General features: G+C 42.0%; 2 protein-coding genes across 4 annotated transcripts; both read right to left on the bottom strand.

Annotated features, from left to right (window-relative positions):
• Window positions 1–22,712: 22,712 nt before the first annotated feature.
• Window positions 22,713–40,236, bottom strand: LOC139584704 (alpha-2,8-sialyltransferase 8B-like). 2 transcript variants are annotated; one of them, XM_071416844.1, is made up of 6 exons: window positions 39,874–40,236; window positions 37,070–37,126; window positions 30,736–30,879; window positions 30,389–30,646; window positions 25,191–25,484; window positions 22,713–24,118 (listed from the first exon to the last, which is right to left on the bottom strand). In XM_071416844.1, exons 1-6 carry the CDS (start codon window positions 39,969–39,971, stop codon window positions 23,833–23,835), a joined length of 1,137 nt encoding a protein of 378 aa, XP_071272945.1. In that variant the 5' UTR covers window positions 39,972–40,236; the 3' UTR covers window positions 22,713–23,832. The 2 variants fall into 2 exon arrangements, with proteins under 2 accessions (XP_071272945.1, XP_071272946.1); XM_071416845.1 differs by lacking the exon at window positions 37,070–37,126.
• A 13,388-nt stretch (window positions 40,237–53,624) lies between these two features.
• LOC139584703 (solute carrier organic anion transporter family member 3A1-like) lies at window positions 53,625–112,324 on the bottom strand. Of its 2 annotated transcripts, none has more exons than XM_071416842.1 (10): window positions 111,666–112,324; window positions 105,575–106,034; window positions 66,680–66,778; window positions 66,079–66,366; window positions 60,304–60,468; window positions 59,931–60,129; window positions 56,849–57,014; window positions 55,987–56,159; window positions 55,781–55,845; window positions 53,625–55,570 (listed from the first exon to the last, which is right to left on the bottom strand). In XM_071416842.1, the coding sequence occupies exons 1-10, from the start codon at window positions 111,807–111,809 to the stop codon at window positions 55,200–55,202; spliced, it is 2,130 nt and encodes a 709-aa protein (XP_071272943.1). In that variant the 5' UTR covers window positions 111,810–112,324; the 3' UTR covers window positions 53,625–55,199. The 2 variants fall into 2 exon arrangements, with proteins under 2 accessions (XP_071272943.1, XP_071272944.1); XM_071416843.1 differs by having other exon boundaries at window positions 56,879–57,014.
• Between the last annotated feature and the right edge of the window lie 701 nt (window positions 112,325–113,025).

Genomic DNA, 113,025 nt, shown 5'->3' with positions numbered 1-113,025 from the left:
AGTTAAATGACATACAGCATGGTCAAGCAAATGTTTCTGACATTTTCGGACCACAAAACAAGTATTGATTTAGAACCACAGAGTTACCGCAAGTCGCAAAAAAAAACAAGAGCAAGAAAACAGGAGCTGCCTCCACTATTCCAGCATAATTTCAACATCATTAAATCACCTCTGCTTAGTCTAATACAGTGACAAGTAAAAGATAGCAAAAACAATTTAGTCCAATCAACATAAGCTAAATATGATGTGGCTGAGGTTCTGACTTCTGTGTGCATGCCAGGGGCACAGCAATGGATGAATTAATGGATGGATCAGAATGGCTGTTATATTCATTAGCAAGTACAGAGAATTAAGTAAAATCACAAGTCCAAATCCCTATCTCCATTCATGGTTAATTTAGGAAAGGGCCAATTTTAGCTAGCTAGCTAGCTAGCCACCAGAGGGCAACAACACAACGAGATGCTACAATTCAAGTTGTTTCTGTCAATTGACTTATGCTCTCAAACTCTCTAAGTTGGCTTCCCTTGACACTTTTTTGGTGCACCAGGACCATTCAGTGAGCTAGCTCAGTTTAGCTCAACGATGATTGGCACATTTTTTATACTTTTGTTAATCAAGGGAGGCCAATTGCTCACTGGCTTCCCTTGTATTCCATTCAATGCTACGGTCGGCAACAATGTCATACTCGTTTGGACCAGACACCATCAGATAGATGACCTACACGTAGAGAGACAGAGGGGCGCTGTTTCACTCGCTCGGGTGCTTTCTCCGGTGAGATACATTCAGCCTCTTGGGAATTGAAGGAAAATTATGAAACACAGAGAGACGAAAGATAAATTATTTTATTTGTTTTTTTTGGGAAGCCTGGCTTCTCTTGACATCTATGAATACACACCACTGGTTAGGAGTCAGCTCTACTGCTGAAATCTAGAAAGACACTGCACATTGTAATGGTCAGAGGAGATATGAATGCAACATTGATCAAACTTGTTTTGTTAGACATTACAAAATATAGCTTACATTTTATACAGTGGCTTATAAAATCATGATGGTACCTGATTACAAGTGCTTGTTCACACATGCTTTAGAAAGAAATAATTGCTTGTCAATATGCCTATTTACATAGATTTTGATTATTTTAACTGCTATGCTTGTCTTGTATTAGACTGAAAGACTAGGCCCCAGTTCCCTGTCAGTTGTTGTTGCTGAAGCCCTCATTAACTGGTTTGAATACCAGGTGTCCAGGAAACAGTAACCAGATTTATTAGTTTTCGGCCTTGGTGTCCGACTTAGAATTAATTCCAAACGGACAGCAGATCTGATAAAAACAAATATGCAGACATTTTATTTTGATAAAACCAATAGTGTCAAACAAAGCTGCATTATATTTCTGTAAAATTCAGAAATAGATCTAAAAGCAGCATTTGACAGTCCATAGTCATCACCATTCCACAATTCAAAGTCAACAGTAAGCCTACAGGCAAGTTGTAATGTAACTGGGCACCTAGAAAACATTGGTACATCAATATTTTGCCAGCATTAAATTATATTTTACAAAAACAACCTGGTAATCACCTTTATAGGTTGGGGTAACTTTATGGTCTGATATTTAAGGGTTATTCTACAAGTCACAATGCAGGACAGTATTCTTATAAACTTACTTAGAGCTTCAGCACATCCCAGAGTGAAATTCCACCCCTTGAACAGTTGGGAAGCAAAGGGCTATGCGCCTCCCAGTGTCATGGTGAATAAATGCCGCCATCTAGTGTCTATTAGAGCGCAATTGGTTATATATTTTCTTATTTAATATGTTTGTTCAATAACCTTCAACTTTTTGTGGAACCTTACAAAATGTATCAGCTTGTAAACAATATATACTCTTCTTTGTGTTGCAAATGAATGCGTAACATCTAGTGTTTTCTTCATTCCGGCCTGCTATGACCTGCTGGTTAATGTTTGCAGGATCCAGCTAGAGGCAATGTAAATGGGATTAAACTGCAGCGCTCGTTCAGTACTGGCAACAATATAAAAGCATTGGATTGGTGTAGGCATGGGCTAGAGCTAGAGGGAGTTTCCATATACCAGTAATTTCCTTTCAAATATATATTTTTTTACTCCTGAATTAATTTAGGCTTGCCATAAAAGGGGTTAAATACTTATTGACTCAAGACATTTCAGCTTTTCATTTTTAATGAATTTATAAAAATGTCTAAAAACACAATTCCACTTCGACATTATGGGGTATTGTGTGTAGGCAATTGGTAAAAGAAAATCTCAATTTAATCCATTTTAAATTCAGGCTGTAACACAACAAATCGTGGAAAAAGTCAAGAGGTGTGAATACTTTCTGAAGGCACTGTAACTGTGTGCTAACACTGCATTACCCCTTGCTTATGTAGCACATGGGGATGCGTGAAACTTAGTCCTCAGCCTGAAGTGTCCCCACTTGTGCCGGCGAATAGCTAGCTGTTCGGGTGGTGCCGACTGATAAAAAAATTCAGGAGGACGGTCACGTGTGCTAGCAAGGCAGAGGTCATGAGTTCGCGCCAGGTATGGGCCGAATCGGAAAGAAGCTGTACTCGCTAAGCAAGCAGCGCAACGTCCTTCACAGTGGTGCCGTGTCCCGTTCTACATTTGCGCTCAACGCTGGGATCACTGTTAAGTATGTTTGAGGGGTGAATGTGTGAAACTTACTCCTCAGCCTGAAGTGTCCCCACTGATGTCCTTTACACTTACACCTGTCAAAACATCTCAGATCTCCACTAGGGTGTAGAGTTTAGGCCTAGGGGTCAATTTGGGATTGGGATGAGCAATCAAAATTGCAAGAGAGGAAGAGGCGAAATGAGAGGGTCCATGCCTATCAAAATCTGTCGACTTGGTAATACAGCGATAAGCAGACCGCGTGCCTTCCTGCCTTTGTTAGGGAGGAGACAAGACAATCTTGTCAATATATACAGTATCTCTGGCCATGCTCTGGGCAAACAGGAAACAACCATACCTCTGGACTGTGTCACTTCCTGTCTGTGGCGGCACCTCAAACAAAAAGAAAAGAGTTCATAAATCAACTAGAGCCCAATTCCATTTCTCCCCTTCCCCAAAGTGTTAACTTGTGCACAGTGTACTCCACTTCAATGATTTCTAATTATTTAAAGCATTTGATTGTTCGAAGTATAGGCTAGCTAGGGACTTTCCACCATAAAACCAATCCTTAATTTTTTTATGCACTAGGGGGGGGCGTGAGAGTGTACTCGGAGAGAAGGGGGAGAAACAGAATTGGGCTCCCCCTTCTAGACAAGCCAATGAGATCTCTTGGTTATTTACAATTGGTTCCACCTGTGACAATAATCTGTTCCAAAAAAGCAGCCCACTGACCTGTTTCTAAGAAAAGCTAAATTCTAGGTAAATACTTTATAAAATGAATAGGATGTAGAGATTGCTAGAATAATGTGGGCCCATTCTAACAGATTTCAGATGATAGCTACATGCTCCAGCTGACGCTTGGCATTGCGCATGGTGATCATAGGCTTGTGTGCGGCTGCTCGGCCACGGAATCCCATTTCTTGTGCTGACGTTGCTTCCAGAGGCAGATTGGAACTCGGTAGTGAGTGTTGCAACCAAGGACAGACGAGCTTGTGTGGCCTACCACTTCGAGGCTGAGCCATTGTTGTTTCTAGACGTTTCCACTTCAAAATAACAGCACTTACAGTTGACCGGGGCAGCTCTAGCAGTGCAGAAATTTGACGAACTGACTTGTTGGAAAGGTGGCATACTATGACAGTGGCACATTGAAAGTCACTGAGAGCTTCAAAACTTGCACTCCTATAGATATTAAATAATTGGATGAAACTTGCCAGCCAACCAGAAAAGCAAGGAGAAGCAATTCAGGCATTCTTGAAAGTCAGTACAATCCTTGTCCTGGAAACTAACATTATTTTTATAGTTTTAAAAAATGTACTTTGCAGTAGGCGTTTAGAATTCTTCTATGAAATAATGGCGGTCCGCAAACCCTCGTTAAAGGTGCATGTCGCCATCTACTGTGCTGGAGTGTGTGGTCAATCACGGTTTACAACATTTCTAAATCCTCCTACCTAACTCAGTACTTCTGAGAAAATAAAAAAGAGCCCTACTAACTTCTAATAGACCCTCCCCAATCCCCGAAATCCCTTCCAAACTACCCCAACCCCGTTCAACCTCAATGACCCTACACTTCAATTCCCTCTCTTCAACATACTTACAACAATATAACGACACATGCTCCATCGTTTCATCGACCATACAATCCAGACAAACCAATCACATGCTTGCCAACCAGATGTAATGACGAGTTCAATGCACAATGTCCTAAGCGCAATCGAGAAAACACCACCTCTTCCTTCCTAATCTGACCTTTGAATCTTAGTCCACACACCTTTCTTTGCAGGGCATATAAATGTTGACCCTTGTGCTCAGAGTCCCATCTCTTCTGCCACACATCTATAAAAACATTTGGCCTCACCTCTACACAGTGGAACATTCATATCAATATCTAGTTTCAAAGCGCTTTTGGGTAACTGGTCTACAATTTCATTCCCGTCCACACCCAAATGTCCTGGGAGCCAGCAGAATCTCACTACTACACCCATTCTCTCAATTCTCCATAAAATAGTAGGTCAGTCCTATTAGATTTACCAGAAGATAAACTATTCAATAAAGACAGAGAATCTGATCATAATTTAATTCTAACAGGTTGTACGTCCAACCAGCCACTGGAAGGCAACTATTATCGCCAATAGTTAAACTGAGTATACTGACAGTTAATCTGTTAGTCTTCTACATATCTGCACATCAAATTTAGGAATGTAAACACCTGCTCCTATGCACCCACAATCTGGGTCCTTGGATTCATCTGTGAAAAGCAGTTTTAAAAAAGCATGTAATTGTCAACCAGTTTCCCTATATCACTGACTTCTGACCAATCTTTCATTTTCTCTACCAAAGTTAGATCAACAACAGAATCTGGGAGTACCATGGAAGAACATCCCCCCATCACCACAGAAGGGCAAACCTCTAACTCCCTCAAACCACTCTCATCAGCAAGCTTTCCAACTGTCCAACCAAAACCACTGCCTTGTCTACTAGTATATTCCCTACTGTCATCTAGAACAGTAGCAGTAGGATGCTCAACCTCACAGCTTTTCAACCTAATTACTTTTTTTTGTTGCCGTTTATCCAAGGCATCTCACCTGCCTCCACTAGTAAGGCACATACATATCCTTAAAGCTATATACTGGATTCTGTCCAGCTTCTGAAGCCAAGTCTTCGCCGTAGTTCCATAAACTATACACCTGTAATCAATTGTTGTCCTGATCAGAGCTCTATAAATATCCATCAACGATTGTCTGTCAGCACCACATTCATAAGATTCACAACCTTCTGACACTTTGTTTCAACATTTATGACATGATCTTTCCATGTATATTGCTCATTGAACCATAGACCCAAATATTTGAACTTAGAAACCCTCCCCATAGCCTGTCCATACAGAAACAACAATATATTATCAGTAACTTTCTTCTTCGAGAAGAGCATACAAGACTTCGCCACTGACAATTTAAAATCCCAGTCAATCGACCATCTTTCAACATCCACTATAGCTTGTTGAAAAGATTTGATCACGAGAAACATTCCTTCCCCTCTTCCAAATAGCTCCATTATCAGCATATAGGGAAGCCCCAATACACCTAACTACATTCAAAAACACATAGTTAATTATAATGTTGAACAAAATAGGACTGGTAGCACTGCCTTGTGGAATACCATTGTCAACTCCATAGGCATCATAAAATGGATCCTATTTGAACTCGAAAAGAGTGATTAAATAAGGACAAAACCCAGTTATATAATCTCCCACCAAAACCAAGTCTTTCCATTTTAATCAGTAGGCCTTCTCTCCACATAGTGTCATAAGCCTTTTCAATGTCAAAAAGTCAGAACCCATTACTTCTTTCATGACCAGAGTTTTTTCAACTTCATTGCTCACCTTTACTAATGCATCCAAAGTAGATCTGCCTTTATGGAATCCACTTTGACATCGACTCAATAAACCTCTAAGTTCAAGGAAATATGACAACCTATTGAATATCATCTTTTCCATCAGTTTACACAAGTTAGTGGTCAGTGCTATTGGTCTATAACTATCAGCACATGAAGGGTCTTTACCAGGCTTTACAAAAGGTAATATTACTGCACATTTACTACCAGAAGGTATAACCCCCTCACTCCAAATCTTATTAAATAATACCAGGAGAACATGTATGACCTCATCAAGTAGATGCTTAAACATTACATAGCACAACTGATCATGACCTGGGGCTGTATATCCACAGCCTATTACGGCTGAACGCATTTCATGTATGGTAAAATCAGCATCCAAAGAAGAGTCAACAGTATCCCTTTTCTTATACACATTAACATGAGCATTTAAAATCTCACACCTGCGTTGCTAATATACAGTAGCAGTCAAAAGTTTGGACACACTCATTCAAGGGTTTTTCTTTATTTTTTACTATTTTCTACATTGTAGAATAATAGTGAAGACATCAACACTATGAAATAACACGTATGGAATCATGTAGTAACCAAAAAAGTGTTAAGCAAATGAAAATATATTTTATTTTTGAGATTCTTCAAAGTAGCCACCCTTTGCCTTGATGACAACTTTGCACACTCTTGGCATTCTCTCAAGCAGCTTCATGAGTTAGTCACCTGGAATAGATTTCAATTAACAGGTGTGCCTTGTTAATTTGTGGAATTTCTTTCCTTCTTAATGCGTTTGAGCCACTTATTTGTGTTGTGGCAAGGTAGAGAAGATAGCCCTATTTGGTAAAAGACCAAGTCCATATTATGGCAAGAACAGCTCAAATAAGCAAAGAGAAATGAAAGTCCATCATTACTTTAAGACATGAAGGTCAGTCAATCCGGAAAATGTCAAGAACTTTGAAGGTTTCTTCAAGTGCAGTCGCAAAAACCATCAAGCGCTATGATGAAACTGGCTCTCATGAGGACCGCCACAGGAAAGGAAGACCCAGAGTTACCTCTGCTGCAGAGGATAAGTTCATTAGAGTTACCAGCCTCATAAATTGCAGCCCAATTAAATGCTTCACAAAGTTCAAGTAACAGACACATCAACATCAACTGTTCAGAGGACACTGCGTGAATCAGGCCTTCATGGTCAAACTTCTGCAAAGAAACCACTACTAAATGACACCAATAAGAAGAAGAGACTTGCTTGGGCCAAGAAACACGAGCAATGGACATTAAACCAGTGGAAATCTGTCCTTAGGTCTGATGAGTCCAAATGTTAGATTTTTTGTTCCAACCACTGTGTCTTTGTAAGACGCAGAGTAGGTGAATGGATGATCTCCGCATGTGTGGTTCCCACCGTGAAGCATGGAGGTGTGATGGTGTGGGGGTGCTTTGCTGGTGACACTGTCAGTGATTTATTTAGAATTCAAGGCACACTTAACCAGCATGGCTACCACAGCATTCTGCAGCAATACGCCATCCCATCCGGTTTGTGCTTAGTGGGACTATCATTTGTTTTCAACAGGACAATGACCCAACACACCTCCAGGCTGTGTAAGTGATATTTGACCAAGAAGCAGAGTGATGGAGTGCTGCATCAGATTACCTTGCCTCCACAATCACAGACCTCAACCCAATGGAGATGGTTTGGGATGAGTTGGAGCGCAGAGTGAAGGAAAAGCAGCCAACAAGTGCTGAGCATATGTGGGAACTCCTTCAAGACTGATGGAAAAGCATTCCAGGTGAAGCTGCTTGAGAGAATGCCAAGAGTGTGCAAAGCTGTCATCAAGGCAAAGGGTGGCTACTTTGAAGAATCTCAAATATAAAATATATTATTCTACAATGTAGAAAATAGTAAAAATAAAGAAAAACCCTTGAATGAGCAGGTATGTCGAAACTTTTGACTGGTACTGTACTTCATCCAAAGTAACCCCACGATGTACCCTAGCAAATGTCTTCCCCAACAAGTCAGCTTTTTCTTATATCAGTTACAACCATTTTTCGACCCACAACCAAAACTGGAATTCGAGCGGACTTGCTTCTTCAACATAGACCATACATCCCCCAGCTCAGTACCCCTGCCTATTGTAGAGCCGAACTGTCTCCATGCATTTCTCTTGACAGACTTAATGACTCTACGTACTAAAGCTCTCTTTCTTTGGAAATCAACCAGATCCTCATGAGTCATATTCCTACGCAACACTCTGTAAGCCCTATTACTTTCTCAAATAGCCGCAGCGCAGTCTTCAGTCCACCCACTTTACTCACTGGTACATATAAATTCGCAGCACTCAAAATCAGAGGTCACAGAGGCAGCACATACATCACCCAGCCTCTCAAAAGACAACTGTCCAACAGACTTTAAGCAATGATCACCAGACTTTTCCCAGTCTGCTTTATGAAAGCCCCAACTTCTGAATGGTACTCTATCTGGAATAGTAACATCACAGTTCACGGTACACCAAATCGGGAAATGATCAATTCCAACAGTAGAATCATTGATTACATTCCATTCACACATACAGTTGAAGTAGGAAGTTTACATACACCTTAGCCAAATACATTTAAACTCAGTTTCACAATTCCTGACATTTAATCCTAGTAAAAATTCCCTGTCTTAGGTCAGTTAGGATCACCACGTTATTTTAAGAATGTGAAATGTCAGAATAATAGTAGAGAGAATTATTTATTTCAGCTTTTATTTCTTTCATCACATTCCCAGTGGGTCAGAAGTTTACATACACTCAATTAGTATTTGGTAGCATTGCCTTTAAATTGTTTAACTTGGGTCAAACATTTCAGGTAGCCTTCCATAAGCTTCCCACAATAAGTTGGGTGAATGTTGGCCCATTCCTTCTGACAGAGCTGGTGTAACTGAGTCAGGTTTGTAGGCCTCCTTGCTCGCACACACTTTTCAGTTCTGCCCACAAATTTTCTATAGGATTGAGGTCAGGGCTTTGCGATGGCAACTCCAATACCTTGACTTTGTTGTCCTTAAGCCATTTTGCTACAACTTTGGAAGTATGCTTGGGGTCATTGTCCATTTGGAAGACACATTTGTGACCAAGTTTTAACTTCCTGACTGATGTCTTGAGATGTTGCTTCAATATATCCACGTAATTTTCCCCTCATGATGCCATCTATTTTTTGAAGTGCACCAGTCTCTCCTGCAGCAAAGCACCCCCACAACATGATGCTGCCACGCCCGTGCTTCACGGTTGGGATGGTGTTCTTTGGCTTACAAGCCTCCCCCTTTATCCTCCAAACATAACGACGGTCATTATGGCCAAACAGTTCTATTTTTGTTTCATCAGACCAGAGGATTTTTCTCCAAAAAGTACAATCTTTGTCCCCGTGTGCAGTTGCAAACAGTAGTCTGGCTTTTTTATGGCGGTTTTGGAGCAGTGGCTTCTTCCTTGCTGAGCGGCCTTTCAGGTTATGTCGATATAGGACTCGTTCTACTGTTGATATAGATACTTTTGTACCTGTTTCCTCCAGCAACTTCACAAGCTCCTTTGCTGTGTTTCTGGGATTGATTTGCACTTTTCGCACCAAAGTACGTTCATCTCTAGGAGACAGAACGCGTCTCCTTCCTGAGCGGTATGACGGCTGCGTGGTCCCATGGTGTTTATACTTGCGTACTATTTTTTGTACAGATGAACGTGGTACCTTCAGGCGTTTGGAAATTGCTCCCAAGGATGAACCAGACTTGTGGAGGTCTACAATTTTTTTCTGAGGTCTTGGCTTATTTCTTTTGATTTCCCATGATGTCAAGCAAAGAGGCAATGAGTTTGAAGGTAGGCCTTGAAATACATCCACAGGTACACCTCCAATTGACTCAAATGATGTCAATTAGCCTATCAGAAGCTTCTAAAGCCATGACATCATTTTCTGGAATTTTCCAAGCTGTTTAAGGCATAGTCAACTTAGTGTATGTAAACTTCTGACCCACTGGAATTGTGATACAGTGAATTATAAGTGAAATAATCTGTCTGTAAACAATTGTTGGAAAAATGACTTGTGTCATGCACAAAGTAGATGTCCTAAACGACTTGCCAAATCTATAGTTTGTTTACAAGAAATTTGTGGAGTGGTTTAAAAACGAGTTTTAATGACTCCAACCTAAGTGCATGTAAACTTCCGACTTCAACTGTAGATGCAGAGTTAGAAGCCATTGCGAGGTCCAGTCAGGATGTAACCCCTCAAACATCAACTTTTGTACCACATCCGTCGTGAAGACATACTGATGCTTGTTTCCATCTTATCTTCCACAATATTAACATTAGTATCTGCATGTGTGCTTCCCCATAAACTATTATGTGCATTAAAGTCACCACACCATATCTCTCTAGAGCCCAATTCTCCTGATATTTCATCAAACATCGCTACAGATAGTTGAAGACAAGGGTTGTACAAATTCTGTAACTTAATATTTCTACCTGCACTGTAGATTTCCACCATCACACATTCAGTTATATTATAATATACAACACCTTCTCTTATGAACGTAGCACAACCACCACCTTGTCCGAATTGATCTATCACATCTGACTGAACAATAACCAGAAATAATAAAATCAAGATGTAGTCTAAGCCATGTTTCTAAAACACATCTCACTTCAGGTTTGATCTCTAAATCTATGACATATTTATTAAACTCCTGACTGTTAGCAATAAGGCTTCTGGCATTCCACTGAAGGATAAGAAAAACCATAACTCTACTTATCATACTGAGACATTCCATCAGTAGTATTATTAGGAGTCAACATATCAACAATCATGGCGACAGTAACATCTGTTACTCCTAAAAACTGTTGCCGCTTCCACAATAATCTTCAACTTGACAGTTATTCTGTCCACAAACGCTGTCAGGTTGATGTTCCCCTCCACACTTGGCACATTTTTCTTTCCTTTACACAGAGCCGCTACATGTCCCATTCTTTGGCATTTAAAACACCTTAATGGAGCTGGGGTAAACTCTCTAACAGTGAAAGCCAGGAAGCCCATGTCTACTTTCTTAGGTACAATCTTCTCAAACATGAATAATACAGACAGGCTTTCACTTCTCTGACCCTCTTTCTTACTGAACAGCATTTTGGCTTCAACCATTATGCCCACCTCTACATTTTATTTTATATAATCTATGGACATAGAAAGTGAAACCCCAGAAATGGACCCCCCCAGCAAAGCCAATGCTCCAGGGACATGACTTGTGATTTTCTTCCCTATGAGTTTTCATTTTCAGAATCTTCCCTTGCTGAACATGGTCAGCACAAAATTATAAACAGTCTACCATTACCAATGTGATGGGCTAATGTGACTTCCCCTATCTCTTTCTTCACGGCATTGGTTGATCGAATAGGGTGTAAATGAGACCCCGTGGTCGCATCAAACATGATTGCAACTTTCCATTAAGAGACATAATTTATTTTGTTTTTCACTACCATTACCCTCTTCACGGTCTCACCACTAGAACTGTCACGTGCTATTCTTTTTTATTTTACTTTTCACAGCAATCCATCCTGGTCCATGACTTTCATCATCCCCAACCATACCATCAGAACTATCATCCATGTCGACCACAGTCCAGCACAGATGTCTCTAAAACCGCCTACCATATAGAACGATGGATTCTATTCCGCTTCCTTGTATGAAGTCGAACCTCACGCGTCCAAGTTTACAGGGGCTTTAAATTACCCATAACATCACGTGCCCTGCGTATCTTCAAAATGGTTCAGTACAAAAACGTTTCCATTATTTGTCGCAATAAAGTTAGACAAAATAAAAATCAACCCGTTGAACGAACAAAAATGTTGTCGATATTTAGAAAGTTTCTCCTATATCTGCCGTTTTCATTACACATCGCAAATGTTTTTTATTGCGACATTGCTTTTGTCGAATAAACCCGGGGTCAATGGACACCTGCCTACTGAGTAGGCTGATACCCAATTTTATGGGTGCACAATCCATAGGTCAGGCTGTACAGTGCATATAAGTAGCCAATGCCCCCAATGCTATTCTGAATTCAAACACATCCACAGTACGATTTTAACTGATGTTTACATTTTGTTTTTCAAATTAACATATAATAGTCTTCTGTTTGATTTCTATAACACTATTCCAACCTTGTTTAGCATTATCTAGTACAATTGTGGCATGATTCCACTATTTTTATCCGTTTGCATCAGTTTCAATGAGGAACTTTTATTTTGAAGGCCAGCCGCCGATTCCACAATTGTTCCTCACGCTAATGTTGTTCACCACACACGTATGAACAGTGGCCTACACACACAGGGCTCTTCCGGCTGTAGATAATCCTCCTCCCTTTTCCCTGCACGCATTCCAAATGAAATCATGAAGGGATTGTAGGCTACTAGAAGCAACGGGCTTTGACAGCAGCTAGGAAAAACTGCGAGCAGCGACCATTCAGGAGATATTAATTCAAGAGATAATTGTTAGGTTATACAGATGGATAGGCTATTTACACCGTTTTAAGGAACCGGTTCGTTTGACGAGTGGATGCGCAATTTTAAACACTTCCTTGAAATGTCACAGAATGTCATCATCGCCAATCTTGAATCGCATATCTTCCTTGGCTTCGTGAAAGAAATTTAGAGAGAAAGAAACGACGATTATTTTCACAAGCAATTTACTCTTATTCTTTCAAGCAGGATGGTTTCATACAGTTTAATATTCACTTTGGTTATTGCTTCGGCATGGAAAGTTATAGGTGAACCACAAACTGTGCCTTCATCCGCAACGCAGTTAAATTCAACACCAACCCCCCATGGAGGGGATTTGTCAAATAATAGCACAGATCATGCACAGACCGAATCAAGAATTTCTTCAATATTACAATATCTTCCTACTCTTAAAAATATTGTAATTATTATCTGCGTGTTAACAGCTGTTCTCATCACCTGCTTGGTCATCAAAGTGATCAGGTAAGCTGATTTATGATTACACCATACCAATAACTATAGCCAACTGAATTATCCTAATTAAATAATCATTGTGTAATATGCTATACTAATCTTATAAAACAACTAATTTGAGCATTCATAAAGATCCTCCTTATTGATTATGTCATGCAGCATGTAATAGGAAAGTTGGCAAGTGGGGGATGTGTTCTCTCTATTGCAGCAACTATAATATTGTGTCAGTAATTGCTGTTGGGAATATCTAAATGTTAAAATATCTAATATTAAAAACCACTACATTACGCTACATCAGCAATGCCATAATCACTTCCCACACCAGGTGGCCAGTAGGCCTTAACCACAATACACTGCTTTAATCCTGTCCATATGGCAAAGCAGCCATGTCAGGTTCTGCTTGGTTCAAGATGAGAAACTACTGCACACCTCTTGTCTCATTATCACAACCCTTCTCTGGTTTGTCATAGATCTGGAAGGAGAATAAGGAAAACACGAAAGTATGACATAATCACTACACCAGCAGAGCGAGTAGAGATGGCTCCTTTGAATGAGGAGAATGAGGAAGAAGAGGACTCCACCCTCTTTGATGTCAAGTACAGGTAGGTAGGTCTGTTATGGGTCTACTCGTATCAGTTCCAGGCGTCCTAGTCCCAACATGACCATGCTATCCAATCCCTGGACAGCAGGGCCTCTGATTTTTGAATAGATTAAAACCTAAACGTCCCTTATCTATCTTCAATGTTTAATACAATTATATTTGAACTTACTCAACCAATTGTCCATGGGGTTGGTTCTTATATAGGGTGGAATTTGAGACAAAATATCCAAAGGAACGTAACAGAGAGGAAGTAGGTCTACAACAGAAAGTCTGTTTAATAATACGTTCCTTTTGATATTTTGTCTCCAATTCTGCCCTGTATAAGAACCCACGCCACGTACATTTATTTCAGGGTAATTGATTAACTCATTAGATTAAAGTTATAGATATGTTTTTGTCCCATCCATGAATGTGCAACTTCCTCAGAGGTAGGTTCTGTTTGTAATGCAAAAAGGATGTGCACATAGGCCCTTCTTCATACCATCTCAGTTTAAAAACATAAGGCCAAAATTAGAGCATACAGAAATGTGTTATATTGGCTTTCTTGTGGAATCTCCACTACTTTCATTGCCAGTGCTTAAGCGTAATTAAACATTTTACAAGGTTACAATAATTGTTTTCCCTTATATGTTTCATCATTAAAGGTTTTCTGTGCGGAACAGCCACACACATTGCTTTTGCCGTAATTGCACATTTAGAAAATGTTTGAACCTGGGATATTTAGATTTTAGACTGTCTGCTTAATAAATACTAAATTACGATGAACATGAAAGTGGGGAACTGTTTGAGCTCAAATGTATCCGTTCAATATCATCCATCTGACGTGGTTTGGGAAGTTCTTAATGTTGACTGAACCTATGGTATTATTTCAGGGTAAAGTAATTAATAGCTATAAGCTAAGAAATAACACGCAACAATTGTAATTACATAGTAATAACAAAAAGTACACGTCTGTTTCATTGTGATTCAATAAAACAAGAACCACTATGTAATATTTAGTACCAGCTAGCCTAGAACCATGTTACCAAATTCTTTGAAGTACTACAAAGTATCCATTGTTACTAAAATACCAGGGGAAATGGAAACAGTACTGTACAATAAAGTCACATGCTTTCATGTGTTGCAACATTTCAAGTGTTAACATTAGGGTTCTCCCTTCCGTCCTTTCAATTGTTCTTTGACACGGTCCCAACTTCCTGTGATGAAGATATGGGCTCCTGTTTACCTGACATTCTATGCTTATAAGTCAAACTCTCCCATACCCAGTTTACAGTAGACTTACAAAAGCAAACAGAGGAGTGGTAAATCAATAGCTAGTATTTATAAACATTGTTCTTCTCCTGTAAGAAGGTTTATTTGAAACCTGGTAGTTTGTGTTGATTGAATAGGAAGCCAGGTCTGTCACATTTCTATGTAGGCTACTGTAATTATGTATTGTAATTTGTTTTTTAGGTGAATGCCAGCATTAAACAGAGGATGTTGGATTTTAATCCCACCATTTTCTCCAGTGGGAACACAACCCAAGGATATGTGGCCTAATGCAGTCTCCTGATGTTTGGTAACTTCTGTCAAGTCTAGTCAAGTTTCCGATCTCACCGATATTTGCAGAAAAGGTTACCTCTGTGGTCTGGTATTCTAGAATGTATTCTGATTGGTAACATGCTGTATTTACAATCCTTTTGTACACATCAGACACTTCCAACGCAGAAGGTTACTCTTCAGAGGGATGTTGCCAATAGATTGTGAATTGGGACTAGCTCAGTAAATTTGAATCTTCTTTAAGCTAAAACAAAATACATAGAGAACGTTTGATGGCGTTTGCTGTCTGCAAGGCAATCCTTTTGCCGTCCTGTAATGCCTGTAATGGTATATTATTCACTGTAATAATATAAGATACAATCCTCAGAATAATATTTTATATAAATACTTATTTACTCGTCTGGTGCAAATATTATTTTAATTGTCTTATTATTCTGTTATTCCAAATATTACACTAACCACTCAAATGTGCATACACTGTATACTGACTGAGGCTTTCTGTCCTCTGTCTCAGAGTTGGTTTGGGTGCATATTTTTTTACTGTATGTGTTTGAGAGTCTCCCATTTTGCTGCTATCTCTAACCTGGGGTTGGATAAGGTTGCTAGTGCATATGTTTGGTCACAATGACAAACAAGTATATTGAAGAACAGGTCATAGAATATACTTTGTAGGATTTTGGAAATACATGTATGTTTCTCAAAGTTGGATTGTAAAATATATCAATGTATATTTGAATATACAAACAGTATCTCATCTTTTTTTTACCATTATTACCTTGCCAGACATGTTCCGAGACCGGGTCATTGTTGTGTTCTAGTGAATGTAATTACACATAACAGGCAAATCCTGGTATTGCTTACACAGGATTATTAAAAATGGTAACCGTAACCCAGGACTTTCGTGGCATGTTCCACATTTACTCAGAACTTGTGGAATTAATTATTTGATTTGTTCTATGCCACAATGATTGGCTTTGCGACTAGACTGATGTGTGCTAGATATTTATTTTAAGTGAAGCAATAATCATGGATAACTAACTACTCTTACAAAATGAATGCTTTTAAGCTGTTGATAGAAGAAATAGTGTGAGAAGAGGGGGTTATGACCGTTGTAATATAAATGTATCCAGATTACTTTCAAATGAAATTGGCACCTACCTCTTTCCTGTAATAATTAAGAAAGTTGAAACCCCAAACAACGTCACACCATTTAGATAGTGGCAGTATATTAAACTGACCAATGGACTGGCAAACTTTGTATAAAGTGCATGGTTTTTCTATTTCAAAATAGAAGCAATTGAACGGCCAATGTGTATGTACAGTGCCTTTTAATTGGACCATACATCAGTAAATGGAGTGCTTGCTTTCACATTCAAAAGCTTTACATTAGCCTACCCCTACAATTTAAACACATTGTTGGACAAAAGTTAGCCATCAACTCAGGTATTTCAAGGCACCTGTGACGTGTCTCTCTAAATAGTCTAAAACATGAGGAATATTTTTGATTGAAACAAAAGTACATGTTTAAAGAATCAGTTAATATAAAGAAATAACTCAAAGAATCATTCCATCCTTAGATAATGTGGTCTTTAGGTCCTCTGGAAATGTTGTGTAGTAATATAAAAAACGTGTTGAATCCCTAAAGTCACCTTGTCTGTTTAACCAGTTTTGTTATCTGAGAGTACACTGTCAACTAGAGTACATACGGGGGTTTCCAGGAAACTCTAATTAATTCCATTTGAGCTATCTGATAAGTAACACCATTAGGGGAACTTAAAAGGTTCTGTTCAATCTTCCTATGCCACATTGTCAGAGAGCACATTATGATTTGAAGCTGTTAACTTGTATTCCATTTAGGTTTGTATTTTTCAGCCTGCAGTTAAAATAAATTACTGTTGAAGATTGACAGTAAGATTCAAGTTTTCCATTGTATACAAATATAAAAAACTTGAGTCCAGTTTGGATTATTATTTTATGTTTCAGTCATCAGAGGATTTTTATTTTGGATATTTTGAGTGTGATTTAGTTAATGCTGTGGTTTTCAATAATGTACAGGTAGTCTTGTTTCTTTGATTGCATTCTTGATATATTTCTTTTAGATGTATTGTTGCTAGAACATTTCCACCTTCCTCATTTCTCTCCTCTGCAATTGATCTCTTCTACAATATCATCTCTAAAAGGATAATAGTGTGAATGTTTCTGATCTTCAGTGCAGTGTTTGAATGTACAAGTAATTTATTTTGGGGTTTATGTCTCGTAACAATGTTAATTTGAACTTTATTGAGAACTTTTATTTGAAATGAATATTCTGGTTAAGGCAGCTTTTCCTCTTGTAAATGCAATCAAAGCTGTCATACTATATCTAGATCATTGCTAATTACCCTCATCCCAACTAAGCCAAAAAAGCCTAAGTGAGAGAACCATTGTTTAATGCTTCTTTTGAAGAATATAGAAAGCATGTCTAGCTTGGTTTTTCTGTCACAGAAAATGTCATTTTAGAGTTAACTACCCACTGGCTGGCTCCATGTTTTTTCCCCAAATAAAAGTACTCTCCCTCACCATCAACCATCTCCTGTCTTGGTCTTGTTGAATAATTTTACTGAAGTGTGACATTTGCACTTGGTCAGTATTAATTTTTGCTAAGCCCTTGGCTTTTGTAGTTCCATATGAAGTCATGGTTGTATATCAGCAGTACTCTCCAGCCTTCTATTGGGAGCCTATCACAATGTTATACACCTTTCTGCAAACTTTCCTCCTTCCTGTAACATACACACAGTTCCTTTGATACTACAGATGTACTTTCTATGCGCTTCCTGTTTCTATCACTGTAAAAGGTAAATGAAATGATCCTATTTCAATAAAGATTTCATCGTTTTAGTGGTGTCCTTCCAAAACAAAAAGCACTTTCAGATCCAACACAAGAATTTGCATAAAATACATCTTAACAATATGCTGAGGATATATAGCTCAGACAGGAAAAACCTCAATATAGAATACCAAAGAATAATCATTAACACATTTTGACAGCAGGATATGTAAACATCTCTTCAGAAGGTCCCATAAGCTGTGACCCCAAGGCCGTTTCAGGGGTAATTAGTTTAGTGGTATTGGTCACATACTGTTTCTATTTTACCAAAACACAGACTTTCTTTTATGAAAAGATACGTTCATTACTCCGGAAGGCCCACTGACATCTAAAGTAAGACTACGTCTATTTTTAACTGGAAGTGTAATAAGAGCAACATGTAGTTCTACAGAAGCATCATGTCAAAACAACATTTTTCTACAGACAGACCACGTGTGAGAGCACGAGGCTGCTTATTGGACTTGAGTAAGCCACACTGAATATTTCTAATAGTTCTTGCTCATATATATATTTTATATATTCTCATCCCATTCCTTTACTAGATTGTGTGTATTAGGTTGTGGAATTGTTAGATATTATCTGTTAGATAGTGCTGCACTGTCGGATCTAGAAGCATAAGCATTTTGCTACACTCGCAATAACATAACATCTGCTAACCATGTGTATGTGACCAGTAACATTTGATTTGATTTCTAGTAACTTCTACAGTGTCTTCAGAAAGTATTCACACCCCTTGACCTTTTCCACCTTTTTTTGTGTTACAGCCTGAATTTAAAATGTATTACATTTAGATTTGTGTCACTGATCTACATACAATACCCCATAATGTCAAAGTGAAATTGTTTGAATATTTTTTTTTTTATAAAGCTGAAATGTTTTGTCAATAAGTGTTCAACCCCTTTCTTATGGCAAACCTAAATAACTTCAGGAGTAGAAATGTGCTTAACAAGTCAGATAATAAGTTGTATGGACTTACTCTGTATGCAATAATAGAGTTTAACATCATCTCTGTACCATACACATACAGATAATTGTAAGGTCCCTCAATCGAGTAGTGAATTTCAAGCACAGATTCAATGACAAAGACCAAGGGAGGTTTTCCAATGCCTCACAAAGAAGAGCACGTATTGGTAGATAAAAACAAACATACATTAAATATCCCTTTGACCATGGTGAAGTTATTCATTACACTTTGGATGGTGTATCAATACACCCAGTCACTAAAAAGATACAGGCATCCTTCCTAATTCAGTTGAGGGAGAGGAAGGAAACCACTCAGGGATTTTATCATGAGGCCAATGGTGATTTTAAACCAGGATGGATCAACAGCATTGTACTCTACAATACTAACCTAAATGACTGAATGAAAAGAAGGAAGCCTGTAGAGAATAAAAATATTCCAAAACATGCATCCTGTTTGTAATAAGACACTAAAGTGAAGAAAAAAATTGCAAGGAAATTTACTTTTGTCCTGAATACAAGGCATTAGGTTTATGGCAAATCCACACTTCATATTTTCAAGCATGGTGGTGGCTGCATCATGTTATGGGTATGCTTGTTATCGGCAAGGACTAGGGAGTTTTTAAAAATACAAATAAAAGAAATAGAGAAACAGGCAATGTCCTAGAGGAAAACCCAGTTCAGTCTGATTTCCAACAGACACTGGGAGACAAATCCACCTTTCAGCAGGACAGTAACCTAAAACGCAAGGCCAATTATACACTGGAGTTACTTACCAAGACAGCATTACATTTTCCTAAGTGGCCTAGTTATAGTTTTGACTTAAATTGACTTGAAAATCTATGGCAAGACTTGAAAATGGCCATCCAGCAATGATCAACAACCACCTACACAGAGCTTGAAGAAAAAAGAATAATGGGCAAATATTGTACAATCCAGGTTTGCAAAGTGCTTAAAAACTTACCCAGAAAGACTTTGCTGCCAAAGGTGATTCTAACATGTATTGACTCAGGAGGTTGAATACTTATCTAATCGAAAGTGTTTTTTTCCCCCATAATATTTTTGGGTGGGAATTTTGTGTAGATCGTTAACAATTAAACAATTAATTAACAATTAAATTAATTTGAATCCCCCTTTGTAACACAACAAAATGTGGAAAAAGTCAAGGAGTGTGAATACTTTCTGAAGGCACTGTATTAACAGAGGAATGTTCCCGCCATGGAGGCAAAAAAAATCTGTTTCTGGGAGATCACCAGAGTATTGAACATCTTGCCAAACCTTTGAAACAACTTTTAGAATTAAATAACTTTCTTTAACACAGCTGCCTTGAGCTAGGGGTGCAGATAAGCACATCGTCATTCTGCAGACTCCTAAATATTTACACACATTCCATCTCAAACAATTCTATGTCTTGCCTGCGTAACCAAGATGTTCACATTATTTGTTGATAACAAGTCGTCTGCCGACGATATTCCATTGATGGAGATCAGAGGAGGCTGGTGGGAGGAGTTATAGGAGGACATGCTTATTGTAATGGCTGGAATGGAATAAATGGAAATTATAAACACATTAAACATATGGAAACCACATGTTTGACTCTGTTCCATTGATTCCATTCCAGCCATTACAATGAGCATGTCCTCCTCTAGCTCCTCCCACCCTCCTCTAATGGAAATACAGTGCCTTCAGAAAGTATTCAGACGCCTTGACTTTTTCCACCTTTTGTTAGGTTATAGCCTTATTCTAAAATTGATGAAATCGTTTTTTAATTATAAATCTACACATGATACCCCATAATGACAAAGCAAAAACAGGTTTTTAGAAATGTTTGCTAATTTATATATATATAAAAAAGGGAAATGTCACATTTACATAAGTATTCAGTCCCTTTACTCAGTACTTTGTTGAAGCATCTTTGGAAGCAATTACAGCCTCGAGTCTTCTTGGGTTTGACGCTACAAGCTTGGCACACCTGTATTTGGGGAGTTTCTCCCATTCTTCTCTGCAGATCCACTCAAGCTCTGTCAGGTTGGATGGGGAGCGTTGCTGTACAGCTATTTTCAGGTTTCTCCAGAGATGTTTGATCGGGTTCAAGTCCAGGCTCAGGCTGGGCCACTCAAGGACATTCAGAGACTTGTCCCGAAGCCACTCCTGCGTTGTCTTGGCTGTACGCTTCCAACAGTTGTCCTGTTGGAAGGTTGAACCTTCGCCCCAGTCTGAGGTCCTGAGCAGGATTTCATCAAGGATTTTTGATACCACCATGCTTCACTGTAGGGATGGTGCCAGGTTTCCTCCAGATGTGACGCTAGGCATTCAGGCCAAACAATTCAATCTTGGTTTCATCATACCAGAGAATGTTGTTTCTCATGGTCTGAGAGTCTTTAGGTGACTTTTGGCAAACTCCAAGCGGGATGTCATGTGCCTTTTACTGAGGAGTGGCTTCCGTCTGGCCACTCTACCATAAAGGCCTAATTGGTGGAGTGCTGCAGAGATGGTTGTCCTTCTGGAAGTTTCTCCCATCTCCACAGAGGAACTCTAGAGCTCTGTCAGTGACCATCAGGTTCTTGGTCACCTCCCTGACCAAGGACCTTCTCCCCTGATTGCTCAGTTTGGCCAGGTCGCCAACTCTAGGAAGAGTCTTGGTGGTTCAAAACTTCTTCCATTTAAGAATGATGGAGGCCACTGTGTTCTTGGGGACCTTCCATGCTGCAGAAATGTATTGGTACCCTTACCCAAATCTGTTCCTCTACACAATCCTGTCTCGGAGCTCTATGGACAATTATTTTTAATTTCAAGGATGATCAATGGAAACAGGATGCATCTAAGCTCAATTTCGAGTCTCATAGCAAACGGTCTGAATACTTATGTAAATAAGGTATTTCTGTTTTTTTTTTTTTATATATTTGCAAAAAATTCTAAATACCTGTTTTTGCTTTGTAATTATAGGGTATTGTGTGTAGATTGCTGAGGATTTTTTTTTTCTTAAGACAAATAGTAAAACAACAACAAAACAAGCACAACCTTCTGAATATCTGCACAGCATTAGCCAACATCAACACAAGGTCTTTTAACACACCTAGACTTGAAAATGGTCTTAAGAGGCAAATTCCTAAGAAGAAATTGTCAAACCCCCAAGGAACCGTTCAGGAGTTTGTGTTCAGGAGTTTGCTGTTGGCTGTTCCTGTGTAAACAGTAGTGTGTGAACAGCTGGGTGTGTTCCCTGTCTGACTGTTATCGCTTAAACATTTTGCATTCCAGTTGAGTGCCTCTATTCAATATTACTACAGTGCACCGCCTCAGACTAAGCAGTAGGTAAACTAATAATAGCCAATGTCTGCCCTGGATGACTTGAGTCCCGTGGCTTTAAGAGCTCTGTAGATCATCTGTAGGACCATTTAATAAGCTGTGAAGCTGCTTAAACATCTGTTATTTATTTTGGTTATTATTTTCTATCTTTTCCAACATTGGTGATTTAATCTCAGTGATTGCTGCATGCAGCTATTTCTTAAACACTACATTCAAAGCCTCGTTATACTTCACACCCTAAACAGAACAAGGAAAGAAATGCGATACTGTATTTCATAACCTGGGGACTACAAGATTCTGACATGTTGGTAAAAAATGAGTTATTCACATAGAGTTGCTCTTTAGGTGGTCCTTTACCTGTGAGATGTTGCTAGTTATCCATAGGATGCTATCTCTTTAACAAATGTGTGATGAACATTAATTAATATATTTGATAATGTGATTAGAAATAATGAAGGGTATTCTCTTTATTTAATCATTAAATATCTGTACTTTTCTATTGAAATTGACATCATTTTAACATCCTGTGTACCCCACACAAAAAAAAGATTGACAAATGTCTTAGAATTGGGATACTCTGCACTTTAGGTACCTTGATGGCGAGGACCTTAATGGGTTATGAAAGCAAATAATTCACTACAAAACATTTCTGAGATCTGGGATGTGAAAAATGTAATTCTCAATATCTCAGAACCATGCTTTGTGCAGATATAACCTTATAGTCCCACGGTCTCGATTTCCAAATACCACAAACCGGTTTCCTTGATGAGGAAGAAGTTAAGGCAAAAATAAGAAACTAGGCCTACACTATTAGGCTACTCTTTAAATAATACAATTCCCAATTTAAGGTGAGAGCTAACAAAACATCACACAGTAGTATGTAGTTGAACCCATGTTCACTAATAAACTAAATGTGGAAAACTAAATGCACTACTATTCATAGTTTCCTTATGAAGAAGTGCTTCCATCTTGTGGCTCAATCAGTGCTCTGCAGGCTGGTGCTCCTTCCTTGGATCTGTCTGATATGATGTCTCCAACAGTAGTGATGAAGTAGATTTATCGTATAATTCAAAGGAATAATTACAAAAATATCAAGACAAACATTATTGATAACTTAGTAGTTAAATTTACAATCACAAAGCCCTTGGAAGTTTTTTATAAATGTTGTAATTATATACATTTTACAAAACACATTCCATGTAAAAAGAAAAAGTATTCTTGTTGAAAAAAGCATATACCAACATAAATTTGTTATTTTTTAACAAATTAAAAAGTGTCTGTTTTAGGTAAAATGTTCACAGGTTACTGTAGAAATGTTAAAAACTCTTCAGTGCTCTCTTGTAGGACAACAATGTGAGCCCAAATAAGATATGCAGTATCCTGCATACTGTCGTTCAACTAAATTCACAGCTACATAAAAATGTCCTACAGTTTAATACAGGAAGTATTTCCTCTGAGATGTCCGTGTGTGACAGACATCAACTGAGCAGGAGGTATTTTCCCAAAAGCGTAAGGGTCATTTTGATGGAGACATACAGTACATTCCTTGCTGTGTTTTTAGATTATGTTCCTACACCACAAGGGCCAGTGTGGAGACGCAGCGCCCCCTGTCTGTGGAGTGAACTCAGGGTCCTGAACTCCAGTGGCATGGTGTGCGGACTGGCATGGGACGTGTACTCGTAGGTCAGAGTGTCATAGTAATGGTACTTCACTGGTTTCCCCTGTGAATCCTGAGGGAAAGGCCAGAAACCGTACAGGTGGATCTCCTCACAGAAGCGAGTGGCCATGGTGTACATCAGTAGACCAGTGGTGGGTCTCTTTATCTGGATGTTGTTGGTCAGCCAATACCTGAAGAATGGAGCAAGATAGTTATATAACCAAGCTAAAGGTATTTTAAGGCACTCAAGAGGTACCTGACATCTGAAAAAAATACCCAAGAGGAAATCTTTGGAATCTTTATTTTAGGATAGAGCTATTTCTCAGTGTTCAATATTTTCCTTTGTATCTGGAAAATAAATCTACAGAACCTATAAAACTAGTGGACACTTGCACACGCCAAGGTCCTATGACAGATAACACATAGCAAGAATACAATCGTGTTGAAGATGATCTGAAGCCCTGATAAAGAGGATGTGTGCATTGAAGCCAATATCCATTAGAAAGCACTGAACCCTCTGCATTCTTAGCACTACAATGGCAGTCCACTCACCCTTGAATAAGCCCATACAATAAGCACCCTTTCTCTCCCTATGTGGTGTCTTTCACTCAGCTCTCTGGGTGGATGTATGCTGAGGCGCCAGTGGGCTCAAGAAGAGGAACAAAATTGTAATAAGAGAGACAGGTCTTGGGCCTGCAGTCACAATGCAAGCCCCATCTGGTCCTCTCACTCACAGGCCCCCAGCCCAGCATGGCCTACCTGGACTTCAAGATACTCTAAGAGGAGCCCAGTGACCTAGCAGTGGCCTAGGACTTGCAGGAGGTCAATGGTGGATCTATCTAGTACTCAGAGAAGCAGAAACCCAGGGGAAAGTATTCAGTTTGGCATTTATCAAGCACCACTGTAGCTAAAAGGTCATAGACATGTACTGCATTTCTAACAGCGTTTTCCCTGCATTTCAAAACATTTATTGCCCTTTCAGAAAAGATTCAAGGCTTTTTGTCAAAATACACTACAAAAAAACAACACTTCTGCTGGCTAGCTGTCCTCCTGCAAATTCAACAGCAGGCAGAGAGGCCAGCAGCAGTAAGTTGGTCACCAATGGCCTGTTGAGTAGCTCTAATACTCTGTTTAAAAATAGCAGGGGACCTGTGAACTGCTGCTTAATTAGTGGCTGCCAGGCCCTGGATTGTGGAGCTCACAGGTGCACAGACTACGAGCTTCAGTGTCACAAAGAGCACACGCGTTCCCTCCTTGTCTTACCCTCTGACAGCATGGAGAAGGCGCAGTGAGGGGAAGGCGGTGTGCACATCCACCGTGTGCAGCAGGATGAGACGGATGGCCCACTCCACCCTCTCCTCTCCTCCCTTGGCCATGAAGGCTGGGATCCACAGTACGCTGCCGCTGAGGCTCCGGAGCCGCTGCAGGAAGCGCTCCCTCCACTCCTCACTGGCCAGGTCCTGGAAGGCCCGCTGCACCACAGATGGGTTCATGGTCACAAGGTTGGTGCGCTGGCCCACATCCCCAGCATACTCCTCCACTGGCGCCAGATTACATCTGCAAAGATACATTTATCTAAATTACTCTGCTATCACTTAGTCCATTTGATTAGTCGTTCACAAATATTAAGGTCAAACCACAGAACTCATGAATTGGCCCAATCCTACTGTCCTCCATAAACTCCATGAAGATTTGTAAACTCCACATACACTAATTTAGGTAGCTCTGACATTGTTCAACATGCATTAAGCACATAATCAGTCAGCCAAGAACAACCCTACACCAAACACAGCTAGCTCAGGGGTGAACTGCAACTGAAAACCCTAATGAATGTATTCCATGTGTCATCCTGCTGTGTGTTGGTATCGTGTCCAAAAAAGGTTACTTGACTGACCTCAGGAAAAGTAATTACTATACTATACCAATGCACCGAGAGATAATGACCTAAGGGGAAATAAAATGTCCTGTATCTATAAAAATAAATAATGTGAGGCTGTGTGAGAGCCAGAGTCGGGTTTAACTGAGCACTGCTGTGAGCAGAGGCATTATCTCCCTACCTGAATACCTCAGCAAATCCCTCATCACTCCCTCCCAGCTAACGGCCCCTACTAAGCTATGTCTTTCTCTGCAAACCCATCCTGACCTGTCTTTCTGTTTCCCTGTTGATCTGACACTCCAGCAGCAGGGAGGTTGGGGATTTACTCTTCCACCATAGAGGCTCTGCATATCCAGACGGTAGATCAAGTTACACAAGGAGGATGGAGAAAAACACCTTCCCAAAGTAATGAGGGACTTCAAATATCCCAATCTCATTACAGCAGTACAAATATATCAGCAGAAATCCACTGCCTTGCTACAGTTTTGCAATTGTTGTACAGGAATCAAAAGATACAAGATATACTATAATTCCCATCCCAAAAAATCTGTGAAATATTGATATGGTTTCGCACATTTCCCAATTCCCATTCGTTCAGATGCCTCTCTTCATCATTAATTTATGTCATATGTCAAACTCATTCCACAACTGGGCCGAGTGGCTGCGGGTTTTCGCTCCTCCCTTGTACTTCATTGATTAATTAAGGTCACTAATTAGTAAGGAACTCCCCTCACCTGGTAGTCTAGGTCTTAATTGAAATGAACAACCAAAAACCAGCAGACACTAGGCCCTCCATGGAATGAGTTTGAAACCCCTGATTTATGTGCTCTACTTTCTAATTACCCATACTCACGATGCAGTGGAGGCATTTTTGCCTGGTCACAGAAAGCTGCTGTGTTGTGCACTGAAGTCCACAAGCGAAGGGAAAAGATGACAGGAGGAGAGGGCGTAGATAGTTGCGAGAAGGAATTATATATACAACGAGCAGTGATCATGCTGTTTTTATGTGGCTGTTATGAAAGTGAACTGTGTTTGCGTGTGATCAGTGGTGTATTCATTCTGCCGATTCTGTTGAAAAGCGCTTCTTAAATGGAAGCAAACGGAATCGGGATAAACATGCCTGAATTTGTCCAATAAAAACTCTAATTTGTAACTGTTGGACTAATGATTACACCCTAGATCAGCTAGATGCAGGCAAGAGTGTGCAAGGCGTATTGAATGTGTCAAAGTCTGTCACCTTGATTAGTCAAAAATCTCTCGACCTGTGCACCTACATTGTAAACTTTTATTTATAGGTTAGGTTGTAGCAACCTCATGATGGGTATAGGGAAAATTGGTCTATCATGTAGTAGCCTAAACCTATCGATGTTACATTGAGCTGGGTGAATGGAATATGAATGACAATCATCCAATATGCTGTAATAGAATAAAGCCATGCTCATTAAAAAAAAAATCATCCTCCCTCATCTGAAATGGCACCGACCGCCACTGTCACAGTGCCTTGCTGTAGTGTGGACACAGTTAGGCAACCTTGGATTTCTTCCCCCTATAACATCTGTAGTTGTATAATTGCTATGCATAGCTGTACTTTCTCTGTTGCTATACTGACAGACAAAGCAGTTATATAGCAATAAATAACCCACTCACAGAAAGACGTTTGCTGACACACTAGCACAGAGCAGCATTGACGGATGGTTTCAGACAGACATTCTCCCTTGGTAAATGAGTGTAGCAGTCCTAGGAACAAACGGCAGTGCTTCTCTAAAGCACCTCATTACATTTCGGGTGGATAGCAGTAGCTTTTGAAAATGTCACATTTACCCAGCAGGTATTTAATTGCTGTAAGTACTGCTGCTCATTTCTAAAAGTAGCAGGCATTTCAAAGGTGTGGAGAATATGTTATAGAGCAGTGGCATTGAATCCTCAATGTAAAGTATTTGTGAAATCTAAGGGACTGTGCTTACATAAAAGTTATGAGTATAAAGATGTATAGTGCTTTAATAGAGAGAGCCTCATTACTATCCTGAATATTACACTGCAAATTCAATGATAAATTAACTCATTCACTTCTATACACAGCAAATTGGCCCGTATTACCTAGTCTTGATTTCTCAGTGTAACATTACTAGTGTTGATTCAGCTGTAAAATTATGTTAACACTCATTCATGTAAAAGAATCCCAGTGTTGATGTTAATAACCAATCTTAAACCAAAATCACGCCCCAAAATGATCATATTTACCAGAATGCTCTATTGCAGGTAGATTTTAACAATTGTTTGTTTCAAATGTTTCCATGTTTTTGCATGTACATTGATTGATTAATTAATATTATGCGTCTCGAATATAAATAACATAAATGTTTCTAAACAAATCCAATCAGTTACTGGGACTTGTTGCACCCGTTACTGAAATGGTTGTTCCAGTTTAGATGCTTTAGGTAGTCTCATATTTTAGTCTTCCCAACCCTGGCAGTCATTCTAAATGCAGGTTGCGAGTGAATACAAATGAAAAATGTTGGATATCCCCACTCTGGCTGAATTCCAATAGGAATTACACATCACTTTGCAAGCCAGCATAATGTTACTTGCAGGCCTGGTGTTGCCTGTAAACCATGATTTTCAGCCCACTGTATTAGGATAAAACTAAGCCCTCAAAATAAGGCCTTATGAAATATGTGTTGTATTGCGTTAAATATTTTAATTTAATGATACCATATTCACTTAGTAGGCCACAGGACCAAAAATGTAAGAATGCAACAACCATGTCTCTGTCACCAGGGGTGCAACTTTCACTGGGGATTGGGGGGACATATCCCGCCCAAATTCTGAAATTTGATTTTTGTCCCCCCCAGTTTTATAATTGGAATGTGATACAAAACGATGCAATGGTGTGTTTTAGGATCATGCGGACACCTCCGTAAAATCGGGTAGGCTGTTTGGAGTGTTTATCCGACTGGATAAAAAAAAAAAGATTTATGTTCCCACCACTTCTAAAACCAAATTTGCACCCCTGTCTGTCACTAACAAATACAGTCATGGGTGGTAACTCTACAATTCACTTGGAAGGCAAAGCTCTGTGGGAAATATGCAAATAAGGCTTTACACTAAGCAGTGTGTTAATTTAACACTGAAAAGTGAGGACCGGTATAGACACTGGACTAGTGTTGAATTTAACACTGGAGAATTTACTGTGTACAAGAAGATCATTTGATTAAATGGAAATAACAACACTATATTGAAACTCACCTGCATCAATTCATTTCATGCAATAGCTGTTATAAGAACCAGGGGTGCAACTTTCACTGGGGATGTAGGGGGGGATATGTCCCCATCACATTTTTAAATGGCATTTTTGTCCCCCACAGTTATATCATTGGAATGTGATACAACACGAGGCAATGGTGTGCTTTGGGACCATGCGGACGCCTCCGAGCGGTCGTGTAGGCTGTTTGGAGTGTTTATCCGACTGGAAAAAATAAATAATAATATGCGCCCCTGATAAGAACCAAATAAAATAAAAGTTTATTGGTCGTGTACACAGATTTGCAGATGTTATCGCAGGTCCAGCGAAATGCTTGTGTTTCTAGTTCCAACAGTGCAGTAAAAAAACAATACACACATAATCCAGAAAAAAAAAAAACATTATATAGGTTGAGCCATTAGTAGAATACAGTACTGAGAGTGTACAAAACATTAGGAACACCTGCTCTTTCCATGACATAGACTGACCAGGTGAATGCAGGTGAAAACTATGATCCCTTATTGATGTCAACTGTTAAATCCACTTCAATCAGTGTAGATGAAGTGGAAGAGACCGGTTAAAGAAGGATTTTTAAGCCTTAAGACAATTAATACATGGATTGTGTTTGTGTGCCATTCAGAGGGTGAATGGGCAAGACAAAAGATGTAAGTGCCTTTAAACGGGGTATGGTAGTAGGTGTGTGTGTCAAGAACTGCAATTCTGCTGGTGTGTGTGTGTCAAGAACTGCAATTCTGCTGGTGGTTTAATGCTCAACAGTTTCCTGTGTGTATCAAGAATGGTCCACCACCCAAAGGACATCCAGCCAACTTGACACAACTGTGGGAAACATTGGAGTCAACATGGGCCAGCATCCCTGTGGAACGCTTTCAACACCTTGTGTAGTCCATACCCCGACTAATCAAGGCTGTTCTGAGGGCAAAAGGTTTTGTTTTGTACACTCAGTGTATATAATGTAGGTATTCCTCTTGTCCAGATGGGATAGGGCAGTGTGCAGTGCAATGGTGATCTGTATGGGCCAATATGGGAATTGTAGTGGGTCTAGGGTGTCTGATAAGGTGGAGGTGATATGGTTCTTAACTAGCCTCTCAAAGCACTTCATCAGATCAGTTCCTTTCCCTGTCTTGGGTACAGGAACAATTCTGAACATCTTGAATCAAGTGGGGACAACAGATTGGGATATGGAGAGTAAACACTCCAGCCATCTGGTCTGTATATGCTCTGAGGACGCGGCTAGGGATACTGTCTGGGCCGGCAGCCCTGCGAGAGTTAACATGCTTAAATGACTTACTCACGTCGACCACAGAGAACGAGAGCACATCTTACCTGATAACAAAGTCATAGGAGTCTATCTCTGGCCCACAGCTGCTGTTGAGTAGGATCCCAGAGTTCCCTATGATGGCACAGCGCCTGTGGTGCTGGTTCTTCATGGGGGATGCAGTGGGCAGCAACTGGTATAGGTTTTCTGAGATATTGGTAGTGCTCTGACGATCAAAGATGTAGTGGATGATATCTCCAGGTTTCAATGTGCCCTTCAGAATAGAGATGTCCCTCTCTGGGTCGAAAAACCTCAGGATGTTCTTCCTATAGAAAGAAAATAAGTTATCCATGAGGGAATACCTAGCATAGAGGAGTGTGAGATCTGATGGAGACCAATGCAGAGGTTGGCCTACCTGATGAGATTGGAGAGGGTCCTGTTGAACGTCCAGTTATCTGTAGAGAGCTTGGTGGTATTATTTGAGTATGAAGGAGAAGCAGGTCTCTTGTCCTCCCCTTCACTGACTAAAGGTTTAGGATTGACCTTCACTGCTACATTTCTACAACAGGACAGAGAGGCATTAATCCTAAATTAAGGGCAACATGACTTTGATACATGTGATATAAGAATTAATGTCATCACTTAAAAAAGCAGTGTGAATGAACAACCATGTCCTGTGTGTAAAGCCATCAAATGTGTAATGAAAGCCCTATAGTCCATTTCATGACATCATTAATGAGACTTATTTTCAAACCCCAGGGAATTTCTATGTTTATCATTTTTAAACTGGACAAAAATATAAACACAACATGTAAAGTGATGGTCCCATGTTTCATGAGCTGAAATAATGATCCCAGAAATGTTCCATAGGCACAAAAATGTCTCTCTGTTAGTGAGCATTTCTCCTTTGCCAAAATAATCCATCCACCTGACAGGTGTGGCATATCAATAAGCTGATTAAACAGCATGATCATTACACAGGTGCACCTTGTGCTGGGGACAATAAAAGCAACTCTAAAATGTGCAGTTTTTTTCACACAATACAATGCCACAGATGTCTCTAGTTTTGAGGGAGTATGCAATTGGCATGATAACTGCAGGAACGTCCACCAGAGCTGTTGGCAGAGAATTTAATGTTCATTTCTTACCATAAGCCGCCTCCAACGTCCATTTATATAATTTCGCAGTACGTCTAATCGGCCTCACAACCGCATACCACGTGTATGGCATCGTGTGGGTGAGTGGTTTGCTGATGTCAACGTTGTGAACAGAGTGCCCCATGGTGGCGGTGGGGTTATGGTATGGGCAGGCGTAAACTACGGACAATGAACACAATTGCATTTTATCAATGGCAATTTGAATGCACAGAGATACTGTGATAAGATCCTGAGGCCCATTGTCGTGCCACCATCACTTAATAATGCACGGCCCCATGTCGAAAGGATCTGTACACAAGCTGAAAATGTCTCAGTTCTTCCATGGCCTGGATACTCACCAGACATGTCACCCATTGAGCATGTTTGGGATTATCTGGATTGACGTGTACGACAGCGTGTCCCAGTTCCTGCCAATATCGGCAACCTCGCACAGCCATTGAAGAGGAGTGGGACAACATTCCACAGGCCACAATCAACAGCCTGATCAACTCTATGCAAAGGAGATGTGTCAAATGGTGGTAACTCATACCATATACTGCCTGGTTTTCTTATCCACGCCACTACCTTCTTTTAAGGTACACTATATATACAAAAGTATGTGGACACCTCTTTAAATTTGTGGATTTGGCTATTTCAGCCACACCAGTTGCTGACAGGTGTATAAAATCGTGCACACAGTCATGCAATCTTCATAGACAAAGATTGGCAGTAGAATGGGCTTACTGAAGAGCTTAGTGACTTTCAACGTAGCACCGTCATAAGGATGCCACCTTTCCAACAAGTCAGTTTGTCAAATTTCTGCTCTTCTAGAGCTGCTCCGGTTAACTGTAAGTGCTGTTATTGTGAAATGGAAACATCTAGGAGCAACAACGGCTCAGCAACGAAGTGGTAGTTCACACAAGCTCACAGAACGGGACAGCCTAGTAATGAAGAGCATAGCGTCTGCAACACTCACTACCGAGTTCCAAACAGCCTCTGGAAGCAACGTCATCACAAGTACTGTTTGTCGGGAGCTTCATGAAATGGGTTTCCGCACACAAGCCTGAGATCACCATGCCCAATGCCCAGCGTCGGCGGGAGGAATAATGGTCTGGGGCTGTTTTTCATAGTTCGGGCTAGGCCCCTTAGTTCCAGTGAAGGGAAATCTTAACGCTACAGCATACAATGACATTATAGACGATTCTGTGCTTCCAACTTTGTGGCAACAGTTTGGGGAAGGCCCTTTCCTGTTTCAGCATGTCAATGCCCACGTGCACAAAGCGAGGTCCATGCAGAAATGGTTTGTTGAGATCGGTGTGAAAGAACTTGACTAGCCTGCACAGAGCCCTGACCTCAACCCCATCAAACACCTTTGGGATGAATTGGAACTCCGACTGCGAGCCAGGCCTAATCGCCCAACATCAGTGCTCAACCTCACTAATGCTCTTGTGGCTGAATGGAAGCAAGTCCCCACAGCAATGTTCCAACATCTAGTGGAAAGCCTTCCCAGCAGCAGCAAAAGGGGGACCAACTCCATATTAATGCCCATGAATTTGGAATGAGATGTTCGACGAGCAGGTGTCCACTTACTTTTGTTCATGTAGTGTATCTATGACCAACAGATGCATATCTGTATTCCCAGTCATGTGAAATACATAGATTAGGGCCTAATGAATTTATTTTAATTGACTAATTTCCTTATATGAACTGTAACTCAGTAAAATCTTTGAAATTGTTGCATGTTGCATTCATATTTTTGTTCAGTACACATCAGAGATTGTACATCAATTATGTGATTTATTAATTATTTTAATTAGATACACACAATTCTGTAATCCATGCAGCTTTCCCAAATCTCATAGGTCTTACATGTTTCTATGGAAACAAGCAATTTAATGTTTTTTATTCAGGTTCATTCTCTTGCCTTAGGGCAAAACCCAATCATAGGGTAATGAGATTGCTGATATTGTAACGGCATTCCTCCTCCTCTTCATCTTCGGAAGAGGAGGAGTATTGAGGGAACCAAGGCGCAGCGTAGAGAACAGACATAATGATTTATTTAAACAAGAACAAAAACGAACTATACTTGAAATACAAAATAACAAACGGACAACGTAGACGAAACCTGAAACATGGAACTTACATAAAAGACACGAAGAACTCACGAGCAGGAAACAGACTACATAAACGAAATAACACGCCGAAACAATCCCGTGTGGTGCGCAGACACAAACACAGGAGACAATCACCCACAAACAAACAGTGAGAACACCCTACCTAAATATGACTCTCAATTAGAGGAAAACGCAAAACACCTGCCTCTAATTAAGAGCCATACCAGGCAACCCAAAACCAACATAGAAACAGAAAACATAGACTGCCCACCCAAACTCACGTCCTGACCAACTAACACATATAACAAACTAACAGAAATAGGTCAGGAACGTGACATAACCCCCCCCATAAGGTGCGAACTCCGGGCGCACCAGCACAAAGTCTAGGGGAGGGTCTGGGTGGGCATCTGACCACGGTGGTGGCTCAGGCTCCGGGCGAGGTCCCCACCCCACCATAGTCAATCCCAGCTTCTTTATCCCCCTCCCAATGACCACCCTCCCACTAACACCACCTAAATGAAGGGGCAGCACCGGGATAAGGGGCAGCACCGGGATAAGGGGCAGCACCGGGATAAGGGGCAGCACCAGGATAATGGGCAGCACCAGGATAATGGGCAGCACCAGGATAAAGACCAGCACCGGGATAAGGGCCGACAGGTCCTGGCTGAGGGACTCCGGCAGGTCCTGGCTGAGGGACTCCGGCAGGTCCTGGCTGAGGGACTCCGGCAGGTCCTGGCTGAGGGACTCCGGCAGGTCCGGGCGTAGGGACTCCGGCAGGTCCGGGCGTAGGGACTCCGGCAGGTCCGGGCGTAGGGACTCCGGCAGGTCCGGGCGTAGGGACTCCGGCAGGTCCGGGCGTAGGGACTCCGGCAGGTCCGGGCGTAGGGACTCCGGCAGGTCCGGGCGTAGGGACTCCGGCAGGTCCGGGCGTAGGGACTCCGGCAGGTCCGGGCGTATGGACTCCGGCAGGTCCGGGCTGAGGGACTCCGGCAGGTCCGGGCTGAGGGACTCCGGCAGGTCCGGGCTGAGGGACTACGGCAGGTCCGGGCTGAGGGACTCCGGCAGGTCCGGGCTGAGGGACTCCGGCAGGTCCGGGCTGAGGGACTCCGGCAGGTCCGGGCGTAGGGACTCCGGCAGGTCCGGGCGTAGGGACTCCGGCAGGTCCGGGCGTAGGGACTCCGGCAGGTCCGGGCGTAGGGACTCCGGCAGGTCCTGGCTGAGTGGCAGCTCATGACTGTAGGGCAGCTCATGACTGTAAGGCAGCTCATGACTGTAGGGCAGCTCATGACTGTAGGGCAGCTCATGACTGTAGGGCAGCTCATGACTGTAGGGCAGCTCATGACTGTAGGGCAGCTCATGACTGTAGGGCAGCTCATGACTGTAGGGCAGCTCATGACTGGAGGGCAGCTCATGACTGGAGGGCAGCTCATGGCTCGCTGGCGGCTCTGGCAGATCCTGTCTGGTTGGCGGCTCTGGCAGATCCTGTCTGGTTGGCGGCTCTGGCAGATCCTGTCTGGTTGGCGGCTCTGGCAGATCCTGTCTGACGGACGGCTCTAGCGGCTCCTGTCTGGCGGGCGGCTCTAGCGGCTCCTGTCTGGCTGACGGCTCTGTAGGCTCATGGCAGACGGGCGGCTTTGCAGGCTCATGGCAGACGGGCGGCTTTGCAGGCTCATTGCAGACGGATGGCTCAGACGGCGCTGGGGAGACGGATGGCTCAGATGACGCTGGGGAGACGGATGGCGCAGATGGCGCTGGTGAGACGGATGGCTCAGATGGCGCTGGTGAGACGGATGGCTCTGGCCGGATAAGGCGCACTGTAGACCTGGTGCGTGGTGCCGGAACTGGAGACACCGGGCTAAGGACACGCACCTTCATACTAGTGCGGGGAGCAGGAACAGGGGACACTGACCTCTCAAAGCGCACTATAGGCCTGGTGCGTGGTACCGGAACTGGAGGTACCGGGCTGTGGACACGCACCTCAGGACGAGTGCGGGGAGAAACAACAGTGTGCACAGGACTTAGGAGACGCACAGGTGGCTTAGTGCGCGGTGCCGGAACTGGAGGCACTGGGCTGGAGACACGCACCATAGGGAGAGTGCGTGGAGGAGGAACAGGGCTCTGGAAACGCACTGGAAGCCTGGTGCGTGGTGTAGGCACTGGTGGTACTGGGCTGGGGCGGGGAGGTAGTGCCGGAAATACCGGACCGTGCAGGCGTACCGGCTCTCTTGAGCATTGAGCCTGCCCAACCTTACCTGGTTGAATGCTCCCGGTTGCCCGACCAGTGCGGGGAGGTGGAATAACCCGCACCGGGCTATGTAGGCGAACCGGGGAAACCATGCGTAAGGCAGGTGCCATGTATGCCGGCCCGAGGAGACGCACTGGAGACCAGACGCGTTGAGCCGGCCTCATGACACCTGGCTCAATACCCAATCTAGCCCTACCAGTGCGGGGAGGTGGAATAACCCGCACTGGGCTATGCACTCGTACAGGAGACACCGTGCGCTCTACTGCGTAACACGGCGCCTGCCCGTACTCCCGCTCTCCACGGTAAGCCTGGGAAGTGGGCGCAGGTCTCCTACCTGCCCTTGGCCCACTACCTCTTAGCCCCCCCCCAAGAAATTTTTGGGTGTTACTCACGGGCTTTTTGGGCTTCCGTGCAAGACGCGTTCCCTCATAACTCCGGTTCCTCTCTCTCTCTTCCTCCACTCTCCGAGCTGCCTCCAGCTGTTCCCATGGACGGTGCTTCACTTTAGCCAATGGTCCCTCTCCGTTAAATATTTGCTCCCAACTCCATAAGTCCTGTATACTTCCCCGTTGCTCCAAATTACGCTGCTTGGTTCTGGATTCTTGGTGGGTGATTCTGTAACGGCATTCCTCCTCCTCTTCATCTTCGGAAGAGGAGGAGTATTGAGGGAACCAAGGCGCAGCGTAGAGAACAGACATAATGATTTATTTAAACAAGAACAAAAACGAACTATACTTGAAATACAAAATAACAAACGGACAACGTAGACGAAACCTGAAACATGGAACTTACATAAAAGACACGAAGAACTCACGAGCAGGAAACAGACTACATAAACGAAATAACACGCCGAAACAATCCCGTGTGGTGCGCAGACACAAACACAGGAGACAATCACCCACAAACAAACAGTGAGAACACCCTACCTAAATATGACTCTCAATTAGAGGAAAACGCAAAACACCTGCCTCTAATTAAGAGCCATACCAGGCAACCCAAAACCAACATAGAAACAGAAAACATAGACTGCCCACCCAAACTCACGTCCTGACCAACTAACACATATAACAAACTAACAGAAATAGGTCAGGAACGTGACAGATATGTTCATGTGTATTAAGTCTGTTAATTATTTTACATGTCTGCAAGCATATGAGCTCTGAAGGGTAGCAAATAAAAAGCTAGAATAACAGAATTGATGAGTATTACAAAATCAGGAGGCAATGGAGGAAGGGGCAGACCAGCCTGACAAACCTGTTTGGCTTGGGAATGAGGCTGTGCAAGTACAATTCTCTGGAACCTCCAAGATTTCTAGACCAAGAAAAAAGTAATTATAGCCACCATCAGAATAATTCACAATATTGTTTGTATGTGTATGTAGTGTATTGTTAAAAAAAAAATAATAACTGTACAAAAAATATTATTAGTTAGATGAATGGAATCGTGCAGAACATGAAGTGTGAGGGGCAAGAGCTGGTTTAATCAAATTCCAGGCATATAACTCAAGCTGTCAGAATATGGTATATGGCTATGCTCTTAATGTGTATTTAGATGAGCAGTAGGCTCATCACGCTGACGTGAACATGAAGGACAAGAGCATGCATCAAAATGCAGTCAGATGGTGACACAGAACAGCCATTACATTGATATAATACTGGAAAATGTGCGCTGAAGGCCATGCTTGTCATTAAAGAGGTATGTAGGCAATGTGTCACATGATCCCTGGTAGGGCGAGATATCTCAATGTCTCAGGTATCTTATGTACCTAAGGGAAAAAAACAGGACATGCCAACTGATCTACCAATCTGACTGTTGCCGAGTCTGGATAAAAACGTGTAGTCGGTCAAGATCACCTACACATCCTGTAAAGATCAACCTGAATGGTATATTAACTGTACTCTATGAGTAGCATGGACTACTGTTCAAGATATACAACATTAGATACATCATCATTGCCTTTTATGACCACAATCTCAACATAATAAAGAAAAGATGATAAAATCTCATCACATATCTGCTTCAAAAACCCAACTCTCACGGGGTGTGTAAAACTATAAAGCTCTAGAAAATCAATTAGAGCAAGCACTCAGTACCATAATACTATTGCTCCACTAATTGGAAGGTGCAAATGGACAGTGAAAATCCCAATTAGGTATGTGCAATTGCATCTTGTGTCAGTTATTACAGAGGCAAGGAGCATCACTAATATACCAGGCGGCAGACCAGGAGCTAGGAGCATTCAATCTGCTGAAATGAATGTGACAGGCCTAGCTGTGCTATCTGGGGAGCAACACAGCTATTCTATTGTTCTTGGAATGGAGATATGCACTAATATAGGCAAGCTCCTTCATGAAACATTTGTAATTCATTGGTTCTTACCATGTAATTACCATATAAACATGATTATTACTGTGTAATTACCACCATAAGTTTGTTAATAAATACCTGGTCATTTCTGAACCGTAAGACAAAGTACTGCATACCAACTGTTCCAGCTGCTTAACATTTACAGCCTTGACACTTGTGCTATCATTCTCTCCAGCCCCAGAAGTCTCCAAGGCAGAACGGTTTGCAGCACATGTATCTTCCAAGCTTCAAGAGTTGTATTTGTGTAATAGAGGATTTCTGCTGCAGGGCTCAATTATGTCTGGAGAAAGGCAAACTGTTTCTTCTGTCACCAGTCTGTTGCTCTCTCAGTAACAAATCAAACAGTAATCTCCTATCTGCACAGCCACCCACCAAACAGCCCTCTACCATGACATGACTGGAGCTGGAGTGCAAACAGGATACACTGAAGTGTGGAACAAAACCACCAAGCGCATGCCATTTGTCACGAAGCCCTGGGGTGTCTCAGCTCAGCCTGATGATGCTATTGATTCAAGGTTTGATGTGGAAAGAAAAATGGGCTTCCAATTATTGGACTGGTTCCTTTTGATACAGTGGGCTGTTCTATTGTGTTAGTATCTCTTCTAAAACAGTGACTATACAGACTGTTTTTATTATGAAAATGCAATAAAATTAGAGCAAAATCCAGTTGACACAGCTGTTAGAGAGTACAGTATTCTTCACTGAAGAGAGCTAACAGTGTAAAGTTACACCTGAAACTATCTGATTACCAGCACATTGTTTCTCCCCCCCAAAAACTCCCCTGGTTTTGTAGAAATTAGTTAATCCATGCACCCCATAAGTTAAGTGCCAAGAGTACACGTATACACACATGCGCACGCACGCACGCACGCACGCACGCACGCACGCACGCACGCACACACACACACACACACACACACACACACACACACACACACACACACACACACACACACACACACACACACACACACACACACACACACACACACACACACCTAGGATCTGAAGGTAGTCCTTAAAGATACTATAGCCTACTGTATAATGCATGGAGGCTACACTTCACACAAATTGCTCTTTGGAGATACAGGTATTGAGCGTCTGTTGAACAGCTGTCATCAATTGCATTATTACACTGGGATATCACAAACAAAGGAACAGCTAAAGTGAATGGTTCGATTAAAAACCAAAGACTACACTCTTTGAAAAAGGGTTCCAAAAGGGTTCTTCGGCTGTCCACATAGGAGAACCCTTTTCGATTCCAGGTAGAACCATCTGTAGAAAGGGTTCTACATAGAACACAAGAGTTCTACCTGGAACCAAAAGGTTCTACCTGGAACCAAAAAGGGTTCTTCAATCCTATGGGGACAGTCGAATAATCTTTTTAGGTTCTAGATTGCACATTTTTTCAAAGATGTAAAGGAATAGGAGTAGAACGTATCAATACATGCACAGGGGTTTGTAACCTTGAAATGCACAAAAATCTACATGCATCCTACTGAAGAAATGTAAGAGGAGCGCTCAACATCTTCTAAAGTTCTAAACTGAATGAGTGAAGATAACGCTGAATCTAACAATTTTATATGAACATAAGATAATTATATTTATCTGAATAATGCATTTTAACATCTAGATAACACGTGCAACAAAATGCATGAACAACTCGAATCAGAATCCACCGCTATACTTACGCAATTTCTTTCTCGACTTCAGCAATATCAGCAATGATCAAAAATAATACCAGCACTGTTACAATTCCAAACATCAATGTTCGTAATTCTAACTGCATGACTGAGAAGGTTGAAGAACTAATCGAAGCTCAAAAAATCCAAATCGATTGCATATATTATCCTTTTAATCGCTGACATTGATAGATTGTACGCAATTAAACTCAATTATGTCCACCAAAATTCTTCAATGTTCATTTTAAACGAAGACCATTTGTCTACGAACAAATCCCAGGTTCAAGTCCTTTTATAACGTTTTTTCTCTTCCCCTTTTCTCCCAACAGCAGCGGCACTGTTTTCATTCTCACCCCAATTCCCCCAGTCAAACTTTCAAAGCTTGTGCTTGAAACTACAAGGGATTGAGATACGAGCAATATGGAAAAGATTTCAACCTTAAAGGTACAGCACGCCTTATGGCTTTCTACAGTAGGGTAGCCTATAGTTGCTCTTGGAGGCTTAGGCTATAGGCTGCTATAATTGGCTGCTATCTATTACCATTGTCTGGTCATCATTGAATTGTGATTGACTATTGTTGTAGAACTAACTGATAACCAGGTTCAAGGGACCACCTGACATTATTAGGCTACCATATGTCATCAAATTAATATTCACTGTCTATATTTAACCATTCATCATATAAAGATAATTGTAATAATCACAAAATAATAAAATATGTCATTGCTGTCTTTGTGAGGTTAGGTTTGTTGAGATAACATTTAAAAAATCTAATTTTGTATCGTAAAGATGTTTATTGGGTTCCATTCTGGTGTCATCCTAACATAAATTATCCTTTGTATAGCTGGTTGTCCTGTCTGAGTCTGATTACTGTCCTCGCTCCAATGCAAAACCTTTCCGCTTTCAACTTAATGGTAGTCATGTTGAGTCAGTGAAAATTGTGTTTGTCAGGCGGATGGATGGGTGAGTGATTGAAGACCTAAGGGAGGAATTAAATAGCGCCAGTACTCAGTTAAAAAGCATGTGCATTTACTGTACATTTTGTCACTTTACTGGCTCATCGTACTGGTACACTGGGGCTCTTTCAGCACAGCATTCCAATAAATCTGTCTAGTGACATTGGAAATGGATTTCTCAATAAAACCTTTTAAGGATTTTTTTGCTTGGAGTGACATGGGTTGTGTGTGGCAGTGGTACTAAGGTAAATGTATATGATTTTCCTACAACGGTGAATCAAATCAAATCAAATCAAAATCAAATCACATTTTATTTGTCACATGCACTGAATACAACAGGTGTAGAGCTTACTGTGAAATGCTTACTTACAAGCTCTTAACCAACAATGAAGTTCAAGAAATAAAGTTAAGAAAATATTTACTAAATAAACAGAGGTAAAAAAAAAATAAGAATCAAAAGGTAACAATAAAATTACATAACAATAACGAGGCGATATACAAGGGTTCTGATACAGAGTCAATGTGCGGGAGTACAGGTTAGTCGAGGTCATTTGTAAAGTGACTATGCATAGATAGTAAACAGACAGTGAGTAGCAGCAGTGTAAAAACAAAGTGGGGGAGTCAATGTAAATACTCCTGGTGGCCATTTGATTAGTCTTATGGCTTGGGGGTAGAAGCTGTTAAGGAGCCTTTTGGTCCTAGACTTGGCGCTCCGGTACCGCTTGCCGTGCTGTAGCAGAGAGAACAGTCTATGACTTGGGTGACTGGAGTTTTTGACAATTATTTGGGCCTTCCCCTGACACCGCCTAGTATATAGCAGTTGCCATACCAGGCGGTGATGCAACCGGTCAGGATGCTCTCCATGGTGGAGATGTAGAACTTTTTTATGATCTGAGGACCCATGCTAAATCTTTTCAGTCTCCTGAGGGGGAATAGGTTTTGTCGTGCCCTCTTCACAACTGTCTTGGTGTGCTTGGACCATGTTAGTTTGTTGGTGATGTGGACACCAAGGAACTTGAAGATCTCTACCTGCTCCACTTCAGCCCCATCGATGTTACTGAGGGCCTGTTCTACCCTCCTTTTCCTTTAGTCCACGATCAGCTCCTTTGTCTTACTCACATTGATGGAGAGGTTGTTGTCCTGGCACCAAACTGCTAGGTCTCTGACCTCCTCCCTATAGGCTGTCTCATTGTTGTCGGTGATCAGGCCTACTACTGTTGTGTCGTCAGCAAACTTAATGAGGGTGTTGGAGTCGTGTTTGGCCACGCAGTAGTGAATGAACAGGGAGTACAGGAGGGGACTAAGCACGCACCCCTGATGGGTCCCAGTGTTGAGGATCAGAGTGGCAGATGTGTTGTTGCCTACCCTTACCACCTGGGGGTGGCCCGTCAGGAAGTCCAGGATCCAGTTGCAGAGGGAGGTGTTTAGTCCCAGGGTCCTTAGCTTAGTGAATCAGATCACATGTGCACATCCCACAAAGTATTTCTAAAAGACAGAAAAAGCTTTTCCAAACTATTCTCCCTTTTCAGCATTCTGATATCGGCAGACAGACTGTCAACACTGTACCACCTTGGTTTCTATGTCAGGTTTTGCTTCAAGTCCACCACTTTGAACACAAACTTTTTAAGATAGTCAAACCGGGGGCATCCAAAAATGTTATCTGTTGTCTGTTATGTAGTGGGAATAACAACACTGACCTTGATTTAACGTCAGTCATAAAATAAATTACCCATCTCCATATATTTTTATTTCATACTGTCATAAGATTAAGGACAAACAAAATCTATCGACATGTGTAAAATGCACAATCACTCAAGTAGAGCCAAGTAAATGTTTCAATAGCAGTCATTTTGTCAGACTCCCAAACAACACTTTTAGAGTGATCGGTTTGTATGTATCAAAAGTCAAGATCAGATATTGGGTAGCAGCTAATGTTTGTAATCAAGGGGGGGGGGGGGGGCGAAATACAGGGGAGCCAGGGGGCCTCAGCTCCCTTGAATGAGACATTTGCTCCCCTAAATGCAACAAAAGTCAAACTTTGTGGGGTCTCCAAATAATGCTAATTTAACCATTCGCCTATTTGTTTAATATGCAGTGGAAAATATGTTTTACAGTGGTAAATATGAAAATAACAGCTTCCAAATGAAACGAACACCCCTACCTCTCTGTCAGGGTTTAAACCATTTATTTCTACATGGCTGCACAAACCGTCTCCCTGTCCGCTGCATTTCGGCCTCAGCTGAGCTCCTTTAAACGCATCTTTTTCCCTTTGTACTTGCTCACTTTTGCCATTTGTTTGCCATGTGTCCTTGATAAAAATAGCCTTTATTCCAATGCATTAGATTTATCTGTTGATTTATCATTGTTTGCTTTTGTCAGTCAGCTGTTTAGAGCGCTCATTGCTTTGTTTTTCAAGTGCACATGGGTACTGGTGTTCTTTGCACCGTCAGTGGTCAGAAAAAGTAGACAATTTATTTAGCTTTATTATTTTTCCACCAATATTTGCTTTCTTTACTGGATCAGCTGATGATGGTCACCAATATCATTAGACAGCTAGCCTAATGTACAGCTAGACACCAATGTGCATCCAATCCATCCAACGTTAATGACAGTAGGCCTATATTTGACTCTTTCGGTTAGAAGCATTCGATTTTGCAATGGCATAGGCTTACAATATTTTGGATTTATGTGCCCTTGAGAACTGTTTTCTTGGCGAAATGTAATTAAATGTTACAGTGCATTTTCTGAGATCTCCAAGATCCAGGAATCATACAGGGTTTAAGTTCAATGTTCTAATTCAATTGTTAAATGTCATAAATGTTATTCATGTAAGGAAAGAAAGTTAGTGTTGTCACATGATCTGTGAAGACTCCAAGCATTCAACTCATGAATTATGGAAAAATCATGAACTAAGGTGCAAACGTGTTTTGATTCAAATCGTGTATTATATTGAATGTAAGCTACCTGTTCTGCGTTTGTTCATGTGTGTAAAATTGCCTTGGCTACCGGCAGTGGTGTAGAGCTAGTGGAGGGTAAATGCAACTAAACACAGTTTACCCACCTTTTTCTGAAAAATGCATTGAAAGTATAGCTAGCGTTACTTTTGTTTTACCGCAACCGGCAATCAGAGTTTTCCCAGCACCTATTTTTTTTACCATTACATCACTGCTTACCGACCAATTTGAAGTTCATGTCATTAGGAACACTATGGTGTTTTGTAACAGATGTCTATTTCCATTTATCAAATGGTGCAAGTGTACATACATTGCACTGTTTGGATTATTTTGGAGTGGCTGAACATGCACAGATAGCCTACTTTTTGAAGTGATTTGTTTGACAATCAGATGAAAGCATCATGAGTGGTTGTGTTCATGCCACATTAAAAAGTCATTCACTTTTACCATTAAATGATGTCTTTATTATTAGACTTGCTGTCTCTTTTAATGTGTTCAAACATGAAAAGATTATTGGAATCACATGGTTCGGGATTTAAAACATAGCAAAAAAGGCTGTCCAGATTAGATACATTTTATGTGTGTTTTTGAACTTGGTGACAAAATATTGCAGGCATTCTTCTTATTCTTCTCATTCTCTATGCCTATTGTGGTAACGTGAACTAGCCAAATAGATAACTTAAGGCATTGTAGCTAAGGACGGTTCATTTCTTTGCCTCCATTGTATTTCACGCATGTCCATCCAATTGTACACCGGGGAGCAATAGGCATTCATTTCTGTTGCCTTCAGAGCACATCTGATTTCATGAGGTACTCAGTCCCATGGCTGTAAAGCAGACTTGGATTCAAGAATCACTAATAATAAATGGAAGACATTGCCTTAACCACATACTGTAGCCAAAAAACAGAATGAGGAGTTCTTCGCTGCATCTCAACACAGTCAGATATTATTCACAGCAGTGTGGTGTAGTCATGGATGCCAAGGAAAGCCAGGCTTCCCCCAAAAATCTACAATTTATTTTTTTCAAAACATAAAATAATTTATCTTTCTCTCTGTGTTTCATAATTGTTCTTCAATTCACAAGAGGCTGAACATATCTCACAGGAGAAAGCATCTGAGCGAGTGAAACAGCGCCCCTCTGTCTCACTACGTGTAGGCCATCTATCTGATGCTATGTGGTCCAAACGAGATTGACATTGTTGCCGCCCGTAGCATTGAAGGCAAGGAAAGCCAGCGAGCATATATCCTCCCTTGACAAAAAAAGTATAAAACATTTGCCAATCAGCGTTGAGCTAAACTGAGTGAGCTCATCTGTGAATGGTCCTGGCGCACCCAAAAAGTGTCAAGGGAAGCCTGCTTGAATTTGTCGTCACTCCTTATCAAATCCCGTCGAGAGCATATGTCATTGACAGAAAAACTTGAATTGTTGCATATCGTTGTATTGTTGTCCTCCGGTGGTTAGCTAGCCAGCTAGCTAAAGTTGCCCCTTTCCTAAATTACCACTGGATGGAAATAGGGATTTAGATTTGAGGTTTTACTTATTTTTCTGTACTGGCCAATTATTATAACCAGTGGCGATTTTAGCATGTAGATCTTGGTGGGGCCCCAAAAAAATGTGGGTTGCATTCCAGCAAAGCTACAACACAACACTAAACAATGCATTAATTGCACTGAAACAGTGACAAACGGTGCCCACAAACGGTTAGGGCCTACATAAAGCTGTCCCAAAAGCAGTCCCAAAAGCAGTCCCAACACTGCTACACCTGGCAATCAGTCAGCGGAGCCTTGTCTGGCAGCGAAACATTTCATTCAGCCTCATTTACTGCTCTTTAAAAAAAATAGCTGATATGGCTCACTTGCTTAAACAAATGCGGTTTCTACTGACAGTTGAGATGTACATTTTATGGCATAAGGGGATGACAAGTGGATAAGAGGCGATCCAAAATTTAGATTAAGACATTAATGAGCGAGCTAGGACGGACGATGTCAATATAACTATTTGTTCAACAGCACTTTTGAAATGTACAGCAACAGAATTCAGGACATGGGCTGTTCTTACAGTATTCTATCTGTATACCAAGTAAGAACCGTGGGATAAATAAAGGGGGCATATAAGCAGACAATGAAAGTTCTTACAATATCCGATGATTAGACTTCTCAAAAACAGGTTATAGGCTACATGTGCAACACCAAGTCAGAACAGTAGGCGAAATTAAGAGGTGAAAAATAGACAAAATTATTAGGGTGAGGCACATGGGCTACTAACAGCTTACTACACAACACACACTTAGTATTACTTTCTTAGCTACAGTATACATATCTCCCTGGCATATTTTATCCAGCATACAAGACAGTTGTCTTGAACTCACTAAAGTCAGATTTTGCAGTTCCGAGTTAACAGTTGTTTTGAGCGCGACACAAATCATGCTTCATTGACAGCATAGCCAATGTTGAAGGCTTATAATTTTAAACTAGGAAAAGAGACCTTTAAACTTAGACTTGGCACCACACAGCCACCCCACTGATTAGCAGGCAAATGATTGCTTTGCAATGCTTGAGGTTAGCAACTGATTCCTTGAATTTGCGATTTCCAAGTTGTTGTGTAATGTTTATGTCCAATGGCCGATGAGCACCGATACGTTTTATCTATAATTTCTCTTCATTATTTCTCTTCATATGACAAGGATTAACATGGATTTGCCAGTAGATTGTCGACTTGATTCATGATGATGATGAATGCTAGCTAAGATTTTGAAAGTATGATGTTGCCATGATCAGTCCAATCAAAGCTACTGTAGATATATTGTGATTTGATCTGTGGCCAATGACCTTGAGCCTTCTCGGATGGGCACTTCTAATGTAACTCTATGGCAGCACCCAAGGGACTAGAATTTTCTAGCTCACCCTTAGACTTGGCGTTGACGTAATGTCCTCATGAGTGACAGAACACTGAGCCAATCACAGCGCAACGCTCCGTATTTTCTGCCGGCTTGCTCCACCACCACAGAAAGCACTGAGCTAGGCTGAAACACCTGCATTTTGGAGCTGCCTTACTCAAGAAAACAAAAAAGAGACCATGTTTGTATGCAGCATTATTAACTCAATGATATATTTATTTTTACATTGTTTGCAACCTGATATGTGACAAGTATTAATGGCAAAATAACATGGAAAACATGTGGGGCTGTGCCCCACCTGCCCTGAATGACGGGTCGCCACTGATTATAACGAGATTCTGACCCAACCATTAATTCATACATTGCTGTGCCCCTGGCCTGAGAGGATGGAAGTTCAATATGTAGCTAGATGTAGAAGGCTAATGTTAACTAGCTAACGTCGCCCATGAATGGAAGTTAGGCTAGCGAGCAAGCATTTTAGCCAAGTAGTAGCCAAAAACTAAAAGCGTGTACTGTATGACATGTTTTGTCAACATGAAAGAGAAGAGGATGGCATTGGAATTTCTCTACAAGTAGGGTGAGTCAACATGTTTTTGTACTTGCACGAACGCGCATGCACACACACACACACACACACACACACACACACACACACACACACACACACACACACACACACATCAGAACCATGGACAGCCACATCATATTTAGCTTACGTTGACTGGACTAAATTGTTTTTAGTATCTTTTAGTTGTCACTCTATTAGACTAAGCATAGGTGATGATTGTAACGGATTTCCTCCTCCTCTTCATCCGAAGAGGAGGAGCAAGGATTCGACCAAAACGCAGCGTTGTCATAGGACATAATGAATTTATTGAACAAGACAAACACGAACTATACTTGAATAACTAACAAAATAACAAACGACGTAGACAGACCTGGACATGCGAACTTACATACAACGAAGAACTCACGAACAGGAAAATGACTACACAAAAGAACGGACGTACAAACAAACCGAGACAGTCCCGTGTGGCGCGACAAACACAGACACAGGAGACAACCACCCACAACAATCAATGTGAAAACACCTACCTTAATATGGCTCTCAATCAGAGGAAATGAAAACCACCTGCCTCTAATTGAGAACCATATCAGGTCACCCTTTACCAACATAGAAACACATAACATAGACTGCCCACCCAAACTCACGCCTTGACCGACTAACACATACAAAATAACAGAAAACCGGTCAGGAACGTGACAATGATGATGAAATGGTGCTGGAATAGTGGAGGCAGCTCCTGTTTTCTTCGCAACTTGTGGTAACTCGCTGTGGTTCTAAATCAATAGTTGTTAAGTGGTCCGAATATGTCGGAAACATTAACTTGGTTGATCATGCTGTAGGTCATGTACAGTTGAAGTCGGAAGTTTACATACACCTTAGCCAAATACATTTAAACTCAGTTTTTCACAATTCCTGACATTTAATCCTAGTAAAAATTCCCTATCTTAGTTCAGTTAGGATCACCACTTTATTTTAAGAATGTGAAATGTCAGAATAATAGTAGAGATAATTATTTATTTCAGCTTTTATTTCTTTCATCACATTCCCAGTGGGTCAGAAGTTTACATACACTTAATTAGTATTTGGTAGCATTGCCTTTAAATTGTTTAATTTGGGTCAAACGTTTCGGGTAGCCTTCCACAAGCTTCCCACAATAAGTTGGGTGAATTTTGGCCCATTCCTCCTGACAGAGCTGGTGTAACTGAGTCAGGTTTGTAGGCCTCCTTGCTCGCACACACTTTTTCAGTTCTGCCCACAAATTTTTCATAGGATTGAGGTCAGGGCATTGTGATGGCCACTCCAATACCTTTACTTTGTTGTCCTTAAGTCATTTTGCCACAACTTTGGAAGTATGCTTGGGGTCATTGTCCATTTGGAAGACCCATTTGAGACCAAGCTTTAACTTCCTGACTGATGTCTTGAGATGTTGCTTCAATATATTCACATTATTTTCCTCCTCATGATGCAATCTATTTTGTGAAGTGCACCAGTCCTTCTTGCAGCAAAGCAGCCCCCCATGCTTCACCCCCATGCTTCACGGTTGGGATGGTGTTCTTAGGCTTGCAAGCATCCCCTTTTTCTCCAAACATAACGATGGTCATTATGGCCAAACAGTTCTATTTTTGTTTCATCAGACCAGAGGACATTTCTACAAAAAGTACGATCTTTGTCCCCATGTGTATTTGCAAACCGTAGTCTGGCTTTTTTATGGCAGTTTTGGAGCAGTGGCTTCTTCCTTGCTGAGCGGCCTTTCAGGTTATGTCGTTATAGGACTCGTTTTACTGTGGATATAAAAAATTTTGTACCTGTTTCCTCCAGCATCTTCACAAGGTTTTTTGCTGTTGTTCTGCGATTGATTTGCACTTTTCAGACCAAAAGTAAGTCCATCTCTAGGAGACAGAACGCGTCTCCTTCCTGAGCGGTTTGACGGCTGCGTGGTCCCATGGTGTTTCTACTTGTGTACTATTGTTTGTACAGATTAACGTGGCATTTGGAAAATGCTCCCAAGGATGAACCAGACTTGTGGAGGTCTACAGTTTTTTTCTGAGGTCTTGGCTGATTTATTTTGATATTCCCATGATGTCAAGCAAAGAGGCAATGAGTTTGAAGGTAGGCCTTGAAATACATCCATAGGTACACCTCCAATTGATGCAAATTATGTTAATTCGTCTTTCAGAAGCTTCTAAAGCCATGACATCATTTTCTGGAATTTCCCAAGCTGTTTAAAGGCACACACTAGTGTATGTAAACTTCAGACCCACTGGAATTGTGATACAGTGAATTATAAGTGAAATAATCTGTCTGTAAACAATTGTTGGAAAAATTATTGTATCATGCACAAATTAGATGTCCTAACCGACTTGCCAAATCTATCGTTTGTTTACAAGAAATTTGTGGAGTTGTTTAAAAACGAGTTTTAATGACTCCAACCTAAGTGTATGTAAACTTCCGACTTCAACTGTAACTGTCTGTTACTGTACATGCAATATGCTTTGTGGACTTCACTGGACAGAGGTTGCTATCTGGTTTTGTGATAAAACAAAGGTTTATTCTGCCACTGTGTCTTCTTATTGTCTCGGCCTTTAGGCCTATATATCACAGTCACAAGGCATATGAACTAACAGGTTATAGAGCAAACAATGCAATTACCACAACACATAGGTAGTAATATGGCTTTTCTTTATGGGGCTTCCCCAGTGAATTTACCCACGCACCGATACTGGTTCAGAGTATATTTTCTGGGCCATATCTCAACTATGCAAACCTCTCTGAATCAATCTGTGACCTCTACAGTAAGACGATGAACATCAACCTGTCGTTCTCCTCTAAATGTCACCCAGTCAAGCTCCATTGGGCTAGAATATTAATATTCCTTTGAATATGAATGTATGGATTTAAGTGTGTTGCTAACAATGGTAGTTCCATCTTACTTACAGTTTCAAACTGTCATGTTTTGTGATGCTGTGTTTGATTCACAAGGTGAAGCATTCATTAGTTTGACAGCACCGGATGGGACGAACAAGCCTTGAGACAGGAGACTTGTCATGCATGGATGTTACTTGCAAAATATATATTTTTTAAACAATGATAATTGCGTTTGTGGGGCATTGGTGTCATTAGCATTCTCAGTGTGATACATTTCGAGGAGTGTGTTTGTAACTGAGGTGCCTCTGATGCTGCAACCAATGTCATTGGCATGCATGAGCATCTCTCCTTTGTTGAAGCGTCTCACTGTGGTGTCTGACATGATGATGGCTAAAACCCACAATGGAAGACAATGTTGGGAGAAATGGCACAATGGCTTTAAAGGACTCCCAGGAAACATTTTACATCAACAATGGGTTGGAATTAGCAAAAAATACTCTATTTTTTAGAGCTGCAATCAGTTGCTTTTAGCAGTGAACTCCAAGTTGAGAATATGATGATATTGTTCTTCAAGGTAATGCACTGTGAGTGCACTCCCATACTGTAGCTCTTGACATTTGTCCTGGTGGTTTGCAATCATAAAGACCTGGCACTACTTTAATAGGCTACACCTGAGGGATAGACTGTTGGATGTATATTACGTACATCTGCTACATTACGAAGTTGTTAGTTTGATTTATAAAGTAAATGCTATGTACTTTAACAAACTAAAGGTGCAGGTCTCTGGAGAAATCAGTTTGCGCGAATCCCCAAATGAATTATGTGCAGTGTGATACAATAGCCAGCCGGCTGATGGATCACCACATGAAACAAAGCATAAGATGCAGTGTAAACACACACACACACACACACACACGCACACGCACACGCACACGCACACGCACACACACACACACATACTGTACAGATAAACAAAGCACAATTATTTGCCTTGTTTGATTTTGCAGCATCTTGAGACTGGCATTCAATAATTGCGTACTCAAATGGTTGGTGATTTATCACAGATTTCTTATGCTTTCCCTCTCTGTTTCCTTTCTTTCTCCTCTTAGAATAAAATGTTTATTGCAGTTCTAGTGCTGTCAACTATGTATGCATTTTTATATGTATCTTTATATCGCAACTCTCTGTTGCACAAACTGTCACTCTCAAACTGTCACACTCGCACAAACTGTCACTCTCATCCCTATCAACGACAAACAAGACCAGACCCAGAAAAAAATTGGGTTGCGGTCAGACTGCAATACACAGATAAGTATTGAACACAACACTGTTACCGCTAAATCTGTGCCAGCATTGGTTTCAGACATTTGTCACTGGTTTTAAACACATGCAAATGTGCTTTGGGATAAGATAGCGCATCGCCTTGTAAGAATCGACAGCAGGGAATGTGTCTTTTGTCCTGCTGACAGATATCTTGCTTTTTCCCTTGGATGTAAACCATTGGCTTTGTACCACAGTAAACAACTGCATGCAATCAAGGATGTAATCAAGGATTACAATGGACATCCAACGCTGTGAACATCCAACACTCTGGAATAATATGGTCTCTGAGAAATTGACTATAAACAGAAAGCAACATCAAACACATCTCGTAATGTTGCAATCTTTAAAATGTTCTATGACTTCCTTGGCTGTTCTTTTTATGATCAAGGGCTGTAAAAGCAGAACTATCAACATGCACACAGTGAAATTGTGAGCCCATTTTGTAGCACAATGTTTTTTTACTTGAATTAAGAGATAGAGGTAGAACACTGCACACGCAGGAAGGATGGAAAGCCTTAGAGGGATGTAAAGACTGTTTCTCTTGTTTCCTCCAGCCAGTGGCGGATAGGACAGGTGAGTGGGCTGATAGTTCCTGTCTGTGTCTGTGCTACTGTATTGCCAAGCACTCGGAAGGCTGGAGTAGTGATGATTAGCTCAATGGCCTCCTCTTAAAACCCTGCCTTGCACTTTTTTCCCCTCCACCAGTGTTAACTCAATTCATCTGGTATGGCTTAAAAGAAAATTTAAGCCATATCAATATGGCTGTGTTAAGACAGGCAGCCCAATTCAGATTTTCTTTCACTAATTGGTCTTCTGACCAATCAAACCATCTCTGAAAGAGATCTGATGTGAAGATATCTGATGTGATTGGTCAAAAGACCAATTAGTGGGAAAAAAAATCTGAATTGGACTGCCTGTCTAAATGCAGCCTAACCCTAATCTACCAAGCAGACCAGATAAATGCACTGCACGGTTGTCCGTTCACATTTTCAAAAGATACTCAGCAAGTACAAAGCACCAACATATGCTCTGGGAAAGCTATTTTAAACACTAAAACATTTAGGGTAATAATGGTGCTGTTGAGCATTATGAATCATGTGTGTCTATACGATGAGCTCTTTTACAGCATCTGGATAAATCAGCACAGGTAGCTAATAGTGATATCAAATTCTGACTGAAACCGATATCAAGTATTGCTCAATAATTTTAGGACCTGGACATCAGTATACGTATAGAGGACTGATTGAGTGCTTTAGACACATCAAATACAGGTAATGTATTTACCTGCCTACACGTACATTTCTTGTCAGTACATCACTGGGGCCACGCTTCCTGCCATCTAGGACCTCTATACCAGGCAGTGTGAGAGGAAGGCCCTAAAAATTGTCAAAGACTCCAGCCACCTTAGTTATAGACTGTTCTCTCTATCGCACGGCAAGCGGTACCAGAGAGCCAATTCTAGGTCCAAGAGGCTTCTAAACAGCTTCTATCCCCAAGCCATAAGACTCCTGAACACCTAATCAAATGGCTACCCAGTGTCACGCTCGTTTAGAGATGGATTGGACCAAGGTGCAGCGTGGTAGGAGTACATTTTAATTTATTAAATGAACACCGAAAAACAACAAAATACAAAACGAACGTAAAGTTCTGCAGGCTACACAGCAACTATGCAAAATCAAGATCCCACAAACTAAAGGTGGAAAAAAGGCTGCCTCTGATTGGGAACCATACCCGGCCAACAAAGAAATAGAAAAACTAGAATGCCCACCCAAATCACACCCTGACCTAACCAAATAGAGAAATAAAAAGGCTCTCTAAGGTCAGGGCGTGACACCCAGACTATTTGCTTTGTCCCCCCCCTCTCTTTTATACCACTGCTACTCTCCATTGTTATCATCTATGCATAGTCACTTTAATAACTCTACCTACATGTACATATTACCTCAACTAACCGGTGCCCCCACACATGGACTCTGTACCGGTACCCCCCCTGTATATAGTCTCGCTATTGTTATTTTACTGCTGCTCTTAATTACTTGTTACTTTTATTTCTTAATCTTATCCATATTTTTTTAAAGTGCATTGTTGGTTAGGGGCTCGTTAGTAAGCGTTTCACTGTTGTAGTCGGCACATGTGACTAATAACATTTGATTTGATATTTTCCCTGTAAAGAAATACAGTGAAAATGACACCATGTCTGGATTATTTTCTAAAAAATAATTTTATTTCCAGAGTAAAATAAATTATATTTTGCCATACAAAAAAGTGTAAGAAAAGGGACAATGCTAAAACTTTTGCTGTAGAGAAACTGTAAAAGAAGTTAGGTGTGCCATCAGGCCTTGAGGGTCTTCAAAAAAATATGTCAAGGGATAACAAAATAAGAATGCCTATTACCTTGTTGTAGGATTATCAGCCATTGCATATAAATTACTCCCAGTACCTTTTGTGTGACTTCACATGCAGATTCTGCATGCTCTGAGGTAACAAGCAGTTCTGCTCTTCCCTACGCAAAGCACTGGTGTAGTTGGCTTTGAACTTTGTTTCTTATTCCTCTCTTGTTATGACATTGGCTCCCATTTTATGTGTGATGCATATCACAACTAAACATTTTTTAAATAATTAAATCTCAAATTTCTATATTATCATCTCAGTTTAGTTAATTCTAATACAACATTCTGAACCTCACATATACAGTACAAATATATAAACTTGAATCTTCATTGTTTAGCTTGAAGAGATGTCATTATAACACACACAGAAAGACATGTTGATTTTCCAATCTTTGCTTTTCTACTATGGCGCAAAAGCCCCCCTCAAAACATAAATAATACTTCTTATCTGGATAATCCCTCATATTAAGACATATTAGGGTTAAATAAACTAAGCAAATAATACATGTAAATATAAAATAAAATAAACATTTACAACATTCAGAATGGACTCTGCAAAAAGACAGATTTATCTCTTTCACAATGATAGAAATGTATATGAATAATATAACATTTGAACCCATAGAAAGACAAACTCAATTCTATGTTTATAGTCGTAAACAGTGTCTGTGTTCCAGTAAGAGTACTGTTTTTGTACAGTGTATGCTGACATTAACACCATTTCAGCTACTACCACTGAACTTCATTCTGACACTGAATGCATACAGTAACGTTAGACAATCGTCCTATAGAAGCGCTCTACTTTCTCCACTATATAGTACATGAGAAAGCTCTCTGTTTGTTTCATCAAAATAAAACGTATATTACGCAACACAGAATGACACATCTCTTTATTTATATATTCTTGGCAACGTGGAGAAAAGTCCTATCATTTATACTTATGTCTTGGTTCCATGGTGGAAGGGAACGAAATGTAACACATAGTGAAACTGACCAAACATGTCCTGTCATTTTCAGTGACTGGATCCATGTTATACTCGAGCGGGTAGAAGTATGGCGCCTATAACAGTAGCATAATATTGACCATCTAATCACCTAGGAGCAGGACAGAGCCAGACAGTAGTTGTCTTCTACTAACAATCACAACAGAGTTCACTGGTACTGAACTATACCCTTGCTGATAACACCTCTACAAACAAAATGGCCTCTATCAAAAGTTACCAAGGAGAAGAGAGCAGCAACAGTCTTCCAGGGCCTGTATAGGACTTCAGATAGAAAACATTCTAATGTTTAATTAAAAAAAATATAAAGGAGGATGATCGTCATTTATGATCTTATTTAATAATGAATGTAGCAGATAGTCCTTTGGATGGTTCAGAAACTATAAAACCGACTCCATGTTTTCGCACAACTCATGGTCCTCTAGGTTGTATATAAACGTTGTCCTGTTTGGGTTCTGACTCCCATCCTTCATGTTGTCCATTGTGAGACTGGAGGGGAACAGTTCGGTTGGCGTCGTATAGCCCTCATGATTTTTGATGTATTTCTTATAGTTCTTGCGTAAACAGTACCAGGTAGTGGTGTACAGAATGAAGGCGGTGACCTTAAGACCAATGGCCAGGCTCACATACAGATGTCTGTAGGCGATATTGTCGTACAGCAGGCAGGCTCCCTTATCCCCACACTCTGTACTCCAGAAAAGGCAAGTTGAGTCAATCCCAGCACCAAAGATCAGAGGAGGGGGGATGAATCCTACAAAACAGGTGAGGAGAGGAATACATCAGCAGCACAAGCTTTTCATCTCTACAACTGGAGAAATCAATACTTGAGCCTTAACATTACACCAGTACTGGTCAACAAACTGTAGCATCTGAAACCCCAGTATGTTTGATTTATAAACAAAGTAATGTAACAGTGCAACCTGACTAGTTCAGATGTAAGTGTAATGGTACTATAACTTACCAAGTAGTCGCAGCAAGAGAAACAAAACTCCAAGAGCATATGATTTCAGCTCAGGGCTCACAGTCCTAGGAAGAGAAGGAGAAACAGTATTTGTTACACACAGGAAAGAGAAAGATATCTGAGTAAAGTAAACCCTCTCTACGTTTTGACTGGGTTCTATTGGGCATGTTATGGCATGGTGTTAAGGTGAATTCCAGTGGTGTTACCTAATGAGGATGATGACGGAGGGTGTCTGAGCCATGGAGCCGATCATACAGCAGGCACAGATGACACAGAGGAAGGTGAGGAAGGCCTCCTGGCAGCCTGGACTGGGACACTTCCCTGGGACAGCTGTGGCCATCTCACTGTCACTGGATATACATGTACACCCTGTCAAATTCTGAAGACAAGAGAATAGGTATTTCAGCATTAGTATTACTTTATGTGACAACAAGCCAAATGAACACAGATACAACACGGCATTCTCACATCTCTTCTCATATGTAGGTTGTTGGGGAAATGTAAAATTACGAATGGTGGCGACTCTGTTTGTGCAGTGATAATAACAATCCAGAGATTTCATATGTAGAAAGGTCACTGCTCTGACTACACACAGTAACACAGAGAAAATACCTATGATTCATAAAAGTGAGAGGAGTGTGATAAAGAACATTCATCCACAGCTTGCTTGTCACAGCATGTGGCGAAGCATCTAAATACAGAGTAACTTGTAACGATGAAGACCATCTAGATGTAGGATCTCTAGATGCAACATTGCCATTGAAAAGCTATGGATTTGTCACAGTTTGATGTGCATGAAGGCCATGATGGAAGTCACTTTGGTTTAATTAAGGGTAACATAACATCAGGGTATCTGTATGGTACATGGGAGCATTGGAGACAACATATTGTACTGGTCCACCGTTGCTCATAAGACAGAACATTGTGTCCTTTCCAGGGATTCTATTTCTATGATGGCTGCTCTGTTCTTTAATGATCTAGCATTTGGGCTGTGGTGAATGCCTCTATCTATCACAGGACATAATGGGATGCAGAGCGATGAGGGTGGAAGGCTTCCAGGGTAATGACCTGAGCCGGAGGGGGGATGCCTGTGCTCACTGTTGTAGTGCAGCCTGCAAAGCAGGAGGACAGGTAGGTGACTCCGTTGGAGCCGCACACTGGGCTGACTGAGGAGGTGTAGCAGTTACAGTTACTCATGCAGGGGACCTCTGGTTTCTCGCCCACCCGCAGTGTCCTGGAGAGAGAGGGAGAGAAAGAAAGAGAAGCGAGAGAGATACAAACAGCTGTTCAGACTATACTGTGTACATATAGGAATGCTACTATGTCCCTAAATAAACAAGTTAAACAGTGCAAAGCACATTTCCAGTTGGTGAGTGTAGGGTAAGTTGAGCCAAATCTGTTTCTAGGAAATCATAGACAAATGAATCATTTGACCAAATATTTAGAAAGGGGTCATAATTTCATGGAGTTTGTGAAGGAAGAAACCACAAGGACAAATTGGTAAGCAAGTTAAGTCCAAAAAACAGATTTTCACAAAGTCAAATACATTTTTTGTGTTAGATTGTTCTATAAATCAGTTGGGGTCTCTATAAGCTTCAATATGAGGTCCTAACCCTAGCATGAAAGTGCATCCTTGTAGCTGTGTTGTAATATAATATAGTCAAAATGTTTGCCTTTGGGTAAATTGAGCCAAAGGCCATGGGCTAAGTTGAGCCAATGGTTGAGCAGATGGCAAGTTGAGCAAATTGAAGTGTTTTCTTCCCAGGCGTAATGCAAGGCATTATGAAATGAGTTGCAAAATGAATAGGAAATATAGTCAAGATGTTGACAAGGTTATAAATAATGATTTTTAATTGAAATAATAATTTGTGTCCTTCAAACTTTGCTTTCATCAAAGAATCCTCCATTTGCAGCAATTACAGCCCTGCAGACCTTTGGCATTCTGGTTGTCAATTTGTTGAGATAATCTGAAGAGATTTCACCCCATGCTTCCTGAAGCACCTCCCACAAGTTGGATTGGCTTGATGGGCACTTCTTACGTACCATACGGTCTAGCTGCTCACACAACAACTCAATAGGGTTGAGATCCGGTGACTGTGTTAGCTGGCCACTCCATTATAGACAGAATACCAGCTGACTGCTTCTTCCCTAAATAGTTCTTGCATAGTTTGGAGCTGTGCTTTGGGTCATTGTCCTGTTTTAGGAGGAAATTGGCTCCAATTAAGCGCCGTCCACAGGGTATGGCATGGCGTTTCAAAATGGAGTGATAGCCTTCCTTCTTCAAGACCCCTTTTACCCTGTACAAATCTTCCACTTTACCACCACCAAAGCACCCACAGACCATCACATAGCTTCCACCATGCTTGACAGATGGCGTCAGGTACTCCTCCAGCATCTTAAATTTTTTTCTGCGTCACACGAATGTTCTTCTTTGTGATCCGAACACAATGCATAGTCCGGGTAGCCATTTGATTAGCTCTTCAGTAGTCTTATGGCTTGTGGGTATAAGCTGTTTAGAAGCCTCTTGGTCCTAGACTTGGCGATCCGGTACCGCTTGCCATGCGGTAGCAGAGAGAACAGTCTATGACTGGGGTGGCTGGAGTCTGACAATTTTTCAGTCCTCCTTTTCCTGTAGTCAACAATTATCTCCTTTGTCTTGATTACGTTGAGGGATAGGTTGTTATTCTGGCACCACCCGGCTAGGTCTCTGACCTCCTCCCTATAGGCTGTCTCATCGTTGTCAGTGATCAGGCCTACCACTGTTGTGTCGTCTGCAAACTTAATGATGCTGTTGGAGTCGTGCCTGGCCATGCAGACGTGGGTGAATAGGGAGTACAGAAGGGGACTGAGCATGCACCCCTGAGGGGCTCCAGTGTTGAGGATCAGCGTGGCAGATGTGTTGTTTCCTACCCCTACCACCTGGGGGGGCCCGTCAGGAAGTCCAGGATCCAGTTGCAGAGGGAAGTGTTTAGTCCCAGGATCCTTAGCTTAGTGATGAGCTATGAGGGCACTATGGTGTTGAACGTAGTCAATGAATAGCATTCTCACGTAGGTGTTCCTTTTGTCCAGGTGGGAAAGGGCAGTGTGGAGTGCAATAGAGATTGTATCATCTGTTGATCTGTTTGAGCGAGAATACAAATTGGAGTGGGTCTAGGGTTTCTGGGATAATGGTGTTAATGTGAGCCATGACCAGCCTTTCAAAGCACTTCATGGTTACGGATGTGAGTATTACGGGTCTGTAGTCATTTAGGCAGGTTACCTTAGTGTTCTTGGGCACAGGGACTATGGTGGTCTGCTTGAAACATGTTGGCATTACAGACTCAATCAGGGACATGTTGAAAATGTCAGTGAAGACACCTGCCAGTTGGTCAGCACATGCCCGAATCACACGTCCTGGTAATATGTCTGGCCCAGCGGCCTTGTAAATGTTGGCCTGGTTAAAGGTCTTACTCACGTCGGCTAGGGAGAGCGTGATCACACAGTTGTCCAGAACAGCTGATGCTTTCATGCATGCCTCAGTGTTGCTTGCCTCGAAGTGAGCATAGAAGTGATTTAGCTCGTCTGGTAGGCTTGTGTCACTGGGCAGCTCGCGACTGTGCTTCCCTTTGTAGTCTGTAATAGTTTGCAGGCCCTGCCACATCCGATGAGCGTCGGAGCCGGTGTAGTACGATTCAATCTTAGTCCTGTATTGGCACTTTGCCTGTTTGATGGTTCGTCTGAGGGCGTAGCGGGATTTCTTATAAGCGTCCGGGTTAGAGTCCCGCTCCTTGAAAGCGGCAGCTCTAGCCTTTAGCTCAGTGTGGATGTTGCCTGTAATCCATGGTTTCTGGTTGGGGTATGTACGTACAGTCACTGTGGGGACGACGTCATCGATGCACTTATTGATGAAGCCAATGACTGATGTGGTGCGGAGTCAATCACCACCTTCCGGAGACACCTGAAACCCCACCTCTTTAAGGAATACCTAGGATAGGATAAAGTAATCCTTCTAACCCCCCCCCCCCCTTAAAAGAGTTAGATGCACTATTGTAAAGTGGTTGTTCCACTGGATATCATAAGGTGAATGCACCAATTTGTAAGTCGCTCTGGATAAGAGCGTCTGCTAAATGACTTAAATGTAATGTAAAATGTATGTACAGGCTGTTCTTACTCGTTGCCATAGGGGACGGTCACCCCAGCGACAGGCCCTGTGTCACAGCCAAGGAAGAGGAAGGAGACGTAGCAGGCGGTGGAGATCAGGTTGACCAGCATGGCCATGCGAATGGCCCCCAGGGCTGAGAGGTTCAGCTTCTTGACCAGAAGCCCCCCCAGGAATATCCCCAGACAAGCACAGGGGATGGCCGTCATACCTGGAGAGAGTTAATACCACCAGGTTAAGCTAATCTCCTTCTCATATACTGCACTGATGCTTCTCATTGTACTGCTCTCTGTCTACTGTGTGGCACCAGGGGGTCTGGGGCTGTATGTATGTATGTGTATGTGAGAGAGAATGTGTGTGTGTTGTGCATGTGCATGCCACTCACCTAGTAGTTGATTGGCTGAAGAGGTTGTGAGGTTAAACTGCTGCTCCAGGTACTTCCCCAGGAAGGCAGCGAAGCCAGCCACTACACCAATCTCCATACAGGCAGCCAGCGTGATGCAGGTATACACTGGGTTGGACAGGAGGTGCTTGGTCACTTTAGGGATCACTGAAAAGAGAAGATCCTTAATATCAAAGCATCACATGGACACAGACATCTCTCTCTTGCTATAAATAAAAATCTGCCAGTTACACTAAACTGGTGTAAGGTTAATATAAAAATCTGAAAACATTTTGTAATTTGTATGTAGAATGTATTTTATTCTTTCCTCATAACTAGTAAAAAGCTACATAATTTCAGCAGAAGCAGAGGATTTAATTCCCTTGCTTTCTTTTCTCATAACAGACAACATATATCGTACACTACCCCAGATGACTTATCAGACATAACAGTCCAGACTTTACAAAACAGAATCTGGAACTGTGTTTTTCAAATCGCAGTTTTGAGAATAAACATTTTCATAAAATAAAATAATCCTACAGCAATGGGAAATGTGAATTATTATGTGGATTATAATTTATTTTAAAAAGTTGTGAGGGTAGATACATTTTTCGTTAGGGCAAATCAAGTCTGACATTTTTAAGTGGAAATTACTAACCTTAGAAGCCTTTAAAAACCTTGAATATACTACAAGTTTGCATAAAATTCGCAGCAAAAAAAGTGATCAAATTAAGATCCTACATTTGCACCTACAATTGAAGTCGGAAGTTTACATACACCTTAGCCAAATATGGCACAATCTCCGTGGCGGAGATCTTTGAGGGCCATACTCGGCCTTGTCTCAGGATGGTAAGTTGGTGGTTGAAGATATCCCTCTAGTGGTGTGGGGGCTGTGCTTTGGCAAAGTGGGTGGGGTTATGTCCTGCCTGTTTGCACCTGTCCGGGGGTATCGTCGGACGGGGCCACAGTGTCTCCCAACCCCTCCTGTCTCAGCCTCCAGTATTTATGCTGCAGTTTATGTGTCGGGGGGCTAGGGTCAGTCTGTTATATCTGGAGTATTTATCCTGTCTTATCCGGTGTCCTGTGTGAATTTAAGTATGCTCTCTCTAATTCTCTCTTTCTCTCTGAACCCTAGGACCATGCCTCAGGACAACCTGGCCTGATGACTCCTTGCTGTCCCCAGTCCACCTGGCCGTGCTGCTGCTCCAGTTTCAACTGTTCTGCCTGCGGCTATGGAACCCTGACCTGTTCACCGGACGTGCTACCTTGTCCCAGACCTGCTGTTTTCAACTCTCTAGAGACAGCAGGTGTGGTAGAGACACTCTGAATGATCGGCTATGAAAACCAACTGACATTTACTCCTGAGGTGCTGACCTGTTGCACCCTCGGCAACCACTGTGATTATCATTATTTGACCCGGCTGGTCATCTTTGAACATTTGAACATCTTGGCCATGTTCTGTTATAATCTCCACCCGGCACAGCCAGAAGAGGACTGGCCACCCCTCATAGCCTGGTTCCTCTCTAGGTTTCTTCCTAGGTTTTGGCCTTTCTAGGGAGTTTTCCCTAGCCACTGTGCTTTTACACCTGCATTGTTTGGGGTTGTAGGCTAGGTTTCTGTACAGCACTTTGTGACATCAGCTGATGTAAGGGCTTTATAAATAAATTTGATTTGAAATACATTTCAACGCAGTTTTTCTACTTAGTTTATTAATACTTCTGATCCACTGGAATTGTGATACAGTTTGTAAACAATTGTTGAAAAAATGACTTGTGTCATGCACAAGGTAGATGTCCTAACCGACTTTCCAAAACTATAGTTTGTTAACAAGAAATTTGTGGAGTGATTGAAAAATGAGCTTTAATGACTCCAACCTAAGTGTATGTAAACTTCCGACTTCAACTGTACCTACCTCAATTACCTCATAGCCCTACAAATCAACTCGGTACTGGTAACCAGTGTATATGGACAAGTTGTCCTTTTCAACATTTTTCTCTCTGCATTGTTGGGAAGGGCCCGTAAGTAAGCATGTCACTGTTAGAATGGAATTAAGAAATATATAAATATTAGGATGAGCAATGTCGGAATGGCATTGACTAAAATACAGTAGAATACAGCATATACAGTGGGGAGAACAAGTATTTGATACACTGCCGCTTTTGCAGGTTTTCCTACTTACAAAGCATGTAGAGGTCTGTAATTTTTATCATAGGTACACTTCAACTGTGAGAGACGGAATCTAAAACAAAAATTCAGAAAATCACATTGTATGATTTTTAAGTAATTAATTTGCATTTTATTGCATGACATAAGTATTTGATACATCAGAAAAGCAGAACTTAATATTTGGTACAGAAACCTTTGTTTGCAATTACAGAGATCATACGTTTCCTGTAGTTCTTGACCAGGTTTGCACACACTGCAGCAGGGATTTTGGCCCACTCCTCCATACAGACCTTCTCCAGATCCTTCAGGTTTCGGGGCTGTCGCTGGGCAATACGGACTTTCAGCTCCCTCCAAAGATTTTCTATTGGGTTCAGGTCTGGAGACTGGCTAGGCCACTCCAGGACCTTGAGATGCTTCTTACGGAGCCACTCCTTAGTTGCCCTGGCTGTGTGTTTCGGGTCGTTGTCATGCTGGAAGACCCAGCCACAACCCATCTTCAATGCTCTTACTGAGGGAAGGAGGTTGTTGGCCAAGATCTCGCTATACATGGCCCCATCCATCCTCCCCTCAATACGGTGCAGTCGTCCTGTCCCCTTTGCAGAAAAGCATCCCCAAAGAATGATGTTTCCACCTCCATGCTTCACGGTTGGGATGCTGTTCTTGGGGTTGTACTCATCCTTCTTCTTCCTCCAAACACGGCGAGTAGCGTTTAGACCAAAAAGCTCTATTTTTGTCTCATCAGACCACATGACCTTCTCCCATTCCTCCTCTGGATCATCCATATGGTCATTGGCAAACTTCAGACGGGCCTGGACATACGCTGGCTTGAGCAGGGGGACCTTGCGTGCGCTGCAGGATTTTAATCCATGACGGCGTAGTGTGTCACTAATGGTTTTCTTTGAGACTGTGGTCCCAGCTCTCTTCAGGTCATTGACCGGGTCCTGCCGTGTAGTTCTGGGCTGATCCCTCACCTTCCTCATGATCATTGATGCCCCACGAGGTGAGATCTTGCATGGAGCCCCAGACCGAGGGTGATTGACCGTCATCTTGAACTTCTTCCATTTTCTAATAATTGCGCCAACAGTTGTTGCCTTCTCACTAAGCTGCTTGCCTATTGTCCTGTAGCCCATCCCAGCCTTGTGCAGGTCTACAATTTTATCCCTGATGTCCTTACACAGCTCTCTGATCTTGTCCATTGTGGAGAGGTTGGAGTCTGTTTGATTGAGTGTGTGGACAGGTGTCTTTTATACAGGTAACGAGTTCAAACAGGTGCAGTTAATACAGGTAATGAGTGGAGAACAGGAGGGCTTCTTAAAGAAAAACTAACAGGTCTGTGAGAGCCGGAATTCTTACTGGTTGGTAGGTGATCAAATACTTATGTCATGCAATAAAATGCAATAAAATGCAAATTAATTACTTAAAAATCATACAATGTGATTTTCTGAATTTTTGTTTTAGATTCCGTCTCTCACAGTTGAAGTGTACCTATGATAAAAATTACAGACCTCTACATGCTTTGTAAGTAGGAAAACCTGCAAAAGCGGCAGTGTATCAAATACTTGTTCTCCCCACTGTACATATGAAATGAGTAAAGCAGTATGTAAACATTATTAAAGTGACCAGTGATTCCATTTCTATGTACATAGGGCAGCAGCCTCTAAGGTGCAGTGTTGAGTAACTGGGTGGTAGCTGGCTAGTGATGGCTATTTAACAGTCTGACAGCCATGAGATAGAAGCTGTTTTTCAGTCTCTCAGTCCCAGCTTTGATGCACCTGCACTGACCTCACCTTCTGGATGATAGCGGGATGAACAGGCCGTGGCTCGGGTGGTTGATGTCCTTGATGATCTTTTTGGCCTTCCTGTGACATTGGGTGCTGTAAGTGTCCTGGAGCGCAGGCAGAATGCTCCAGGTGATGCGTTGGGCATACCGCATCACCCTCTGGAGAGCCCTGCGGTTGCGGGCGGTGCAGTTGCCGTACCAGGTGGTGATACAGCCTGACAGGATGCTTTCAATTGTGCATCTGTAAACCTCCTGAGGTTGAAGAGGCGCTGTTGTGCCTTCTTCACCACACTGTCTGTGTGGGTGGACCATTTCAAATTGTCAGTGATGTGTACTCCAAGGAACTTGAAGCATTTCACCTTCTCCACTGCGGTCCCGTCGATGTGGATAGAGGCGTGCTCCCTCTGCTGTCTCCTGAAGTCCACGATCAGCTCCTTCATTTTGTTGACGTTGAGGGAGAGGTTATTTTCCTGGCACCACTCCACTAGGGCACTCACCTCCTCCATGTAGGCTGTCTCGTCATTGTTGGTAATCAGGTCTACAACTGTTGTGTCATCTGCAAACTTGACGCGGCCCATCAGGAAGTCCAGGACCCAGTTGCACAGGACAGGGTTCAGACCCAGGGCCCTGAGCTTGATGATACGCTTGGAGGGTACTATGGTGTTGAAGGCTCAGCTATAGTCAATGAACAGCATTCTTACATAGGTATTGCTCTTGTCCAGATGGCATAGGGCAGTGTACAGTGCGATGGCGATTGCATCGTTTGTGGATCTATTGGGGCGGTAAGCAAATTGAAGTGGGTCTAGGGTAACAGGTAAGGTGGAGGTGATATGATCCTTAACTAGCCTCTTAAAGCATTTCATGATGACAGAAGTTAGTGCTACGGGGCAATAGTCATTTCTTTGGTACAGAAACAATGGTGGACGTCTTGAAGCAAGTGGGGACAGCAGACTGGGATAGGGAGAGATTGAATATGTCCGTAAACACTCCAGCCAGCTGGTCTGCGGATGCTCTGAGGACGCGGCTAGGGATGACGTCTGGGCCGCAGACTTTCGAGGGTTAACACGCTTAAACATCTTACTCACGTCGGCCACAGAGAGCTAGAGCCCACAGTCCTTGAATGCTGCCATCTATCCACTGTTTCTAGTTTGGGTAGGTGTTAATAGTCACAGTGGGAACAACATCCCCAATACACTTCCTGATGAACTCAGTCACTGTGTCCGTGTATACGTCAGTGTTATTCTCAGAGAATACCCAGAACATATCCCAGTCCGCATGGTCAAAATAATCTTGAAGAATGGATTCCGATTGGTCAGACCAACGTTGAATAGACCTTAGCATGGGTACTTCCTGTTTGAATTTCTGCCTATAGGAAGGGACGAGCAGGATGGAGTCGTGATCTGATTTGCCGAAGGGAGGGTGGGGGCAGGCCTTGTAGCCATCCCGGAAGGGGGAGTCACAATGGTCGAGAGTTTTTGATGCGCGAGTACTTCAGACAATGTTTTGATAGAACTTCAGTAATGTTTTCCTCAAATTTGCTTTGTTAAAATCCTCAGCAACAATAAATGCTGCCTCAGGATATGTGGTTTCCAGTTTGCACTAAGTTCAGTGTAGTTCCTTGAGGGCCGTCGTGGTATCGGCTTGAGGGGGAATATACTCTTGGGAGGTTATACGGTCAGCATTTGATTTTGAGGTACTCTAACAAATCATGGTGGGATACAGATGGAGAACAAGTGATGTGCTACACTATATACAATACATAACAAGTGTTAATTTAACTGAACAAATACTAAATGCAATATAAAGGGACAGAAAAAAAATTCCCCCCTCACCTCTGAGCTGCTGAAAGCAGGTGGGGCCGTTGACAGGCTCATGGTTATTGTGTACGACCCCGTTGCTTGACTTGGGCATCTCATTATAGTCCAGGGGCAGAGAGGTAGAGGGGAGCATGGCCTGCTCACTCTCCCCTCCACCGTCCCTGTCCTTCTCTCGGTCTGACAGGGTTTGGGGGAAGCCAAACATGAAGAGGGATGAGAAGAAGAGCAAGGCACCACACAGGAGGAAGCCCCCCCACCAGGCTCCGATCCACCGAGGGTCATCAGAAGTGATGTCCAGCTTACCTGTGCAGACAGAACACTTTTATCAGACTAAATATTGAGAGGAAAACATTTGCCTCTTGACTTATATTCAACTACTGAGGAATTCCAATGTTAGATTCTAGAGGGAGAGTGTTAATTTAACAATTAGATTATAGGCTCATAATTCAATCATAATACTATAATGTTAATAAACCAAATTAACATTATTTTGGCTTACCTTGAATAACAAAGTACTTAGCTCTAATTATGTGTTGCTAGGTTAATGGACTTCTTAATTGCTTTTCCATAGAACAGTGTTGGGATTGATGTGAGGTTGTATTTCCCAGTAACTCACTGGTGTCGATGAAGAGGAAGTCCACATAGAACTTGGTGCAGAGGGACCCCAGGAGGAAACCACAAGCAGGCCCAAACACCAAAGTAGAGAAGACGATCCCTGGAATGACATGGAGACAAGTAGAGAGATAAGGCTTTATAGTAGTACAGTAGACAACATGTTATCCATCTCATGGATGAAATGTAACAATTCTAAACTCAACCACAAGGTGGTGAACCATGTTCACTAATCCGTGGCTTTTTCCAGAGGGCAGTATGGGGCAAGCTTTATAATGCAGAGGGCCGTAACCAAGGGACTATTTCATTGTAAGGACAAATCTTGTAAAAAAAAAAAAAAGCACAACCATGAAAATCTTTCAAACATGTCACTGAAGCAGAGCAAAAATGTTGTGGTATATTTCTCAAACATGGGATTTTTAAAAGCATGGGATTTCTTAAAAATGTGTAAAAATATCATAAAATGTACAAAATCAAATGAATGCTATGTAAATAATTACGCCCCCAAAAATGCGCCAGAGTCAAGGAAACTGTATTGAACTGCACTTAAACATGTGTATCACCTCTGATCCCAACCAGACAGATTTTGACAATCATCAACCCACTGATGCCATACAATAATGAGAGAAATTATTGTTGCTCATACTGTACATATCGAAGAAAAAAAAATACTTGATATAAAAGAGACCTACTATAAAACAGTCAAAATCTACAAACTGCCCAGCTCTAATAGTGTGGCCAGCTGGAGCAGGACTGTGGGACCACACATCCTCATTAAAGTGTTATCTGTCAGAGAGTGGGTGAGAGCCTGGCACACGGAGTCAGACAGACAGAGGTGGACAAAGAGCCAGCGCTCATGAGGACCTGGGAGGCTTTATTTGGTCACCTAATCTCCTTTCGACACATTGTCTCATTTAATGTAAACTGATTCATTGAAAGTGGAAACAAAACATCACATTTGAATGTGTTAGTGAGCCAGGCATTGGATATTATGGATAACGTGTGTTAAAGCAGTAAGCAGCTCCTGGACCAACTGACACTCCCCAGAGCCTCTGGCTGAAGCTCAGGCCAGTCAGGTCTTGTGTTGTGGAGGCTCAGAGCCCATGGCCATGTTATTACTGAAATAAAATGACACTTAGCGTAACACTGAGCTTTGGCAGGTGCTGTTTGAAACGCCTGATGGGCAGACAGACAATGGGAGGAGGTTCGACAGGCAGCACTTCACCCAACACAAGTTCATTCACAGCCAAAAAAAACACAGATACTGTAAATGTCAGAAGATAGAAGTGTGTCTCTTTTTCATCAGGCCTGCACAAGATAAAGTATGTTTGCCTTTTCCCACTAGTGCATGGTAATCAGATTATGCATTATGGGTTTAAACCCTAAAATAGTAATGTTTTAATCCAGCAATGAGTTTACTGGAATTACACTTTACTTTAAAATGTGCGAACAAAGGACAAACAAAATTATTACGAAACAGTGCTATTTCGGTTGAATCTATTCAGTTGTGCAACTGAATAGGTATCCCACTTCCCTTTCTAGAGTGCAGAGAACACTTAAGCAGAGGTGTGATATTACGCCCTGGTTGACTAATTGTGATGATTTAGAGATACACAAAAGCGGTAGCACTCCTTGCTATCCCAGCTCCCTTTGCAGTTGTGCTCCATTAAAGCGAGGGGCGGAGAGAGGAAGGGAAGGGAGCAGGAGCACCACTGAGTGGAGCACCCGCCTGACATTTGCCGTGCTGGCTCCGGGTCAGCCCTAGCACCGATGGGAATCCAGCTCCAGTCAGCATGACAGATGTTATGCATATGCCTCGAGCAGCCAATTAATGAGCATGTATGGAAAAAATGAGTCAGTTTCACCATTCACTAAATTACACTGGCTTAGATCAAAGCTGTATATACTAGGGATGTACCGATATGTCATTTTTGGCCGATACCGATATTTTCCTTGCCAAAAAAAACGACACCGATAACCGATATTTAACATTTTAGCAGCGTTTTAAGCATTCGAGTACAGTTAAATAGTTGAAACACACACACAAACACACACACACACACACACACACACACACACACACACACACACACACACACACACACACACACACACACACACGCGCGCACACACACACACACACACGCGCACACACACACACACACACACTGACCACAAAGTAATTTTTTTGGCATTTACGTATGTCCCAATTACCAGTAAAACATAATAAAAACCTATTTCTTTCACTTACTTGCTGTGCTGTTTCGTTGTTCATTTGTTCAGTCTCACCAGGATTTCATCATATATCAAGCAGTGAAGTTTCAGCTCTGTCTGTCTGTGGCCTCTCTTCCTCGGTGTGCACTGTCACTATGTCCGTTTCCATCCTGTCCAGCTGTCTGTAACATTTCACATAAACTCTGTTTCTTGTCTGCATCGAAGTAGCGGTCCTTGTACCTAGCGTCGCCATGGTGGCGACACAGTAGAGGCTCAGAGAGAACGCCACCGAATCGCTTGTTCACAGCCTCTAGTAGAGTACTTTTCCACGTTAACCTGCCGTTCTGTGTTGGCAGTTTTGTTGAGCAGGTGTTTCAACGCCATGACAGGGTATCACGTCTGCTGCAGACAGTTGAGCTTATTTCTCGAGTCAGTTGTTCGAATGGAGCTAGGAGTGTTCATGTTTCCAAGTTTCAAACATGTTCTCAAATGCCATTGAAATGTCAGCAGCGGCATGAGAACCAGCACATTCTTGAGCATACAATACGGCTTTCCTCAGTAGGAAATCCTCGTGGACCCACTGTGCTGTCAGAATCATAATGCTCATGGGGCTGACATCGCTGGTACAAATGTCAGTCGTGAAGCTAATAGCAGTGACGCCCATATCAAGTAGCTCATGGATGCTGTGTAACTCCGGTAGGGCAGCATCTGAAAAATAGAGCACTTGGTAGTGTTTACCGGTGCTCGACCAGTCGGCAAAAGCCAACATCATCCATGACAGAGAATGGTTGATTGTCAAGGGCAATGAATTGCATTATCTTGGCATTAATGGATTTCATCTTTGAGTTGTCTCGCTGAAATGTTCTTACTCTTTCAAATGACTGCTCGACTTGTTGACTGCTCAATCCACACAGCAGACATTGTGGGCTAGGTTAGGAATGCTGTGTTGCATGTGTTCGCTATATTTTTCGTGGTGTCATTACGTCATCTATCTACGTTAGATAGGTATGCACGTCAGTTTTGACATCGGTTTTGCACATCAGCATTAAACTAGACATCGGGCCAATGACGATGTTGGCATTTTTAGCTAATATAGGCCGATTCCAATATGCTTACCGATATATCGTGCATCCCTAGTATATACATGTACATCACTGTGAATACTGACAATGAGACCCTGCTTCCTGAACATACCACCATACCACCCAAACCTAAGTAGGGAATTAACATGCACATTCAAACACATCAGTTTTAGTGTTTTTTGTATTCCATAGGCTATATGTTTCACATTACTGGCTTGTAAGGTTTTTCTCTCAGTTAATGACTGTTTCTCCTAGGCAAGGCACATCAATAAAGTACTGCACATTGTTCCTGTCATAACACAGGACAAATCAGGTCACTTTGTCTGGATAAAGAGAGGGAGGTCTGGAGTGTTTGCTTTAGGGTTGTCAAGCTGGGAACAAAACATATTGCTTCTTCCTGAGACCTAGGAAAAACCCTGGTTGTCTGGGAGGTTGGCAGTAAGGCCAGCATGGCCTGTTGGTTGAAGGCAAATAGAGACACAGCTACAGTGAGCTCCAAAAGTATTGGGACAGTGACACATTTTTTGTTGTTTTGGCTCTGTACTCCAGCACTTTGAATTAGAAATGATATAATGTATTTGGGATTGAAGTTCAGACTGTCAGCTTTAATTTGAGGGTATTTATCTATATCGGGTAAACCGTTTAGAAATTATATAGATGATAGTATAGATGATATAATAGTATAGATGATTTCAACGTGATGCCCGAAAAATGATAATATCGGTCCCATGACTTGAATAGGATTTGTGCCACAAAATGTTAGCATGTGGAAACAGTGCCAGGGAAACTAAACCAAAGCATGGATTGCCGTCATAGTCCATAGACTGCTTACAGGGTAAGGAAACCAATATGGCATTTTGTAATTCGGGTGAACTATCCCTTTAAATAATAACGAGTTACTATTGCAATATGATTTCCCTTTTTCTTTGTTGGCACAAATTAAAATCACTACCCCTATCCTACATTCGGCATTGTTCGCGCTCTTCCTGTTTCTGCATGAACGTTGCAGCATGTAGCTGGCATGGCAGCTGGTAGCTAGATAGCTAGCAAGATGGCAGAGACAATAGCCTTTATCGTGGAAGTATTCACATTACTTTAAATTGGTAGAAGAAAAGGACAGATGTTACCCCTCAAATCTTGACTGATGCTACTTGCAGGATTCACACGCAAACACAGGATCATCGGGTTCAGGCGATTGACCCATTTATTGTCTGGTAATAAAGCAAACAACGTAGCTAGGTGATCAAATTAGGCTCAGTTGATAAGAAATTACATTTCTCCAGCTCTGTCTTCACGATAAAAGGAAGGGGCACTACAATTACACAATGTGATCGTATAGTTTTACATAGAACTCTCTGGCCAGTTCGTATGTGTGTAATACAGTAGCCTCTTGTCCTTGTATTTGAGCTCTCCCTTTACTGCCAAGTTGGTTTTATATTATTTATTTTAAGTATTGTAAAGGAGATATGGCGTCTGTCTTTATTACTTGAGCTGGTATAGCCCAGAGTTATTGATTAGGCTATGGACGGTAGGATATGCAAGCCATTCAAAGATAGTCAATTGGGCATAAGAATGAATGACCAACACGTGCAAGGCCTCTTCAGAGGGTTTTCTGTTTTTGGTAACGCAAAAGTAATGTAACTAGTTACTTTTCATAGTAAGTAACGGTGTAACACAACAAGTTACTTTTAAAAGTACCGTTCCCCAACACTGCTCTAGGATCAATCACTTTGTCTGTAGTCTTGAACCAGATTCCAGTAGTCTGTCATCTATTTCTCCAACCAGCTGTAACAACAATTGTTGATCTCTGACTGTGATTGAATAGCCTATAAGTCAATTCCAGTGAAACAATAACGTATGCACTGAATGATCACTCTTAGCTTCACCATGGTGTCCTACAGTAAGTCATTCCTGACAGACAAATAAAATACTACATGGAACAAAACTATTCCCAAAATAGTACATAGAGTTGTAAAAATGTAATAAAAGCAGGAGAGAGAAAGCAAAGGGAGCAGATTATGCCAATAAAGTTGTCATGCATGCTGACAGCGTTTTCAGGAGAAACTCCAGCACAGTTTCCATCTTGTGTATACACTAAATGGCCTGTTGTGCATCAAATGAGTGCTGTGCAGTCACTGTTTCAAGCCTTTCCTTAGAAACAGAGTGTTGTTTCCAAATAGCAACAACGCCACCATTGTTCTCACCACAGGAAACATCAAAGACAAACTCAGTTAGTGATATCACCTTTCAGAGGCTTGCCGGTTAAGGCGTCAGCATGCTTCAGTGCCGAACGAGTGTGCTCGCATACTCCCTTAAAAGCAGCAATAGTACTGTTTGTCCATTTTGAGACACAGTAGCCAGTATATGCTTCCTCAAAATAGTCAGAATTAATCTAAGATAACGCCAGAAATCTGTCGTTCATTTTGACGTTTTTGCCGAAGAGATCGTAGTCGTGCAATTTTACATCTAACACCGAGCCTCGGATTGCCTTCAGAAAAAATGCTGTGTTCCCGAACAGCCGGAAAAAAAACATCACCGAAGTCCAAAACAAACAAAAACGTCACAGAATGACATCATAATATATGCACAAACTCTGTCAAACTGTTTTGGCTGGGAAGCATGCTGACGCCTTTAAAGTAAGTCCATAATCACTCACTTACAGGCTCAAAGTTTAAACCAAACTCTGTTTTCAGAAACACTATCTCCTTGGTAATCACACTCAACTATCCTACATCTGTTGCACAAGACATGTCATAAACCTAATATATTTCAACATTCAATCTTTTTAAGGACCATGCGTTCTGTGCATCTGATAGTGAGAAAATGAGAGGCATATGATTTTATTTTTATTTACCCCTTTTTTCTCCCCAATTTTGTGGTATCCAATTGGTAGTAGTTACAGTCTTGTCTCATCGCTGCAACTCCTGTACGGACTCGGGAGAGGCGAAGGTCGAGAGCCATGCATCCTCCGAAACACAACCCAACCATTCTTGACACAATGTCCATCCAACCCGGAAGCCAGCCGCACCAATGTGTCAGAGGAAACACCGTACACCTGGCAACCGTGTCAGCGTGCACTGTGCCCATCCCACCACAGGAGTCGCTAGTGAGCGATGAGACAAGGATATCCCTGCCGGCCAAACCCTCCCTAACCCAGGCGACGCTGGGCGCCTCCCCATGTGTCTCCCGGTCGCGGCCGGCTGCGACAGAGCCTGGACTTGAACCCAGAATGTCTAGCGGCACAGCTAGCACTGCGATGCAGTGCCTTAGACCACTGCGCCACTCGGGAGGCCTGGGGGGCATATGATTTTGCTGTCATCCTGCAGGTTTAAGCGTTCCAGATGAGGAAAATAATGCTGAGACTTAACATTCCATAGCAGTGAACGCAAGACATTCTTAGTGAAATGAACCTGGGACAGAAGCTACCCAGCCCTGCCTGAGTCACAACAAACACAGAGCTGCAGGACTTCTACAGTGCTTCTAGCCATTCCCCCCTCATTTTGTCTTATCTGGAAGACATGACATGGCCAGCAAATAGGTCTAAGAGATGTTTTATTTTTAGAGCTGTCAAAAGAAAAGCTCACTCTAAGGACAAGCAAGAACACCCCATGTTTCTCTCTCCAGGCAGGCAGGTGCACCACATGAACCTACCCCTCCCCTACTGAGGACAAACAGGCAGCCCCCACCTACTCCCCTCTCTCTCTCTCATCCTCATCTCAGGACAGTAGGTACAAAAGCAAGTGATCATCTCCCCAGTTCCTGACATCAAGCGGATAGGCCCCCTTTCACCTTTTCCATTTCGCTCTCACACTTTTCTGAGGAGCTCAGGTTAATACACTCTGTGGGATAATGAATGTGGTGTGGCCGTATGTGAGAGGTTATTTTGCATGGTTCATTTATGAGATTTCCCGCTAGGCCACCACTGACAGGCTTGGTTGCATTTAGCATGGCCTCTGGTTATTCCCCAACCATCTTGTGGATGAATCAGTTCAAATGTTTTCAAACCTCAAGTCTTTCCACTGATCTCAGCACAACTGGAACTGAGCATTGCTAGATGACAGTGATAGCAAGCATTTTACTCTGCATGGGGAGGTTCCAGTACAAGCAAATGAGAATGAAAATAAGACATGCCTTAAACAAAAAACGACTTTCATTCATTTCAAGTTCTATAAAAACAGTTAAGACAAAACTGCTATATTATACTATGCAAGAGAAATAATGGACATTTTCATTTAATGAAATAAATCTTCATCTTAATTAAGGCCATAACCTGAGCCAAATGGTCTTGTTGGTAATCGTCCAAAATATTTCCCTTAATTGCCTCTGAAATCCCATTTTCTTCCAACAGTCCTGTTATAGAACAAGTACAAAACAAACTAATTTGTTCCTGTTGTACTTTGCTCGAGCATTTAAGTATCCCGTGAATTATACTCTCTGTAGAGCATGTCAGACGTAATTCAATAAAACCGCTGGGCTCTAGTCTTTCTGTCTTCCACTAATTTGCTTAGAGAGCAACAGAACCAGGCTGCACTTCCTGCTGTCTATAAATCACATCCTTTAGTGATATTACTTAACCCAGTGGTCCATCCCACTGACCGACAGCACAGAATGTTAGTCTCTATGCTCTGTTGTAATAAATGCTGCATCTATGAACATAAAACAGGGGAAGGTTTGCATATCCCAAGATAATACCTAGTACTGGGTAGTTCCAACAAACACAGATTCAGAAGTTATAGATATCTGCTGAGGAGGGCTTTTCTTTCAAAGAGGTAGGTTTAATAGAGATGCAATAGAAGTGGCAATGTCATGTCAACATTGTAACCCTGATCTAAAGGCAGGAGAGGCCTTTTCCTCCACTAATGTGTGTATTGAGTCAAGCAAAGTTATATTTTACAGGCACCTGCAGTTTATAGAGCTCCCTCTAATGGACCTTCCTAACACAATACAGACATTAAACCAGAATGCAGGCCATAAAAGACAGTGACCAGCCTTGCACTGTTCCTGGCACCATCACTCCAGAGCCTAATGAAACCTCTTGAGAAAATGGTTTCAAAGCTATTCAACCCATCAAACACATAAGCCTACATACAAGCACTCCATATCACAGGTGTAATGCTACAATGTATGGCCCAATAGCATGTTCTGTGCACGGGACAGTATGCACACTATGCTATTGGCATATGCAATGAAATACAAAGTGACAGAGTTGTGTAACCATCCAAAATATATTAACCATGTATATTCTAAACAAAGACTATGGATCATTACAAGTTGCAGGAAAAGACAAGGAAGTGTGAACACAATAATGGCTGCTGAACCTCAGCCTGTATAGCATATGTCTTAACCCTCAGTTAATTTTCTTGCTTTTCTCTCTGTGCAGAGGGATTCTTTGTTCCCCTACATTAATCCTGCTCAAGTTTACTAAGCATCTAGGAGAGTAATCCTCCAGAGCCCAGTGAGAGTATAAGGACACAGTGCAACGTGGGAGGCCAAACAACTGCCTGCCCACCCCAGGCCACTTTCACAGAGGGCCAGATTGAGAGGCAGAGACCATCCTTAAACTAGTGCCAACTGCTAGGGTTTCAGAGTCTCAGACCTTTTTGGGTTACGCTACACACTGACTGGGTGTCACAAAAAACAACACCACAATGTACAGGACAGGAAGGGTAGTAGGACATTCATACAATGTAACGGGTGTCGTCGTCGGATGAAGAGGATTCGGACCAAAGCACAGCGTGGAAAGTGTTCATTACTTTTTATTTAAACTGAACACTAAACAAAAATAACAAAGTGAATAACCGAAACCGAAACAGTCCTGTCAGGTGCAAAACACTAAACAGAAAACAACTACCCTCAAAACACAGGTGGGAAAATGATACCTAAGTATGGTTCCCAATCAGAGACAACGATAGACAGCTGTCCCTGATTGAGAACCACACCCGGCCAAAACAAAGAAATATAAAACATAGAAAAATGAACATAGAATGCCCACCCAAATCACACCCTGACCAAACCAAAATAGAGACATAAAAAGCTCTAAGGTCAGGGCGTGACAGTACCCCGCCCCTAAGGTGCGGACTCCGGCCGCAAAACCTGAATCTACAAGGGAAGGTCTGGGTGGGCATTTCTCCGCGGTGGCGGCTCTGGTGCGGGACGTAGACCCCGCTCCACCTCTGGCTTGGCCCACTTTGGTGGCGCCTCTAGTGCGGGGACCCTCGCCGCCGACCCTGGACTGGGGACCCTCGTAGCGGGCTCCGGACTGGAGGGCGTCGCTGGAGGCTCCGGACTGGAGGGCGTCGCTGGAGGCTCCGGACTGGAGGGCGTCGCTGGAGGCCGTCTCTGGAGGCTTCGGGCTGGAGGCCGTCTCTGGAGGCTCCGGGCTGGAGGCCGTCTCTGGAGGCCGTCTCTGGAGGCTCCGGGCTGGGCGCAGGCACAGGACTCACCAGGCTGGGGAGACACACAGGATACCTGGCTCTGGGAGCAGGCACAGGACTCACCAGGCTGGGGAGACATACAGGAGGCCTCTTCCTTGGTCGAGGCACCGGATACACTGGGCCGTGGAGGCGCACTGGCGGTCTCGAGCGCAGAGCTGGCCCCACCCGTTCTGGCTGGATGCCCACTTCCACCCGGCAAATGCGGGACGCTGGCACCGAGCACACCGGCCTGTGAATGCTCGGCCGAGACACAGTGCGCATCACCCCATAGCACGGGGCCTGACAAGTCACATGCTCGCCACGGTAAGCACGGGGAGTTGGCTCAGGTCTCCAACCTGACTCTGCCACTGTTGTAACTTTAATGGGTTACAGAGTTAATGTTTAAGTTAATTCATCGAGCTCTATCTAAAGATATTTGTAATTGTATTCGAATTTGTGTGTTGGAGATTGAGAAAACTACATACATATTTTGTACTGGTTAGTATTGAATTAGGCTTTTGACTGCAAGTTCCAGAATGCCTTGCGACAGGAAGTAGAGAGAGAACGCGCTAGTTAAGTGCAATTGACAAGTGATTATCTTGACCTTTTCCGCTAGCAACTCATTATTCATTGTTCTGTAGAATCTTAAGTTTGTAAATGTAACGTGAACAAGTATTATTACTAAAAGAAGCTTTCATATCAAACCCGACGTCCCGAGTCATTACTTTGAAGATAGTTCATCTAAAAGCCACACTCCCCGTGTGCCCCCCCCAATAATTTTTTTAATTTTTTGGGGGGGAGGGGGCTGCCTCTCGGGCTTCCTTGCCAGCCGTGTTCCCTCATAACATTGCCGCTCCGCTTTAGCTGCTGCCTTCGCCTTCCTGTCTGCTTCTACCTGCTTCCAGGGCAGGCCATCCTTCCCGTCCAGGATCTCCTCCCACGTCCAGGATCCCTTGCCATTTAAAATGTCCTCCCATGTCCAGTCCTCCTTCTTACCACGCTGCTTGGTCCATTGGTGATGGGTAGTTCTGTAACAGTCATCGTTGCATGAAGAAGTGGACCAAAGCGCAAAACGACAACGAACAGTTCTGTCAGGTGCAAAACACTAAACAGAAAACAACTACCCACAAAACACAGGTGGGAAAATGCTACCTAAGTATGGTTCCCAATCAAAGACAACGATAGACAGCTGTCCCTGATTGAGAACCACACCTGGCCAAAACAAAGAAATACAAAACATAGAAAAATTGACATAGAATGCCCACCCAAATCACACCCAAACCAAAATAGAGACATAAAAAGCTCTCTAAGGTCAGGGCGTGACATACAACTGCAGGCCTGGACACAAAACAAACGTTAGTTTACTGTAACATTGTTTGTGTTAGGCTTTGGCGGCATACAGTATATACCAAATAACCACGGGATGGTTTTTCAATACTGTTAAAACCATAAAAAATATTTATTTGAATGTTTTCAATACATTTTAATATTTGTAGGTACTTTTTAAGTAAATACCTGCAGTCAATTTGTGCAATACGTTAATAAGAGATAAAGCAGATCACGTTCTTCATTTCACCTGTCAAATAATTTTACACTATGAAGCTTACCATAGTTCTCCAGAACAGTTGAGCCAGTCACATGTTTGTTTGTAAATAGCACAATGAGAGAAAGCAGGAGCAGGTGAGTCCAGCTGTCCATTGCAGGGTTTTTATATTAAAAGTCAACTCTGTTTTCTTCACTCAATAGTGTTCAGGGTTTCACAGAATATACATTAGTGGAACACAATCGGCAGAAAATAGCTTCATTTTCATCAGATGACAACAGAAGTGACGCTATTTGGCTGGCAGCCAAACAAGTAAGAGCTTACAATGAAAAAGCAAGGTATTTTTTGCAAAAACTATGCGTGGCCATCATATTTCTAATGTGTATCATAGAAAGAGTGTAGCCAGCTACATTTCCTGATGTTTTGCATTAACCTTGCATTTAATCTAGCATTTTACTGGAGAAAAGTAATCTGGCTACAACTAGAAAAGTACCAGAGAAAAGTAGCTACACATCAGTCAGATCGCTGTCTAGTGATAGAATGCCTGTTTGTGAATTCTCATTTGAGAAGGGAATTGCAACTGAAGCACAAAATGAGTCTGATGCCGAGCAGAAATGACAAAAATAAGCATTTTACATCAGCGTTTACAAAACGCAGCAAGATATTTCTTATGCATTTTATCATTTTTTAACGTGTAAAAAAAAGCAGAATTCTGTGTTATCGCGACCCCGAAGTTTAACTTGCTAGTTATATAAGTGGCTGAATTAATAAGGTGACGGGGCATCATATTGTGTTAGCTTTCTGCCGTGTTTGAGAAGTCAAAGCCATTTGGATGAGTTATTTGTACAGCTGTCAATATCTTGATTTCCTTTAGTTTTTTCTCCCTTTGTTCTCGGCTGGTCTTCTCCTCGCCCCTCCGATCAGAGCATGAAGGCCTATTGCCCTAGCGACTCAGGACTCCATACAAACACCGTGTACACATGCTGCTCCAGAGCCAGTACGGTTCTTCCTTCAGAGAAGCACGCATCAAAACTTTGTTCAAATGCACAATATCTCTCGTTCACATTCGCTTGTAAATGTCCAAACTCACCAAAAATGACATTCGGTAGCTCCCACCCATATATGTATTATTTTATGAGCTGGATTGCCTGTCTTTGTAATTTGTTTATTTTATGTTGCACTTGTTAGCATTTAGCTAATAGCCTCCATTGATATTCGCTATTACCTGTGCTAACTTTGTTAGCATTCTGTTTTTTTTTTTAATGGTTTTCTTGCGTTATTTTGGCGCCTCCTTGTGTACTAAGCCAGTAATACAGTATATTCCGGGATGATAGAAGGACGGTATGACAATATGAAAATCTGGATACCGCCCAACCATAGTTTGCATCAGTAATATCACTTTCTATTGACCTTCAGATAAAGCCATGTGTGTTAAGTACAGTGGACCACTGCTGCCTGGAGTGATTAAAGACCAAGACCTTGGGTAGGAACCTGCTTAGACTGAGCCGTGTGCACACTGGTTCAAAACAAACATCAGATAGCCTAAAGAGAATTTAAACACTAACTAACTTGATACAGTTGAAGTCGGAAGTTAGCCATATACATTTAAACTCAGTTTTTCACATTTCCTGACATTTAATCCAAGAAAAAATTCCCTGTTTTAGGTCAGTTAGGATCACCACTTCATTTTAAGAATGGGAAATGTCAGAATAATAGTAGAGATAATTATTTATTTCAGCTTTTATGTCTTTCATCACATTCCCAGTGGGTCAGAAGTTTACATACACTCAATTAGTATTAGGTAGCATTGCCTTTAAATTGTTTAACATGGGTCAAACATTTCGGGTAGCCTTCCACAAGCTTCACACAATAAGTTGGGTGAATTTTGGCCCATTCCTCCTGACAGAGCTGGTGTAACTGAGTCAGGTTTGTAGGCCTCCTTGCTCACACACGCTTTTTCACTTCTGCCCACAGATTTTCTATGCGATTGAGGTCAGAGCTTTGTGATGGCAACTCCAATACCTTGACTTTGTTGTCCTTAAGCCATTTTGCCACAACTTTGGAAGTATGCTTGCGGTCATTGTCCATTTGGAAGACCCATTTGAGACCAAGCTTTAACTTCCTGACTGATGTCTTGAGATGTTGCTTCAATATATCCACATAATTTTCCTACCTCATGATGCCATCTATTTTGTGAAGTGCACCAGTCCCTCCTGCATCAAAGCACCCCCACATGATGCTGCCACTCACGTGCTTCACGGTTGGGATGGTGTTCTTCGTCTTGCAAGCATCCCCCTTTTCCCTCCAAACATAACGATGGTCATTATGACCAAACAGTTCTATTTTTGTTTCATCAGACCAGAGGACATTTCTCCAAAAAGTACGATCTTTGTCCTCATGTGCAGTTGCAAACCGTAGTCTGGCTTTTTTTATGGCGGTTTTGTAGCAGTGGCTTCTTCCTTGCTGAGCGGCCTTTCAGGTTATGTCGATATAGGACTCGTTTTTACTGTGGATATAGATACTTTTGTACCTGTTTCCTCCAGCATCTTCACAAGGTCATTTGCTGTTGTTCTGGGATTGATTTGCACTTTTCGCACCAAAGTACGTTCATCTCTAGGAGACAGAATGCGTCTCCTTCCTGAGCGGTATGTCAAATGCGTGGTCCCATGGTGTTTATACTTGCGTACTATTGTTTGTACAGATGAACATGGTACCTTCAGGCATTTGCAAATTGCTCCCAAGGATGAACCAGACTTGTGGAGGTCTAAAAAAATAAATTCTGAGGTCTTGGCTGATTTCTTTTGATTTACCCATGATGTCAAGCAATGAGGCACTGAGTTTGAAGGTAGGCCTTCATACATCCACAGGTACACCTCCAACTGACTCAAATTATGTCAATTAGCCTATCAGAAGCTTCTAAAGCCATGACACCATTTTCTGGAATTTTCCAAGCTGTTTAAAGGCACAGTCAACTTAGTGTATGTAAACTTCTGACCCACTGGAATTGTGATACAGTGAATTATAAGTGAAATAATCTGTCTGTAAACAATTGTTGGAAAAATTACTTGTGTCATGCACAAAGTAGATGTCCTAACCGACTTGCCAAAACTATAGTTTGTTAACAAGAAATTTGTGGAGTGGTTTAAAAACGAGTTTTAATGACTCCAACCTAAGTGTATGTAAACTTCCGACTTCCACTGTATATACAGAACAGTGAAATAAACGAGACGACGTAGAGGCGTTGGACTATAAATCTAGAAAATGTTCAAACAATATCCTCTCTTTACACTATATCAACCCTGGCCAAAATACCCTCCCTCCTTCCCTTCTTCCTTTCCTCCAGTAAACTACACAGACGATAGGGTCTGCCCGTAAAAAGGCTTTGACGAGTCTTCTAGGGAGGATCCAAAGGAAAAGCCCTAAATGGAGAGAAGGCATTGGGTTGTCAGACTCAGCACTGGCCGTTCTCTGTGTGCCCAGCAGAACAAACTGACAGGGAATAACATTCACACTGAAAGTGTATGAAATGGATTGGACAGTTCTGTGATGCCCCTAAGGAAGGGTCAGCAACTTGTTAACGCTGAGCAACGTGAGGCGACAAAGCTCAATGTCTTCTAGATATGTCACATATAGTCTACACAATGTGCTCCCTGGTCTCGCCCAACAAGTTTCCTCTTCCCTCTCTCTCCACTGAGTTCAATGTGCACTGAAATAGCACCTTATTGTTCTGTCAAGGCAACTTTTGAAGGGTAGTTTAGGATTGGGGGAAATGTAACTGAATACATTACGAGTGTTAACTTTTCTGACAAGGGAAGGCGAAGCAATGGGGAAATGGGCAGTCGGCCAAACTTCTCTATTCAACAACTGCTAAAGTTACAGTATCTCTCCAACAATGCCTTACCTATGAAGTCATATGTAGTTAAGCAAAACATCTCCACCAAGGTTATTCACATTCTGACAAGGGGAAAGAGATATTGAATTATAGTACCTAAAAAGCAAACTATGACTCCTACCTTGAGTTAGAACGCTGTCCAGTGAAGGAATGCCCTTCCATGAACTCTCTTCTGAGTGAAGTGAACTGAAGCACAAAATTAGCCTGATGCCGAGCAGAAATTACAATAAGAAGCATTTTATAAGAAGAAGTGTTTCAAAATGCAGCAAGATATTTCTTGTGCGTTTTATAAATGTTTTCCTGTGTGAAAAAACTAAAAAAACTAGCAAGTTAAAGTTATGGGTGGCGTTATTCCCCCTTATCTCCGAGCAGGCAGGCTGTTGCCCTAGCAACTTCAGACTCCACACAGACACAGCATGTGTAAACATCCTGCTCCAGAGCGAGTACTGTTTTTCCTTCAGACAAGCATGGGTCAAAACTTTGTTCATTTGCACAATGTCTCTCATTCACATTGTAAATGTCCAAACTCACCAAAAATGACATTCGGTAGCTCCTACCTCTATATGTATTACTTTACGAGCTGGATTGCCTGTGTTTGCATTAAGTTTATTTTCGTTTGAGCTTGTTAGCATTTAGAAAACAGCCCCCATGAAAATTCACTATTACTTGTGCTAATTTTGTTAGCATTCCGGGATGATGGAAGGACGGTATGACGACATCAAATCTGGATACCGCCCAACCATAGTTTGCATCAGTAAAATCACTTTCTATTGACCTTCAAATAAAGCCATGTGTGTTAAGAAAAGTAGACCAAAATACCCTTCCTGCCTCCAGTAAACTGCACAGACTGTCCCTTTCCCCATTGTTATTGGATAATTGTCCTCAAACTCTCCATTTCTACCTGGCATATGCTATGTCCTGCTGCAAAAATACAGAGCAACACTGCAGTGCAATAACTTTGCAACATCTTAGGTATAGTCTATTGCCAAGAACGATAAAGCTAGTAACCTAAATGTTTAGGTAAACTTTACTTCCTTCGAACTTGGACCATTAAAGAGATGGGGGGTTTTTACAGTTGCTTGAGTCTGTTCCATTCACTGGGGATTGGGTCAGCATCAGGCCAACTGAAACATGGGTCTGTTTTCAGAGCACACCACTGTACTAATAGATGCAAATCACACTGACTTTGATTTATTGTCAGAAGGAGTGCATATACCAGTGGTCACCAACTCCCGATCGACTGGTCGATCTTCAAGATATTCCTCGTCGATCACCAAACATTTCTGTAAAAAACCCAGTGAAACAGCCTTGCGTCCATATTTTTTATTTTTTTTCGTGCTGTTGGCAGTAGGTGCATTTGATTCAACAGCTCTAGCGCCGGGAATGCAGTGTTCCCATTTTGAACCTTTTCATGTGTCTGAGGATAGAACTCCGCCTACCCGGCAGGCCCAGAGAGCAAATCAAGTGCACCTCCAGGCCTACCCTTGGCCAATCAGATAGCTCAGATCACAGAGTCTGCACAGTTTCCTCGAGCCATAGACTGTAACAAGAAGCCTTGAGCGCAGCCTGCACGCGCACTTGCGCGCGCTCCCATGGAACACTGGGAGTACGGACACCGTCAGAGGTGTGAAGTCAGATGAAGACTTGAATCATCGTAAATAATGTTACTGTGTGAATTAAACTGACATGTTTGGATTGTTTCAAGACTTCATATAGAGCTGAACATTTTGATATGTTGTATTGTACTGTATGTGTTATGGATTTCTGACACAGAGGTGCGCTCCTATCATTTAGATTGAGTTGTGATGATTCAATTCGAAAATGCGTGTGATGTTTGTTTTATTGTTTTGGGCCAAGCAAAGTGATGGTAATTAAAAGATGGGAGTTATTGAGATCGAGTTCCGCCGTAGTTAGGATAAAAAGTGTTGAGTTGTTTCATTTAGGCAGTCATTGTAAAACAATCTATAGTGTGTTTTTATACTTTAGACTTATTCAGATATTTTGTATATTTTGACATTGAAGAGTTCTGGTATGTACTATTTGAGAACTGTATTCTTATTGTATATCTGTAATAAATCTGATAACTTTTAAATTGATACGTACGGTAGTCCTCATATTTCTTTGAATTAGTCTTTGATCTAATGGTCTATGAGTAAATGTTATTACACTACACATAGTGCATCTCTGGGCTAAGGTTAACTCAATCAATTAATGCTAGGACATGATTGCAAGGTATTAGTTCTTTGTCTCTTAGACACTTAATAATTGCATAACGGTGAACCTAGACAAGTGTGACTTATAGTACTCCGAGTGGGGACGATAAGACTTGCTATCTTACTATCCATCGGATACGTTTAAAGGCCTATAGCAATATTTACATGATAATGGAGTCAGATTGAATATTATATTATGGTCATATTCCTCCTGCACTAATTTATTTATTTAATATATTTATTTTTGTTTAGTCATTTTCCCCCCCTTTTTTCTCTCCAATTTAGGGATTACTATCTTGTCTCATCGCTGCAACTCCCCAATGGGCTCGGGAGAGGCGAAGGTCGAGTCTTGCGTCCTCCGAAACCATGACCCACAAAGCCGCGCTTCTTAACACCCGCTCACTTAACCCAGAAGCCAGCTGCACCAATGTGTCGGAGGAAACACCATTCAACTGACGACCGCCACAAGGAGTCGCTAGAGCGCGATAAGCCAAGTAAAGCCCCCCCGGACAAACCCTTCCCTAACCCGGACGACGCTGGGCCAATTGTGCGCCACTCCATGGGACTCCTGGTCACACCCCAGGCTGTAGTGACGCCGCAACACTGCAATGCAATGCACTGCAATGCAGTGCCTCCTGCACTAATTTCTGTCATCCTCAGTCAGTGTCAATTCTTAATAATCTACACACATTCACGTGCACCTCCCCCATACGCATAGCCACTTCGATCAAGCCAGCAAGGCGAAGTATAGCGAAGTGCTATCTGAACATGCACCACAATATGTTTGGAGTTTGAGCAATTTCATACATAGAATGGAGAGGTGTGCATAATTGTGTTTGTTTGTGTCTGATTTCGAGGCTTGACACATAAAACAAATGAAATTCCTCCCAAATGAAATGTTCAACTGTAATTGAGGTTTATATCTTGTTAATTAGAATTTTTTATTTTAATGTTTAACATGAATTGCATTATTGAAGTCACGAGTGTGTCACGAAGTTGATGGGTTTTTTGATCCCCTCGCCACTCTATGAAAGTCGTCAGCAACACGTGACAATAGAGGGCTATCCGTACAAGTTGGAAGGGGTGAGGGGCTAGTTTGTGATTCACCATGAGACTGTGCTGCCCCTAGTGAGGGAATTCAGCAGCAACACTGTTTGATAGACAATGATTTCTGATTGGGCTCTCTCTGTCTGCTGCAGTTTCGGGAAGTCTCATGGATATATTGGGAGATTCCTTGTTACTCATTAGCCATGCAAGGTTCACCCAAAGGATAGTTATTCTAATTATAACAGGAACAGAGATCTTCATCTCATGCCCTGCTCAAGGACATGGTACTTAAGAGTAGCCACGCTATCTCGCACAGTAACTTAAATGGCTTCTCTGCCTTTCTGTAACCTACTTGACCATTTTACACAAACAACCAACCTGTCTAAGAACAGACTGAGAAAGAGTCATTGAGTAGTTTGGAAAAAAGCAAAGCAGTGAATTTAGCTGTATTATGTAAACAGAGACAGCGCAGACCAAGCAAACAAGACAAATAACGGACAAACTCACAGAGTAAACTTAGGTGAGGTCTATTTTCATTGAGTACACCGTGTAAGAGAGGATTAGGGGATCTGCATCCTGCCCACCAGCCACAAATAACAGCATTATCCTGCCTGGACTATAAATCCTTCAGAGCATCGTGTATCACAATGTCAACATGTTCTTCTGCAGGCATATCCGCTTCAAACAGAGATAAACACAGGTACATAACTGTACATCTTACTGATGTGTCCGGATATGCCTCCAGACACATACAGTGCATTCGGAAAGTATTGACTTTTCAAAAAATGTCTTACATTACAGCCTTATTCCAAAATGGATTAAATTGTTTCCCCCCCTTATCAATCTACACACAATACCCCATAAAAACATTTTTTTTTTTGCAAATGTAAAAAATAAATAAAATATAGTATTTACAGAAGTATTCAGATCCTTTACTCAGTGCTTTGTTGAAGCACCTTTGGCAGGAATTACAGCCTCGAGTCTTCTTGGGTATGATGCTACAAGCTTGGCACAGCTGTATTTGGGGAGTTTCTCCCATTCTTCTCTGCAGATACTTTCAAGCTCTGTCAGGTTGGATGGGGCGTGTCGCTGAACAGCTGTTTTCAGGTGTCTCCAGAGACTTTAGATCTGGTTCAAGTCTGGGCTCTGGCTGGGCCACTCAAGGACATTCAGAGACTAGTCCCAAAACCACTCCTGCGTTGTGTCAGGGGGACTGATAATGTCGTTGCTGACGCACTCTCTCGTGCGCCCTTTTCCTGAATGTCCACGTGACTGACCACTGTTTATTTTTGTGTTTGGTATTGTCCTGTTCTATCGCACCAGTTGGTTCCCTTCTGGTCTCGTTTTCTTCTTTCCTCTTAAAGGTTGCTTCCTGTGCGCAAAAGTTGCTGAGATCTGGGGAGGACGAGGTTGGCTGGGGCAAGTGGAAGTGTGAAACCGTAACCTCTCATGGATTTAAAAGGCATGGATGGTTCAACGTGGGATGCAGCCTGGGTTCTCTACTAGGATCCAGGGCAGTATTTTGTTATGTGTGACTGGTATGGTATTCCGGGGTCCTTGTTGGCTGTGTGCTTAGGGTCGTTGTCCTGTTGGAAGGTGAACCTTCGCCCCAGTCTGAGGTCCTGAGCGCTCTGGAGCAGGTTTTCTTCAAGGATCTCTCTGTACTTTGCTCCGTACATCTTTCCCTCGATCCTGAATAGTCTAACAGTCCCTGCCAGTGAAAAACATCCCCACAGCATGATGCTGCCATCACCATGCTTCACCGTAGGGATGGTGCCAGGTTTCCTCAAAACGTGACGCTAGGCATTCAGGCCAAAGAGTTCAATCTTGGTTTCTTCAGACAAGAGAATCTTGTTTCTCATGGTCTGAGAGTCCTTTGGGTGCCTTTTGGCAAACTCCAAGTAGGCTGTCATATGCCTTTTACTGAGGAGTGGCTTCCGTCAGGCAACTCTACCATAAAGGCCTGATTGGTGGAGTGCTGCAGAGATGGTTGTCTTTCTGAAAGGTACTCCCATCTCCACAGAGGAACTCTGGAGCTCTGTCAGAGTGACCATCAGGTTCTTGTTCACCTCCCTGACCAAGGCCCTTCTCCCCCGATTGCTAAGTTTGGCCGGACGGCCAGCTCTAGGAAGAGTCTTGGTGGTTCCAAACTTCTTCCATTTTAGAATGATGGAGGCCTCTGTGTTCTTGGGGACCTTCAATCCTGCCGAAAAGTTTTTCCCCCCAGATCTGTGCCTCGACACAATCCTGTCTCGAAGCTCTATGGACAATTCCTTCGACCTCATGGCTTGGTTTTTGCTCTGACACGAACTGTCCACTGAGAACCTTATATAGACAGTTGTGTGCCTTTCCAAATCATGTCCTACCAATTGAATGTACCAAAGGTGGACTCCAATCAAGTTGTAGAAACCTCTCAAGGATGATCAATGGAAACAGGATGCATCTGAGCTCACTCGTGACACTAATTAAAAAAAAATACAAAACTGAAATACCATATTTAGAGTAAAATCACTCCAAGCTGCAGTAGGATGAAAACAGCAGTTTATCAAATGGGACACATGAATCTGTTGGAGCTCTGGGATGTTATCATGACAATAAATACTCTTTGGATCGATAAAATGACCCTGTCTCCTGAATTCATTCACAATATGAGTCTATGCATTAAGATCTGTGATATTAATGTACTTTGTCTGAGGCTCCCTTTAAAGGAGAATAATAAGTATACAGGCCAGAAGGATTATGTAGCACTTCTTAGAAACGGAGGACGGAAAACAGGGTAAGAGAATGTAAGCAAAGGTAAACACTGTCAATTTGAATTTACAGCTGAATTCCGTTGCACAGTGAGTAGCAGGCACCTATTGTCTATATCAAGTCTTTGCTATGATTAGAATTCACCTTAGGGTTAACATTCTAAACGATGACTGTCATTAACACTTAACAATCTTAACTACAGGGATCTTTGTTCCAGTTTTGGAGAAGGCAGAGTTTGACATCAGCAACACGGCCCTGTATAACCAGAGGCCATTTAAGGACAATAGCTTGCAGTCCTAAACCTCCCCTCCCACTTCACTGATGAAACCCAGCTAAGAAATTGGTACCCAGAATGTTTCTGTTTGGTTAGAGATAACCTTCTGTGAGACGCTGTCTTATCATCCATACACCCGGCTGAGGAACGGGAGGGATGACTGGCTGCGGAGCTGAAAATGAGTCACTGAAGTGTCATCCTGTGTGTTAATCCCTAAACACTGACCTGTATGACAGCTCACTAAATGTCAGGTGCATAACAGCAGAGCTCTGTCTTGTCTTGTGTTTATCTAGTCTACTGCCTGCCTGCACTTTAGAGGAGTTATTTCAAACAACACAGATTACCTTATCGATTGGAGTTAAGCGCATCTTTGTAATGTAGTCATCTGGAAGAGTATACATGTATACTAAACCACATACTGTAGTTCCTAACATGGTATTTAAAAAATGAGTCATACATCCATGTCATCGTTCATGTTTTTAGTGTTAATTAAATATGTGTTTGTCTATGTGTGCGTGCATACTGTATGTGTGTGTGTGTTTTTGTTTTGTTTGCCTACGTACGTGTGAAGAGGTCTATCTTTTTCCACTGCTAAACGCCGTAAGTCACCAGCATTAGTCTACCTGATCCTGACATGTAGTCGGATAATCTGTGGGTCTTAACCTTGTGTCACCACACACCATTGCAGGTAGGACAGAATCCTCATTAGCCTGAATACCTACATTAGGGAGATAAATTAGGAATCTGTGAGTGTTTGATGGAACTGACACTAGTGCAGTACTCAGTACTATGGGACAGCCTGTTCATTATAGGCTACATATCCACTTACTGCCACACAGTATTCTTGATCACAAGGAACTGCAGTACATTTTCTTTAAAACCTGATATTAAGTAACCTTAATGATGGATTCCTCAATGTGAATTTGACCTGATTGGAGTCAGATTGAATATTATATGACAGATTGGCATAATTTTTTATGGCACATTATCCAAACAGGCTGTCGCATGGAAACCTTTAGCCTAGCATATTTACATCACACAAAGTCGCCATAAATTCAAAGGTTCTTCCTTTTAAAGTTTTGAGCTTATGCCGCGATCGTTTGTGGTAAATTGCGTCATTCTGTCATTGCACCACACGATCACAAGGGGGAGTTAGAATGCTGATCTATCGGTATGAGGAAACAGCCATTGGGCCTAGAAAAAGTGCAGAGAGAGGAAAACACCTTAGTTATGATCAACTGAATTATGAAAATATTGGAATAAAGTAGGCTAATGCAATTGAAGGCATGTATCAAGCTTGAACTGAAACTCCCAAAATCATATCCAACCATTATACTAATTTAAAGCACCTAGATGATCATTTCAGCACCGTTTGATTGGAACTGTGCCATCGCGCTGCTTTGAGACAGGTGTGGGGAACTCGTCTAGATAAATCAATCAATGTCCATTTTTGTTTTCACTGAATCTCCGTTTCGATATTTGGCAACAATTAGTCTTGGGAAATGTTAGCTAAGTTGAGGTGAGTGCTAACGATCATCTTTATTCTAGTTTGCTCATATATTAGCTGATCAGAACATTTTCCTAGCATGTTTTACAAGTCTGCTTGCTCTTCACTCGTGTAGTAACCTGTCCTACTCCAGATCAAAAGACAGTAACTCGTCCGATAATCAATCAATGTGATTTAGTTTCACTGAATTTCTGTCTCTATATTTGGTTAGTTGATCTCTGGCTGGACAAGTGGAAGTGGCTAATTTATTTGTTTACTCATCTATCACTGATCAGAAACATTTAACATGCAATAATGTAGCCTAAATCAAGTGCATTATGTATCTCCTGACTCACGTAGTAGCCTTATATAGCCTTGTATAGAGCCTAGGCTATTGTATGTAGTTCTGTCTTTGAGCACTTCTTGTCTATTGATGTTCTGTTGCCCCATAGAAGGAGAGGTGGAACCAGAGCAGGGTAAAGAGATCAGCGACTGCCTGTAGCTGGTAACAGCTCCTTCAGCAGGTGGCTTGGCCCAATTACCAGGCTAGAGACGACAACAGCAAGGCTCCTCATTCCTCAACAAGGGAAATATAATGAAGCTGCTTGGACAAAAGCATATCTGCCACAAATAAGTCTTAATTGTTCTTAATCCTGAGGAAGTGGATAAATTGATGGGGTTTGCCAAATGTGAAGCTTGTTCAATGGAGAGGGAGAGGTTGGCAGTGATCTATAATGTGGAGAGGATTCGATTTGGAAGTGAAATATGGAAGTGATATCGTAATGTGGTGAGGCAAGAACAGAATATTTTACCATGAGGCGTTATTGAATGAAAAATAGAAAGACCTACAGCTCATCAAGTTTTGTATCAGGTAATCTTTTTTCTTAGAGACATAGTGATTAAACAAAGGGTGTTTCTCAATATGCTAACAATTGTGCTCCACACTCTCATGCTCCAAGTTCGTTCCCCGAAGACGTTCTCTTGAGTACGTTCTTGTGAGGACGATTATGGAGAATGCATAAAAATGTACATTTGAGAAGCACTGCGCCCTCCCGTGCTACTGCATTACCTTTGACCAATACAGACTAAACAAGATAACTACACTGAACAAAGAAATAAACGCAACATGTAAACTGTGGGTCCCATGTTTCATGAGCTGAAATAAAAGATCCCAGAAATGTTCCATATGCACAAAAAGCTTATTTCTCTGAAATGTTTTGCACATATTAGTTTACATCCCTGTTAGTGAGCATTTCACCTGGCCAGTGTGGTATATCAAGAAGCTGATAAAAACAGCATGATCATTACACAGGCCACTCTAAAATGTGCACACAACACAATGCCACAGATGTCTCAAGCTTTGAGGGAGTGTGCAATTGGCATGATGACTGCAGGAATGTCCAACATGTTGTTGCCAGAAAATTGCATGTTTATTTCTCTACCATAAGCCACCTCCAACGTCATTTTAGATAATTTGGCAGTACGTCCAACTGACGTCAGAACTGCAGACCACGTGTAACCATGCCACCCAGGACCAGCTTCTTTACCTGCGGGATCATCTGCGACCAGCCACCCGGACAGCTTGTGAAACTGTGGGTTTGCACAACCAAAGAATTTCTGCACAAACTGTCAGAAATAGTCTCAGGGAAGCTCATCTGCGTGCTCGTCGTCCTCACCAGGGTCTTGACCTGACTACAGTTCGGCGTCGTAAGCGGCTTCAGTGGGCAAATGCTCACGTTCGATGGCCACTGGCACGCTGGGGAAGTGTGCTCTTCACGGATGAATCCCGGTTTCAACTGTACCGGGCTGATGACAGAGCGTGTATGGCGTCATATGGGCGAGCGGTTTGCTGATGTCAATGTCGTGAACAGAGTGGCCCATGGTGGCGGTGGGGTTATGGTATGGTAAGGCATAAGCTACAGACAATGAACACAATTGCATTTTATCGATGGCAATTTGAACGCACAGAGATACCGTGACGAGATCCTGAGTCCGCCATCACCTCATGTTTTAGCATGATAATGCACGGCCCCATGTCGCAAGGATCTGTAGACAATTCCTGGAAGCTGAAAATGTCTCAGTTCTTCCATGGCCTGCATACTCACCAGACATGTCACCCATTGAGTATTTTGGGATGCTCTGGATCGACATGTACGACAGCGTTTTCCAGTTACCGACAATATCCAGCAACTTCACACAGCCATTCAAGAGGAGTGGCACAATATTCCACAGGTCACAATCAACAGCTTGATCAACTTTATGCTTAGAAGATGTGTCGCGTTGATGTGTCGCGCATGAGACAAATGGTGGTCACACCAGATACTGAATGATATTGTGATCCATTCACCTACTTTTTTTTAAGGTGTCTGTGACCAAGAGATGCATATCTGTATTCCCAGTCATGTGAAATCCATAGATTCGGGCCTAATGAATTCATTTCAATTGACTGATTTCCTTATATGAACTGTAACTCAGTAAAATCTAAAAAAAAAATTGCATGTTGCATTTATATTTTTGGTCAGTGTACATAATGCAAACATAAGCTTGTAACTTCCTAATTATCAACTAGCTAGCCAGCTAGTTTTAAATGAAAAAAAATACCTATAAGAATGTCATGAAAGGTAGATGGCCAACGTTAGCTACAAATTATTTGTGGGTAGCTAGCTAGCAACCAATTCTTTGTCAGTTAGCCTGCGATCACAGCAAACTACAGTGGATATTTTAGGCAGGAAAACATGCCAAAGTTAACACAGGGTGTATTTATTAACGTTTCAAGATAAAATATTGTAGTCTGGCAACATATGAGACGAGAATGTTTTCAATACATTTTGTCGTTGCGTCATATTACGTCAACAATCCTGAGAATGTATTGTTAAAGCTTGCATCGATCCATGTTTCAAAATATGTACAAACGGTTTATTCACCCGAGAAGTGCCCTTCATGCTCCGTTTCGTATTCTGTAATTTGAACTCATACACCGACCATTGCGTGCTCCAATGTGCGTGCTCAGAGCACGGTAGTCTGCATATTGAGAAACACAAATAGTAAACTCCTGTGAATTCATTGAAAACCTAGAGAATACAGGATGCCAGCGAGAGGGACCTCCTGACCCTGGCTATTTAATAAAGGTTGATTCAATCTACATCTGATTGTTTGTAATAATCACTTCTTACGCTATTGATCCAAGTCCATTTAATTAGGCAATGTTATCCTGCGCTCCACGTCAGCATTGATACAGGGATAAAGTGCTGAACATGCTACTGGGTAATCCTAGGAGCCCTCAGAGCCACTACTTATAGACCACTCAATCAGTGATGCTGGGGATTTGTGCTAATGCCAGGAGAGGAGAGTGAATCTGCACATTTTGAGCACTAAGCACAAGGTCAACCTAACCTCAGAAAATGAACAGTTACGGTGCATCCAGAAATAGTGTGGATCTTGCATTCTTCTAAAGAGGAAGGGCCAGTTCCTGGGCCTTTATTTGTGAACACTTCTCTATGTCACGGTGTTGTGATTGGAGGCTCGCCTCTCAGATCAGCCTGAGCATTCTGACAGCTGCCTCCTTCCCAGCAGGCATAGGGCCAGAGCCGACGGCCGTGTCAGGGGAAAGGCTGAGCATCTAAATCTAATAGTCAAAACCAGCTAGACAAACAGGCCTTTCCGTGGCAATGGCTTGCTGATGTTGTTGTGTTTATGATCTGCCTCCGCCTACTCTTATTCCCTTGTCCCTCCCCTGACCGGAAAAAAATCCCCTTTTTAATCAGCGTCGACAAGGTCTGACCCATATTTCCTTGAGAAGGTCGCACGATGCCGGGTGTACTGAGGCCACAGTGATTGGAGATAGAGAGGGAGATGAGGAGGTTATGATGACCACCCTCTGCCTAGTCCAACACACATCCACTCTACCTTCCCTAAGCATTCAGACAAACAGATAGGCCAGGCTATACAGTAGCAGGGTTCAGATTGGTACAGGAGGTGCCGGGCTGGGCCGGGCCGGAGAGGGGTGGGGTAATTTGGGGGGGGGGGGGGGGGGCAGTGTCTCTGGGTGGGCAGTGGACCAGGCCACTGGCCCTACTCTCTGGTGCTGCAGATGGCGGGCTGTACTGTACGGTGAGTGATATGTTGAGAGGCAGGCCACGGGCGGCAGGCAGCACACTGCTCTGGTGTTACCATGTTAAGGCCTCCCTCTGGGGCTCTGGGCCACGTCTGTTATCCAACACTGACCCACTTCATCCAGAGGTCTGACATATTTTGAGGCTTCCAAAATCAACCTTCACGTCCCTCTCTGGTGAGCCCAGCTGGAAGGAGCGGATGCACAATGCTCATCTGGCTAGCCCTTCTAGGCTGGGTAATGTGCTCAAAATTCTTAGAGGTCCACACTCTCCAAAACAGAGCTAAACCAAGGCACATGGGCTGCAGCATGACTGGTCCAGCTCTGCCCTCTGCTCTGATGAAACTACGCTGCCAAAGCACACACATGGGTCAGTGCTCATGGCTGCAGAGACCCTGTTAACACCAGTGCAGAAACATTCTCTAGTTAGTTAACTGTAACACTTCCTGGTTGACTAGACTCCAACGCAAATGATAGGAGCAGGTGCAAGAACTATGAGGGAAATGACAGTATCTGGCACATAGACAACTCTTTAGCATAATTCTCTAGCATAATTCTCAGGACTGATAAAGGACATGCTCAGCTTTTAGATACATCGCTACAAACATTGGCGATAAAGGTGCTGTATTATATTGGCATCAATAAAGATACTGTAAAATACTTGAATAAAGAAACCATATAGCTCTTATCCCTCACCTTTAGCTAAAGTTTCCACAGAGCACTGAGACATCACTGTTTGGGTGACAAGTTTATGCCCTCATTTGTCATTTATTCATGGCCACTCAGAAAGTATAGCCTTCACACAATGTGGTGTCACATCGGGGTCAACAGGAGAAAGCAGGTTCATATAGCGGAAACAGGCCTTACTATTGTAGCTAGCCCAGCCTTAATCACATACAGAATCTGTGTATTAATAAGTACGCAGCAATACTGTGTCCAGATGCCCAAACAGCACACAAAGGAATTTAGTGACACCATATGATATTTAACTAAGAGCAGCCAAATCAGACACATAACAACAGCGTTGTGCAATGGACAGCAGTAATGACTGGCTGGTATAACCATAGTGTTGGACAACTGAAGGATAACATGAGGAAGGCCCAAATGGAAGTTGCTACAAACTACATTAGCCTGTTCCTGCTTCACTGATATAGAGTACAGGAGATGACTCACTAGCAATGCATGGCATTTGTTTTGCTACATCAGCAGACAGCATTGATAAATGCTATCATTAAGTTTAAATAACGACAGCAGATTATAAGATCCGCCCACTATAATTTTACTACGACGCTTAATAACGGCTATCACTTATCAATCAGTGTGGTACAGGTTGCCATTTACCAGACTGTGTGCTCTTTTGGGTACAAGGTCTCCCGCATCTAATTGCATTAAACACATTATGTGATTTCTTTCCATGATTAGATTTTCCAATGCATATGTAGCTGTATTTCTCTGCACTCTCCAGACATGCTAGCTTGTTGTTGAGCAGTTAGATCCAATTGACACGGCTCAGTAAGGCCACTGTACTCTGACATGGTGTATAGCTACTATAGCTGTGCCTCTGAAGCATCCAGGGAGTTATGCTGCCAAGCAAGTGATGCCAGGCCTGCTGTCAGGCAAGTGGAGGGACAGGTCCACACACCACAACGATGAAGAGAACTTCTCTGCTGCCTGTTAATGAATCCATGTTGTTGATGGTGTTGCTAGGGCACACTCAGCTTGGAGTTTATCGCAGAGATGGAAAAACCCATTTAGAATCTAATCCTTCAAGATGACATTACAGTGCTGAGTTTAAGTAGCTTATAAACACACCTTGAAGCCACTGTTTGGAGTCATAACATTTTTGCAGAATGTTGACGGGTCTCTCGAGGATCTATGTCACTGCAACAACTACAGAAGGCTCCTTACAGAACCAAAGCTGAAGTGTCCATCCTACCCTGCCTTTCTAAAGTCTTCAAAAGCCAAGTGAACAAACAGATCACCGACCATTTCGAATCCCACCATACCTTCTCCGCTATGCAATCTAGTTTCCGAGCTGGTCACGGGTGCACCTCAGCCATGCTCAAGGTCCTAAACGATATCATAACCGCCATCGATAAAAGACAGTACTGTGCAGCCGTCTTCATCGACCTGGCCAAGGCTTTCGATTCTGTCATTCACCGTATTCTTATTGGCAGACTCAACAGCCTTGGTTTCTCTAATGACTGCCTCGCCTGGTTCACTAACTACTTCAAAGATAGAGTTCAGTGTGTCAAATCGGAGGGCCTGTTGTCTGGACCTCTGGCAGTCTCTATGGGATGCCACACGGTTCAATTCTCGGGCTGACTCTCTTCTCTGTAAATATCAATGTTGTCGCTCTTGCTGCGGGTGATTCTTTGATCCACCTCTACTCAGACGACACCATCCTGTATACCTGTATACATCTGGCCCTTCTTTGGACACTTTGTTAACAAACCTCCAAACGAGCTTCAACGCAATACACCACTCCTTCCGTGGCCTCCAACTGCTCTTAAATGCTAGTAAAACTAAATGCTCAAGTCGAGCCACACTAGCCAGAGGAAGCTATCTGGCTGATTATAACGTTAGCTTTGGACAACAGGGTTAAGTAGCTGGCTAGCTATTTATTTTCATGAACTGAAGTTCAATTTCAATAGGCGAACAACAACTGGCTACCTAGCTAATACTTACTCACAATGACTCCTAAATCATTGCTAAGAATAGTGAAAATGACTGCAGTTTCTACTGGTCATTGTTTTCAGGCTGGTTGTATTGGTGCTAGCTAGGTACCAAGCTAAAGCTAGCTAGCTACCCCAGAATTTGCAGTTGAACAAATAATGCTTTATTACGAACGCGGTATTGTAAACACATCTTCGTGGCCAGTGTTTGCTTGTTTGCAGACTTTTTTGTACAGCTTTGACAGTGCTACTGATAGTAGTGGTGAAGCTTGGTTTGCACGTACAAATTCAGAACACACAACATTCTATAATAGAACTGTGTTATTTGACATGTCAAATTAAAAGCTTATTAAATGCGTCAAATAGTGTTATTTGACGTGTATCTTTTTTGACACGCAAAGATCCAAATGGCATTCCATAGTATGTCGTGAAGCTAATAGAAGTGACGCTATTACTAAGGAACTCCGGTAGGGAACAGTAACGTTAGTGTGTACCGGTGCTCGACCAGTCGCGAAAGCCAACATCACCCACGACAGAGAACGGTTGATTGTCAAGGGCAATGAATTCCATTATCTTGGTGTTAATGGATTTTGTCTTTGAGTTGTCTCGCTGAAATGTACTCTTTCAAATGACTGCTCGACTTGACTGTTCGATCCACACAGCAGACATTGTGGGCTAGGTTAGGAATGCTGTGTTGCAGGTGTAGCGCCAACTTTTACGTGGCGTCATTACGTCATGTACCTACGTTATATAGGTACGCACATCAGCTTTGACATCATTTTTTCACATAACCGTTAAACTAGACATCGGGTTGATACCAATGTTGGCATTTTTAGCTAATATCGTCCGATTCCGATATGTTCACCGATATATCGTGCATGTTAAATAAAACAAAAACCTCTCGTCTTCATAATGATCATCATACAGTATGTAAGCATGTCCTTTTTTCTCTTTGGACATGTCTTGAAGTGACTTATCCCAGGACTTTTTGAAGTAAAGTCTTGAGTTTTAATTTCAGAAACTGTAACGTAAGGGGCTACTGTGGGAGTGTCTGCCAGTAAGCACAGGCAAATTGCATTAGGCTGCAAAACTGTTCAGGTAAGAATTGCATATTTGTGGCTTTCCAAAGGAGTGGGCACTTGTCTTGTCTCTGGCCATAATAAAAAAAGAAGGACCTTTGTGTGTTCCCCTCAGTAGCTAGTCTGTCATATATAGTTTGGATTGATTTTATGACAGATCCCAGGGCCTGTGTGTGTGTCTCTGTGTGTGTGTGTGTGTGTGTGTGTGTGTGTGTGTGTGTGTGTGTGTGTGTGTGTGTATGTGTATGTGTGTGTGTGTGTGTGTATGTGTGTGTGTGTGTGTGTGTTGCCTGCACAGCTTTGTGTTGGCCAGGGAGAGACTGGAGTACTTTATACGCTGGAACATACAGAGCATTCTTCCCTTCTCCTGCTCTGCTCTGCTCTGCTGGGACCTCAGACTGTTGCCGTCGGTACATGAAGCCTCAAACGTCAAAGTTTAACACCAGAGTGCTGATAAATGGAATTGCATTTCAAAAGGCCACATCTTTGACAGACGCTTCTGTTCAAATCTTCTTTCACTATTCCTATCTTTATCAATGACAATGCAGGAAGCACTCATTTAAAATAGAAAAGATCTAGGCCTGATCAATCTATTATGGCCTCTCCCCACATCTAGGAAAACATTTCTGAAACCTGTGAAGTTAATATGATATTAAATTAGCTGATGCAGAGCAGTAATAACAATTTTCCAATCATCAAACAATGATCTGTTACAGACCCCAGATCCTAGATATACAGCCTTTTACACGGGTGGCAAAAAGCACATCAATAATTGAGCCGATCATGACCACTTCATACATTGACACTGAATAAACAAATGTGATCCTTTCAGTCTGCAGGTCCTCTCATGTTACAGGAGACTACCCAGGCTTGAAAAAGCCTTAAAAGCAGTGAGTTGGATGGGTAGGGTTAAGACCTAATGGTTTTTGGAGGGAGCGTCATTGTTGAACCACTGTATATGTATGTGCTGTATGGTTTTGCAACCTGAGGCCCTGTGGGAAGAGCCATAATTACAACTATACGGTGAAAGAGCAGTGGGAATGGAGGGAGATCCTGTTGACTAACTCTCTAATCATATTTGCTCCCTTCGGCCCAATTGAGTGCCTACGTCTAGACATGGAAAACAAAATAATCTCGTAAAACACAGTGTTTATCCGCAGCACCACTTTTAACATCAAGTCGTGATGGAAGCAATTTCACCCCTACCTAGAATAATCCTTTCAACCCTTAGTATTGCATTTGAGGAAAATAATACAATGTTCATCGCTCAACATGATTGGATCCACAAGTTCAACAGTGACAGATCCCAAAACTGAAAGTAAAACCAACTGGATCAGCAGTGGTCAGACTCTAACCTTCAAGCAGGCCTACTTCTCCTGAAAAGTCAGGCAGTTTGAGAACACTCTGTAAGTGCTGCTATATAAAAAAAATGCTAACATCGTTTCAATCTGTTTTTATCTGCCGATTAGTACTATAAGTCTTGCCTGGCAGGGAGAGACAGCCCCAGTCCTTCTGCCCAGGCCAGCCCTGTCTCCGAGTCAGTAGGAGCTGTTTTTCACATGTGGTATGCATGTGCAGTCGGGCTGCTCAGACGCACCTCATGGCTAGCTGGTTGGCATTCCTGCCTCACTCTGTAATTATGGCTTTACTCCTACAGACCACTGCTCTCTCTGCTCCTCTCTTCTCCACAGCCCACTCTCACATTTTCACAGACCTTCCACTGATGTCATACTGCCATTACCTGAACAGTTTATACCACTGGCTAATTAAAATAATATGCTATGCATGAGGCTATAGGCGGCATCTGCCATCATCTTCAACATCACCATCAACAACAAAAGCTTGTGATGATGAACAATTAGAAATGAACATATCACAGCAGAACATAAATCTGAGCAGAGACTTCTACCAACGGTGTGATAGTAGTAGTATATTAGTCTAATCACCACAGTCTCACCTCACACCCTGTGTCTCACTGCATTATACAATGAACTGCAGATGAATATTCATGCCTCCTGACACATTGATGTACAGTATGAACCTGGTTGTGTCAGAGTGAGAACACAGAGATACATTTCACAAGCAGTGTTCAAATAGTGCATACGTCTTCATCACCCATCACAAGGATCATATTGTATACTGTAGTTCTGCTCTCTATTTCTGCAGGAGTCCCATTGTCACTCATTGCTCTCTGACTGCCTATAGGCCAACTACCACTTCTTCCTGCTCTGTCAACCGTTTATGCCTTTTAAATGCACCGCACTGATCCATCCATTTTATGGACAGTATGTGAGGCTGTTATTTCAGGTTATCCTTACAGCAGTAATGCATAGTAGTGAAATATAAAGAGTCAAATCTCCCATAGCGAGCATGTAGTGGAATTATTCAGGCCGGACAGACGAAAAACAGACAGACCCCTTACGGAAAAACCACATGAATTTCACATGAAGTGTTCCAAAAACACTTTTGTACATGATTTCATGTGAAATTTTATGTGAAATCATGTGATTTGTCTGTAAGGGACAGACTGACGGCAGACTAGGAGGCTAAAGGGTAATCACTATGCTGACAGTGTCTGTTTTAGTCATTAAACATACAGAATCAATTAGGCTACCATAACACCAGCTACTAACCTTCATCATGGGCCTTTGGGAAGTATTAAGCTCATATAAAACAACATATTCAACCTCCCCAGGCATGTACAGTACAGTATGTTGGGGTGATTTTTCTTTACTAATGTATCTATGGGTGTGTTTGGCCTGCATTGATCAAAAATAATATATTTCTGTATCTGAAAATATAGAAGCATCTATTTCAGCTTTTTGAGACTGGTTATTACAAGGCAGTGGAAGTCAATGCTGTCATGCTGAATCAGGACTGTCTTGCAAAAGTGTTAGAAAAATAGTTTGCAGAGGAAAAATACTGCAAAACACAACTTAAGTACAACTTTATCTGATTACTGTCACAATGTATACGTTCCCTGCATATAATGTTTCATGAATAATCATACAATACATTCATAGCCACGGGAGGATGTTGGGGGGGTGCTGCGAATTGTTTTTTTGGGGAGGGCTATAAATGCCCGTGGTACAGACAGCTATATCGGTCCGCTAATAGAGGAATAGTAAAGGCTCAGTGCACTTCTTTTGTGGAAAAAAATGTTTCTCCCAAAAATACATAAATATTCAGATTTTTCATGGGGGTGCTACAGCAAATAAATCTTACAGAGATTCAGACAATCTCCTCCATTCATGCTGTTACCAGCACATGACATGCCATCAGAATGGGGATTAGGATGATCAGCTGAGCACATGCTCCCAACTCAATGCCACATTGTTCTCTGATGCTCACCGCTTGATTTCCTCCAACTCTCCTTGCAGCTTATGAGGAGAACAACACCAAATCTCCCTCTATGCCTGCCAAACTTTAATCAGTCCACTTCCTACTGTACAGTGCTAACAAGGAGCTGCAGTTGTGCCTTACGTCAAAGCTGTTCTGTGCTTGTTTGCTTCTGTCGCTTCTAAACAAAGCAGAGCACATTGTGAAAAATAGCTAGGACTAAGAATGAAAGTTGGGGAGGTACAGTTGAAGTCGGAAGTTTACATACACTTAGGTTGGAGTCATTAAAACTGATTTTTCAACCACTCCACAAATTTCTTATTAACAAACTATAGTTTTGGCAAGTCGGCTAGGACATCTACTTTGTGCATGACACAAGTAGTTTTTCCAACAATTGTTAACAAACAGATTATTTCACTTTTAATTCACTGTATCACAATTCCAGTGGGTCAGAAATTTACATACACTAAGTTGACTGTGCCTTTAAACAGCTTGGAAAATTACAGAAAAGGATGTCATGGCTTTAGAAGCTTCTGATAGGCTAATTGACATCATTTGAGTCAATTGGAGGTGTACCTGTGGATGTATTTCAAGGCCTACCTTCAAACTCAGTGCCTCTTTGCTTGACATCTTGGGAAAATCAAAAGAAATCAGCCAAGACCTCAGAAAAATTATTTTAAACATGGTTAAAAAGTCTGGTTCCTCCTAGCAATTTCCAAACGCCTGAAGGTACCACGTTCATCTGTACAAACAATAGTACGCAAGTATAAACAACATGGGACAACGCAGCCATCATACCGCTCAGGAAGGAGACACGTTCTGTCTCCTAGAGATGAATGTACTTTGGTGCGAAAAGTGCAAATCAATGCCTGAACAACAGCAAAGGACCTTGTGAAGATGCTGTAGGAAACAGGTACAACAAGTATCTATATCCACAGTAAAACGAGTCCTATATCGACAAAACCTGAAAGCCCATTCAGCAAGGAAGAAGCCACTGCTCCAAAACCGCCATAAAAAAGAAAGACTACGGTTTGCAACTGCACATGGGGACAAAGATCGGACTTTTTGGAGAAATATCCTCTGGTCTGATGAAACAAAAATAGAACTGTTTGGCCACAATGACCATCGTTATGTTTGGAGGAAAAAGGGGGATGCTTGCAAGCCGAAGAACACCATCCCAACCGTGAAGCACGGGGGTGGCAGCATCATGTTGTGGGAGTGCTTTGCTGCAGGAGGGTCTGGTGCACTTCACAAAATAGATGGCATCATGAGGTAGGAAAATTATGTGAATATATTGAAGCAACATCTCAAGACATTAGTCAGGAAGTTAAAGCTTGGTCACAAATGGGTCTTCCAAATGGACAATGACCCACAAGCATACTTCCAAAGTTGTGGCAAAATGGCTTAAGGACAACAAAGTCAAGGTATTAGAGTTGTCATCACAAAGCCCTGACCTCAATCCTATAGAGAATTTGTGGGCAGAAGTGAAAAAGTGTGTGCGAGCAAGGAGGCCTACAAACCTGACTCAGTTACACCAGCTCTGTCAGAAGGAATGGGCCAAAATTCCCCCAACTTGTTCTGTGAAGCTTGTGGAAGGCTACCCGAAATGTTTGACCCAAGTTAAACAATTTAAAGGCAATGCTACCAAATACTAATTGAGTGTATGTAAAATTCTGACCCACTGGGAATGTGATGAAAGAAATAAAAGCTGAAATAAATCACTCTACTATCACTCTACTCTACTTCTCTCTACTATTATTCTGACATTTCACATTCTTAAAATAAAGTGGTGATCCTAACTGACCTAAAACAGGGAATTTTTACTAGGATTAAATGTCAGGAATTGTGAAAAACTGAGTTTAAATGTATTTGGCTAAGGTGTATGTAAACTTCCGACATCAAATGTATATGCTGTTGGCCTGAGATCAAACAAGACACTGAAGGCCTTTGGTTTGAGTTTGACCGACACATCAGTGTTACACTAACAAATGTCATCCCCATTACTAATGTAGTAAATATATCAGGAAGGACCTTGTCTCCCAATCAGCCATTCTCACATTCTGTGGTGCTGCTTAGATATCAAACAAGGCCATGCATGTAGCAGCTGATTCATCAAGCCACGTCGCCTCTATCCCATCAAAGGCTAATGTGCATCCATGGACACCACGTTACGGCCAGCCTTTATCAAACTAGGAAACCTGGCTGCTTTAAATCAGGATTTGTGGCTTTATCTAACGATATAACAATGCTCTCTCTCTCTCTCATTATCAGCAAAAAATAAAGAAGAAAGAGCACATGTTGCACGGAAATGTCCAATTACCCCTCAACGATATCTCTTTGTAACCTTGACAACTGTAGGACTTTAAAGCGTTGCAATCATAGACATGATTTTTGCTTCATCTCGACTTGTGAGATGACTGTGAATTATCTCTCCAGGTGGTCTTCCTCTGGCAGCAGATTTTAACCAGCAGCCAGCATCTAGCCTAAAGGCTGTGATGTCATGTAACATGCCCTGTGTACGCCCTTCAGTCAATCAGAATAAATATTTAACAAAGTTATGGTGTGTAAACACACAAACACAGCAACACAGTCATGACGAGGGCACGATAACGCCTATTCCCCCTTGTAAAGATTTTAGATGCGCCCTCAGACCCTCAAAAAGTTCTACAGCTGCACTATCAAGAGCATTTTGACCTGCTGCATCACCGCTTGGTATGGCAACTACTCGGCATCTGACCATAAGACTCTACAGCGGGCAGTACGCACGTCCCAGTACATCACTGGGGCAAAGTTTCCTGCCATCCAGGACAACTATAGCAGGCGGTGTCAGAGGAAGGCCCTACAGATTGTCAAAGACTCCAGCCACCCAAGTCATAGACTGTTTTCTCTGCTATCGCACGGCAAGTGGTACCAGAGCTTAAAGTCTGGGACTAAAAGGCTTCTGAACAGCTTCTACCCCCAAGCCATAACTGATAAACAGTTAACAGTTGACCCCCTTTTTTTTTGCACTGACATTCTTGCACTGACTCTACCCACATACACACTCACACATACTACACTGACACTCCAACACACACATACACACTACATATGCTCACACACAAAACACACACACACACACACACACACACACACACTACATATGCTCACACACACACACACAAAACACACACACACACACACACACACACACACAATGCATATTGACGCCATACACACACTCACAGATAGACACACTTTCAAACGCTGCTGCTACTGTTTATTATCTATCCTGATTGCCTAGTCACTTTTACCCCTACCTACATGTACATAATACCTCAATTACCTCAACTACCTCATACCCCTTCACATTGACTCACATCATTATTGTTATTTTATTGTGTTACTATTTCCTTTTTTTTGTTATATATATTTTTTTTTACTATTTAAGTCTGCAATATTGGAAAAGGGCTCGTAAGTAAGCAATTCACAGTAAATTCCACACCTGTTGTATCTGACGCATGTGACAAATACAATTTCATTTGATTTAATTGTGGTTATACAAGGGGGGCTCATGACACACATATACTGAATGCTCAATGTGCAAGGCAGAACAACATTAGGGTGTTGTCAATACATTGGCCTTTACAATCAGCAGAACAAATACGTCAGAGCCAGACAACCCTTAATTTTGAGAAGTTTGTTGGGATGACTGACCACAGTTTATCTTACCAAACATCAGTGAAATATATTCAAAGATGCAGTAAGGCACTGCAAAGAGACAGTATCCTCAGGGTACATTCGCAAACAATCATCTGCTATTTAAGGTTAGCTCAGAAAGTGCTTTGAATACACTGTTAAACCTTGAAAAGCTAAGTCAGCAGTTGGTCAAATACCTGTGTGAGAGCGCAAGCCAGCTGAGTGGAGACATTTTGTACTTTTATGCTCCTGTTTCCTCCCAGGCATCTGCACTTGACTGTGACTCCAGCACAAATGTAATGGAGATAATAAACCCCTCACAGATCTGCTCACCTGGCAGTCACATGGGCCAGATTGTGCTTGGGGACAAAAGAAAGACTGAGCACAACACAGAGAATACATTCATGCTGTATTGACTCAAAGGCAGGGCTGTGTACACACTGCACCTTCCGGCAGTGATCAGAAGACAAACACAACCACTGTTTGTCCTCCCACCATACAGATGGGCCAATTTGGGTAGTCTTATGAACGCGTTGGCACTGGAACAAATAGATTGTGAAATGCTAGTGTGATAACAATCTCCTTCTCTTAAATAATATTTCAATATAAAATAGCTATATTGCATTTAGTAGACACTATCCAAAGCAACTTACAGTTATGCATGTATATATGGTCCTGGGAATCAAACCCACTATCCTGGTGTTGCAAGAGCCATGCTCTGCCAGCTGAGCTACAGAGGAGCACACTCAATTACAGAAAAAAATTGAATATATTGCAGTGAAATGTCCAATTATCCCTCAAAGATGTCTCTGTCACCTTGACAAAGATCTCATTGTGTCATTGTGATCCTCCATTTCTATTTAACTGTAAGGTTAAACTGTAAAGTTAAATAGAAATGGAGGCTCACAATGACACAATGAGATTCTTCCCTCCTGAACCTTTATTAAATCTCTATGGTCCACCTTTTCTGTTATATTTCCTCATTAAAATGACATGTGTGAAGTGGTCTCAGTGTGTAGTAATTCTGGTTTATAGTGTATTAACATATCCTGTAGTGTAGCAACGTATTCCCATAGTGTATTAATGCATCTAACTAACTTACCTATATACAGAGAGGAGTCTTTCCTCTTCACATGGTCGTCTATGTAGGACACACCCAGGGGCTGAACTGGGGTGGCTCCAATCCCCAGCAGCATCTGGGCCCCAATCAGCAGCAGGTACATCATGTTGGTGTTTGCCTTGTTGGAACACAACTCCTCTATATATTGCCCACCATTCCTGGTACTGTTGGCGCACCCATTCCTGCCCACCTCAGTCCTCCATGTCTGCCCTGGCTTGTTCTCGTATTGGTTGGTTAGAAACTCTGGCAGTGCTGACAGAAGAGCTCCTAGCGCCATGACGATACCCCCACAGCCAATCAACCTTGGCCGGTTTGCTTTGGCCCCGAAGTAGCTGACGAATAGGATAAGAGCTAGATTGCCAATCTCAAAGCTGCTGGCGATCACACCCACATCGGCACTTTGGAGGTTGAATCGTCGCTCCAGGGTGGTCAGGACACTCACCTGAGAAAGCAACAGCAGAGGAAATATGTTGCTCATAAATGGCAATCATAACTAACTTCCCATAACTGATTAACTTCGTAAATGACAGGGTATTATCATTACGAGGCTAAAATACTACCAGGCGTAAAGCCTAATTGTTTTCACACTAGCTGAGAAGTATGTAATTGAGAGGAAAATGGGGGAAAACACCTAGCTTACAAATAGCAATTAAATAAATACGGCATGGATCATGGTTACTGTTTTACCACAAGAATACTTGCAACATTTGATGCAGTTCAATGAATGGCCTTTGGTATACTGAATCACATCTCAGATGGGTGCAGTATTTTACAATTACCATTGAAAACCAAGTAACCAAGACTGTAGGCCTAAACATTGAGAAAAAATAATGTGTCCTAAATTAAGGTTATTTAAGTGACATATCATTTTGGTTATTACAGAACAAACAACTATATATAAGACAAATTACATGTTTCTATAGTAAAAATCTCTGAAAGATGTGATTTTCCCAAATGAAATACAAAATAATTACATAAAACTCTAGATATTGGAATTATAAGGATTAACATGCCAATGGGTTTCCAAACTTCAGGTACATGCAAATATGAAAAAAATGTGATATTGTTTTCACGGTGGAATTTTGAATTAAGTTGCATGCAAGAGGGTTTAGAGAAATATGACATGGCTATGAAAATACCATGTTATTGAGGTTGTGCCCTTGTAAATAATCCCTTTCCTTTGGATATACTGACTCACATTGAGACCTCTTTCAGATGTTTCTCATTGTGCTCTGAGTAAAATCATCTCTCTGCCAAGATGGAGACCTGTTTTTGATTAGCTGGGCACTGCATCAGTTACTCGCATGGCTTTATGGAAAGTGCATCCTCCCCAAACGCTCTCGCTCTCTCTCTGAGTTAATGGTGCAGCATTTAACGCAAGTAAAAGATAAGAGCATAACACTGTCTCTAGATGGAAGTTGGGGCAGCAGGGTATTTTGCCTCCCCTCTGCCATTGTTGGTAAAATACATGGAAGTCAGACATCATGGAATGCATTTCAGTTCATCAGACAGGATCCTAACTAAGTATAACGATCCTAACTACGTCTAATGATTAAATTGATCTCTATCTAATTTAGATTTTTTCATGTGATTATGTACCCCATCACAGACTTACCAAACCCCATTTGTAACTGCTATGAAGGCAAGTTTTTGTAAGACGTAGATGTAGTTAGCTAGCTAGCTTTCACAACCTGGCCAGTTAAAATTCCTACTAGCTAATGTTAGCTAGCTAGCTAGCTTTTTAAACTCTGATTTGCTAGCTAACGTTAGGTAACTAGCATTCGAGGGCTGACTGTTCTCATAAAAGTTTATTGTGCAGTGCAAAAATGAATGAAGGAGCCAGCTTTGGTGGTAATTTGTGCCATGTCTGACTCTGTACTGTTGTCCATGTGCTAGGTAACGGCAACAAGCTCAGACGAGCTAGCTAAACGTGGTGTCAGCATCCAGCTGTGATCAGCTGGTGGTTGCATAGTAATGGCGTCACCAACCCGAAATCTAATCGAGCTGGCATTAGTTGTGAAAATGGTCTGCGATGGTCCCGGTTTCCCCTGAATGGGCTCTAATTTGAGAATTCTATTTGAGCCAGCCCTAATTCTAAGTGCCAGTGGAAATGGGGCTTTGCTCTGTAGGAAGTACAATAGGCTGCCCCTTCTCAAAGGAGTGGGTCCTCAGATGTATCAAATTAAATTGTTGAGTATTGTTTAGAGAGTTCATAAAAAATAATGTGGGTTTGCAATGTCTGGGAACCAACTGCTGAGCCATATCCCACCTGTCATATTTTCACAACTATTATCAAACTATTTTCGGATGTGTCCCAAAATGTCCTTGAAAGGGCACGGTCCTCTTCCATTTAGACAGTGATGTCCAACAGGCTAACATGCTAAACTAAGCTCCTCTTAGGAGCCGTGGGGACAGGAAAATAACAGCTAACTTAGAGAAGGATGCCATTGCCAGTAGGAAAAATGACCTTCTCTCTGTGACTTTACAAAGTGATTACTTTAAATGGCAGGTGTGACTGAGAAATAACTATACTAATTCAACTACCTACACTTTGATTACATTTGAACACGACCACAGGTTGGGCTTCTGAGTGGTGCAGTCTAAGGCACTGCATCTTAGCGCTAGAGGCGTCACTACAGACCCTAGTTCAATACCAGGCTGTATCACAACTGGCTGTAATTGGGAGTCCCATAGGGTGGCGCACAATTGGCCCAGAGTCGTCCAAGTTAGGGTTTGGCAGGGGTAGGCCGTCATTGTAAATAAGAATTTGTTCTTAACTGACTCGCCTACTTAAATAAAATAAAAAATGTTTTTTAAGTGTTATAAATCAATGTGGTGATGTCAGTCATCCTATGTACAAGGCCTATCAGCAGACACCAGCACAGACTCCTGAACCTCCACTTCACCACCACACCACAGCAGAGGAATGGCAGCCAGGCCAAGCAGACCATATCATGTCATCTCTTGCCCAGACTAGACTCGGGCACCAGTGGGCCTGACAGCAGTGAATTTAGAAGAGCACCCGTCCCCCAAATTCCATGTGTTGTATATGCACTCTGCCATCAAAGCATTTTACTAAAATATACTGCATTTCTAGACTCAATAATTGACAAAAATATTTATAGTTAGGTCTATGTTATCTAAAAAGACTGTATACATTGCAGAGAGATGAGTAACTCTAGCTACAGAAAGCTAGTTAAGATACACCTGGAATCTTGAACTCAAAAGTAAACACAGTTAGTCAGGAAGGTTTGGTGTATTTATTGCAGCATGGTTACAATGCAAACTTGTCTGGCTGTGTTTTCATGGACAATGTGACCGATTAGCCTCAACATTACCTCACCTGTCCAGAATGAGAGGATCCAAGCCCCACACCCTTTTTTAACAAGCGGATGAGGCTTGTGTAAGCACAGTTTATGACATAACTACAGCCCTTTGCTAAATAAAACTGTTGAAGTGCGTCTCAGGTTCCTATGCTGTCTAGACGCCCTTTCAAAAGGGCAATTCAGTGTCTACCAGAAGCCTTTACAGAACCCTGTCTAATTCCAAAATATTACGTTTTGGCAAGTTGCAAGATTGGAGAGGGCGAGGTAGTAACACCAAACTTTAACTATAGCTTAACCTGAACACATTAAAGTCTCGAAAACTTAGTGTAGAATTAATATAATCAACTACTAATGTTGGGTTTGAAAATCTAATATATGCAGGGGAAATGATAAAGTACATAGACAGTTCAGCCTGTTTTGCCATGCGTAGATGGAGCACGTAACAGCAAACAAATTCACCACTGTCACTCATCACCACAACATTCAACGTGGGCTGAAACCACAGAGTTCTGTTGAATTTCCGAGAACTAAGAACTTAAGGTAGGTTTACACACCATTTCCAGATCATTCTCAAAATGAAACTAGGGAAGCTGAGTCATACCACAACCCCATAGTGTTGAGAGTAATTGTCTATGCAGGTATGTGCACTGACTGTTTACCCAGAGACTATGTTGCCTGTAAAAAAGTCCATTGTAAGCTGCTAACGTATAGCAAGAGCATAGGCCATGACCCATGACTTCCAGGCTGGCTCCCTGGCTACCAGCACAAGCTTTAAGTTGCTTCACCCTATCATGTATACAACAATAGCTCAGACACAGGAGGACCTCAAAAAAGGTCATGACAGGGTCATCAGCTTGTCCCTGTAGCTGGTGCCTGGTTTCCAACCCATGCAAATGGAGCAGGTGCCATGTGAAAGAGACTACCTGTGCTGACAGCGATAGAGCATGGTTGAAGGCCTGTCATGCGCTTCCCTCTCAGATCCATAATTTGCTAATCTTTACTCACCAGTATAAAGTGTACCCTTATTAGTTAAATGTGTGTTAACCTTCTTTAGAATAACCTCCTGGAAAGTGTAGTTGAAAACATTTACATAGTCAAAGTGAGACAGGGCTTTAAATGGTAGTTATACTGTAGGTGTAAACATTCTAGCTAAGCTAAGCTATAAGTGCCTATGTATAAAAGCCATCAGTGTCCCCTGCAGCCACTGCTGCAGATGAGACATCTTCCGTTTCAACTACATTCAATTCAATGAGACAAAACTAGACCAATTATCACACAGAGGTATCCTGATAGACCCATTCCTTCCACTGTGACCGGCGAGTCTGTACATAGCAGAGAGACACATCACAGAAAAATGTGTGCAATGTTCCATCCAAGTCAGAGCGAAAAGGTTGGAGACTACTGGTTGTAGGCCCAATTTGATGATAACGTTACTTGGTTCACAAGCAAGTAGTGTTAGAAAGTTAGTCCATCTAAATAGATTTTAAAAACATGTTATAACAATATGTTCTAAAAATAGAATAAAATAGATTGAAAAAACTAAGTACAAAGTACTTTGGAAAACATTCCTCTCAATAATTTGGGCTCATTAAACTTCATATCAAAGGCAGGAAGTGGTGAATTCTTGTTAATTGTACATTTGACTCAACAATCCAAGTCCACTCCTTACAGAGGAAATTCTGACTGGATACCAACATGCCTAATCCACATAGGCTACACTGTTCCCATGGTCAGGAGGAGGCTTTTGGTTCAGTGGCACAGAATAGATAACACGTTCCACTCCAAATAAGGTCAAAGCATTTCAGTTTACATCTCTGATTTCCCTGGGAAGTGGCACTAGCCCACCATACCACTTTGTGACTTAAAATACCCTACTATAAAGGAATTCATTCACTCATCCACAATTTGTTGTTTCATTCCATAAGCGAACTGTTGAACATCATCACGAGACAACTGAATTTGAGAAGGGAGTATAGAAAATATTTCTGTGAGGAGGACCTATTAGGACTAAAACGATTTAAACGGTTCAAAAGAGTAGGCCTATAGCATATCAGAAGCATCAGGTGTGAACTTGAGATAAAAGAGTTGAATAGGCTTGTCTGCTCTTCTTAAACAAGATAGCATTGCTTTCAAGCCTGGCACTCTGATAATACAGGCAGGGGCCTATAATTTCACTTATCTAGCTACATCAATAGATTGTGTTATTGCAGCATATTACATGTATATTACAGCTATATGGGCCATTTGCCGCATAAACTAACAACTCACCTGTAAATGGTTGTCCTCTACGGAATCAGTGTTATTTTGGGTACTTGGATTATTTAGGTGCGGCATTAGGAGAACAAACCATCATTAACAGGTTTGTTTTGACAGAGGGAAAATAGGCTATGTTAGCTGTGGATATATGGACAAGGTTAAACTCCTCAACCAGACGAAAATTAGTTTCGAATTGAATATTGAGTCCACATGTGGGCTAGCCTGGCATGGGCACTGGCTACTGCGTATTTAAAACACCGGTGTATGTCAAGCCTTCTTTAAACCGGCTAAAATGTATCTCATTATGTCATTGCTTTTGCCCGTTTCATGACAGATAGCCTACTTTGCTTACATGCTCAATACTGGCACGGAGTTATAGCTAAGATAAAATGGCCCAAAGTATTAGAATTCATATGAAACCTGAGTCTGGACAGATGTTCTCATGAGAGACATCACAGACGTAATGACACAGCTTAAAATGTTTCACTTACCAGGTAGGCTCCAACAGTGCCCTGTGCCAACATCAGCGCACATTCCGATATCAAAAATATCTTGATGTTTGAGAAGCATGATGACTTTTTACGGGTACCCTCTCCAGTGCTCGTGTCCGAGCCCCTCTGTTTTTTCACCTGCATCCTTTGGAGCCGCTACTTTGTATTATAGCGAGAAAATAAATCCAGAGGGTAACCTGCCCCTGTAGGCTACATTCAGCACGTGTCTGACGCACGGTCTCTGTCTATTTTCTCGTTCAACCTATGCTTTACATCTGACTAACTATTACAGTAAATATTCAGCCATACTCCAAAGGGCTGCCCCTCCGCAAGCTCTAAACATTGCCACTTCGTCGAATAAGACACATGAACTCCACGACGATTTTCTCATATGCATACGAGAACGAGAGACGCCAGGTTTTCTCTCAAATAGCATTTTTTCAGAATCTTGACGTTCGTTCCCGAATGTTAAGCATAACAATGCGTAGATTCTAAAAACAATCGATAAGAATCTTGCCACGCTGTCGCTGCTCCACCTTTACTTGGCATGGTCTTTGGTCATGTAGCCTGCTATACAGTATTTAAGCATGCACTCACTCCCTCCACCACAACTTGTGTAGCCTATGTTCTGACTCTGCGCCTCTTCCAACCACTGACAGCCCTACAGTGGCGCTGTGTAGCATGCACCAAATTCTGGGTTGCAACATGGTCTCAGAGCATTTAGTATTATTCCGTATGTAAATCCGAGACACTTTACTTAGTATGCTATGTTACGTTTCGTATGGTATGTATTAATTTGTGGATGTCCATCACACATTTTTTATGAAATGTTACGAATTACAATTCGTATTAAGTCATGTTACGAATTGAAAAACGTATGATATGTTACGAATTCTGGCTAAGTGGCTAACGTTAGCTAGCTCGCTAACATTAGCTAGGGTTACATTTAGGAGTTAGGTTAAAGGGTTAAGGTTAGGGTTAAGGAAAGTGTTAGCTAAAAGGGTAGTTAGGGTAAGGCAAAGGGTTAGCTAAAAGGGTTAGGGGAAGGGTTAGCTAACATGCTAAGTAGTTGCAAAGTAGCTAAAAAGTAGTAAGTTGTTGGAAAGTTGCTAAAATGCTAAAGTTGTCCTTGATGAGATTCAAACTCACAACCTTTGGATTGTTAGACGTTTGCATTATATGCTTACACACCCACCCTGACCAACCACCCTCTTTTAATTTTGCCTTAAGGAACCATCTGTCTTATCTAACCATACCAGACATAACATATCATACTAAATGGAGTGGCTCGGATTTACTTACAGACTCTGTCTCTCTCTTACTCCCTCTCTCTCAATTTCAATTTAAGGGGCTTTATTGG

The sequence above is a fragment of the Salvelinus alpinus genome, chromosome 9 (genome assembly GCF_045679555.1).
Source record: "Salvelinus alpinus chromosome 9, SLU_Salpinus.1, whole genome shotgun sequence".
Taxonomy (NCBI): Eukaryota; Metazoa; Chordata; class Actinopteri; order Salmoniformes; family Salmonidae; genus Salvelinus; species Salvelinus alpinus.
The sequence above is the reverse complement of the archived record's forward strand: the minus strand, read 5'-3'. Positions and strand labels throughout refer to the sequence as shown.

Excerpts from the sequence above, each read along its gene's own strand:
- LOC139584704 (XM_071416844.1), bottom strand. The coding sequence starts at position 39,971 with ATGCAGTTAGAATTACGAACATTGATGTTTGGAATTGTAACAGTGCTG. Across the intron at positions 37,127-39,873 it reads GAAGTCGAGAAAGAAATTGC|AAATCTTGGAGGTTCCAGAG; the intron begins GTAAGTATAGCG and ends TTCTTGGTCTAG. Across the intron at positions 30,880-37,069 it reads CTCATTCCCAAGCCAAACAG|AAATGTAGCAGTGAAGGTCA; the intron begins GTTTGTCAGGCT and ends GTCCTGTTGTAG.
- LOC139584703 (XM_071416842.1), bottom strand. The coding sequence starts at position 111,809 with ATGCAGGTGAAAAAACAGAGGGGCTCGGACACGAGCACTGGAGAGGGT. Across the intron at positions 106,035-111,665 it reads GCACTGTTGGAGCCTACCTG|GTGAGTGTCCTGACCACCCT; the intron begins GTAAGTGAAACA and ends TTGCTTTCTCAG. Across the intron at positions 56,160-56,848 it reads GCATCCCCCCTCCGGCTCAG|AATTTGACAGGGTGTACATG; the intron begins GTCATTACCCTG and ends TCTTGTCTTCAG.